We start from the raw sequence: 142,159 nt of genomic DNA, 5'->3' as shown, positions 1-142,159 counted from the left end.
GATCCTGGCTCAGGCAGTAAAAAACTAAAAATTACATATTTTAGTAAAAGGACCAGAATCGGTCTGACTCTCATCCGATCACTCACATGCCACCTTGTCGCTGGGCACAAACCGGATCTCTGTGATGACTCCTTCTTCATCATCATCATCGCCGCTGTTACTGCTGTCGTCTTTTTCCTCATCGGCCGCTCTCTCTGCCATTTCGGCGCCGTTCTCACCTGCGAGATGACAGTGGGACAAAATAAAGCAGTTAGAAGCTTCCCTTCCTGGTGTCACATGAACCTGTATGTACCTCCGGTTCTGCCGTATGAAGCCACGGCTGAAGTGTCTTAAAACTCCTCTGATTGTATAGAAGTCTATGAGAAAATGACTCTACTTCTCTCTTGATTTATTCCCTCAGTAAACATTGTAAACATGAGTTTATGGTCTCAATCTCTAGTTTCAAGTCTTCTTCAATACAGCATGATGTTCATTTAGAAACCTATGGTCCATTTACAGTCAAATAGACCATGAAGCAGGGGATGCTTTAGGGCGGGCTTACTGTGATTGACAGGTCGCTATCAGAGACATACACAGCGTGTCTACATCACTTCTCCGCATTCCAAATATGGTAACTTGTGTTCATTGGTTGCCAAAAAAAAAACATGGCGACGGCCGTAATCCAAGATGGCAATGGCGATGTCGCAGAACTCGAGGCTTCATAACGGCAGTCCACAAACCAAAGGATGATGTAACGATGACTACGCCCACTTCTTATATACAGTCAATGATATTACACAGTTTTGAGAATGAGCCACCAACCAGATTAAATATTGACAAGCAACGTTTTTATGAGCAGGTCACCACTTTGTTTGTATGTTTACATGCAATGTCAATATTTAGTCTCTGTGTGTGTTAGGTTAAGTTCCCACAAACTCCCTCAGAAACATAACAGAACACTTCTCCACACAAAATAATAAAATGTGTTTTAGATGAAGGAACCACAAGTAGCAGATTTCAAACAGGCCACGTGAAAACTCATCAATTGGCCCCTTATCATGTATATCAAATGTTATACTTTGTGTCACTCTCACCTGTGAGTTTTCCGTTGACCATGACGTACAGGTGCTCCTCTGGGTACGCGCTGACGTCCCTGGAGACGGCGTGCAGGCCGATGGTGGGGTAGTCCAGAGAGAAACCCATCCCAGAGCCGTCGAACCACAACAGACGCCTGCACGCAAATAAATGCACAGCTGTTGTTGGTTCATAAAGGGTGCGAAAACATAATGTGAGGTGCATTTAATGACGTTCGACAGTAGCAGGAAACATGGGGAAAACAGACTATCAAAATAGTTTAACATTCATTTTCTGACGATTGACTAAAACTACTTTTAAAGTAAATGTATTGTTATATTTATATACATTTTAAAATGTTCAATGCAGGAATTTTACTTGTAACAGAGTATTTTTGCAGTTTTGTATTATTACTTGTACTTAAGTAAATTAAAAGAAAATCATTTCTAATTATTTTGAAAGTGACTACTCCGGAAGTAGTTAGCTCGAGGAGTGGCCGTGTTTTGTCTGTTATTATTACACTTTATATCCTGTATATTTGTAAAGTTAAACGCATTTTCTGCATTAAACACTGATTAAACGCTACTCTGAAACTGAACACGGTAGTTAAAGGACACAAACAAGCCCCACGTGCATCACTTACGCTTCGGCGACGTACAGCGTCCCGCAGCCCAGTTTATGGCCGTCCATCACCACTGTGGTCTCGGCTTGCTCGTGCCGCACTCCCTCGGTGGGCGGACGGAGGTTTCTCAGTAAAACCATCGTCCGTGCGACCGTTAACGTCTGCGGACCCGCAGGAGGAGGCGGCGGGAGAGGACAGAAATCAGACTCCACTGTCAACAAGACGCTGCGTGACCTATTTCGTGCCACAAAAGCGCGCTAATTTCACCCGGGATAACTTTTCAGTAAATTAACGCTCCGCAGCTGAAGAAAGATAAACTGAGAGCCGGGCTGTGCGCTTCTTCCCGGGGATTAACAGGACCAATCGGAGCCGTTCAGTAAACCGACACGAGCGGTGAGAATGTCTCGAGATAAACACGTTAGCAAACTGTTGTTGAAGCTCGCGAAGTGTCGACCTTTCACGGCTGAAATATCGCGGCAAGATGTATCGAGGCAAAACGTCAAAGAAAAAAAAAAAAAAAAAAAAAGAAGCCACGTGACCACCACTTACAAACGTGGTTCGTGTTACGTCCGTTTTTTTATTGTCTGACTGCAATACCAACTTCTAGGTGCATACCGCCACCTACCGTACCGGGGTATGTAGAGCAGGATCTAGTTTAAATTAGTCTTAAAAAACTGTCAATATTTGTTGTAAAAGTACCATTTCTACAATATATTTAACATCGTGCATACATCTGTGTTCAGTCGTTTTTTAAATGATTTCTCGATTTCATGACGTAATCTGTCTTCAGCATCCATAGCAGCCACACCAACTTCTAAACGCTGTAGTTACACATTGTAACCAGCAGAGGGCAGTGTACGTGTTCATACCAGAGACAGCTCAGACTGTACATGATTGTATCAAGCTGTAAAGACAGACACAATCAGTCAATCAAGCTTCCGGTGGAGCCATTCAAATATGAAATGCACAAAAATGTAAAACAATACTCTAAGCCCCCACGTGCCTTTCAAAGTCTGTCTTTTTGTTTGAAATTAAAATAAAAACACCAATTGAAACGGACAAAATGATTTACTTAATATAAACATTTTGTTTAAATCAGGACATCAATTATTACATACATACAATACTTATTTACAATAATTAATAGAAAATAAAAATAACAGGATAATAATAATTATCATAAGATATTTAATGCAACCTTAATTTTACATCCACTCATAATATCAGGACTTAAAATAAGGCAAAGACGCAGCATGTTTTTGAGGAGATGCCTGGGATGTTGGTTTTAATAACTTAGAAAACATTCATGTTACAGCAATACTACAGTAACGGTACAACAGAGAAATGGAAGGAGCCACATTCACCTCCAGAATGCAGATCAACATTTTAAAACCAACAGATTCTGCCACAAGTGCCGAACACAGATGCACACCGGGTTCAGTGGAATGATTTTATTTTTTTTGGGGGGGGGGGGGGGGGGGGGCATCAGCACACATTAGCCTGATCTCTCCTTACTGCCAACACAGGCGGGGGGATTCATCTTGTTTCAAAGAGTTCGTTGAGGCTTTTTTTTTACCATCATTGATATCTAAATGCTGTCAGATCATAGTGAGAAAACACATCTGGTGACAGACTGTTGGTTCTGCCTCCAGAGGAGAGTCCAGCTCGTAAAGGAAGATAAATCATTGTGATGATCAAGATGCTGCATGAAGGGGGTTTTCCAGAAAAGCCTGTTTAAAATCTAGACACAACCGGTCTGAAAAGCATTTGATCTAATTGGTGTTATTCCCCCCGTACCTGAAAGAACATTTCGTAACTTAGTAGCCCATATTAGAGCCTGAGAGAGCGGGGCCAGTATGTACCAGTCATCCCAGTTGCACTACATCCTATTTGATGCTTTTGGCAAACTGAGTTCTGTTCTTGTGACCCAAAACTAAAGTTTTAATGCCGACATTTGTCCAAAAAAAAAAAAGAACTCAACCAGTAATTCTGATCCCTCCCCCAATGTCTCCAAGGCTGAATGTAAAGCACTACCACAAGGTGAGGTAAAGACTTGATTAGTTTGTTTTCTTGAATCATTATGGTATGTTTATTAAAGTTATCGTAGAGGATACAACATTTGTCAACTAGTTTCTGACCATGATCTAATAACCGGACCACTGGTGAACGCCTCTATGAGCTGTTGACCTTTCACAGATTGCACATCGGCACTCGTTAGGACACGATCGGTACACACAGGCAACGGTAATAAAGTGCCGACTCACTAAAAAAACTTCATGGAACCAAAGGTCATTTCTTGCTCATCGGACTGCTTCTCTTTATGTGCATCTCCAGTTTCACGGCCACCTTCACAAATCATTTGACATTTCTCTGACGGAAGCATTTCACAAGATGTTATGTTACAAAATACACTTTTACATGATCAGTCGGATTTCCATCCGACATGTGAACCATAAAACTCGTCCTCCAACTCTTTACTGTATAAAAGTAGATGTCTTTCACGGTTTGAATCCTTGCTGGTTTGAAGGAGCTTCTCCACATCGATCACTGCATTTCCTTTTTCTTGAAACAAATGTATTTCCTGCACCTTCAGCTTGATGGTTCATAAGAGAGTAAACTGTGTTAGTAAATTGGATGGAGGCCAATTCAAAATATGAACATACTTGAAATGTTTTTGGTGGCTTCAGCTGCTTTGTGTTGTACGTGAGGAACCAGGGCTCTTCATAGTTTACCGTCGTGATGTGTGAGGCTCATCAGGAGGCCAGGTCGTCGTTAAGAACAGAGCTCGAAAGAAGAGGAAGCGTTGGATGTGAACCCAACTCTGGAGGATCTCCCGTCTCATCAGATCACGGATTTATCAAACTGATCCAAGTCACATTTTGGATTGAAGATTAAAAAAGTTTTAAAAAAAAGTCACTTTCACTCCTACTTACAGCCCAAGATCCAAACGATTACTTTTCTTAGGAATTAAAAATGTTAATCTTCTGAGACATGATACGTATAATTCAGAATCGGGTAGTTTTAGTCTGTTAACTGTCCTAATATCTCATTATCAGGGGATCAAACAAGAATAAATCTCACGGTGATTTTGTTTTACAATCACATTTCACTCTTTTCTGCTTCAGTTTACTTTTAATTTTCCATATATTTGATTGCACAGAACATGGCAGACGTATTGTAAAAGGAGATCGACGGTGGGATCTCTTGATCACACGTTGCTGTAAGTAGAAGTGAGTCGCTTAGTAAAAGCGTGTTATTGCTCGCTTTGGAGCATACTGAAGATTTCATCTTAAAAGTTTGACAAATCCAGACTGAAGAGTTCGGACATCATCCATTTCAGCCGCTTCTAACTTAGTTACAAAGAAATAAAAGATCTGCAAGGACCTATCAGAAACGTTTGAGTCTGACTTTCTGCGTCTAAAAAGGGGAATATTAGATGTTCAAAGGGACCAGGAAATCAGCCTGATAAACTCCTTCCTTTACAAATGTGAAAACAGCTTCACCGGCGTGCGCTGCGGGGCTGAGTGTGAGCAGTACTCCGTCGCTCTGCAACAGTTCTGGGACATTCTCCTGGTGAACGGGCTACTCGCTGGTCTTACTTCACACAAAAGTCGACGGCCTGCAGGAATCTCCAAACAAAAAGGAGCAAACCGTGGACCAACTGGCAGCGGAAACCTCATCGGTCCACACATCGCTCACAGCAGCATCTCTCCTCCTCTCCGTCATATAGAAAATAGAACACTATATTTTACAAGAGGACTAAGAGAGAACAGAACATCTATTATCTTACAAGGAACGGCGCACAGGCAAAGTATGTACAGCAAAACATGAGGCGGACCGCGTGGAGCCAATGAGTGACCAGCCTGAGAACCGAACACTGTGGCTGTCGGGAGAGAACATCCAGGGATCCTGGATCCAGAATGTGGGCCAAGTTCAGCTCTGTGGAGGGACGTTAGAGGGTTTAAAGTGGGGTTGTATGAGGTGCTTATCATAGTCGTGTGTTAAGATGTATGTTTATAGAAATAGGAGTACCAGGACGGGCAAGGTGGCTTGGGGGGGGGGGGGGGGGGGGGCAGTAGCTAAACCTACTTTAGACACTTTAGAAACTTGAACTGACATTGATTCCTTTAGGTGTCTAAAACATGTCCATAGCAGTACATCGCTTTGCTCCTCTACTGTAGTAGAACACCGACTATGGAGATGAACCTCATACAAACAAATGAATAAGGATCATTCTATGTTTCTTGAGAAGTTTGAAATACATAAGGTCACCCCAAACTGAGTTTAAAAGTCTGCATTTAAACGAGCAAACATTTCTAAAATTGAGCGCACAAGTGCTGAATCCTGTGCGGCCAACAGTATCCCACCATACAACAACATGGCGGTCAGTGTTCAGGTGATCCTCGTCAACTTCAATGACGTAAAGTCACTTTATATCCGTTATTGACACATCTCGTTAGCCACTTGGAAAAAGTCCACATTACAAAGCGTTGGAAGGTAAACGGTATATTTAGAAGGGCTACAACTAATGATTAGTTCCATTGTCGATTATCTGCTGATTATTTGAATGGATGAATTGTTTGAATGCACCGTTAAGTGCTGCTGGACCGTTTCAAGACCACCTTCTGGAGCCCCAGTCCTTCTGTGGATCAACTCATTTTCTTTTGTACCTCGAGTAGGGTCTAACCATGCAGCTGCTTTTGTTTTGTTGAAACACAATGGAGGTGAATCCTTATTTAGTTTGTGGTGCTCACTGCGCTAGAAAAAAGGTTCATTTAAAAGTCAAGTGACTTACTTTTAACGAGATCACTTTTGGTCTTTTCTCCAGCAGAGAGAGAGCGAGAGAGACATGACATGCAACTAATGTCCCCGGCCTGTAAGGCCCCGATCACACCAAGATGTGTCGCTAGAAGCACACCGCCCACAAAAACAACATGTGTTCTCATGGTACGGCCAGGCGGCAACCTCAGGTTCTGCAGAGTGAAGCCAATGCTGAAGTCTCTTAAAACTTGCATTCTCTCTGACCACCAGGGGGCGACTCCTCCGGTTGTATAGAAGTCTATGAGAAAATGACTACTTCTCTCTTGATTTATTCCCTCAGTAAACATTGTAAACATGAGTTTATGGTCGCAGTATCGAGTTTCAAGTCTTATTTAATACAGCATGATGTTCATTTAGTAAATTATGGTCCATTTAGAGTCAAATAGACCATAAAGCAGAGCATGCTTTAGGGCGGGCTTACTGTGATCAACAGGTCAAGGCCGCTATCAGAGACGTATACGGCGTCTCTACGTCACTGCTCCACATTCCAAATATGGTCACTTCTGTTCATTGGGTGGCAAAAAAAACATGGCGACGGCCGTAATCCAAGATGGCGACGGCAAAATCGCCAAACTCGAGGCTTCAAAGCGAGAGTCCAATGGGTGACGTCACAATGACTACGTTCACTTTGTATATACAGTCTGTGTGTATGACCAAAGCCTTTTCATTGCATTTTTTTGGACATGCATAGAAGTTAGTAACACGTCTTTGTGTGATCGGCCCCGAAGGATACTGGGTACTTTTCCAGTACAGCAACACAACAATGAAACCACCGTTGTGAGCACCAAAAACATAATTCATTATTGGGGTGGATCTCAAAACCTGGACAAATAAAAACCACATCTATCTGCATGCGTAGATACTACTAGAGGAAGCTTTGCTTTTTATTGTTGTTGTGGCGATCAACTCTGGTGTCTCTAACCATCAGGTCACATGATCCAAAGTGTTCGGTTCCACACTGACACCCTCCTTGGCGGTGGGTCATTAAGTGCTATGAGAATGAGGAAGTGCTTTTAGGTAGATGTACGCTACAAACAGACTCATGTGACCAATTCAGCCCTGAACCCAAATGGGACGAATCCACCGTCATCCTGCTGCTTGGACCCGGCAGAGAAGAGCACTTCAGAGGGTCACGAGGACCTCCGGCTGAGCGCGAGTGCAGCCACTGAAACATGAATGTCCTGGCGCCAGGATGCTTATTTAAATTTTTTGGTCCGGCTGGCTGGTTCCGTTCTGCCAGAGGTGAAGATGAGCGTGAATGCGTAGCTCGTGAGTTTTGTGGTTGTGAGGTCACAGTACGTGGCCGTGGAAAGCGCTCTCAACACAATACAACAGCGAGGAGGAAAAGCAAGACGGGGAAAGAGGAGGAGGTGGGGAGGGAGATCCAGTTTTCAAAAGGTGGTGGTGTGGGGTGAAAGGCCTGACAGTTACAAAAAAGAAGAAAAAAAAGAAAAAAAAAGACAATGAAGCGAGCGTTATTCACACAAACACAGCCATCACGACTGCGGACTGTTCTGGGCAGAGTTTAATGAGTCTGTCTGGCCCCCCTCTTCCTCCTCTTCCTTGTCCTGCTCCCCCTCCTCCTCCTCCTCCTCCTCTTCCTTGTCCTGCTCCCCCTCCTCCTCCTCCTCCTCCTCTTCCTTGTCCTGCTCCCCCTCCTCCTCCTCCTCTTCTTCCTTGTCCTGCTCCCCCTCCTCTGGATGTGAGGGTCCGTTGTGCCTACCCTGCCCGCCTGATGCCGCACTGTCCCTGGGCAAGGTGGGACTCCCGGCCCCAGGCTTCGCCGGGCCCTTGGAGGTCTGATGTCTGTTTGACGGAGACAGGCTACGGCCCCTCCCCTTTTCCTGAGTGTCGCTGTCGCTGTCGGCCCTCCTCTCCACCGCTGAACACTTCTTCATCGTCTCCTTCTTCTGCCTCCTCTCATCCCCCTCATCCCCCTCCTCCTCCTCATCAGAGTCGATGCGGTTGAGTCTTTTGCGGACCGGACGATCCTCTTCCGACGATCATCACCACTGTGGTCTCGGCTTGCTCGTGCCGCACTCCCTCGGTGGGCGGACGGAGGTTTCTCAGTAAAACCATCGTCCGTGCGACCGTTAACGTCTGCGGACCCGCAGGAGGAGGCGGCGGGAGAGGACAGAAATCAGACTCCACTGTCAACAAGACGCTGCGTGACCTATTTCGTGCCACAAAAGCGCGCTAATTTCACCCGGGATAACTTTTCAGTAAATTAACGCTCCGCAGCTGAAGAAAGATAAACTGAGAGCCGGGCTGTGCGCTTCTTCCCGGGGATTAACAGGACCAATCGGAGCCGTTCAGTAAACCGACACGAGCGGTGAGAATGTCTCGAGATAAACACGTTAGCAAACTGTTGTTGAAGCTCGCGAAGTGTCGACCTTTCACGGCTGAAATATCGCGGCAAGATGTATCGAGGCAAAACGTCAAAGAAAAAAAAAAAAAAAAAAAAAGAAGCCACGTGACCACCACTTACAAACGTGGTTCGTGTTACGTCCGTTTTTTTATTGTCTGACTGCAATACCAACTTCTAGGTGCATACCGCCACCTACCGTACCGGGGTATGTAGAGCAGGATCTAGTTTAAATTAGTCTTAAAAAACTGTCAATATTTGTTGTAAAAGTACCATTTCTACAATATATTTAACATCGTGCATACATCTGTGTTCAGTCGTTTTTTAAATGATTTCTCGATTTCATGACGTAATCTGTCTTCAGCATCCATAGCAGCCACACCAACTTCTAAACGCTGTAGTTACACATTGTAACCAGCAGAGGGCAGTGTACGTGTTCATACCAGAGACAGCTCAGACTGTACATGATTGTATCAAGCTGTAAAGACAGACACAATCAGTCAATCAAGCTTCCGGTGGAGCCATTCAAATATGAAATGCACAAAAATGTAAAACAATACTCTAAGCCCCCACGTGCCTTTCAAAGTCTGTCTTTTTGTTTGAAATTAAAATAAAAACACCAATTGAAACGGACAAAATGATTTACTTAATATAAACATTTTGTTTAAATCAGGACATCAATTATTACATACATACAATACTTATTTACAATAATTAATAGAAAATAAAAATAACAGGATAATAATAATTATCATAAGATATTTAATGCAACCTTAATTTTACATCCACTCATAATATCAGGACTTAAAATAAGGCAAAGACGCAGCATGTTTTTGAGGAGATGCCTGGGATGTTGGTTTTAATAACTTAGAAAACATTCATGTTACAGCAATACTACAGTAACGGTACAACAGAGAAATGGAAGGAGCCACATTCACCTCCAGAATGCAGATCAACATTTTAAAACCAACAGATTCTGCCACAAGTGCCGAACACAGATGCACACCGGGTTCAGTGGAATGATTTTATTTTTTTTGGGGGGGGGGGGGGGGGGGGGCATCAGCACACATTAGCCTGATCTCTCCTTACTGCCAACACAGGCGGGGGGATTCATCTTGTTTCAAAGAGTTCGTTGAGGCTTTTTTTTTACCATCATTGATATCTAAATGCTGTCAGATCATAGTGAGAAAACACATCTGGTGACAGACTGTTGGTTCTGCCTCCAGAGGAGAGTCCAGCTCGTAAAGGAAGATAAATCATTGTGATGATCAAGATGCTGCATGAAGGGGGTTTTCCAGAAAAGCCTGTTTAAAATCTAGACACAACCGGTCTGAAAAGCATTTGATCTAATTGGTGTTATTCCCCCCGTACCTGAAAGAACATTTCGTAACTTAGTAGCCCATATTAGAGCCTGAGAGAGCGGGGCCAGTATGTACCAGTCATCCCAGTTGCACTACATCCTATTTGATGCTTTTGGCAAACTGAGTTCTGTTCTTGTGACCCAAAACTAAAGTTTTAATGCCGACATTTGTCCAAAAAAAAAAAAGAACTCAACCAGTAATTCTGATCCCTCCCCCAATGTCTCCAAGGCTGAATGTAAAGCACTACCACAAGGTGAGGTAAAGACTTGATTAGTTTGTTTTCTTGAATCATTATGGTATGTTTATTAAAGTTATCGTAGAGGATACAACATTTGTCAACTAGTTTCTGACCATGATCTAATAACCGGACCACTGGTGAACGCCTCTATGAGCTGTTGACCTTTCACAGATTGCACATCGGCACTCGTTAGGACACGATCGGTACACACAGGCAACGGTAATAAAGTGCCGACTCACTAAAAAAACTTCATGGAACCAAAGGTCATTTCTTGCTCATCGGACTGCTTCTCTTTATGTGCATCTCCAGTTTCACGGCCACCTTCACAAATCATTTGACATTTCTCTGACGGAAGCATTTCACAAGATGTTATGTTACAAAATACACTTTTACATGATCAGTCGGATTTCCATCCGACATGTGAACCATAAAACTCGTCCTCCAACTCTTTACTGTATAAAAGTAGATGTCTTTCACGGTTTGAATCCTTGCTGGTTTGAAGGAGCTTCTCCACATCGATCACTGCATTTCCTTTTTCTTGAAACAAATGTATTTCCTGCACCTTCAGCTTGATGGTTCATAAGAGAGTAAACTGTGTTAGTAAATTGGATGGAGGCCAATTCAAAATATGAACATACTTGAAATGTTTTTGGTGGCTTCAGCTGCTTTGTGTTGTACGTGAGGAACCAGGGCTCTTCATAGTTTACCGTCGTGATGTGTGAGGCTCATCAGGAGGCCAGGTCGTCGTTAAGAACAGAGCTCGAAAGAAGAGGAAGCGTTGGATGTGAACCCAACTCTGGAGGATCTCCCGTCTCATCAGATCACGGATTTATCAAACTGATCCAAGTCACATTTTGGATTGAAGATTAAAAAAGTTTTAAAAAAAAGTCACTTTCACTCCTACTTACAGCCCAAGATCCAAACGATTACTTTTCTTAGGAATTAAAAATGTTAATCTTCTGAGACATGATACGTATAATTCAGAATCGGGTAGTTTTAGTCTGTTAACTGTCCTAATATCTCATTATCAGGGGATCAAACAAGAATAAATCTCACGGTGATTTTGTTTTACAATCACATTTCACTCTTTTCTGCTTCAGTTTACTTTTAATTTTCCATATATTTGATTGCACAGAACATGGCAGACGTATTGTAAAAGGAGATCGACGGTGGGATCTCTTGATCACACGTTGCTGTAAGTAGAAGTGAGTCGCTTAGTAAAAGCGTGTTATTGCTCGCTTTGGAGCATACTGAAGATTTCATCTTAAAAGTTTGACAAATCCAGACTGAAGAGTTCGGACATCATCCATTTCAGCCGCTTCTAACTTAGTTACAAAGAAATAAAAGATCTGCAAGGACCTATCAGAAACGTTTGAGTCTGACTTTCTGCGTCTAAAAAGGGGAATATTAGATGTTCAAAGGGACCAGGAAATCAGCCTGATAAACTCCTTCCTTTACAAATGTGAAAACAGCTTCACCGGCGTGCGCTGCGGGGCTGAGTGTGAGCAGTACTCCGTCGCTCTGCAACAGTTCTGGGACATTCTCCTGGTGAACGGGCTACTCGCTGGTCTTACTTCACACAAAAGTCGACGGCCTGCAGGAATCTCCAAACAAAAAGGAGCAAACCGTGGACCAACTGGCAGCGGAAACCTCATCGGTCCACACATCGCTCACAGCAGCATCTCTCCTCCTCTCCGTCATATAGAAAATAGAACACTATATTTTACAAGAGGACTAAGAGAGAACAGAACATCTATTATCTTACAAGGAACGGCGCACAGGCAAAGTATGTACAGCAAAACATGAGGCGGACCGCGTGGAGCCAATGAGTGACCAGCCTGAGAACCGAACACTGTGGCTGTCGGGAGAGAACATCCAGGGATCCTGGATCCAGAATGTGGGCCAAGTTCAGCTCTGTGGAGGGACGTTAGAGGGTTTAAAGTGGGGTTGTATGAGGTGCTTATCATAGTCGTGTGTTAAGATGTATGTTTATAGAAATAGGAGTACCAGGACGGGCAAGGTGGCTTGGGGGGGGGGGGGGGGGGGGCAGTAGCTAAACCTACTTTAGACACTTTAGAAACTTGAACTGACATTGATTCCTTTAGGTGTCTAAAACATGTCCATAGCAGTACATCGCTTTGCTCCTCTACTGTAGTAGAACACCGACTATGGAGATGAACCTCATACAAACAAATGAATAAGGATCATTCTATGTTTCTTGAGAAGTTTGAAATACATAAGGTCACCCCAAACTGAGTTTAAAAGTCTGCATTTAAACGAGCAAACATTTCTAAAATTGAGCGCACAAGTGCTGAATCCTGTGCGGCCAACAGTATCCCACCATACAACAACATGGCGGTCAGTGTTCAGGTGATCCTCGTCAACTTCAATGACGTAAAGTCACTTTATATCCGTTATTGACACATCTCGTTAGCCACTTGGAAAAAGTCCACATTACAAAGCGTTGGAAGGTAAACGGTATATTTAGAAGGGCTACAACTAATGATTAGTTCCATTGTCGATTATCTGCTGATTATTTGAATGGATGAATTGTTTGAATGCACCGTTAAGTGCTGCTGGACCGTTTCAAGACCACCTTCTGGAGCCCCAGTCCTTCTGTGGATCAACTCATTTTCTTTTGTACCTCGAGTAGGGTCTAACCATGCAGCTGCTTTTGTTTTGTTGAAACACAATGGAGGTGAATCCTTATTTAGTTTGTGGTGCTCACTGCGCTAGAAAAAAGGTTCATTTAAAAGTCAAGTGACTTACTTTTAACGAGATCACTTTTGGTCTTTTCTCCAGCAGAGAGAGAGCGAGAGAGACATGACATGCAACTAATGTCCCCGGCCTGTAAGGCCCCGATCACACCAAGATGTGTCGCTAGAAGCACACCGCCCACAAAAACAACATGTGTTCTCATGGTACGGCCAGGCGGCAACCTCAGGTTCTGCAGAGTGAAGCCAATGCTGAAGTCTCTTAAAACTTGCATTCTCTCTGACCACCAGGGGGCGACTCCTCCGGTTGTATAGAAGTCTATGAGAAAATGACTACTTCTCTCTTGATTTATTCCCTCAGTAAACATTGTAAACATGAGTTTATGGTCGCAGTATCGAGTTTCAAGTCTTATTTAATACAGCATGATGTTCATTTAGTAAATTATGGTCCATTTAGAGTCAAATAGACCATAAAGCAGAGCATGCTTTAGGGCGGGCTTACTGTGATCAACAGGTCAAGGCCGCTATCAGAGACGTATACGGCGTCTCTACGTCACTGCTCCACATTCCAAATATGGTCACTTCTGTTCATTGGGTGGCAAAAAAAACATGGCGACGGCCGTAATCCAAGATGGCGACGGCAAAATCGCCAAACTCGAGGCTTCAAAGCGAGAGTCCAATGGGTGACGTCACAATGACTACGTTCACTTTGTATATACAGTCTGTGTGTATGACCAAAGCCTTTTCATTGCATTTTTTTGGACATGCATAGAAGTTAGTAACACGTCTTTGTGTGATCGGCCCCGAAGGATACTGGGTACTTTTCCAGTACAGCAACACAACAATGAAACCACCGTTGTGAGCACCAAAAACATAATTCATTATTGGGGTGGATCTCAAAACCTGGACAAATAAAAACCACATCTATCTGCATGCGTAGATACTACTAGAGGAAGCTTTGCTTTTTATTGTTGTTGTGGCGATCAACTCTGGTGTCTCTAACCATCAGGTCACATGATCCAAAGTGTTCGGTTCCACACTGACACCCTCCTTGGCGGTGGGTCATTAAGTGCTATGAGAATGAGGAAGTGCTTTTAGGTAGATGTACGCTACAAACAGACTCATGTGACCAATTCAGCCCTGAACCCAAATGGGACGAATCCACCGTCATCCTGCTGCTTGGACCCGGCAGAGAAGAGCACTTCAGAGGGTCACGAGGACCTCCGGCTGAGCGCGAGTGCAGCCACTGAAACATGAATGTCCTGGCGCCAGGATGCTTATTTAAATTTTTTGGTCCGGCTGGCTGGTTCCGTTCTGCCAGAGGTGAAGATGAGCGTGAATGCGTAGCTCGTGAGTTTTGTGGTTGTGAGGTCACAGTACGTGGCCGTGGAAAGCGCTCTCAACACAATACAACAGCGAGGAGGAAAAGCAAGACGGGGAAAGAGGAGGAGGTGGGGAGGGAGATCCAGTTTTCAAAAGGTGGTGGTGTGGGGTGAAAGGCCTGACAGTTACAAAAAAGAAGAAAAAAAAGAAAAAAAAAGACAATGAAGCGAGCGTTATTCACACAAACACAGCCATCACGACTGCGGACTGTTCTGGGCAGAGTTTAATGAGTCTGTCTGGCCCCCCTCTTCCTCCTCTTCCTTGTCCTGCTCCCCCTCCTCCTCCTCCTCCTCCTCTTCCTTGTCCTGCTCCCCCTCCTCCTCCTCCTCCTCCTCTTCCTTGTCCTGCTCCCCCTCCTCCTCCTCCTCTTCTTCCTTGTCCTGCTCCCCCTCCTCTGGATGTGAGGGTCCGTTGTGCCTACCCTGCCCGCCTGATGCCGCACTGTCCCTGGGCAAGGTGGGACTCCCGGCCCCAGGCTTCGCCGGGCCCTTGGAGGTCTGATGTCTGTTTGACGGAGACAGGCTACGGCCCCTCCCCTTTTCCTGAGTGTCGCTGTCGCTGTCGGCCCTCCTCTCCACCGCTGAACACTTCTTCATCGTCTCCTTCTTCTGCCTCCTCTCATCCCCCTCATCCCCCTCCTCCTCCTCATCAGAGTCGATGCGGTTGAGTCTTTTGCGGACCGGACGATCCTCTTCCGACGACGACGTCTCCGACTCCTCCGAGTCATCCGACTCGTCCGTCGAAGGACGCCTCTTTTTCAGCATCTGAGCGAGCCGCTTGCGGCGCTGCTGCGACAGGATTTCTCTCCTCTTCCCCCGGCCCATCTTCTCCGGGTCCTCCTCCACCTCTCTCTCTGTCCTCCGTACCCTCCTCGCCTTGTCTTTGTCTGTCTTGCCCCGCTCCAGGAGTTTCCTCTTCAGCCGCCTCCCTCTCTCGCGCTCCTCGTCCTCGTCGTGTCTCCTTCGCTTTTGCCTCACTCTGTTTCTCCGGAGGTCTTCCTCCTCTCTTCTCCTCTTCTTCACTCTTCTCCTCTGGTCATCTACCTCCTCATCTTCATAATCATCATCGTCCTCCGTGTCTCGGGAAGAAGGTGACGCTAAAAAGGAAAGAAAGAATGAGGATGGATTTAAATCTTCGCTCTGCAGTAAAACTGCTGAGCCAATTCATCCCTCGCAGAGATACTACTTGAATAGAAAGCCAGTGACACTGAATGTGAATCAGTGTGAACTAGTGCACACGCTCAGAGTGAGATCTGAGAGGAGATGACCGACCGTTGCTGAAGTCGCTGGAGAGATGCTCCTTGCGAGGTCTGCCGCGGGGTTTAACCTCGACCTTCTTGGCGGAGGCCCGGGAGTTGTCCGACGACTCGGACGTCTCTCGGTAGTTGACCTGCTGCCGCTGGCCGCGCCTCAGGCCACGCCTCTTCTTTTCGGCATCGCTGTCGGTCATGTCGCTGTACTGATCTGAGCCTGCAGAGGACAATGGACAGTTTACGGATTATTTGATCGTTTTGATGATCGATGAGTAGAAGTGAAATTGTTAAAATACACATCACAACTTAAAAAACCCGAAGATATTCATATTCTCATTTGAGAAGCTGGAACCAGAAAAACATTACAACATAAAAAATGCCCGAGGGCCTGTTTCCACAGAGTGGTTTTTTTTCTGAGCGCCATCGTCTTTTTCAATTGTTATCATTGAGGAGAGAGCGCATGCTGGTGATGTCACCGCGGCAAATTGGAGGAGAAGCTGGTTTCGTGTCTTTCTTTCCCGACCTTCATATGTCAGACAGACACCGTCATAACAAAGGCCGGTAAAGCCCATTTGTGGGAGCTCCCTTAACGAAAGTGATTCTCATTCATCTCGATCAACTCTGCAACTGTAACACAGAGCAATTCCCCTCGCCGTGCACTCACCCATTTCTTCATCGCTGTCCTCCTCTTCCTCGGAGGAGCGCCTCAGCCGCCGCCTCGGCCGCTTCCTGCCCCTGCGTTGGGTCCTGCTGGGTCGCTGCTTGGGCGCCCCTCTCACCGCCCGTTTGGGGCGGGACGCACTGTCCGCGCTGCCCGCGTCTTCGTCTTCCGCCTCGTCATCCTCGGGCCCTGACGCAGCGAAATCTTCATCCTCTGAGCTTTGGGGGGGGGGGGGGGAGAGAAAGAGAACGGTGAGCCGGAGGGAATCAAACGCTTTTTTGTTTGTTAAGTGTGAACAAGCAGGGAGAGAAAGAAACACAGGGAGAGATGAAAGAGGTGTGTGTGTGCGTGTTACCTGTTGCTGAGCATGAACTCGTCTTCACTCTCTGCCGCCGTGCTGTCACTCTCCAGGTCGTTCAGTCGCCGCCTCTTCCTGTTCCTGGCAGAGTGGGCCTGGCTTCTGATTGGCCGCTGGCTCCCCTTACCTCCTTCCTCTGACAGGATGGCGCCGATGTCTCGGCCTCGCCCCGCTCCTGCATCATAACAGTGGGTTCAAGTTAACGTCAAGGGGAAACTTTGGCACCAAGTTAAATTTAGAGGTGCGGGAATCATGACTCTCCACCTGCATGGCATCGTGGATAATCAATGTGGACTGAACTCATTTTATAAGACTATATATCTTGCATCAGGGTTGAAATTATTATGATAATATTGTGAGATTCTAAACCCAGTTCGATATTTTGAACAGGACCTTCATGACTTTCTGTAATTGCTCTTTACAGACATATTGCTCCTACAATATGCTCCTACAGCTGGATTCACACCAAACCACTGTAGGTAGTGCGCTTATGCTGCGGAGTGGGGACAAGCAGGGGATGCCGGACAAACTAAAGACCTGCAGCGGCCCTTCTGTGAACAGTTGAAACAGAATACATTTTTGGAGAAACAAAACCATGGCGGTCAGACCGGATGATGCCAACTGGAAAGAACAACTCTCCCAGCTGTGCGCTCGCTCAACTCGATTCTGGCTTTCAGTCTGTGCAGCAAAATAGTGATCAAAGAAGCTTTCTTTTGGTTTATGTCCATTTGGTTGAGTTTGCGGACAGGAAATGGAGGGGGAAAAAAAAAAGGTTGTGAGTTAAAATTCTTCTTATTTTTGTCTTTTGTTGTTTAATGGTGGTTAACTTTAAGGTGCAAGGGTTCAAAATGACAACAACCCTGCTCTAAGCGCTGGACAATGGCTGCATGGCGTTGAGGTGTGTCCGTGTCATGACCGCGGTGTTAAGCTGGCTCACTGGAACACTCATTGAAACTACGCCATCATGAAAGTGGTGTTTTCCTGCCAGATGCCCAGATCTTCTTTGAATGTCGTCGTTATTTTGCTCGTGTTCAGAATACACACACATAACTGTGGTTCAACTCGGATGTATTCATCAACCTACCGAGCTGCTGTTGAAGGGCAGAATTTAAATGTATGAAACAGTTAATCGCGTAAATGCCTCTAATGCTCATCAGCGTTCATCACTTCCTCAACAGCGTGAAATCTCACCTCCACAGAGGTCCCTGATGTCCTCCTCTATAGCCTCGTCAATGGCATCGTCAAAGTCATCAAACCTGCAACACACACACAAAATTTGCAAATTGCAAAATTTTTATCTGCTTGCAAATATGACAGCGTGTGGCCATTTGAACCATTATGATGTTATACATGAAGGTAAGTCATCACTGCAGGTGTACTGTACTCTTCTGGCACTGGAAGCAGTCCATTCACGCTTTAACAGATGATAGCAGCAAAATAAAACAGCCCATGTGTACCTATAAGCAGGCCACCAGGCCACACCCACCTGTAGCTGATGTGCTTCCTGGTTCTGGTTGATCTCCTCCCCAGATTTTTGCTCTTTTTGGGATCTTTCTTCTTCGTAGACTTCTCCTCTTCTCCCTCATTTCCCTCCTAAAAAAAAAACAAACAGTTGAGATACATTTTTTATTTGAATTTTACAGGAAACAGATGGCCAAAATGTCAAGTTTGGTTTAAGTCTGTTCATCAAGTTTAGACCGTCTAATCTGTTCTGTGCTGCGTTCAAATGTTGGAAATTGCAGATTGGCGGCAATTAAAACATTTGACTTTCCCGTCGGTCCAACTCAGAAGCCCCAGTGCTGACTGTCAACTACTGCCTCCCTTGAGGCTTGAGACTGCTTCCATTGTGGTGCTAGAACTGCAAAATGTGAGCGAGCTTCTTCGCTCAGAATCGAACCTTTAGTCAACCAGAAGTTAAAAAGAGATGGTCCAGTCTACAGACGGACGAGACAGACCATCCAACCCGATCATAATTATTATGAGAACATGTTTACACTGATGAATATATTTATATATATATATATATATATATATATATATATATAAAAACTCTTTTACTCACAGGGATGATGTTCTCCACACTGATTCCCACGTACACCAGCCGCTCCCTCCTGCACAGACGGGGAGAGAGGAGGGTCAATCCACATTCTTTTGACTTGAGGTTTTTTTCAGAAAGTCGATCATAGTGTGAGAGTGTGTGTGTGTGTGTGTGTGTGTGTGTGTGTGTGTGTGTGTGTGTGTGTGTGTGTGTGTACCTCCTCTCTGCTCGGTCTCTTTTCTTCAGAGCACTGTCCAGGTTCTGCAGCTGCTCCTCCAGTTTCTCACACAGCAGCTTCTGAACAAAGGAAAACCCAGAAAAACACTAAACGTTAGAAAACCTCTCTACTAAAACGTGTGATACTGCAGATAAGCCCGGCAGGCAGACAGAGAGTCTATGCTTTTATAGGCTCCGTCACATCTTTACAGAGTATGAAGCCAGCATCCTCCGGTCGGTGCTCGTGGTGAAAATAGAAGTCTCACAAGAGTCTAACCTTCTCTTCTAAAATGTCCCGTTCAATAGAGAAACTCAACACTCAGCTAGTGCCACTGAAATGTGTCCCAAGCACCGAGTATCGACGACTTTAAAGTACTGAAAGCTGGTGTATTTGTAATCGTATCAACCAATTCTTTGATCAAATAGTTCCTGATTTAAATTCAATTCTTGAGTTCTTTCTCACCAGCTTGTTTAGGCAACATGAAAAACTGGAGGAATTAAATCTAAATAAGAGTTGACTAAGTATGTCGGAGGGGTCAGGGATCAACAGCAAGTGTTGCCATCGGAAAGCATTTTGAGAAACAGGCAACCAATAAATGTCATTAATCAGTTTTTAACATATGGAGAAAAAGGGGCCAGCAACCAGCAAAACGTGCACCCTGAAAGAAATACATCTTGAATATTTGTTGCATTAGTGATGTTTAAATATTGCTGTTAAAGTCAGAACCAGAAGCAGCAACAACGCTGCACGTGTGTCGTGTGTTTACTCGTGTGGCGGGCCTGCTGTAAAGACAATGGTGAACCATGTCAAGCTGACCCGTCGACGTCACAAACAAAAGTGCAAATCGATTCAACTGACAAAGAACCAGATGAATCTGAATGAAATACAAGAAGGACATTTTGTATATTCTGCAAAAGCATGTACAACACGCACATGTCATCACATTTTCATTATTGAGCGGACATAACTGCACAGTATCTTAATTACTGAAAAATAGCAGCCATTTTGTTTTAGATTCGGCCAACTGAAGCAGACGCCAGCCTGGATATTAAAAGTTACTGTGGAGCCCTGAGTGTAGGGAGGTGTGGTGTCAATAAAAAGACTGATCGGTCAATATGAACCTTTATACAAACAGTCGACTCTCTTCAGACTCTACTGACCACACGGGAGGACTTCAGAGGTTCTTAGTTTGATATACGGACTACTTGACAGTTTGATGAAGAGATCAAATGTGCTTCATATGTTCTTCAGTATCAGTCCCCCTCTCCATCACACACACACACACACACACACACACACACACACACACACACACACACACACACACACACACACACACACACACACACACACACACACACACACACACACACACACACACACACAGACAGACAGAGAGCTTACATGCTGGCAGGGGGGACAGAACCACTGTCCATCTGGAATTAACATGAGTGGCGGCCGCAGACAGGCAGTGTGGTATCCGCTGTCACAGGAGTCACACAGCAGGATCTGAGGACACAAACGCAGACCGTCTACAGTGAGATTCTCACAGTGGAGACACTTTGAGACAACCGAGCCTTTGAATCGGCTTTGCTTCCGGCGCTGGAACAATTACTAGATCAACAGGCCACTGAATTAAGCTGCCCAGGGGCTACAGACGAAGACGAGCTCTCTCGCTAACTCGGGCACATTTACATTGAGGCCGATGAATGTGCACTGTCCCTGGTGGTTTGTCCCGTTGAATCAGGAGAACTTCCCCAAAATGTTGCCTCAAAGATGCAAATAGTCTTCAACATCATTGCATGCTGTGGCGTTAAGATTTCACCTTAATTCAAAACACAGGGCCTTGAACAAATCATAGAAAAATAAAACAGCCCAAAGCAAAATAACCCAAATATATGTGTATGATAAAAGAGTCCTTTACCAGTTCGGGGTGGTTGGGCAGGCCACAGTGACTGCAGGCGTCCTCGCTGGGGATCTCCTCTGATTTGCACGATTCCTCAGACTCGCTCCCCCCCTCGCTCTCCCCGTCTCCCCGTTTCCCCCCCCTGCCCTCCGCCTCCGCCTCCTCTCCCTCGATCAGTTTGCGTCTCTTGGCGCGAATGTTGGACCATCGGGGGCGCCGATGCCTCCGTTTACCCTGAGAGAGAGAAACAGAGACAGAGAGACAGAGAGAGAAACAGAAACAGAGAGAGAGACAGTGAGAGAAACAGAGACAGAGAGACAGAGAGAGAAACAGAAACAGAGAGAGAGACAGAGACAGAAACAGACAGAGAAACATAGAGACAGAGAGAGAAACAGAAACAGAGAGAGAGACAGAGAGACAGACAGAGAGACAGACAGAGAAACGGAGAGAGAGACAGAAACAGACAAAACAGAGAGAGAGACAGAGACAGAGAGAAACAGAGAAACAGAAACAGAGAGACAGAGAGAAACAGACAGAGAAACATAGAGACAGAGAGAGAAACAGAGACAGAGAGACAGACAGAGAAACAGAGAGAGAGACAGAAACAGACAAAACAGAGAGAGAGACAGAGACAGAGAGAAACAGAGACAGAGACAGAAACAGAGAGAGAGACAGAGAGAGAAACAGAGACAGAGAGAGAGAAACAGAGAGAGAGACAGAAACAGACAAAACAGAGAGACAGAGACAGAGAGAAACAGAGACAGACAGAGAAACAGAGACAGAGAGAAACAGAAGACCGGACAAAAAGAAGGAAAGTTTAACCCAAGTCGTATGTGTTTATTCTGACAGAGACACACGTTTAGAAACTGATTACCCTTTGTTTCCTTATTAGCCCAACAGGTACTGTTTTGTCATCTTTCTTTGCAGTTGAGCTCTGCTGCTCTTCCTCCTCTTCCTCCTCTTCCTCCCTCGTTCTGCCGGGCAGTGTCTGTATTTTCTGCGGTTTCTTTCTCTGGCTGTCAGCGGCCTTCGAGCTCGGCCTGCATGTTGGCAAAGCAGATGATCTTCAAGAAAAAAGGCACAGAGAGGACTGAATTTATTGTCAGATTACAACGGACCGACAAATACAAAGTTTATTTTCAAATCAAATCCCCCAGTTTCATGAATCTTATCACACACATACCGGCAAATCCTTGCAGATCTCCTCAGCAGCCTCCCGTCGTCTTGCGCCTCCTGCTCCCTCTCCTTCTCCTTTCCCCCCTTCCCCTTTAACTTGTTTCTCCGGTGGGGGGGGATCTTGATCTTCAACCTGATTCCTTCTTTCTGGAGCTCAGAGGAGGCTTCCTGCAGGGGACCCTGCTTCTCCCCTGATCCCAGCCCAGCGTCCTTCACCCTCACCTGGGCAGCCAGCCCGCCGTTGACCCCCTCTCCCTGGTGGTCCTTTGTGTCCTGCTGGTCCGCTTTTAGAAGCGGAGCGGTGCTCCCAGATTCCGCCTCAGACTTTCCTAAAGTGCTTTTATTCATTTCATGGTCATCTGTACCTGCTTCTTCTGCCAAGGGGCGTCCAGACACCTCTCTTGTCCTCTCGTCCACGGTATCGTCCTTCTGTTCGCGACTGCCACTTTTCGTCCCCCTGTCTGACTGCTCCTCTGTCGTGTTTTCACCCAGGTCTGCTGCCGTCTGTCTTTTGGGGTCCTCTAGGGACAGAGACAGCGGGGAAAGGCTAACGGAAACTACTTTTCTCCCGACAGATTCAGGGAGCGGATCAGATTTTAAGGATGGCGGTGACGGTAGTTTTCTGGGCGTTTGAGCATCTATCGCTGCAGGAGGAGGAGGAGGAGTGGTGGCTGCTGCCGCCGCCTCCCCTTCGACAGGTCCCTTCCTCACCAGCACCGACTGCCGGCTGACCTCCCTCTCTTCCTGCTCAGCTCTGGAGTCCCGCTGGTCTAAACTGGGCCCGTTCTGTTCCTGCAGCTCGGCGCCGGGGGCTCTGTGGCGCTCGGATGGGCTGCGGATGACCCCCACGTGACCTATGACGCCGACTTGACCTATGACCCCTATGACTCCGTTTTGTCCCTCTTTGTGCGGCACGGGGAGAAACGCTCTGCCGTTGCTCAGTTCCTGCCTGGATGCGGTGACCACCAGCTGCTGCTGGGAGGCAGCCGGACCACCAGGGGGCGCCAGCGAGCTGGGCACCTTCCCCTCTTTGCCCTCCTTGGTCTGCATCACTGAAGGGTTGCAAACAATAATACTGCTGCTGCTGTTGTTAGTGTTGTTGAGGTGGTTGGCGTGGCAGCTCTCCGCGATCTTGAGCTCCCTCTTTTTCAGTGGTATCTTGGCCTGCTGGCTGCTCCTGACGACTGCCCGCTCCGCCTCCCCTCCCTTGTTCGGCTCCTGTTTCGGGGCTGTCGCGCCTGGCGCCATGACGACCGACACAGCGTTTTTGGGGCCGTCGGCCTCCCTGGATTCCGACTTGATGACGGTGGTGATCGTGCTCACGCGGTTGTCAAAGACGGGCGGTGATTTGCGGTCGAGCTTCTCTTCTTTCACCTCGGCCTCTGTGTTCTCCTGCTTGGTGGGCTGCGTCTCCTCCAGCTTCACCGCTGCCAAACAAAAATGACAAAACCGTTAAACCGGTGTCATCACATCGAGGACGATCAGATCCATCAGTCAGATTCTATCATCTAGTAAAGGAACAATTAACATGCATGGGCAGTGTTCTAGCTTGTTGAGTTCAATTTTATTACACACATAAGGAAAGTGACCAGAACGGCCTTTTCGTGGCTGAGTCGGCGGCTAGAAGCTAACGGCACTAACAGTGCTGACAGGAAACAAAGCACAGAGAAGCTCTGATAACAGACACGGAGGGACAGTGACTTCATTCTTTGCTCAGGTCGACATTAGTTGGTCCACTATAACAAATATATATATATTTACATAGCTAATAGTTTGCTGCTATATTTATGCTCTGAATCTCATACAGAGAATGTTAAAGAAACAGTAAAGTGCAGCTGTTCTGATCCTTTGAAATACAAAGCATAAATATGTTTTTCAGCATCTTTAAAGAAACTAGAAAATGCATTTCCTGCTGAAAATGCATTGGAATGCTGAAAGCTGTGTTGTGAAAACATTGCTGAAAATTAAAAAATGGGAGACTGTCTGAAAAATGTTGAAGTCCGAAAGCATTTAAACTGCACTGCTGAAAAACCTTCTCGTTGAAATGTCTAACTATGGTGTCTGTAGCTGAAAGTATGAGGAAGAAGAAGGCTTTGAAAGTTGAAGTATAACAGGATTTGAAGATTTTCTCCATAGAGATCCCATTCAAAAGAAAATTGCAAAAGTCAAAGCACCCCTCTCCTGAAAGAGCTGAACATTTTGATATTTGAACAATTTCTCGAGCTTAAACAAATTTCAGAAGTAGTGATATTTGTAGTAATAGAAGTAGAAGTTGAAGTAGAAGTATTATTAGCAGTAGTATTAGTATTAGTAGCATTAGAATAAGTAGTAGTCGTAGCAGTAGTGATATTTGTAATAGTAGTAGTAGAAGTCGTAGTAGAAGTATCATTAGTAGTAGAAGTATTAGTATTTAGAAGACGTATTAGTATTTAGAAGAAGTAGTAGCCGCGTATCAGTAGTAGTAGTAATATCTGTAGTAGTGGTCGTGGTATTTAATATAACAGTAGTAGTAGTGGTAGTTGTAGTAGTAAAAGTAATGGCAGTATTTGAAGTAGCAGTAGTAGTAGTACTAGTAGCAGTCGTACTAATAGCTGTAGTAGTATTAGTACTGGTAGTAGCATGAATAGCAGTAGTAGCAGTTGTAGTATAAGTAACAGTAGTAGTTGTAGTAATAGCAGTAGTGGTAGTAATAATATTGCTGGTAGCAGTAATAGCACTAGTAATAGTAGCAACAGCAAAAGTTGTAGTAGAAGTAGTAGCAGCAGTAGTAGTAGTAATACTAGAAATATTAGCAGCAGTAGTAGTTGTCGCAGTATTAGTAAGAGCATTCATTATTTCAACAAAAAAGCCAAATTTTGAGCTTAATGTTTACATACAGTTAATCCATGGGGCTTTTATTTTGAAAGGGTGGGGCTGGGTGGGGGAGGGAGGGGGAGAGGAGACATAATGATAGTTTAACGGTTTCTGTATCTTAAAATATGAAGGAGAAGAAGCGGTGGGAAGGAAAAACAACTTAACAGCATTCCAACAATTAGATTATTGCAATGCTCTTTTACTGGTCCTCTGAGACAGTCAACTGAAAAAAGTTCAACTTATTCTGAACTGTACTGCCAGAACAAGAAAGAGAGAACATTTTACACTGATTTTAGTGACACTCATTGGCTCCCAGTATCGTATTTTATTGCAGTCTCTGCTGTTTTATTGTTGGAATGCTGTTAAGCATTCCAACTATTGTTCTTCGAATCTTTATTCAACTTCTATTTCTTCCGTCGCACCTCTTCTTCTCCTTCATTTTTTAAGATACAGAAACCATTCAACTATCAAAATGTTCAGCTCTTTCACCAGAGGGGTGCTATGACTTTTCATATTTCTAGCCTTTAAACTTTTTGAATTATTAAGCTTTTTATTTTCAATGGGATCTCTATGGAGAATATTTTCAAATGGCTTCAGGCACACAGGTGTTCGCGTTTGAGCCAATTAGTGATGTTGATAAACACACAGACTCAGACACACGCGCACATACACTCCTCTCCCTCTCTCTCTCTGTGTCTCTCATACAGTCATTCAGGTCTTAGGGATCTTCAGAGGTCTTTCCCCCCTCCTCCACCCCCCCCCCCCCCCACACACACACCCCCCATTTCAAAATAAAAGCCCCAGAGAGTGAATTCTAACTGAACTGCTTGTGATGAAGCCTGTCATTTAATAACCTCTGTTTATGTGTCAACATTATGATTATGTCTCCTCTCCCCCTCCCTCCTCCACCCAGCCCCACCCTTTCAAAATAAAAGCCCCATGGATTAACTGTATTTAAACAAGCTCAAAATTAGGCTTTTTTGTTAAAAAAATGAATGCTCTTACTAATACCGCGACAACTACTAGTGCTGCTAATATAGTATTACTACTACTACTACTACTACTACTATAACTTTTGCTGTTGCTACTATTACTACTACTGCTACTACTGCTACCATCAATATTATTACTACCACTACTGCTATTACTACCACAGCTACTATTACTTATACACCAACTGCTACTACTACTGCTATTCATGCTACTAAAAGTAGTAATACTACTACAGCTATTAGTACGACCGCTACTAGTACTACTACTACATTTTCTACTGCCATTACTATTACTACTACTACTACTACTGTGATATTAAATACTATGACCAATACTACAGCTATTACTATGACTACTGATACTACGTCTTCTACTACTTCTTCTAATTACTAATACTTCTACTACTAATAATACTTTGACTACAACTACAACTTCTACTACTACAAATATCACTCCTACTACTACTAGTACCGGTACTTATTCTAATGCTACTAATACTTCTACGAATAATACTTATACTACAACTTATACTACTACAAATATCACCAATGATGAATTTTTTTAAGCCACAGAAACTGTTCAAATATCAAAATGTTCAGCTCTTTCAGGAGAGGTGTGATATGACTTTTCATATTTGTAATCTTTAAACTTTTTGAATTATTAAGATTTTTGCAATTTGTTTTTGAATTGGATATCTATTTTCAGCAATGTTTTTGCCATTAATTTCAGTTTTCAGCATTCCAATGCATTTTCAGCAGGAAATGCTTTTTCTAGTTCATAATGGTCTCTGAATTACTTTTTTCAGCAATATATTTTAAAATGTAATCCTTTCATTTTATTGTCTAAATTTGCCTCATTTTTATTCATTATTTATTGTAAAGCACTTTGAGCTACATATCCTGTATGAAACGTGCTCTATAAATTAAGTTTATTAATATGACATATCATCTCTCTGATTTTCCATCTTAATTCGACCGAGCCTTTCTCATGACATATGCATAAAAGCAGGATAACCAGTCATTTCCTTACCCATGGTACCTTGTGTCAGGGGTTCCTCCTCCTTTACAGGCTCGACCTTCTCACTGTCAGTGTGTTCCTCAGCAGTCCTGGAGGGTTTGGTGCTTCCAATGGCCCCATCCCCTGAGTCGGCAAAACACAGACAGACACAGAAACGGTGTTGTTTTTGAGTACAAATTCAGCTCTTTACCTTATTTCAGTACTTCACAATCAATCTTGGTCTCTTGGGTATTTTAACTTGTTCATACACTATTATTACTACTGCAGGGTGACAGTGGCACAATGTGATGAGTGATATTGGACTTTTCAATTGTTCAATTTCAGATAATTTGATTACTTTTGGGATTGTTTTTTTTTGTTTGGCCTTAAAAGAAATCCATTGGGCTGCAGCTGTAATCTTGCCATCCATAATATAACTTGTACGATCCAAAGAGGCCAGCATACCTTCATCTTTCTCTGTGGGGCTGGTGCTTCTGGAACCAGCCTGGTTCTGGTCCTGGTCCTGGTCCGGATTCTGTTTTAGTTCAACCTGAGACTTCAGCAGCTCCAGAGCCTCGGCCAGGTCGGTACGATTCCTGAGAAGACAGTTTTGATAAGTGGCTCAAAACTCATCCAGCAAGGACAGACGAGTCATCATTGAGATGAAAATGTGTAACGAGACTACTTTAATATAGCCAACGGGATGGTTTGGATGTTTGGGAGTGGGGTTGTATTCAGTACTTAAACCAGCACGGGAGCAAAGTAATGTACAGCTGTGGACGTATTTTAGACACTGTATCAGTTTAATTGTACGCTATATTCAGAATATTTACACCACTTGATCTTACATCAGACAGACATTTCTGATGGGGAACTGAAGCGGTTGTCTATGCTCCCTTCAAAGCCACCAGACTCCATTCACAAAAACAGGGATTTTTCCTCACAGAACACAGAAGTTGCTGGTCCATTGCTGCCTCGCTCGGTTCGTTTGTTTGTGTTAAAGTGTGACTTTGGTGAATCCAAGCTAACCCGTAGCTAACCAGCTACTTCTGTGTTCTGTGAGGAAACATCAAGGTTTTTGTCAAAAGGAGTCTTGTGAATTTAAAGAGAGCGTAGATCACAGCTGTCTGATGGCAAGGTAAAGCGATGAAGATATTCTATTTATAGCCAACAAAATCAACTGATATTGATTATTTTTAGGAGTCTAAAACACATGAAGCTGCTGCCCCCCCCCCATCCATAGAGATACATTGCTTTGCTCCCGTGCAGTCTGCTTCTCCAAGCTTCATCTACTGTAAGGAATACACCGACGATGGAGAAGTAACTCATACAACCTCACTTCAAATAATCTGATCCCTTTAAGACATGGTTGATGTTCATTTGCAATGTGAATCGAACCAAACCAAACTATGAAAAAACACTTTTCTAAGAAAATAAGATCCACTTTGTAAAGAACTACATTTATATAAACAGAGAAAACAATAACAAAAGATGTGTTTGCAGCCCGAGACACTGTGGTGCCACCTGTCGACGCACAACGAGAGGTGCGTATCTAACAGCACAGTAATACCTGACGATGCACTTCCAAGTGGATCCGTCCAGATCGTCCTGCTCCTCCGTGTACAGCCGGATGTTCTGCTCCTGGTCCAGCTGAAGCCAGTACATCAGGCCCTGCTTGTCCCGACCGATGGGCTGCAGACGCATCTTCTCCGGGTCCTCCTCATTGATCGCCGTCTTGAACTTCACGTTGTCATCGAACTGACACTCGCAGAGATACTGGAGGGGGAACGAATGAAATGTGTGGAAAGAAAGAGAACGGGGGTTTTAATGTGGCTACTGCAAGTCTGTCAGATGCACTGAGCACATGGAGTAAAAGCAGGGCATGTCATACTTTGAGGATGCATGACTTGCACTCCATGGACATCTCCTGGTAGCCCTTCTGTTCCAGCTCCCATGCCCAGGTACTGTTCAGCTCCTGGCAAACCTACAGGAAACAATCAAAGAGATGTTGTCACTGCGTACAAGGTTGTTTGCACAAGTTCTCTGCCTCAAAGCTGATATGACCGGTTTATTATTATTCCATACGTCTCCTCCATCTGTTGGCCTAAACACAATTAAAGCTCTACAGTTAGTGTGGGAATCTCACTCGCCTTAAAGTTACTGCAAGGAACTTATTATTTTGTATTGATTTTGGCCGGTCCCTGTGGACTCAAGTGTTTCCAAGCACCAGACTCCCTTTAGAAAACCTTTCATTTTACCACAGCAGGGGTCTGACAGTCTGACCCACTAAGTCCTGGTTCCGGTTCTCCCGCCTCCCTTCCATCCAGCGGGCCCAGCAATATGACCTGGGCCTCCAGCAGCATGGTGTCAGTGCTGGCTTCCAGCGGGAACCGGCAGAGTAGCGAGGCGAGGCTCTGATCCTTGCCGGAGGAGGAGATACATACTGCTGCCGGATGCTGAGCTTTCCTCCTCCTGCCGGAGCTTCTGAACGCAGGTCGAAGGCTGCAGCAAAGCCGGATCTGGGTCCGTCCATGGTGGACCGGTCTCTGCTGGAGGATCTGGGTCTGTCCGCAGTAGGCCTGGTCTCTGCAGGAGGCCCGCTGGAGTCTGAGCTGAAGGGGTTTCTGGTGAACCTGAATGATTTGACTTGGCGAGGAATCCAACCCGATGACATCAATGATAAGCCTTAAGAATAACTCTGTAGAAACAGCTTCTTCTCGCTGATGGTCTCGTTTACTTATGAGGTCATATAGAGGCGTCAGTATTAATATGAGATTGTTTCATAACCCGTTAAAAGTTCCTCACAGTAACTCTAAAGCTCCACACGGTCAGAGTAAATTACCAACATGGAGCTGTGACTGTGCGCCATCTAAATAACGCTCTGCTCTCAGCGTCCGCAGGTTCACAGACGCTGAGAAGTGTCTCTCAGCTCCGCCCAGAGACAGCTGGACCTACTGATGGCTGGACCTCGTCGCTCAGTCCCATTTTATCATGTCAAGTGCAACTTAAGCAGAATCTGAAGCCAAACACATTACAAACACACAGAGCCCTCACCTTAGCCAGGTATTTTTCCCAGCGGTCAGTAGTCACAGACCTCCCCAGTTTTCTGAGCAGCTTCACATGGAGCTCCACAAGCGGTTTAGGAACTGCAACGAAGACGATTAGACACGCATTCACTTTTCACAAGTCGCTGCCACGAAAGTGGGATCAAGATTCAACATAATACTGAATGTGTGAAATTCCCCTTTTTTTAACCATGAAAAACAGGTGTGTAACAAAATACTGAACAACTTGACGCCTTTTCAATCCAAACACTAGTATTTTCTTTATACATCTTTTTTCCAGCAGCTGTTGGAAAACGACCAACCACTGGTGAATGAACAAAAAGGAGGCGGTTTATCAGCGCAACTTAAATGCTTTGAGATAAACAATAAAATCACACTGCTGCTTATGGTGTGCAATGTGTTTCCTGCACTGCCTGGGTCACTTATTAAAAACCTTTTCTGCACTGAAAGTATAATAAAGATAACTGGTAGTGATGTGCTAGCTTCTGAATGTTTCACGGTGTTCACTGAGTGCTTGGTAAACAGATGTCAGTATAAAATTAAGTGCCAGCTACTTCCTGGGTGCTTGCCGGAATCTCACGGCTACATTTTCAGGAAAACTTTTTTCACTCTAACGTTGGAGAACTTCAGATCAAATGTTCCCTCTTTTCTCCCACGCACAGTGCACGGGTTGTGTAAATGTAAACACAGCCATAGAGAAAACGCTTCTGAAAATATCTAAATAAAATCTCAGGTTGTCTTCAAGGACTCATGATAGTCTGTAAAGATCAAACCACATTCATCAGTTAAGACTTGTCATCCAAACTGCAGAGGATCAGCTAAGATTAATGCCAATGTTTTATAGACGTTTTAAAAAGTGATCCTTCGCCAGTTATCAATACTGAGTGCATTTTTCTGCCGTTTCAGAATAAGAGTTTAAATCCTTTCTTTTCTAATGATTAAATACCACGAAGAAAATAATGTAGGTTTGATGTGAATGTTCAGTCACACTCTGGTTGGCCAAACTTTGAATGAAATGATGTTGTATGACTTTTTATGAATTCCAAAATTCATCACATTATAGTCTTGGAAATATTATTATTATTAATAAGATGAGATGCCTCAACACAAAACAGACTACTTTGAGGGTATCAGATATTGACATGTACCTGACCTCTGTTGAAAACACTGCAGGCAGAAAAGCTATAAAATGCATATTTACCAGCATGGTGACATTATGGATGATTTATTCTAGACTGCATCAAAACACACCTCTTGCCATTCCTTCCCAGAGTCTCTGTTTTACCCTTATAATGTATTGTTTTTTTCTTTGTATTAAAGATGCAAGACAATTATTGTGTGAGGATTTATGTTTAATCTGTCATAATACTGTTAAAAGGGTTCTGCCTTCAAAACAAAAGCCCATTGGCATTTGTAACCACGCTATAATAACTAAAAATACAACCTTGGAACATAATGTAACTCAGACAAACATAAAGCTCTCATGTGTAGTCTGTGTGAGACTGTTACGGAGCCCACGGGCTCACAGGAAATTAGAGTTGTCTCTGCTGCCTGGCACAGTGCACTGAAGTTTTTTACATTTACTTATTTATTTTTACAGGAACACAAACTCAGAATCCCGACAAAGAAAATGTAGTTAATCATGTCCGAGAAGTGTAACAGCTAACTACACAAGAAATATTAGCCGTGAAGTCTAACTTCATTCTGTAAAACGCTACGGTACAGAGGCTAATAGAAGCAACATAACTAACAGTTAACGGTAATTTAACACACGCTAGCTATAAAGCAAGACTGGCTAACACGATTTGCTAAGCTACAAACACGACAGTTGCGAGTATAACGTTAAATCATCTCTTCTGACAAACGATAACGCGGTAAAACAAGTGGAGCGGTCTGTGTTGTACTTTGACTAAAAGTTGGATCGTCGATGCTAACCAGTTAGCAGGAGCCAGATTCCCGACTGCGCCTGTGCAGATTTGACAGTACCCTCTACCAACAGCCAAAAAAAAACATCCCCCCTTGTTTTTAAGCTAACATCAGTCGTTCAGTTTTGACAGCAGTCTATAACGCAGATCGAAGGGAGAAAATGATCCCCTCGTGAGCTCACGGTCGACACAAAGACACAGGGGACACTGATGTCATTCCAGACCCGACTGGCTGGGAGGCAAGGCCGGTGAAAAATTACACCTGACAACGCTCCGGAGCTAGCTGGTTGGCTGTGTGTGGTCACTAGGCAGTGCTGCATCATGGCTCCCCCACCAAGTGTAGCGTGAACAGATCGATACCAGCCTTGACAACACCATCGACAATCTGTCACTTGACTCCAACTTAACTCCATCTGGGTAACGTTCGCGAGCCCATTTTTTATTCCCGTCCGTATCCGTTTCCCCTAACTTTAGCACAACACAGCGCAAAGTGTGTAGAATTTGGAGTGGGGCTAGCTTTATGTTAGCGGTCTACATTTTCTCTCTGTCCAAATATTCCCTCAGAAACTTGGACAAAAAAACCCCGCGTTTCTACTTCGAGGGACTAGACTCTGACCCGGGCCAAAATGTGCCACAAAGCGTAGAAGCTCGCGGACTAAACCCCAAGTCTCGTGTTGCTGTTGGGCCACACACTCTACGTTTTCTGCATTCCTCATCATCCTCACGATGGTGATGGTGGTGATGGTGGGGGACCCCCTTCTCCTTAGGTTCTCGAGTGTCGCAGCTCTTCTACCACTTCTTCGCCCCGCCGCCACAGCTAACCACCGATCGCTCACCTGTCTTTGTGTCCCGCAGATACCGCTCCATCTGCGGGAAAGTCATCTCGGGCAGATCCAGTACCGCTCCGAATCGCTCCAGAAAAGAACAGACCTCCGCGAAGCTCGGGCAGAGCCCCGGGCCGGAGCTTCTCGCCACCACCGGAGCAGCCATCTTTCCAGGCGGAGAGAAACAGGAGGGGAGGGCTCGCTGCTAGGATGCGACTGTGCGCAAATGAAATGAATGGAGGGAGTGAAGCATCTACCGGTGTCAAGCTGGACAGCACGACAGCACACGGCTTCCCTGTAGCATTTCAAAATAAAACCACTTGGGGACGTGCGTTGTGTTCATTAAACAATAAAACGATAGTAAAGGCTGTATATGGCCGCTTATAGTTCCGTAGACTACATTTAAACCCAATGTATTACGCTTAACAGAGGCGTGTAAATATTGTTCTTGTTTTTGTTCCCGTAAGGCACACACGGTATGCTCTTATTTTAGGCAAGCAATACATCCCTTTCCGGTAACAGTGTGCATATCTTTTAGCAACTTGACGCAGCTGCGAGAAGTTGGGAGGACCAGAGAGGGCAAAGCGAGAAATGCCCACAATTCAACGCGATAGAGCTAAAACATTTCAAAATGGTTTGTTTTATAGTGCTTTAACGATTCCAGAATAAGTAACGTTAGCCTAGCATTTACTCACTCTTCATCAATCCCCCACAAACATTAGAAACCTAACGGGGGTCTGAACAACAAACTGACGCTGCAATGTTATTCTTGGTGGTTAGTTTGATGTGTATAGCTTGTTGTTCTTTATAAAACAAACGAAGGATCCCTCGGTCTCTTCCATGAAACCACAGCATGCTGCGTAGATAGTCACGCTGCCCATGAGGATGCTGCCTTCACGGACTGTTGGAAATATCTCACAATCAGACCACAAATACTGTATATAAACCATACGCACAATGTTGACATTGTGTTTTTATCGCAATTTAGCCCCTGCGGTCCCTAAAGTTTATGTTTTTATGTTGTGCTCACAAGTTGTATTTATTCATTCATTATCTCGTGGTTACAAGTGTATCTTGTACACGCAGTAAAAAAACAAAACCAAAACATATGTTGGGACTTAAGGGGCTCTGTATAATGATGAATTTATACTGTTTCACATTTGAACATAGAATGTGTGTGTCCGTAATACGCTGCATTCAAACTGAAGTTGTGAAGTTTGGATTTTCATTTCCGACACTGTAGCAGGAGCTCAGTTTTTATTGCAGCTGACGAAATATGACGTTTTAATTTTTCCCAAATAGTGATTTCCTGGTTTGTTGATTTTCTTAATTTCAACATTTCATGCTTGGCAATGAGTCTAAAACAAAAGTAAATGTCTTTCATGGGCAGTTGTGGAATGTCTGTCAGCCTACAAATATTTTACTGTAGGCCACAATGTTGAGGTACTTGTACTTTATACTTCTACTCCACCACATCTCAGTGGCAAATATTGTACTTCTTACTCAACTGCGTTTATTTTGTAGCTTATACTAGTTGCTTTGCAGTATTAAGTAATTCAAATCAGCTCCACCTTTACCAGCTGCAACATTAAAGAGATGATCACATGAAGGCATCACTAATTACTATCCAGTAATACAATACATATTATTCTAAAAGGGACCATTCTGCATAATAAGCACTTTTACTTTTGGCACTTTAAGTATAGTTTGATGCTGATACTTGTGTACTTTTACTTAAGATTGTAAATGGGGCAACATTTAATTGTAACACATCATTTTTTACACCGTTATATTAATATTTGACCTAAGTGGACGATGAATAGTTCTTCCGCCACCGTCCATTGGGAATGAACCTTCAAAAAACAAACAATAGCGTGGTCTCGAATGTACGTACTCGATTGCCCAAAACAAACTCACGAGCTCCATTTGAAGGCAGCATTGAAAATGGAAAATCGCTGCTGTGGATTTGCACTTGAAGGCATCAGTTTTTTAAGGGGGCCGGAAGAAGTTTTTTGTCTCACAGGAAGAAGACTGAATTGAGCTTTTCGAGGTGTCTCGTTGTTGAACGTCTAGTCTGCCACATCGTTAGTTAACTTTCCCGCTGAAGAAGTTGTGTAGAATTGACACATACAAGTTGGCGGGAGCAGGTCGGTAGGTAAGTTCATCATCCGGTTTTACGGTGAATACAAACGAGCTAAATGAATGAGCGCTAGTTTGTTATGAGAACCACCGGTGAGTGTTAAGTTACTGCTTTAACTGAAGTCATGCTGAAGTCTGTTTATCCCGCTCATAGCGAACGTTAGTTAATTAAATAACGTGCTCAAAGCTAACCTAGGTTCCAAATTATTATTTTTTTGTTGCTGAAAAATGTAATGAATAAAAGTGACTATGAAATGCTACTATACACTGCAAAACATGATGTTGTGGGCAGACAGTCATGAGTTGTTTTTGATAGAGAAGCGCACATGTTTCACCACTTTTTAACCTCAAAAGCAGCCAGAGCTGCATCACATTACTGATGATGGCTGACCGTCTGGACAACATCACACAAGGCGAACAGCCACAGGTCTATTGTGTCTGCACGTTTAAGATAACTGCGAATACATCACGCTGAGATTCAACTACTGTTGTTAACTGCAGCTTCAAGTTCTAATAGGACGAAGGAAAGAAGCCAGGAATCAAATGAGGTTATCAGATTTTCAAGAAATATCTATCATTAAAATTGCAACAACAAAAAAAGTGAAGTGAAACACTTCACTTTTCGCTGCACGTGCATTGCCTGGACAAAATGCACATGACCCTAGAATGATCATGCATGAGAGACATGGTAAATGAGGAAATGTTAACAAAAGTGGAAGAGATTTGCCATTGTTGAATTTCTAACATATTAAGAATATAAATAAAAGATTAGGATGAATATATATAGACACGTGTGGCTCTCACTTCGAGGCTATTAAAGCAGCCATCGTCACAAAGTTAGTGAACATCGTAACCATCAAAGTAATGCTGCTTTCATTAAGGCTGAAGGGTGTCACAGTGTGGGGAAGTAGGCAGCAGTGTGGTATCATAATCTGTGGTTGTCTACTGTGCGTTACCTCAAATCACCACAGGCTGTTTACCAGACACCTTGATTTGCATTCCACAAATTCAATTTCCCTAACCAGCCAGAAGGCAGAGAGCTTAAGACTGTGTGGCAGGAGGATTAGCACAGTATAACGTATCCCCACCTTTCATATTGTAAGGTAGCGTGGGCGAGTACTTCTACAACTACTACTTCTGACATCAATACTTCTGAAATATGCGTTTATATTTATAAGATGCTCTCGGGTGAAAGGAATGTATTCCCGATCAGTTCCAGACCTAATTTTAAGTAAATTCACAGGTTCATTCGTACTCAACTTGTCAATCTTCCTAAATGTCTTACTTGCAGAGGTTAATTATCAAAATGATTTAGGGCTGTCAAATTATAGCGCGTCTTCTCGCACCGGACAAAACAATTGTTCCTCTACAAAATGTTTCGAAAGAGTCTGTAAAGACCGTTTAATTGCTGTTTTGGTTGTTTTCCTCAAGTATCGTTGCCAATGTACACACACACACACAGGCACTCATAAACATCTGCACACACTGTTTTCTTTTGGTTGTTGATAATGTATTGTTATTGTGTTATTCTATATCTGGTTCAAATACTTTGCTATCAATAGGATGTCGTCCTAACTTATGTGTATTCATTTGAACATTATTTAGGTGGAAACAAGCGCAGTGTGTTGTCTGCCTCCGCCTGCACCGTGATTATTATTCGTTGGTGTATTTTACATTGTGCAAATGAAATAATCTAAAACTGAAAGGAATCATTTAAATATCATACGCAGAATGAATATCTGAAGTGCTTCCTAATGTTTGTGTGGGCAGGTGTTATTGATGCGCCGCTGGTTAACAGAAGAGCGGTGAGATGGCCATCGCCCACGTGGCCACGGAGTACGTGTTCAGCGATTTCCTGCTGAAGGACCCCAACAATGCCCGGTACCGCAACGTCCGGACGGAGCTGGCCTTGGACAAGATGGTGACCTGCGTGGCGGTGGGCCTGCCCCTTCTCCTCATCTCTCTGGCCTTCGCTCAAGAGGTTTCGGTCGGTGAGTGGGGGGGCTGGAGTCGAGACCTACCAAGTCCGTTTTCGTGATCAAGATCCGGGGTCAAGTCTAGGTCCAGTCCAGAGGCTTATTTCAAAGCTTCACGGTAGTTTCAGGTTAGGCTGATCGTAGCCTGGTCATGTTGGACGGCACAGCTGCAGGTGCTCTAGATTAAAGCACAGAGCAGATATCCTGAAGAAAAACAAACATCTTACTCCATCATTACATGAACTTTGAACCTTTTTAAATACATTTAAGAGGTTCAAAAACCTCTTAAAATCCAGCATTTTCAAACAGACGAACAACCTGATCTGTTTTTCTTGAGAGAAGTCTGTAGATTAAAATGTTAAAATAATAATGATAGAAAAAAACCAACTACTGTGCTTCATTTCTTCCTCTGGTGTCTTAGGTACCCAGATGAGCTGTTTCGCTCCAAGCAACTTCTCCTGGAGGCAGGCCGCTTATGTGGACTCGTACTGCTGGGCGTCCGTACACACACACACTCTACCTCTGTGGCTGCACAAGGTAGGTACACACACAGTTAGAGTTGCTAAACTATGTGTGATTGTTAGACAATAGATTATGACATTTCAATTCTGCCCAGGCGGCTTCTTGTTTAGTGATTTTTAAGGGCGCGGTTGAGGATATCTTTATGAAGTTGTTTTTGGCCTTAAGGCGTTGTTAGGCGTGCGTCTCCTTACATTCTTAAAAAGGAACAGCACAGCTAAGTAAAGTGCACACACACAGTAAAGTGGAAGATCATTTACAGCTTGGTATCCTCTCCAGCTCGGGACATATTTCAGATAAAATATTTTATTGCACGTTTAAATGAGCAGAGCGCTGCTTTCGCTTTCACATTATGCTACATTCCTGCTCATGTACAAATCTTTGCATCAAAATAAGACTCAGAATAAGGCTCTTCTTCACCTGAATTAAGATCATTTTCGTTTGTCTGTCTGCTCTCTGTTAAAACTTATCAACTTTGTAACAATCGTCCCATATCAGCTAAAGACAGAACAGTGAGTCCTGTGCTTTGGTGTGGACTCGGACAGCTGTTTGCCTGAGTTTGCATCTCTTCTATCCACCGTTGTACGAGCAGGAATGTCATTGCCTAGAATGTGATTTGTTACTTACTCTCCTCTCCAGTTCTTTCCCTACATTCTGCTGCTGGTGGCCGTGCTGATGTACACGCCGGCGTTGTTCTGGAGATTTTCCGCGGCGCCCCTCCTGCAGTCAGACCTGGGCTTCATCATGGAGGAGCTTGACCGGAGCTACAACTGTGCCGTCACTCTAGCCAAAAGCATGGACACCTCAGGACTGATCACCCTAGACGGGTACGGGGGGGGGGGGGGCCTGCAACACCAACTTATTACATGCAATTCTCTTGAAATCAATCCTGGACTCGACCCAACTTGTTGACAGAAGCGCATGCACACACACAACTTTAAAAAATGCAGGGTATTTCGTACACTACTGATTATTTAAATGTCACCACACTGGGACGGTGTTAGGCCTTCTGCCCACTGGTGAACTGTTCCAAAAGGTTTCTGGTATTTTGTGTATTGGCTAGTATGTGTTTACTGGACTTTACAGATAGATAACGCCCCTCAAATATGCAGATGAGAAGAAGATCCTCAGAGTTTAATCCCGGATATAAAATCGGACTCATAAAGACTGCACTACAAGAGGGAACTACGGTTAGAATTCGAGCTGATATGTTTGTTAATGATTTGCAGAGACATGGACTTCTGAGGAGGAGGAAATATGAACTTTTGCTTCCTTTTTAAAGATGCTCCATTTCTCTTGGTCTTGCCATAGTTCTGTTGGGATCTGGCAGGAGCGTGTTTGAAGAATGTGATTCTTCCTTCTGCAGGTTAGAGTTGGTGGAGTACAGGGCAAGTTATCCTCTTCTCCTTCGGATCCAAAACAGTCTATTGTTGATCCAGAGAATTTAAAACCAGTCCTAGGTTTTCTTTAAAGCATCAATAATGTTTGCGCCCCCTTGAATGCAAATCGAATCGTGTGGGATGTCCCAGAGCTGTAGGTAGTGCAGATTGTTATCGTCTGACGTCAGGGCCGTAGCACAGGGAGCCCCTGTGGTGCCTGTGGCCCTCGTCCAATGAGACCCCAGTGTTTGGTTTGGACCAAAAATCACACACAGGTGAGATTTAACGCCTCGTGGGGTTTGGTGTGATTAAACTCAAATCAGGCTGTTGAACTGCCAGGTAGGCCCAACTCCATTTGTTCCAACCACATAATGAAGTCCCAACAGTTCTTAAGTTAATCAATGAAAGCGCTTCATCATCCTCCACTGTGCGCTCTCTCTCTCTCCTGTGTTCTCTGGACCCAGCGACCCCACCGAGGGCTGTTTCAAGTACCCGCTGGTGGAGAAGTTTCTGATGACCAAGCGTGGCTCGCAGTCGATGCTGCTGCACTACCTGCTGTGTCGCGGCCTGACTCTGGTCACCCTGCTGTGCGCCTGCGTGTACTTGGGCTACTACCTCCGCCTGGCCTCAGTCACCGACGAGTTCAGCTGCGAGCTGCGTGTCGGCCTGCTCGCCTCCGACCCGAGCGTCCCCGAAAAGGTGCACTGCAAGCTTATCGCCGTGGGGGTCTTCTCTTTGCTGAGGTATGTGTCGTTGGTTATGACTGAATGTTTGGATTTGAGGTGATTTTTTTAAAATTATTTTTTATGATGGTAGAGAAACTCCTCGTCATACCTCCTCTCCCCTCCAGCCTCGTCAACCTGGTCATGTTCATTGCGCTGATTCCCGCGGTGATCTTTGCCGCCGCCCGTCCCCTCTTCTGCACCGGACACGCCCGCTTCCTGGAAACCTACCAATCGCTGCCCACCGTGAGCGTCCTACCCAACCCCGCCAACCAATGGGACGATCTCTCTCTGTATCTGCTCTTCCTGGAGGAGAACGTCAGCGAACTGAAGTCCTACAAGTACATCAAGGTGCTGCTCGCATGTGTGGTGTGTTTGTGTGCCAGTGTCCAGGGCCAAATCCTCTTCATTTACCATTTAGGTCACTTGTATTACTGGCCGTTGTTTTATTTCAGTGTCAGAACTCTAAGAAATGTGTGCTCCATATGGTGACGTCAAAAATCCCTACATTGAAGCAAACATACTCTGTGTTCCAAAGAAACAGTACGTCCAAAAACATACTATGTCAAAAGCAGGATGTTCTACTACATCTGGTTGCATTTTGCAACATGCATGCTATTCTGGCCGTCAATGTTTTGCACAGCAGGTATAAGAGGAAGAGGGTGAAAGTTCAAGGTGCCATGTTTTAAGGAAGTAGTATGACCCGATTGAATGTGTACTGCATGCAACAGTACACCCTTACAACCTTGTAAGGGTGGCTGCAGGAACAAAAAGTACGCAATTTGGAACGCAGCTATAGTGTCTCCGACATGTGCATTGCTGTCTTAACAATCCCACAATGCACTGGGTCACATCTTAGACTTGTGAAATTAGTGTCAGAAACGTCTTGTTATTTTCTGGGTTCCCACCAGTTTTGATTTTTGATCAAAATCTTATTTTGTTGCCAGGCTACATCCTCTTTCTATTTCTTTAAATGTCCAACATTGTTTTCTGACTGCAGGTGTTGGAGTTGTTGAGGAGACGAGGCGAACGCTACGGAGAGAACTTTGATGCCATGAGTCTGCTGCAGACTCTCTACCTGGTGAAGATGGACAGTGTGGATGGGAGGAAACCCGCCGGTGCTGCGGGGAAACAGGATCAAGTGAAGACTAATGTGGCGGAGTCCGCCGGCAGCCCCACAGCGGCTAAGAACAGCTGCAGAAGTCCGAACTCGGCTGCAGGAAACAAAGACAGCAAGACAGAAACGGAGATGAGAGGTGAGGTCAGGTGTCCAATGACGGATTTGAAACTCTCTGCTGTTGATCAGCATAGTTCTGTCATTAGTGATGGTCTGAAATTCAGTTTGGACTGTGGATAGAGACGTGCACCAATCATGGTTCATATTTTTACTTTTTGTTTGAAGGACCTGCTGAGGGAAGGGTGAGAAATGATTTTGCGTGCCTTTACCCAGAATACAAACAGTAGGGGTGTAACAATACACGTATTCATCTTAAATCGTTCGGTACTAGGCTCACGGTTCGGTACGCATTACGAACCGAACAATACGTTTGAATAATACTATTCCATTTGGAAAATGCAGAAGCTTAAAGTGTGGGAAATATAATGTTCTCTCGGTGGAGCCACTGCGCTCAACATGGCAACGTAACAGACAACGTGCTGTCTGACACGCCCACCACGGAAGAGCATCTACCTTGGTGAGGGCACATTTGTTCTGGGAGGTGCGCTGTGCTGAACTAGCTTAGCAGGAAAACCAACAGCAGCACACGCGCTACAAACTCTCCCCGCAGCGTTTAGGTAGCTACTCCTGACCGATTCAAACAGGGCTAAAGGTATATTTATAGCCGCGGATCTGAGACCCTCCTCTGGAGTAGAAAACCAGAACATGCTTAATGCTATTGAGCCCAGTGACACTACTCCTTCACGAGCCCATTTCTCCAGACCATAATTCCTGCTTTGTAAAAGAAAACAAAAGCCCAAACAGAGAATCTAATGTCCGAAGCTCCCGCTGTTGCTCTGACAACAGACGGCCGGACGTCCCGGCCTACACAAAGCTAGCTGACTGTAACGACACAAACTGTCATTAATCCAGCGTCTCAGAAAGCATCGGCAGTGCAGCGGATCTCTGGCCTCCTCCAAAGATCAGAGAGAGTGACCTTCTTTCACAGAAGCACAACAGCAGCCCATGCGTTAAAGACAAAACAGGAGTTGCTGCAGCTTCCTGTATGCAAATGAATCCATCATTGTTCAAAGTAAAACAAGAACATACTTTATGATGGCATTTCTGCTTTTTTGCTGTATTGAACCGTGCCGTACCGAACCGTGGCACCATTGTATTGAACCGAACCGAGAATTATGTGAACTGTTACACCCCTAACAAACAGTAACGATTGACAGCACATGTAACAAAATAAAGTTTTACGTTGAGGGTTCAGTTCCAGTTGGGATCAGAGATGATTTGGATTTTCGGAAAAAGAAATGGGCAGTATCTAGTATCTATATTCTTTTGTTGTTTCATTTGTAGGTTTTGGAAGAGTCACAAGCTTATTGGCTTTCTCAGAAAGGTCGAGGCTAATGTAGTCGATTTCTGTACACAAAATCACAAATAGATCCGTAACACGTCAAATTATTGCTGTATTTTCAGAGCTCACCTCGTTGCTGCCAGGAAACAGCGACGTAACGGGCCGCAAAATCAGTGCGGGAGAGACTCTCCGGCAGCAAGCAGTGTGACCAGCTGCTGGAGAGCTGGACAGAGTGTGTGTGTGTGGGGGGGAAATAACTTCACCGCCATCCCACGGTACGTTCACAACTTCCGGCATTCCCGTCCTGATGGAGGGATACAAAAATGGGATGGGAGATTGAAGCACCATCATCATCGAAGTTCAAACTTTTTAGTCCTTTTCTTTTAATGATGTGTGTTCTTTGTTTTGTTTTTTGAGTGGTTGAGAGGCAGATTTTTTTTTTTTGTCTAGCAGCTCGAAAATAAAAAGGAGGGAGTGAGCAAGTAAGTTTATACACACTGGAAGGCGACACTCATCTTGGTACAGATTTCAGGAATCGTTGAGTATGTTTACCTGCACACTAATATTCTATTATTAATATTTCAAATTTGATACGGGCCATGTAAACAACATATTCAGTTTGAATATTCCGAATAAGTTATTATTTTAAATGTGCCATTTTCTGATTAAGACTGCAGATATTATTCATGTTTTAGGAGCATTGTTAGGACATGTATGGAGCACATTCACATGTGCGTCTTAATTGACACACGTCCTCTTGCCTGTTGACCGCAGCTCTGTGCGTTGAACACAAACCAACTGGCCAATCACTGGGCCAGAGACGATGACAAACCTGCAGCACGGTGACCACGAGGGTACAGCATGGGAGCAACATGTTGGGAAACCGCTGCATGTAAATAAAAATGAATGGAATATTCATTTCCATTCGCCGTGTCAGCTCAGTAGATATATTGTCTTATTAGGAATAAAGGACTGAATATTTTCTTCATGTTAACGTAGTTGTCAAACCATGGACTAATCCCAATTTATTTTTGAGCAATTGGTGAAAACACTGCAGTGCTAAAATGCAGCTGTTCTGCTCTATGAATTATGGGATATATGATGTCATCAGACTGACTGAATCTACAGTAAAGAAGACAAATTCTTAAAGACTATTTGGCAGGATGTGATACACATTTATCAGGGATGTAGGTTTCTTTTTGAGTTTTCTTTTCCTGATCCCTAGAACTGAACAAGTTGAGCGCACACTGGATATGTTCTCTGTGAATATTTAAAGTAAAAGCAGTAAAGGTTGTTTAAGGTTAGGCAGGTTAAATTGTGACGATTTTAACAGTTTTTATTATTTAGAAAGTGTCCTAAAACGGACACCATGTGACAATTTCAACTAGACATTTTCAAATTGCATTCATGTGGTTTTCTTCAATGTATGTATTTGCCATCATGGGAGAATGTATTTTTATTGAGATTATCAATTACATTTCAAGACCCAGTCATGGCTGTAAAGGGGAATAGCACTCTGTCTGGAAAGTCATACCACGAGGCTCTGCTGAAACGTCAACCTGTGCTCAAACATGTCACATTGGGGTTGTGGGTGTTTAGTTCTCTGCTCTATATTCAGAGGAGTGGTCTCAGTTTTTGCAGTCATTGATTGGATTATCCATATAAGGTGTTTAAACATGTGGTACAAATGCAGGACGCTTTTATTGAATGTGACCTATCGTTTATTTTGCCCCAACAAATATGGTACAAGGCTTTATTGCTTAATGTTTAACAAATGCATGATTTCTCAGAAATGTAACGGCACATCACTGGTAGTAATAATAATAATAATAATAACTGTTTACGGTTGAATCATTTGTCAAGAGTTTACGGTCTTTATGGAGTTCAGTTCTCTCAACCTGGAAGTAAACTCATTGTGCTGTTTGAATCTCAGGGGTAAAAAAGGTCTCAACATCGCACGTGATTGTCAGTGTTTATGACTTCTTCCACTGCCTGTAAATACGCACTGCACTAAGTGGAGCATTTGAAGATCTCGCCTTTACTCAATGCATTAGTGTATGTTTAACAACTGATCTGCTGCGGTCCCATGTCTGCAGTGGGCCACTTTATGAACGTAAAGTCTTTGAAGAAACTGATGTTTGTGTGTCGTGTTGTTTCTAGTGTTCAATTTCTGAGGTGACATTTTGATGTTTGGAGGTGCTGTTGGTCATGTTTGAGAAGGCTTCTGATTATTATACTCGTAGGATTGCCTGCAGTCTGAGACAAATACAGTAGATATAAGGTTTGGCGCTACCGCCAGGCTGAACCGTAAATGTTGATTTCTCTCCCGGTTTTAAATTTCAGAGCCCAGCCATGCAAGTAATCTTCATATATAAATAAATAAATGGGGTAAAAGCACTCATGAAGCATAGCCCCTACTTTTAAGAGGTAGATGAGCTCAGTGTAGACATTAGTGTAGTCACAGCAGTGGGTTACCTGATTAAAACAGGAGATGGAGCCACTTCTCCTCGCCAGAGACAGCGTTTCTCTCCTGGGTGTCAGATGAAGATGCTCCACATGTAAAGCCTGGACTGGAGAGACACTTAATCTAGGTGGGTTGAATGCAAAGCAGTGATTATTTCCAACAATCAGTTAGTAAAGACAGACTAACTAAAGGTAAAACTTCTTTAAGCAGCCTCGTCGGAATGGGGTCTAACACAGGTAGATGGTTTAGATGTAGATATATTGTCAAAAGTCAGCTGGTGAAGGTGGATACGAGAAAGCAGTCTCGCAACACAACAGGTTTTACAGCTGTAGGAATAGGAATGCTGAAGAGAATCCTGGGGTTGTTCTTATTGTTCTGTATTAATGAGTTATAGGCTGCCTGGCATCACGGAGGGCCTTCTTATATGTTTTAAGACCGTCATACCAGACGATCCGAGATTCTTCCAAATTGATTGAACGCATATCTTTTCAAGTTTTCATCTGGCTACCACCACCGGGTATAACTCACTTCACTTCTCTGATTACGTTATAACTACTTATGTAAAAAAGAGAGTCACATGTTGCTATCGGCGCTTCATTGATTTGATTTATTTCAAACAGAAAGTATCAAACACTGGGCCCAGGTGTATATAGGACATATTGCTGAATATGCTGACTAAGGTCCATTCCCTGCAGTGAGAAAACACGGGAGCAACAAAGAGGCCAAGCAGAGCATTGTGCAAGTCCAATAGAATATTATCAAAGGAAAGTATTTTACTCATTAAAGGCACAATCTCCTTTGGTAATACTTCCAAGAAATAAATGCTTCCAAGTTAGATGTACATTGTTGACTTATAATTACTATTCAATTCTAATATTTTCTTGTTTTTTAACAGTTTATCAGGGGAGAGCGCGAACGCAGTCCCCCACTACCACAAATTATGCAGTCGAGATTTCTACATTTGAGAAATTCGCAGAGAGATTCTCTCTCAGAGAGAGAGAATTCAGCCGGTATGTGCAATGGCCAAGCCTCGCCTTGAAAAAAACTCATGATGATTCCTTCATGAAGGAAGTATTTATTACTACATTAGGTTTAGCGAGGCCAACTTAATGAACTGACAACTGGTTGTATATACACTAGGTTTCTCTGTGTATGGCTTACAGCAAAATCATAATAATGATAATAATGGTTCAGATACTGAGATAAAGAATATATATATATATATATTCTTTATCTCAGTATCTGAACCATTATCATTATATATATACATACATATATTTATATATATATATATATATATATATATATATATATATACGTATGTATATGTGTATATGTATATATGTGTATATATATATGTATATATATATATATACTTATATATATATATATACTTATATATATATATATACATATATACATATATATATATACATATATACATATATATATATATACTTATATATATACATATACATATATACATATAGATATACATATATATATTTACATATATATACATACATATATATACATATATATACATATATATACATATATACATATACATACATATATACATATATATACATATATATACATATACATATACATATATATATATACATATACATATATATATACATATACATATATATATATATATATATACATATATATATATATATATATATATATATATATATATACACACAGCATTTCTGTGAGACCACACTAGAGAAAATGAGCAGTACTATGAAGCCTAACAATGGATTCAATCAATGTAAGTATATATATTCATGTTTCTAAATTCTTTCTCACATAGCTGTGAATTAAGCTCTTTCTATATCAATCTTATCTCACTCACCAGTTCAATGTCTTTGACAAATATATACACTAATGTCACAACTAAAGCCATGACTTTCCTCTTTAATTCATCATAACAACATATTGTCTACATATTATTTCTTTTGAACAACATTAGGGGGTGCACCGTTCCTGGAGGTTCTGCAATACCAGGTCGATGCGTGGAGTGGACGGAGCAAGCCCCTATTCCATCTCCCTATTCCAAAAATCAATTTAATATATGGTCCCCGGGTAGGGGACGTATCAGATATTAAACTGATAAGAACAGATACTACACTTGATCTTAGCCAAAAGGCCGAGAAGCGATACCGGTACCGAGTCGGAGGTGAGGAAGTCATTGTCCGCACAGTCAACCTCACTGACGGGTCGGGAACTGAACTACAACGTTTCAATCACATATGAAACAAGAACAATGTACAATAGTAATAATGTCCCACTGCTGCTGTTTAGTTTGAGATATTTATATTTAACTTGTGTTCGCAAATGCGTCTTCTTGTTTCTTTCCGGACACGTGGTACGCTGTAGTCCAATCAGGAAGTAGAAAAAACGATACATATAATTTCTAATTTGCAGACACGCTGGAATAAATATGATGTTTCTACAAGTATATTCTTTCTTAAATAGCGTGTAACGAACTTGTTCCGTTGATAAAAGTTATGTTGTTACGCTTCCAAACTCACTTCACGACAACAAACACAGCTGTGTCTCTAGTGGAGGAGAGCGAACAGCACATTTCACCTCTTCAGCCTCAACACAGCAATGCAACCGATCATCAGTTATTTAAGTTACCGAAGACGTCCCGTTAACGTGACTCTCAGAGTAGAATATAAACAGTGAGGTCATAATAGAGGATGCTAGCGGCTCTAATGTGTACTGTTAGCTTGTTAGTGAGGTCATCATAACATTTACAGACCAGACTGAAGTTTAAGACCCTGTAATAGCAGAATAAGCGTGGAGTAATAATTATAATGTGTCCCACAACCTAGAAACAAATACAACGCTGTCAACTGCACTGGTCTGTTAGTTTAATACGCTGAATTAAATACTGTTATAATACTGTGATAGTGACAAACATGGACGTGTCATTAAGTAACGTTAACTGTTAGTAACTTGTTACCGGCTGTGGCGGCTTGAAGTAAGTCAAAACTAACATGTCACCCTGACGATAAAGTATTGACACGACTTAATTCTTACAATGTAGAGTTCATAATGTAGCATGAAGACAAAATATATTTATTTTTACACAATAGCAAAGTGACGTCATCTTTAGCCCTAACATTTAGTGCTAGCTAACATTAGTTACCTCACAATAAGATATTTAAACAATATTCCAACAACTGTACTCTTTTAAAACAATATGCAAATAACACGTTGATAACAGAATATTTGTTTGTGAGTATTTTAGAGAAAAGTATCCAGACCAGTTTAACAAGAACAGGTTCAATCCAGCTAATGTGTTCACATTCTGACATTATATTGAGAGGTATTTAGTTTAACCAAATGTGTGGATTGTGTGTCTAAATATCACTCTGAGCTATACATTATAGAGTCACGTGTTATGATTGGTCGGTTTGACTACGGACTCCTAATTGGATCTGAGGAACCGACTACTGACAAGTCGAACTGTAACTATATGAATATATAGTATAACGCTGAAGATATATGAATTTAGAGTTGTGAATCTACCTACAACAGTTACTTTAAAGCAGGGGTCTTCAACGTTTTTCAGGCCAAGGACCCCCAAACTGATAGAGAGATGGAGCAGGGACCCCCGACTATATGTATTGTATAAAATTGTGTTTCATATTAAACTGGGCCTAGTGCCATTTATAAACATACCTCTTTATTGTACATTCAACACTAAGCTATTCAAATAATACACAGGTTCATATATTCATGTTTTTATTTTAAACATGTGCAAGGTACAGTGAGTAGGGTGGCCGTGCCACTGCCATTTATAAACATCCTTGTCAGCTGATACCAATGCCAATATCAACATGTCAATTGCATGATAATCATGCATACAAGCTATTCAAATTGATGTTTTTATTTCAAACAAATGTGGAAAAGAAAAATGAGTGGTGGCCTATTAGTGCCACTGCCATGCATAAATATATCTTGCATGCAATACTGAACTATTAAAATAATGGACAGATTATTATTATTTATTTTTTTAATTGTCTAATCAACCAAACATTTCGCGGACCCCCTGTTGAAGACCTCTGCTTTAAAGTATTTCTGGTAAAACTGAAATAATTTATTCTTCATAATAATTTATAACAATCACTGTTTATACTGCCCAATTGTCTTTTGGTCATTTGGAACAATCCCTTTAACGTGTATATATTATCCATCTATATTATCAAAGACCAGAGAATTTAAGAACAACAATGACTTCTGTCAGCGTGTTTTTTGTCTCCGTTGTTATCTGTAAGGCAGCGCTGCCTCCCAGGCTGTGGTTATGACGGGTATACGGAATATGGAATAATAGAAGATCCATATTTCTGATGTCTTACTGGCGAGATGACATGCACACTCTTAGTTTTGCCATGAGTAAAAACATGAAACTTATCCAAAGGGAAGCTGAACAGTTGATCAGATATCAGTCAGAGGAATCAGTCGGTGTTGTAGGCTCAGGAGTTATGAGATATGATATATGAATTAACGTCATAAGAACTCTCCCTCAGAGATCTCTAATCTAATCTGTAATCAGGGTTTAGCAGTTGTCATCCTGCTCTGACACATCCTCCTCGTCTTCTTCCTCCTCCTCTTCCTCCCTGGGTGCTAAAAGGATATCAATGGCCTGTTGTACGTTCATTGTTAGATTAGTCATTTATTATTATAATACAGCAATAATATTTTGTTGTTGTGGTGTTACTCTACAAGTGTACGTGTGACCCTCATAATCTGCTTCATGAACCCAGATGCCTCTGGGAATCGTCAGTAGTGAGAGCGACCAAAGAGGCCGGTGACTACAGGGAGAAGAGAGCGGCCTTCCTCAACCCTCCACAGGAGCTGCTGGACCAGACCTCTTCTCTGGTCCACGCAGAGAAGCTCCTTCAAGCAGAGGGTGTCCCTGAAAGTCAGCTGTGGCTGGGAAAGCTGGTGGTTCCATTTGGCCAGTATGAAAATGCTCCATTCCACTGGTTTGTGGTGAACGATGTGGGCTACATGAAGCAGTAAGCATGTTATATTATCATTATTATATCAATACCATTGTAGGCTATGCAGTTTGAATACAATGTTTATCTGTTTGCACAAAAACTATCATCAGTGTTTATTATTCATCTTTGCAAAGTTTCTTTACTCATTATCTCTAGTGCAGTGATATTAATGATATAAGTACTCAGTTGATGTGTATGATTCCAGCATGCTCGACAAACCCACAGAGAAAGAGAAAGGTGGAGAACCAGTGGGTGGAGGACTACCTCACTGAGTACGCAGAGAGCTTCTCACAAGTCTCCAGTCTCCTAGGGAGGTCACACAGAAGACCTCCAGTCCTGTGAGGAGGTGCTGAACACACCAGTGACCCACATCACAAGTGTACAGATGAAGAGGTTCAGGACGTTTATCAAGGAGAAGGAGCCAGTGAGTGTTGATCTGATTATTCATATGTTATGAAGAGCAGAATAGCATAGTAAAGGAAAATTGTTCAAATGACTGATATTTTATGCACCTCTGCAAAATGTGTTTCTTGGCTTTTGGTCATTAAAAACGAGTACGTCACAAAATGTAGATAGAAACTTTACATTTGTTGTCCAGCAGGCTAGCACCAGGTGTGATCCCTCATCATGGTCAGGTGATGATGCTGAGCTGGTTGCTGCAAGCCAGACATTGGAAGGTCAGTTAGATACACAATTAATAGACATCAGAACATTTACTGGTAATAGAAAACTACTTTGTTTGGTAATTTCTTATACTTGCTCAAGTCCCAAGAGCCCGCATGTCCCAAGACTAGCAGCCAGTCCCAGGGCTCCCGGCCCACAGACAGGACCAAGTAGCGGAATCAGTCTGAGACCTCTATCCGACTACCAGATTTGCCAGAGTCCACTGTCCGGCCGAAACATCCCGAGACCTCTGATGGGCCGAAACAGCCTGTGTCCACTAGCCAGCCCACAGAGACCCCGTCCACAACCAGGGGTCCTGATTACTCCATGGAATCACCTCGGAATGACTCAGTGATATTCACATTAGATGAAAACAATGTAAATTAAAACAATCTGTTTTACATGTTTTTTAATTGCTTTCATGTTTTAACAATATTTTGTACACAACAATAACCAAAAGTTTGTATGTGTGTTGCAGGTGGAGCTGGAGGGTTTTGTGCGTTCGTGGAAAAAGCCCAATGGAACCCATCTGCTGACATTCCCTGGCTCAAGGAGGACACAGAACGAGGCCTGTTCACCCCGTTCAAATCTTTAAGGACATCACTGGTCAGTGAAAGAGGAGACAGGGATAAAATCAGAACCACCGTGACTGGGATTTCATATGTTACAGCATCATAGTGTGAGGATGTATTAATAACATTGCCACAGGAACTTATTATGTTTAGCAGAAAGAGACACAATAGTTACTAATCCCAATTGATATAAAAGTCGTGACCTGGTTCACAGACGTCAACATCAAACATTTTGATTAACTTATACAATCAATCCTCCTCCACCAACTGTCTCCCTGAGTCAGGTTATTAGTTTATTATTTCACATGTTATCAGGGGAGAGCACGTACGCAGTCCCCCACTACCACAAATGATGCAGTTGAGATTTCCACATTTGGGGAGTTCGCAGGTGCGGAAAGCTTCAGTGTGTAAACACTTCAATGACTTTGACTGTAACTCCTCAGACATGAGCGTATGAGGTGCGCTTGATTCATGACAAAGCATGGGGTGGAGATAGTTACAGTACTGATCTTAGCCCATTTGCTGAGTTTTCTATTTGTTTTGAAGAAGAAATTATTTATTGACAGAAGTCAACCCCATATTTGTCGTTTCATTTCGATAAAAAGTTACATTGTAAGCATGTTAATGGCAGCACCAAATTGAGACTAATTGGCATGCCTATTAAGACTGATGGGATATGCATATTTGTATTGAGTGCACTTGTAGGCTTAGTAGATTCCTGTGTACAGTATTCAGCATAGAATATGAACAGGAAAGCAGAGGAACATGGTTGAGCTTTTCAGAAACTCTGTGCCAAAGAGGAGAGAGTCCATCAATCGTTTATAATTTGCAGTACATTGAAATTTGGAACACATGTTAATCATCATCATTGTACGTCGTCACTGACAGCTGTATTGTCACATATAAAATGTTACTCAGACACAGGGAGGGATTTCCACCCCATCAGTTACAGATACTGGGTAATTAGAGGCTAGTACATTAGTATTAACCTATTTTTACAGTTCAGTGAACCCTCTTCTGCTCGGAGCCTATTTTTAGGCCTCTGCTAGAAAATTGTATACCCATACTAAAAAGACTGTAATTCTCTAACTACAAGGTCTATTTGAATAATGTAGATGTTATAATAAAGGTAACACTTGTGAGATTTGTTCAGATGTCTAAAATCAGTGTATATGTTACTGGTTAAGAGTAAATGAAGATGGCACACAGCTCAAATTGAAAAGTTTCAGGTTCACCTGAAAAGAAAGCACTTTTATTGATATTATTTCGTTGAAATAATGCAGTTGAAAGCCTAACCTCTCCCAAATCATAGCACAACATGTCAGCAGTCTCTATGCAAGTATTTGCTTTGATAAAGTGAAGCATAACAAAAGTTTGAGAGGTTTTAGTACAGAGAGGTCACGCGAGGTCAAGCAAAATTGTCATTTTGGAACCAGCTGCTCCAGCTGTTCCATTGTACTTTTATATACTATATAACGATATATTTCACTTGTTGTATCACTAATAGTGTTCAATCTATCCAAATACAGCAGTTTGGCATCATTTAGACAGCCTGACTCCTTTCTGAGCCTGTTTCTGTCTGTCATCCATGGGATTTTCTTGTCTGAATTTCAGTTTCCTTGTGTGTATGTGGGCCTTTCTCAGCCTATGATTGGTCAATTTCAGACTATGACACCTCGTTCGACGCGTCAGAGTCTCAGGAATGCATTGGGCTTAACGTGGGCTTGATTGACAGAATCGTTAGCCAGTAAAAATCAAAACCGCGACGCTCCTCGCCCTGCATAAAATTCCATTCGCCAAAAGTCAAATTCCTTCCCCCCCGGTCCCACAAGCTTGGTTAACCCCCCTTTCTCCAGGAACTAGATGAGAAACAGACAGGAAATACGTAGCAACAGTGTATTTAGCCAGGAAACGAGGAATTATGCCGTACTTTTCATGATTCAGTGTAAAGGTGAGGTGCTGCTAAGATGTTTTTCCGGTGAAGCGGTTTGTTGTTCCGGTGTTTGTTTGCTCACAGCTCTGTACTGGTTTCACGGAGAGAAATTCTGAAGATATCTCTGGATTCTGTGTCGAATTGTCTTGCTTTCTGATACCTCGGTTGTCCGTGTCAGCTTGTAGCTTTGTTTTGGTAGCTTGGAGCAGAGTGTGCAGCTCGCCGAGTCATGGCGAAAAATACGTGATATTGTGGTAAATCTTCCAGTTGATTATATTAGTTGTGTAGAATTGTGTTTGGAGTTTGTAAAAATGGCTTAGATGATAGCATTGCCCAGACGTTTTAAATTTAATCTGTATAAGATGTATACATGCATTATATTCGCTCTCGATATGTGCATTTCTTCGACGACATGTGACATGTTTTTGACGTGTGCTACCCCCCTTAAGCTCGAAGCCCCCACATTTGGGGGCCTCGTGCATCACAGGTTTTAAGTGCATGTCAATCCATCTCTATGGAGTTGGGCAAGAAAAGAATGATTGTATGATGAAATGTAAATAGTGTAAAGAGTTTCATGTTGAAGAAAAGAAAAAGGTTATGGAGTAAATCTGCTTCCGTGTACCAGTCTGGAAGGAAAAGTGCACTTTCATGAAAACATCAGATCCCCAGGGCGTCTTTCTGCACGTTGCAACCCAACAGAGCATTTCCTACTTCCACACACTCTGTCACACAGGATGCTGAAAAAAACAAATACGAAATAAGGCTTCAGAAGAGGAGATTGAATTGCTGATTTTAACCAGCACACATTGTAAAAACAACAACGGATTAACACTTAATATGATGGTTTTTACCTTTCTGAGCTCGGAGCCATGACACAGCCTTCATAGCCAGAAGCTCCCACTCTTCCTGAGCATCCATCTTGAAACCATGAAGCCAGATCAGAGCCAGAATGGTGGCCCACACTTCCTGGTTCACCTAATTCACCAAATCAAAGAATACAAAACAAAATCAAAAAGAACAAAGAAGATAGAGCACAAAGGGGAAAATCGGACTTCCTAACAACGTAATAACTTCTGAAAAATACTTTCAAACAGAAACAAACCTTCAATAAGTTAAACTTCCCATTACAAATAAGTCCCTTGTTAATCTATGTTGTTGTATTTGACAGTAACCCACCGATGCAGGCTTGGGCTTTTCCACCCCCTCGCTGGTCTTTCCCAGTGCAGCAGCCAGAGCTGGATCCAGCAGCCAGCAGCCAGCCGCCTTCTGGAGAGAGACCAGCTGCAGCAAAGGGTCTCTGGGTGGCTGTTTGGGCAAGCAGCTTTCTGAGGAGGAAGCTGAAAGATCACAGCGAGAAGATAAAAATGATCTCTCTGGTTTATTGGACTGATACGCATTTAGAACAATCGTTTTAGTTTTGTCTTTATTCTTGTTGTTTTCCTATTTGATACTGAGGTATAGATAGCAGTATATTACAGGAAAGAAATATGAGTGAACTGAAACGTGACATGCTAAACTGGAAAACACTGACTCACATTTCTCCTTCCAAATAATATTGTTTGTCATTTGGAATCGGTCTTCACCTTTCATCATTACCTGCTAACTAGCTAATTAGCTATAAACAAAAAATACAGCTGACGAGCTGATGTCATCAGTTTTGCAAGTATTTTGTCATTAATCAAAGTATTGGTCAAATAAAATGTCTGACCTGATGAAAGCACTGGATTTAAAGCCAGAAAATCACCAAACATATTGCATTTCATCCTGTGGGAGACATGAATGTGTGTACCAAATGACATGGTGATAACCCAACAGTTGTTAGCAGGTGTATCTTCAGTAACCTTATTTACCATTTAAGCTACATGCAACGACACCAGCATCAAATGTGGTTCCCTTGTCCATCGCTTCAAGAGAAAAGGAGACGTAAAACATTACACCAAGGCAACAACAGCAAATACAAGGAAGGAACTTAAATTGTGAGATGCAGAAATTCTCAAAGTGTAAACCACTGCACCAGAAACCGGGTCAGAGTACAAAGAAAAGAAACAATTTAAATCATTATTAATAGTAGTATTAGTATTAGTATAAAAGGAAACACAAGAGCCACATTGGTCATTTTGGTGAAATATTCCTTCATTATTATTTATTCCTCTCAGCAGTCTGCCTAGAAGTTGTTTTCATGATAAATCCAGTGGCCGCGGTCATCGCCATGAAGCAACGTGTCCCCCAATGGCATGTCTCTTTAATGTGGGACAATGACAACTCCAGAAGGATCTTAAAACAAGGTAACGAAGAAGGTTCTACTGTTTAAAGGAAGCTCTCAATAATGTGAGCCGCGACGAGGATTCTGCTGAGAGTCCTGGGCAATCATATGTTGCTTATGTCCAGGACTGCCAGAACTCCTACATACAGGAGTTCATGCTGTTTGCTCCGTGTCTATCCATGTACTGTCTTGTCTTTATAGGAATACACAGTACTGTGTGTGGAAATCACAGTTACCCTGTGTACTTACATTTAGTACTAAAATAGCTGAGAACAGCAAAGTCATGACGTAGATTAGGGTCAGCTTTGAGGTTAAAAAGATAAAGAAAACTATTTAAATGTTTACAGTGTTAAGAAAAAGAAAAATATGAGTGGGGCACAAGCATGCCTCCATGAAAACACACAACAGTTCAAACTTCCTAACTTGCTGCACGATGCAATCGCATGTCTCTTACGTCAATGACTACCAAAGCACACTGGAGCCAAAACAACTCGTGCTTTACGTTCACTTCATCACATTACATCTACAAATAAGCAGGCAGAGCAATTCTGCCAGATACATGTTTTTGTTGTTGTTTTGTTCCCATCCATTTAGTCTATTTGTAGAAATACACAGACATGCGTTTCACTCCGATTCAGCTTTGGAGAGTTTTACTTACTATCCATCACAGGAGCAGCACCGGTCATCCGACCACGCTGACGCCCCTTACATCTCTTCATCCCTTTGAGATAAAGAAAAGTATGAGGTCAAGATATGAGCCGAGACAATAGCTAAACCAAAAATATCAACAAAACTACTGGTTTCTGAGCTTATTAAGACGACTAACAACAAGCAGTTCAAATAGTTCAAAATATCTCAAAAGTGTAGAAATACACAGATATGTGCTCCACTCCGATTCAGCTTTGGAGAAATTTGACTTACCAGCCATCACAGGAACACCACAGGACATCGGCTTACTACAGCCCTTCATCCCTTTGAGATAAAGAAAAGTATGAGGTCAAGATATGAGCCAAGACAACAGCTAAACAAAAAATATCAACAAAACTACTGGTTTCTGAGCTTATTACAACGACTAACAACAAGCAGTTCAAATAGTCAGCAGTTGAACTTCTTACATACAAACAGATGTGCACACGCAAACACACTGTGAGCACGAAACAAATGCTCGTCTCCAAAACAAATGAAAACAGTGATTTGTAGATGATCAGTGATGTCATTAATGTTAAAGCACTACATCACCATGCTTCTCTACATGATCATTCATGGTCAGCTCGTATCTAGTAGAAGGTAACTTCAGTTTTTAACTGTCTTGGAAACACTTACTGGGTGTTGGAACATTTCTGCGCACCAGAGGTCCTTGAATAGCTTTGCTGTTGTCTTTGTTGACAGCAATGAAGGCAGTGAAGGCACTGCTCACTCCTGATTGGACACTGAGCTCCACCACCTTCTTCTTCACTCCTCCATCTTCCTCTCCTTTACGCTCTCTCTCCTCCATCTCCAGCGAGCGAATCAGAGTCCGAGCAGCCAACCTGTGGACTGTTAATCTGCAGAGAGGAGAGAGACGTTAACACATCTACACACAGATGCTTATGAAAAACATACTCATTACTTCTTTTAGGGTTCATGTATTGTAGAGAAACAGCACGAAGCGCTTTCACGATATTGCTGTGCCGCAGGGATTCTCAGGGTTTCTTTCATCGCCACAGTTTGCATGCTTCCATTTGCAAGTTGACGTGTTTTATATATTTTTATGCAGCATTCTTGATTTTATTTGAATATAACCAAAAGCATCTTGGGAAATGTTGGAAACCTATTATGTTATGAAGAGTTACCTGATGTTTCATGTGACTTCAGATGCTTTGCAAAGTATTACACGCATACTAACAGGTATTGATTTAGGAATGCCATGTATCAGTGCAATATTTGTTGATTAAATAGTGCCATGTTTCTCACCTCTTGCTGCAGTGTTATTTGATCGAAATAATTACATTCAACATTTGTAAGGACAGGACCCAATACGTAATAGGGCTGTCTTACCCAGTGTCCTCAGCAGGTTTGAGACTGAAGTGAAGCTGGTTCTGAGAGGGATGACCTGCCAGACTGTACTTCACCGTCACACAGCCCTCTGAGGCCTCTGAACTCTGAAAGCATCAGAGTTAGAAACCATTCGTAGCATCGTAGGGAAATCTAACCAGAAAGTAAGTTCACTATCAGATGTTACTGCTCCTACCTGTCCAGTGAGCTGGGCATAAACCAGTGACCTTTGACCCTGGAACAGTGCTGTGATTGGTGGAGAGAGAACAGTGACAGAAACTCCCTTCGGCAAATCCCACATGACTGAGATGTCCATCACAGCTGGTTGCAGAGCAAATCGCAGCGACTGCATCACCTGATGAGTAAAAACTATTTACAAAAAGTTGGGAGAGGCACTGAATAAATGTATTCATTTACATTTCTGATTGTGCCGTCTGTCCTAATTGCATTTTTCATAAAATTGATACAGAGGCTGTGATGTCTTACTTTGGGTTGCATCCTGTCCGTCCCCGTGATGAACTGAGCGTGACCTCCTCCTTCCTTGGCCAACCCGTTGATGAGAGCACAGCTGGCCCCTTCCCCAATCCCAAAAGAGAAACACCTGCAATACAGCAGGTCTGTTTTTAACACACAACATCTGAACATGGGACTTTTGCAAATTGTGCGGATTTTTGTTGCGTCACCTGTGGGAACCTGAATTGTGCTTCACCAGATTGATGACGTCTTTTGTGTTCCCAACCGCTCCGTCAGTAAAGACAAATAGCTAGGGAGGAGAGTTCACACATCACTCTGAGTTACATAACATCACACAGAACAAACATGCAGCATGTGTTGAGTCATCCAAATGTCTTTCTGAGAGCTTTTAAGTGCTGTTAATGGTACTTTGTAAAGAACAAGGTGTGGTAAGAATGAACCTGTTAGTAGGTTCTCACTGAATGATATGATACTATTACCTACAAGAGATATTGGTACAACCTGTTGAACACCTGTGTGTGTGTGTGTGTGTGTGTGTGTGTGTGTGTGTGTGTGTGTGTGTGTGTGTGTGTGTGTGTGTGTATTACTTGTCTAGGTTGATTGGGAATGCAGGGCTGGCTGTAAATATGTTTGAGGGGCTTCAGGATCTCTGTTCCTCCCAGATTAGCCTTCATCTCCTCAACATTTTTCAGAGCCTCGTCCATGGTCTTCTGGTTGTACTCTACACTCTTACTGCCACCAGAAACACACCAATGAACTCATGGAGCAATGAACAACAAGTGACAATACAGGCGATAACAGCATTTGTTGGACTGAGTGACCTGAGGGAGTGACTTACGGGAAGATGTGTTCGTAGCTGGACCCAAAACTGCAGATGTTGAAATAGCAGCCTAGTGGTACGCTCTTCAACAGCAGCAGCAGAGTGTCCTTAAGGGAGGAGAGAAAAGATGGTGACGGTCACTGTGTGAGAGAGACACGATGAATGGTTCTATGATAGAAATAACACATCATTAATACCGTGGCACTCTTTATACGTGCGCCACTCATACTGCCAGATCGATCCAACAAGAAGACAAACTCTCCACATGAAGCGATTGAAGACATCACAACCGGGGGGAACTCAGGGTACAGGCTCAGCATCACTGCTGGATCACCCATCAGAGTGCCTGAAACACAGAGAAGAGAACACAAATCTGGCTTTTTATCGTTTATTCCAACATATATAACTCAGCTATTTAAAAATCGAAATACTTACATTTAACTCATTGCATCAGTCTGAATGTAACGACCTTTTCTTCATTTGCAAACACCTTCACTAACGGTCACTCACCAGGCTGGGAGGAGGCCTGTCCTGCCTCCACCACAGCAGTGGGCTGGTGGGCGTCTTTGTAATAAATCAGCAGTTCAACATCTCTGTCAAACTTGTGTCCTGCAGCCAACTTGACCTGCAGTTGACAAAACACACTCATGAATAGAAACATTGTGATATATCCTCGAGCAATCAGCACTAGAACTCTCCTACCGTGGCCTGTGTTTGCTCTGTGTTGAGGTACTGGAGAGGGTCCAGGGGACAGCTGGACTCTACTTTAGAGACGGGACGAGGAGAGGACACTCGGGCGGAGAAAGACAGACCGTAGGGCACCAGAGAGGCTGGAACAGAGGTCACCTGAACGTTGCCACCTTCACTACCACCACTCCCTGTTAACAAGGTCAAAATGTTCAGACATGGAGCCCATCGTAGCCTTTGTTGCACATCATACATTCTCTCTCCTCCTGTTTCCTGTCAAACTGTCCAATAAAAGGTGGAAATGCAGGAAATAAAAAAATCTTTAAAAAAGGAAATGCTTTAATCACAGCAGTGAGGAAGTAGAGGGATGAAGATATCCAACCTAAATAATAGTTACTCGTAAAACTAGCTCGCTGCTCCGTGTCTAAATGCTAACGGTAATATGCTTATAATGGCAATGCTAATACACTTCCATTTAGCAGGTATGATGTTTACCATTTGAACCATCCAAGTGTTGTTTGTTAGCATGCTTACATTTGGTGACTACATGGTCACCAACACCAGGTACAGCTAAGGCTGATGGGAATGTCAATTGTTGTGCAGGTATTTGGTCATAAACCTGAAAGATGTGACTTGCTGCTGACGCCAGAGAAATAGAGTGAAGGGGACACAATTATCTGTTCCAAATTTCACGTCAACTCTTCATCAATAGTTGAGATATTTCACGGGAACAAAGCGATTGAATGACTAACATTTTATTCCCTTGGGCCATGCTGCTAGCAAGGATATCATTATGAATATTCAGCCCTTTGTTTTCCAGACAAAAGGATGTTTGTATGAAAACACTGGGAGTCAGTGTGAACACACTATTTCCACTTCAGTCCTCTTTCAAAATACTGAAGTTTTTAAAAAGCAGCTCTGCAGGACAATACTTCTGGCGTCACAACGACTGATGCAATAAAGCCCTCTGTATAGTGTGGTGCGCTCTCAGCTGAAGCTTAAGGGCTCCTGATGAAGCTGTTGGCTGGTTTTCCTACCCTGAGGTTGGTAGCGAGGGTTGAGCACAGCAGGCAGACAAAACCTCAGCCCGTCATCAGCCTGCACAGCCAGCTCAGTGACGTACTCCAGCCTGATGGAAGCGCTCTCTCCTGGAGGCAGACTGCCCACACTCAGAGAGAATATATCTGGACTCTGATCACTCTCCTCCAACAGGAAGGCCTGCTGACCGGAGCTCAAAGCATCGTCATACTCCTCACGAGCCTGAAACACAGATGACACATGTGAGCAACGTTTGCTGTGTTTTAAAGCTCCTTTGTGAGTAACTCTTTAGTGTCCAGCTCACCTCCTGTTTCTCCTTCACCTCAGCTACAATGTGTGTCTGTCCAATCTTAGCACTGAAATGACAGACAGCAGCATCTCCAGGCAGAGGGAAGACAAAAACAGCCTCTAGTGGTTTGTCCTCCTTGTTCTCATAGTTCAGAGTGGAGACCACTGTCGCCACATGGTCCCTCACCTCCAGCTCCACCTCCACACTCTGCAGAGGAACTGAGCGAGAAACAGAAGGACACGCAATGAACACAGACCGTGTGAAAAGTTCTTTGTGTTTTGTGGGTGACAATACTTGTGAATGGATGATGGTACGTAAATAAAGTCCCTGAATTGCTACATTTAATCATTCACCTCTAGTTCAAAGTTCAAGTTCAAAGTTCAAAGTTCACTTTATTGTCAAAGTTTCCACATGTGTTATGCATACAGAAAATTCGAAATGCCGTTTCTCGCAGTCCCACAGTGTAATATAGACATGAACATATAACATATAATAGAATAAAATAGAATAAAGTTAAGAACATAAGGGCCTAGATAAGGATTAACAAGTAGCAGCAGAGAATAAAAAGTGACTGGTGCTGGATGAGGGAAGGGTGTGTGAGGGGGGTTTATGTTCGTAGCAGCAGAGAATAAAATTAAAATAAATAAATAGAAAAAGTGACTGGTGCTGGATGAGGGAAGGGGTGTGAGGGGGAGTAGATGTCCTGGTATGTTCCATTTGAGGCAGTGGGGAAAGGTGGGTGAGGGGGAGGGTAGAGAGGTCAGGGGAGAGATGGCAGAGATGGCAGGGAGGAGAGAGGGGGAGCGAGAGGAGAGAGGGAGGGAGAGAGTTCAGCATCCTGACCGCCTGGTGGAAGAAGCTGTTCCTCAGCCGGGTAGAGCTCGAACGGAGACTGCGGAACCTTCTCCCTGAAGGCAGGAGGCTGAAGAGGCTGTTGGAGGGGTGGGTGGGGTCACCCGCAATGCCGAGTGCTTTGCGGGTGAGGCGGGTGTTGTAAATGTCCTGTAGTGTAGGGAGTGAGACTCCGATGATCCTCTGGGCAGAGTTCACAATGCGCTGCAGGCTCTTGCGGTTGGAGGCGGTGCAGCTTCCGAACCACAGCGTGATGCAGCTGCTGAGGATGCTCTCAGTGGCGCCTCGGTAGAATGAGAGCATGATGGGGGGGGGGGCTCCTGCTCGCTTGAGCTTCCTGATGAAGTACAGGCGTTGCTGGGCCTTCTTTGCCAGTGCAGTGGTGTTGCTGTTCCAGGTGAGGTCATCTGTGATTGTCACACCGAGGAATTTGGTGCTGCTCACCTGTTCCACAGCAGCACCATTGATGGTCAGAGGGAGGGGGGGTTGGGAGTGGGTTCTCCTGAAGTCAACAACAATCTCCTTTGTTTTCCCCACATTGAGGAAGAGATTGTTATTTTGGCACCAACGGACCAGCTGGTTCACTTCCTTCCTGTAGTTAGTCTCATCGTTGTGGCTGATGAGACCTACCACGGTAGTGTCGTCAGCGAACTTCACGATGTGGTTGGAGCTGTAGTTGGGTTTACAGTCATGGGTCAGCAGGGTGAAGAGAAGGGGGCTGAGCACACAACCTTGGGGGGCCCCCGTACTCAGTGTTAGTGTGTTCGAAGTGTTGTTGTTGACCCGAACAGCTTGTGGTCTCTGTGTGAGGAAGTCCAACAACCAGTTGCAGAGAGAGGGGCTGAGGCCCAGGTCTGTAAGTTTACACACAAGCTGCTGGGGGATGATTGTATTGAATGCTGAGCTGAAATCTATGAACAGCATTCTGACGTAGGAGTTCTTAGTGTCCAGGTGTGTGAGGGCTGGGTGTAGAGCAGAGGAGATTGCATCCTCTGTGGACCGTTTAGTTCGGTAAGCAAACTGAAACTGGTCCAGGGAGGGAGGAAGGGTGGATTTGATCTGCTTCATGACCAGCCTTTCGAAGCACTTCATGATGGTAGAAGTCAATGCGACGGGGCGGTAGTCGTTGAAGCAGGCTGGAGATGACTTCTTCGGCACAGGAATGATGGTGGTTTCCTTGAAGCACGTGGGAACAACAGCCTGGCTCAGGGAGGTGTTAAAGATGTCGGTGAGGACATCCGTGAGCTCCTCTGCGCAGTCCCTCAGCACACGACCAGGAATGTTGTCAGGTCCCGCAGCCTTGCGGGTATTAATCCTCAGCAGTGTGCTCCTCACACTGGCTGGGGACAGGCACAGAGCCTGGTCGTCGGTGGGGGGGGGTGGTTTTCTGCGCAGGTGTGTTGTTCTGTGCTTCGAAGCGTGCAAAGAAGCCATTGAGGTTGTTAAGCAGGGAGGTGTGACTGTCACAGGTCTGTGGCGGTAGTTTGTAGTCCGTTATGGTCCTAATGCCCTGCCACAGGCTCCGTGAGTCCCTGCTGTCTTTGAAATGTCCTGTGATTTTCCTGGTGTACAGTCGTTTAGCTTTCCTGATGCCACGGCACAGGTCAGCCCTGGCTGCTCCCAGCCCAGCTGGGTCTCCAGCTCTGAAGGCGGTGTCGCGAGCCTTGAGCAGTGTGCGGACCTCCCCTGTCAGCCATGGCTTCTGGTTGGCTCGGATGGTGATGGCTCTGGTGGTAGTTACATCATCAATGCACTTGGTGATGTAACCTGTGACTGTCTCTGTGTATTCTTGAATGTTAATGTGATGGTTGTAGGTGGCTGCCTGCTTGAACATGTCCCAGTCTGTAGTACCAAAGCAGTCCTGAAGTGCAGCAGTACTGTCCTCTGGCCACACCCGTACCTGTTTTGAAACCGGTTTGGTAACCTTTACCCTTGCTCTGTAGGCCGGTTCCAGCAAGACAGTGAGGTGGTCGGAGAGGCCAATGTGGGGGAGGGGGGACGCCTTGTACGCTCCCTTGATCGATGTGTAGACTAGGTCTAATTTGTTGTTTTCCCTGGTTGGAAAATCAACATGCTGGTATATTTTAGGCAGAACAGTTTTTAGGTTAGCATGGTTGAAGTCTCCAGCAGCGATGAGAAGGCCGTCTGGGTGTGCTGTCTGTTGCTCACTGATGGCTCTGTAAAGTTCACTGAGTGCCTCCTCTCTGTCCTTGTTGTCGTTCTACATTTAATCATTCACCTCTAGAATGAATGTGTAACTTGTGTCTTCAGTTTTAGAGATGTTTGTAAAAGCCACTTCCTGCCATGAGGCTCAAACACAAACCTTTACATAGACCAACATACACAAGCAAATGTATTCACACACACCACAATCATTCTTGCACATGATGTATGAATTGTTTATGTTTTCAAACAGCGCTGTACCCGGTTCCTTATTTGTATTGAGCAGACCACAGCAGTTCACCATCGTGCCTGTTCAACAGGTTACACCGTCAAGGAAGCTAAAGCTGTACAAAAATAATAATGACAATGGAAAAGGAAATCAAACTCTCATGCCAACATTTACACACTAATCTCTATTCTAATTAGCTACCTGAAAGTACAATATGATTGTTCATATGATGAGTTCCAACTTAGCTGGTATGTGTAACCTACATCAAAACCTGTAGCCTCTACATGCTTTTTTCATTTATTTTTTAAACCAATGTTTTTTTTGTTCAATCTCTCCCAGGAATTATGGATCATTACTGTAAATGCAGAGTCTGCATAAAACATGAAATAGAACGATAACAGGAGGACTGAAACAACAATGTGTATAAAAGCAGCATTTTGTTCACCTGATGTATGTGTGTACACTTAGTTTAACATAACATGAATTTATAATCCAATCATTGGATTCGTTCTGAATTCAAAAACGGTAAAACCAAGAACCAAAGTCCCCCAAGGTCCGTGTACGTTTTAGTCATCCGTTTTACTGTTCAGTCGGAAATACGGAAATACCATGGTATTCTCGTTTTTCGTTTTTGCAAATCCCTTTTTAGTTTTTTCCTTAAAAACGAGACGCAGAGCACAGCAGGTAACCCGAAACAAGAATATTTCAAAATAAAAGTGAAGGCAATATAATGACCGTATGCAAGAAATTAATACATTAATTAATTAATCTGGGCCGATGGGAGTGCGTTAGCATCAGTAGTTGACTATATGCTGTTTAATATTCATTTATCTGTGTACACAGCAATAATCAACTCTTAGATTAATCGGTGCATTGATGCAGTGTTTGATGCAATACAGTTCGTGCACTGCTGTCTGTCCACAGGTCTCAGTATTCGGTAAGTAGGCAATTTATAACCATAGTATTATGTTATTCAATGTGTCCATCCGGGCAAATTGGTGGATCCAAATGTTGTAAAAAAAAACATATATGATATCATTTATTTGTAATCATCCATGGCTGTCAGCGTCAAGCGGAGATGGTGGGCTTTTTAGGAAATAATTACTGAGGTCCGGACCTCGCCAGTCAACAAGCGATTCTGCTCCTCAGTCTCTCTGTACATGTGTGATAGAAGATAATGCAAACTTTATATTTATGAGTTTTTTACGGTCCGGTGATGAAGTACACAACAAGAACTAAAGAGCTCCGGTAGTCTCTCGTGGAGAACAGAGCCGACTGCAGGATTCAACCCTAAACTGACCATGTGAGCCACAACAGAGTTTATCATGTTAACTATGAACTACACAATAACAGTATTCTCTTCTCCACATGCTGACTGTCCGTCTTATTAACAACAGAACCACCGTGACTGGGATTTCATTTTCATTAAAGCCCCACTCACTTAATAATTGGAATGAATTTAAACCAATATGTGCGAAAGTATATTAATAACATTGCAGGAATTTATTTTATTTTGCGAAGAGACTGATCCTATTTCATGTAAATAACATTACCGAATTCATAGCAGTCAAAATCAAACATTTAGATACGCGGCAGCACAGAAACAGCTTTTCCATCAGTCAAACTTGCGCTGCTTGACTGAAGATGAATAATTGATTATTGTTTCACAGTTTATCAGGGGAGAGCGCGAACGCAGTCCCCCACTAACACAAATTATGCAGTCGAGATTTCTACATTTGAGAAATTCGCAGAGGTCATCTCAGCCGGTATGTGCAATGGCCAAGCCTCGCCCTGGGTGAACCACCTTATTGATCATGGTATCTCCCCTGCCAGGTAAGTATGAGTTGTACAGATCCGAGGCAGGGGAGTCTTTCACAGACACACCATGCTGACTTGTGGTGCTGACAACATAGAGATTACCAAAAACCAGATACTGTAAGAGGTCGAAGAACCTACAGGAATTGAATATATAGAGTAACGTCTTGTGTAATAGAGTTGATGAAGAATATCTACATTTTACTTGAGAAATAATAGTGCATGCAATGCTGCATGATGGGAAACGTAACGTATTTTAATGTAAAAAGCCACCTAAAAACACCAACTGTATCTATTCATCTACAACAAATGAGAAACAACTCAACAGAAAGTTTAGATGACACGAAACTAAATCAAACTGCAATCAAAAGTTCTTTGATCCACGTTTGAAATTCAGAATAAAGAATAAAATCCCACAAATGTTTTCTCCATTGACTGTAGGTTCCCTCACATTCCAACCACTTCCTGTTTCTTTGTTTCCTGCTGGTGCGCTACTGACATACTGCCATCTATTGGTCTGGAGTGTGAATAACACTAGTCTAGCAAATATAAACAATATTGTAAAACAAAAAAACTCATGATGATTCCTTCATGAAGGAAGTATTTATTACTACATTAGGTTTAGCGAGGCCAACTTAATGAACTGACAACTGGTTGTATATACACTAGGTTTCTCTGTGTATGGCTTACAGCAAAATCATAATAATGATGATAATGGTTCAGATACTGAGATAAAGAATATATATATATATATATATATATATATATATTCTTTATCTCAGTATCTGAACCATTATCATGATATATATGATATATATACATACATATATATATGTATGTACATGTATATATATGTATATATATACATATATATATATGTATATATATATATATACATACATATATATATGTATATATACATATATTTTTATGTATATATACATATATATGTATATATACATATATATGTATATATATGTATATATATATATATATACATATATATACACATATACATACGTATATATGTATATATATGTATATACATATGTAAATATATATATATATATACATATATCGATATACAAATATATGCACATATATATATATATACCAATGCCAATTGCTATATATATATACACACAGCATTTCTGTGAGACCACACTAGAGAAAATGAGCAGTACTATGAAGCCTAACAATGGATTCAATCAATGTAAGTATACATATTAATGTTTCTAAATTCTTTCTCACATAGCTGTGAATTAAGCTCTTTCTATATCAATCTTGTCTCACTCACCAGTTCAATGTCTTCAATAGACATGTAACGTCATAGCTAAAGCACACATTCAATAAAATGTATCATCATCACTTTCAATATGAATTCATCATAACAACATGTTGTTTACATATTATTTCTTTTGAACAACGTTAGGGGGTGCACCGTTCCTGGAGGTTCTGCAATACCAGGTCGATGCGTGGAGTGGACGGAGCAAGCCCCTATTCCATCTCCCTATTCCAAAAATCAATTTAATATATGGTCCCCGGGTAGGGGACGTATCAGATATTAAACTGATAAGAACAGATACTACACTTGATCTTAGCCAAAAGGCCGAGAAGCGATACCGATACCGAGTCGGAGGTGAGGAAGTCATTGTCCGCACAGTCAACCTCACTGACGGGTCGGGAACTGAACTACAACGTTTCAATCACATATGAAACAAGAACAATGTACAATAGTAATAATGTCCCACTGCTGCTGTTTAGTTTGAGATATTTATATTTAACTTGTGTTCGCAAATGCGTCTTCTTGTTTCTTTCCGGACACGTGGTACGCTGTAGTCCAATCAGGAAGTAGAAAAAACGATAAATATAATTTCTAATTTGCAAACACGCTGGAATAAATATGATGTTTCTACAAGTATATTATTTCTTAAATAGCGTGTAACGAACTTGTTCCGTTAATAAAAGTTATGTTTTTACGCTTCCAAACTCACTTCACGACAACAAACACAGCTGTGTCTCTAGTGGAGGAGAGCGATCAGCACATTTCACCTCTTCAGCCTCACACACACAGTTAGTGATGAAAACACAGCAACAACCGTGTCTTCTGGGACCTCAGCGAGCAGAGGCTTCTGGAAACTAAAGGAGCTAAAACAGGAAATACAAAAAATAACACAATTAAAAGTTCTAATCAAATATAATATTAAATGATGGGAATTATTTAAATATATATATCATGATGAATTAATGAAGCAACACACTAGTCTGAAACAGAAGAAACAAAAAACTACAGTAGATGAGGAAACTATGACAGTATTGAGAAACAAATTCAAGATACATTCATGAAATGTATAAAAAACCATGAAGGTGATACTTTCTGCTGTGAAAAGGAAAAGAGAAGTAATCAGAATTCCATGAGTCAATGCATATGAAAGAATAGACAGATGTAGGCTGTGTCTACATTCTGTTGGAAACAATACCTTCATACAGCGACTTAAACTTCACTCATCTTAGTGGAGAGATAAGAAGAGAGGAAGTGATGGAGGCCATCCAACAACTTAACGGCAGTAAAGTCCTGACCGGCTGCCTACTGAGTTTCATCAGTTCTATAATGAAGATGCTTTAAACCTCCTCACTGCTGTGTGTGCAATGAAGGTATAAGCAGCGGATGTATGGGAGACTCCTTTCATCAAGCTGTTTATGTTTATTGTTTAAAAAAGGTGATGATGCTGATTTAGATAACTACAGACATCTAACTATTATCAATACAGACTATAAGATTCGTGCTACTTTTTTTATCCGATATTTTTCCTCCATCCAACAAAAGGAGTCATGGAGAGGTTCCGGCTGGCTGATCAACTCGACCCCAAGATCCTCTATGTCAGTGGTTCTCAACTGGTCTGGCTGCGGGACCCACCATCACCCCTTACAGTATTTCTCAATTGCTAAAACACTAAAACCCATTGGCTGAACAAAGTTCTCAGTTGCCTGAACTCATTTAGCTAATTGTGCAGTCTGTTGTCAATACCTTAAACTATTTCACATGGTGAAACACAATTTGCAGATCTCACTTAGACTTTTCAGCAAAACTCTAGACACATTCTCAGTCTCAAAACACATTCTGCACTCTAATGCACATGTCATCCACACTGGTAAACACAAGTGGCAACAATCAAATAGAAATAGAGAGCACATGTCATTGATTAAACACAATCACTCAAAATTGATTTCACTTGTATCAAATGATGTGACACAACCAATATAAGCCTGTTTAGAGAGCAAACAGGTGGTTGAAGGTGGGAAGGAGAAAGTCTGAGAATGGACAGAAGAAACAATGTGAGAGGACGAGGACAAGTGCGTATGCGAGGTGGGCGTCGAGGAGGAAGAGGAGGAGGGCAAGAAAGAGGAAGAGGAGGACGAATAGGAAGAGGAAGACACAGAGTGGAAATATCTGATGAAATTCGAGCAACAGTCATAGACCATGTTATAGTCCACGGACTGACAATGATGGAAGCAGGACTTAGAGTGCACCCCAATTTGAGCCGATTTTCTGTGTCCACCATAGTAAGGACATTCAGAGAAGAGAACAGGTACAGTATGCTACTGTATTTTTGTAATTGCAAATTGACTGTACTACACTATATGCAGCTGTTTCAATAGACATTTGTAAAGTTCATCACTGTATGTATTGTACTGCATGAATATTTTTTGTAACTGCACATCTACTTTTTGTAGAACTGCAAGGCTGCCACATGCAGGTGGAAGGAGAGCTATATTCACTCAGTGGGCATGGTCCTTCAAGATAATTTAATACGACTCAGAGAAATCCAGGAACGAGTGATACAAGACAACACACACTTCCAGGGAATCGACAGTGTACAATAAACAAATTGTATGGCCTTGAACATGGTGCTTTCTATTTGTTACAGTAACAGTACTGACTGCTCAATAGATGTTGACTGGCTGCAGGTTCATATCAACAAAGAACAAGAATTACAGTGTCACAGAGACAAAGGACATGTTTGTGAGCTGCAGGGTACAGTACTGTAAAAATAGGGGTACAAGGAGGAGGAAGAACAAAAGAAATTGCAAAGAGCAAAGCACAGTAGTCATTTCTGATCAATTTTGAGCGACTGTAATAGAACATGTTTTCGTTCATATGAAATTAGTTTTGAGATTAAAAATCTACTTCTCCCTGAGAACTATATGTTTTGAACAATGTGTTTTCTATTCATTGGTGTATTGTTTACTGACTGCTTGATGGTGAATATTATTTTGATCACTTTGTTTATGATTTGAGAGCAGTGTTTGATTTCGAGCACAGGTAAAACTGTTTTGAGGCGAAAGTTTCATTTTGCAAGAGGATTCAGAGGTTTTGTAAATCGTGCTTGAAGATGAGGTTTTGTGTTTACAGTTTTGAGAGAATGGGGGACCGTTTCAAGAAATGTGTCTTAGCAATCGAGAAAAACTGTAATGACAAGCCGGGACCCACCACCCAAATTATATATATATATATATATATATATATATATATATATATATATATATATATATATATATATATATATATATATATATATATATTCAAGACGTCTAGTAGTAGTACCGTCTCTGTGTAGTAAACTGTCAAATCAAATAAAGAAAGCACACATCAATTATATTTTAACAAATATTCTCATTTTTCAAATTTAACTGGATGGATTATAAATACATATAAATACATGAATAAATGTTCTTCTCATTTCAAATAAAATAACAGCTGGATTAAAGAATAAATTACGTAACGAAATTCAATTTAGAAAAAATATTTTCACTGAATTACGCTGCAGCTTTAAACTCAGTCCATTCAGGGTGAAGTGAAAAATCCACAATATTATATTTTTCTCATCTTCCAAAAAGAGAAATTAGTGTTTGAAGAATTCACCTCTATGAGTCTGTCCAGTCAGAGTCCAATGACTCTGGTCTCTCTGGACATTTCTCTCTTTTGGAGATCGTCCTATGATTTGACTTTCACAACTCTCACTTCAACCGTCTGCTCTGCTCTCTGTATCCTCGTGTCTCCCCGTGTGTCACGGTGTGTGAACATCTCACTGAGTCAGGAAACTTGTCAGAATACCCATATTTGATTGGCTGAGCTTCATCACGTGATGTGATTCACAACGCATTGGTCGGTGTTTTTCCTGCACCACTGAACAAGTGCCGTAAATGCTGGAATAATTCCGCTGCATTAAAAAATGCGCTTCAAAATAAAATCACAACTTTTTTATTTATTTTTATATATTTTTGTTGTCAGGCAAAGGCCCGCAACCCACTGAAAACGGGTCCGCGACCCACTTTTGGGTTGCGACCCACCAGTTGAGAATCACTGCTCTATGTGGGCCGTGGGTGTTGCCAACAGCAGTGGAGCCTTTGTTCCAGCCTTGGGTGGACAATGTGATGGTTGTGCATCTGGTCATCTTCCACTGGATCCACCGGTTTGACGCAGCCATGCGCAGAGTCTCACTGTAAGTACGCTGTGTTCAAGTCTGCTGTAGCCGGTGCAGTGCTGGCCTACAACCGCTCAGACCTGGAGCTGCTCATCAAAGCCTTCAGAGCCAAGGACCCGGCAACTCTGAAGTCGGTCTCAGCCGTGGTGGATATTGTCTGCTGCTACGTATCCAGGGAGCAGCTCAAACACCAGGTGAGGAGGGTCACACTTGGGGCTCAGGAGACATTTAGGCTCATCCACCTGACCATTGAGGAGCTGAAAGGTCTCGCTGGGCTGGATGAGAGCGGAGTGAGCCTCTTCAAAACACCTGGTATAAAAGACCTCATAGAAAATAGTTATGACAACATTAATACAGATAGTGTAGCATACAAAGTGAACATAACACACTGTATGTGTGTCTACTTACAGAGGCTTTTTGAAGAAGATAGATTATCTGTGGATGCTATGAGATACAATACAGTGGACAATGTGCACATTTGAACACATTCGTAAGGCAACTTTTCAGCAGGAGGATGCCTGCAGTCCAAACCATCTTCTTGTCTTTCAGAAGTTGGAAAGGTTCTGCTCTGCCGCAGCCGCAGCAGTTCAACCAGCGGTACAGAACACACTGGGGCAACAGCCTCTACTGCCACTCATAGGGGGACCATCTTGTTGATGCTGCTGTGATCCAGAGGCGAACGATGGTGAAGCGCTACGCACCAGCTCAACAAGACGTCAGTGCTCAACAGGCTCATGTACACACTGGTGAAACTGCTGTGGTCTCACCTCAAGGGTCTCGCAGCAGTCCTGAGAAGAGCACCATCTAGAAGGCCTACGAGAGAATCCAGCACCAGATTCTGGTGGAGGATACAATCCTGTGCAAATCAGGCATTCCGCTCCCAAAAATCAACATCAAGACCGCACGGGACTTCATCCGTCGTCAAGAGCGTCTTCTTAACCTGCATGTCACTAAACAGTCCTTCACTGTCACAAAAACCACCTCCATCTCATCTGCTGACCTCCCTCCTCCCTCCACCACTCTGCCCTCTGATGGAGTATGTGCCCACACCCAGGCAGGGACTAAAGTGTTGAAGGGAAGGACGGACAAAATCAAGCCACTCTCCCGGCCTCAACCACCACTGCCACATGTGCTATCAGCAGTTAGAAACACCTCTGCCACCTGTACCATCAGCAGACCTGTGCCCTCCCTCTCTGCATCCACAGCAACCGCTGAGCCTGCTGGCCCCTCCACACGGCCATACTGCCAGCTCCTCCTACTACATCAGTCCCTACTACTCTGCCCACAATGTCTGCTCCTCATGAGTAACTGCGCTGTGGTGTTGTTAGCAAGCATAGTTGAGATCTTCATGTACATATTGTAGTCTTCTATTTTATGACTGCACTGTTTTTTCTGATTGTTCTCCATTTCATGTACTGCATTCAATAAAGTGTTAAGTGTTGCAGTGACATCGAGTTGTGAAATATCAATTAATGAATGCAACAACAGGGGTGCGTTTGTTGTCATCAACAACAGGGACACGGATATATAGAGTTCCAGATCACTTGCATGTCAGTGCACATGCCTATATTACAATGATATCAGATCATTTTGCAATAGAAACATTAAACAGCCTCAGAAAATATAAAACTACTTCTAATTAGCCTCCCAGGTGTCATAAGGGAATTTAAAAAGACAGAAGTAACAAATGTAAACAAACAGCATTCTCTCATATGTATCATTTTGATTTTAAATAACATGCATTTTATTGAAAAAAGACCTGAATAAATGACATGAATAATGTAGCATTATGTAGACACAAATACACTTGAGATTCTCTATTTATACATCATTCTATTATAGCTTCAACAGGTATCACAATAAATAGCTAATTACAATCTGAAAAGGACAATTCTACACACGTGGAATCAATCCAGATGATGACAACAGTGTGTGCAACATCTACTTTGAAAGGAGGTGAGGCGTGTTCTAGACTCCTCCTGTGGACTCCTTCATACTCCACATGTGGGAGTCTTGTGTGCATATTTTCCGGTGGTGGGGACTCTGTTGACGCTCTCTCCTGTAAACACAAAGAAAGTCTTAAAGATCTTTAGATATGAAGGGACACGTCTAGCAGCTGCTGGACCAATGTGCAGATTTCTGTTTCCAGATCTTGTGTATTGTGGTGCATGTGTGACAATAATCATGAAAGAAGTTATTGTGATGCACAAACTAACATGTGCTTGGAGTAGTGGTACATGATTTACAAACACATTGAGAATCCGGTGAGGAATAACAGCATTCCTCTGGCTAGTGTGCTCCGTAATTAGTATATTTGGCGGATAGAGGTCTACGACATTATAATCTATATACTGATTTATTTAATAATAACATTCTGCTGCTGATACCACAGTTTGACAACTTGGGGGAGCCAAGAACCATTCTACCTTCTCTGATTCCTCCGCTGCAGATTGACCACTTGATACGCAGACTTTGTCCACACGAGGGCGCCACTGATTCATTCTTAACTGTGATCAATGACTCTCCGGGTGAATGCACCATGTGAGGCTGAGACAAGACGAAGCTAAATTAAACTGCAATCAAGAGTCATTTGATCCACATTTGAAATTCAGAATAAAGAATAAAATCCCACAAATGTTTTCTCCATTGACTGTAGGTTCCCTCACATTCCAACCACTTCCTGTTTCTTTGTTTACTGCTGGTGCGCTACTGACATACTGACATCTATTGGTCTGGAGTGTGAATACCACTAGTCTAGCAAATATAAACAATATTGTACAACAAAAAAACTCATGATGATTCCTTCATGAAGGAAGGATTTATTACTACATTAGGTTTAGCGAGGCCAACTTATTGAACTGACAACTGGTTGTATATACACTAGGTTTCTCTGTGTATGGCTTACAGCAAAATCATGAAAATGATAATAATGGTTCAGACACTGAGATAAAGAATATATACATACACACACACACACACACACACACACACACACACACACACACACACACACACACACACACACACAGCGTTTCTGTGAGAACACACTATAGAAAACTGTACAAATGAGCAGTACTATGAAGCCTAACAACGGATTCAATCAATATAAGTGTATAAGTTAATGTTTCTAAATGTTCAGCACTTTTTACATCAATCTTCTTGTCTCACTCACCAGTTCAATGTCTTCAATAGACATATAACGTCATAGCTAAAGCACACATTCAATAAAATGTATCACCATCACTTTCAATATTAATTCATCATAACAACATGTTGTCTACATATTATTTATTTTGAACAACGTTAGGGGGTGCACCGTTCCTGGAGGTTCTGCAATACCAGGTCGATGCGTGGAGTGGACGGAGCAAGCCCCTATTCCATCTCCCTATTCCAAAAATCAATTTAATATATGGTCCCCGGGTAGGGGACGTATCAGATATTAAACTGATAAGAACAGATACTACACTTGATCTTAGCCAAAAGGCCGAGAAGCGATACCGGTACCGAGTCGGAGGTGAGGAAGTCATTGTCCGCACAGTCAACCTCACTGACGGGTCGGGAACTGAACTACAACGTTTCAATCACATATGAAATAAGAACAATGTACAATAGTAATAATGTCCCACTGCTGCTGTTTAGTTTGAGGTATTTATATTTAACTTGTGTTCGCAAATGCGTCTTCTTGTTTCTTTCCGGACACGTGGTACGCTGTAGTCCAATCAGGAAGTAGAAAAAACGATACATATAATTTCTAATTTGCAGACACGCTGGAATAAATATGATGTTTCTACAAGTATATTCTTTCTTAAATAGCGTGTAACGAACTTGTTCCGTTGATAAAAGTTATGTTTTTACGCTTCCAAACTCACTTCACGACAACAAACACAGCTGTGTCTCTAGTGGAGGAGAGCGAACAGCACATTTCACCTCTTCAGCCTCACACACACAGTTTGTGATGAAAACACAGCAATGCAATCGATCATCAGTTATTTAAGTTACCGAAGACGTCCCGTTAACGTGACTCTCAGAGTGTAAGACCCTGTAATTATGGAAGCCTGTTTCCACCACTGTGAGGAAAAAAATAAAGGTCCTGTTCCATTTATTTATTTAATTTGCGTTGTCTGCGTATTATCTCACAGTTAGGGGTCTATCAGCACCATGGACAGCACTATGGACAGTGCAGGGCATGCGGACGTGCACGCTGTTTCATTCATACTTCTTCTCATGCTCACCAGAGTATGCAAGTAAAATGGGGTAAAAGTGTGTCAGCCCCATTTGGGGTTAGCAATGGTGTCCGACAAGGGGGAATTTTGTCCCCAATTCTGTTTAATCTGTATATTGATGATCTGTCCAAGCAACTGAAAGCCTGTAACACTGGGTGCATGATGGGTAATACTCTGGTTAATCACATCATGTATGCAGATGATCTGGTGATCTTTTGTCCTTCTAGCGCTGGTCTTCAGCAGCTACTCACTATATGTACTGTGTACGGTTTGGAACATGACATCAAATACAACGCCAGTAAGAGTGCTATCCTGATCTGTCCAACTAAAGAGGACAAATGTCTAAACTTCCCTGACTTCAAATTGTCTGACAATAATCTTGGTGTCTGTAGTGAAGTAAAATATCTTGGTCATTTTTTAACAGAACACATGACCGATGATCACGACATTTCCAGGCAATGTCGTATGATGTATGCACAAGCAAACAGTGTCTCACGCAAGTTTGGTCTGTGTACAGATGGAGTGAAGATGTCTCTGTTCAGAGCATATTGTACTCCACTACACTACACACTTGTGGTCAAACTACAAAAAAAAGAGTTTACAGAGACTTCAAGTAGCGTACAATGACGCCATGAGAATACTTTTAAAGATACCGAGATGGAGTAGTGCTAGGAATACAGACTCGCTAGCCAGGTTAGCCACTTAGCTCAACTTTGGGCTATTATTTCAACGGCTAATTACATCACAAACACTTACTGACAGTAAATGCACTTAAGAACATTAACTACAACTACAAACGGAACAGTTACGCCACATAGGTTCAGAGTTACAGTTCTATGACTTACATCGTCAATGACGATCTGATTCGACCGCAACCGGAAGCGGAAACAGTTCGCACCGTCAAATACAATTTCAGAATAAAAGCACCGTAACTTCATCAAAAGTCGAAATTTCGAGATAACAGGACCTTTATTTTTTCCTCACAGTGGCGGAAACGGGCTCCATATGTAATAGCAGAATAAGCGTGGAGTAATAATTATAATGTGTCCCACAACCTAGAAACAAATACAACGATTTATTTTGTCAAAATTAACTTACTTAAGGTTGTCTTCAACAAAAGCTAATTGTCAAGTTATTCCTGAGGATTTGACTGTGCAAAATTACGTCATCTTTAGCCCAAACATTTAGCATTAGCTAACATTAGCTACCTCAACATTGTGATATTATATTGGCGAACAAAACTACAGTTTAAAGGCAGTTTGCATTCTGTTAAACGATTTAAGTAATGAACAGTACTTTTTTTAACAAACCTTTATTTTCAACCAAGGTCAACATTTGGCATATGATGTTTTGTTGTTACGGAATCCTATCAAATATTTAATTAATATAGAAAATGTTGCGAAAAATAGCAAAAATACAGACACGATAATACATGAAAAAAATAGTCAAGAAAGTCTACATTTGTATTCCCAGTATACCTAATTCAGACCTGACAGCACTGTGTGACAAGAGATCTGGACAGAGAGTGACATATTGTGGAGTTTAGTGAGGATGATGGAAGTCTTCTTTCATTACTATCAACAGGTCCTAGTTTGAGTCCTCACAAATGTAGCCCAGGGTTGTGCATTTTTTTGAATGGGAATAACAAATTATGGGAAACACAATGAGACTTTTGACAGTCTGAAATTATTTTAAATAATTTTCAAAATTAGTTTCTCTAATCCCATCCAGGATGATCAAAATTATTCAAAAAATAAGTCGGTAATGAAAATGTCAGAACACACATAGCACATAATCAAGCATATGCCTCCGAAATGGAAGTGTCAGTTCACTGTGTGTTTATGTTCCTTGATGCATACGTGTGAACACGCACTTCCTGTTTGACATGTTTTACCAGGTGAGTCACAGCATGAATACCAGGTGACTCAACCTTTCCCGGTTTCATTTTGTGATTGTGTGTCTGCGTATACAGGTGAGGTTTTATTTTTCTTTGGGCGGTGGTTGTAGGTGGTAAATCAATTGAGAAGGATACGTGTGTGTCTGCCAGAGTATCTGTATAGTGTGTGGGTGTGCGTGAGATCACAGGACTCAGAGTACATGTTTACTCAGTAATCTCTGGCTGAACCTGTCTGTTAGGTGTGGGCTGGCTGGCACTGACTTGCAGAGGTATGAGGAGAAATCCAGCACAGTCCTGAGAGAGGAGGGGAACTCCAGCGCTTCTGCGACGGGAACTCTTCATTTCTCACAAAAATAAGCGGGGAAAGGCACACACAGAAACACCTGTACAAAGGACAGTGGAAGAGGAAACCCGTGGGAACGAGGAACAGCTGTTTTGGAAGGACAAAGACAGAATGTGAAATAACCCAGAGGAGATTCTTATACTGCAGTTCGATCAATGGGTCTGGGATTCCAATGTGGCATTTCAGGCTCTGGGATGTACAAGATGCTGCTGTGTTTCTCAGCATCACATTATATATGTGTTACCTAGGTAAGCATTCCAACACATGTATATAATTTTGACTTCTCCGTAGAGCTCATGTATTGGATTATTGTGTTAGCGAGCATGCCTGTATGCCAATCTTATATTTGTTGAGAGCTAAATAGTTAATTCTGTACACATGACATCGACTGCACTTCTGTCCTGGGAGAGGGATCGCTCCTCTGTTGCTCTCCCTAAAGTTTCTTCCTGGTAAAAGTTGTTTTTGGGGGAGTTTTACCTGTACCGATGTGAGGGTCCCGGGACAGAGGATGTCATATGTGTACAGACTGTAAAGTCCTCTGAGGCAAATTTGTGATTTTGGGCTAGACTAAATAAATTGAATTGAAAATAGGGTGAGGGCCCAGCCCTTTAAAAAATGATCTTAAATTGAGAACCTGGCAGGAGTGCAAACTGGAGATGGAACTTATAATATTTTCTCACTCTCTTCGCCCTACCAGGGGTAAGTAGATGAGCAAAGCACATATAGATTTAAATATAGATTTACTTCCCACACAGAACCCTGGTAAGAAGTTTATGTATGAAAAAAAGCATTGGTATTGTCAGGTGGAATTCTAACCGTAAGCAAACACCACAAGCAGAACCACCCCCCCCCCCCTCCCCCCCGAAACTCCTGTGGAAATATTTGATGAGGGGCGGCCAGAACAGACAGGAGGCCAATTCAAATTCAAATTGGTGAGCCTCAGCTTGTTTGACCAGTTGTATTCCTTCATGCCAGGTATGTAATTTGAAAAAATAAACTCACATAGCAGCACATTTCTGGGTTTAATGCAAATGAGCGACTGTGTTGGCCAGAAAAGGTAAAGGTGTGACCCATAACAAGCATCTATCCAGCTATCATATCTTCATATGTATTTATCTATTTTTCTTCTTCGCACTTTGGAAGCCGGAGCCATCTCCATCCACTCTCCCCAGAGGAGCCTGACCAGGTCGGTGCAGGACGATGTGTTTTTCTCAGTGGACGTTACCTGCAGTGAGGTACCCACCATACAATGGACCTTTATGTCGGGAGCGGTGAGCCGCAGCATTGGGACTTGGCAGCCGGGGGTGTACACCAACATAACGGTGGATTACGTGAGCAGAGTGCAGACCTTCGACAATGGCTCGATGGGCCTGTCGGATTTACGGCTGCAGGATGCCGGATACTACGTGGTCACCGTCACGGAACGCGCAGGAAGCAGCAAGGATGCAGGCTTTGTTCTGAAAGTGAACGGTGAGTGGGTCTGGGCTTCTGCGTATTTCATTCTTTAAGCAAATAGATAAGAGTGCAACGTTTGAAAAACCTCATTTGACTACATTTTCTTTCGCAGCCTAGAGTCACAGGTTTAAAGAGACAGCATCTAGTTTTTGGCAAAAGTGGAATATAGTATTCCATATTATTTTGTCATCAGTGTGTAATTACCTGAAACTAAACATTGTAATGTTTTCTTCAGCTTAGAATAAGCCCTGAATATTTAAATAGAGTCCTGCCATGCTGGACCGCCATGTTTCTACAGAAGCCCAGAACGGACAAACCAAACACTGGCTAACACTAAGGCCGCCGTAGTTTCAGTTGCTCCTAAAAGTAGTGTTGCTACGGTGAGGGCGGCCTCTGAGAGAGGCGAGCGGCGTTACCTCGGCTTTGCTCTCAGGCCGCTCACGTTTACCGCAGTCTTGGAAAGGGGAGGAGTGAGCGGAGGGGTATTCGGTCGGTTGCAATCTGCAAACACACCGCTAGATGTCATCAAGTCCTACACTCTGTCCCTTTTAAGAAAAGTCGGCAGACCTTGCTTTCACTCTTATGCCTACTGCTGCCTATGGCTGTCTGACTTTGATTGGGCCTTGCTCAACAGTATTGTGATAACAGTTGTTGGAATGACAGTTGAGCTGCCCAGGTTTCCCAAAACTGCCTGCGGATATGAGAAGCGGGCTCCTGACTGGGAGTGTTACTGGTTTGATTCCCAGGTGGGAAAGTGAAAAAGCAGCACTTGCCACCCTCCTTCATTACCACCACTGAGGTGCCCTTTAGCAAGGCCCTAAATCCCAACTGCTCCAGTGGAGCTGCTCAGCGGCCAGCAGCTCAGACCGTGGTTGCACTCCGCAGGAGGACACATTCATGATGATACTCCGGTATCAGTTACAGTCCAGTCACATTTTGAATAGTATATGAGCCTTTGAGATCTTCAGATCAAGCAAGTTAATCATTAGTAAACAACCCAAGCAGGATTTTAGTTCAGTGTTAAAAGAATGACACATGGAAATAGCTATATGTGTACTAACTGTAAGGTTTTGTTATTGGTGAGCATGAGATAAGAATCAGGATGCTTTTATTTCTTTACATCAAACACAGTCTCCCTGCTACCTCCTCTCTCCTCGCACAAGCTGGATTCCCAAACGTGTGTTTTGTGTTTGCATCTCTGGAAAGTAGTCCTGTGCACAAAGCTTTTTGTTTTTTTGGAACAAAAAGTGACTCCTGTGTCCCTGTCCTCCAGAGGTGCTATATGAGGATCTCCAGTACCTGTCCGTCTCTGCCTTGGCACTGGCCTGTTTGGCCGGCCTTCTCATGCTGGCCATGTGGCTGCTGGACAAGGCCTACAGGAAGATAGTGGCATGGAGACGCAGGAAACAGATGCCAGGTAAGACCAGGATGAAAACAATCAGTCTGTAAAGTGCATGGTCGTTTGTGACCGACCGGTTTGTATGAGACACCATCATGTTTGCACATAAGGCAAGGCAAGTTTATTTGTACAGCACATTTCAACAACAAGGTAATTCAAAGTGCTTCACATAAAACCATTAAAAGCATCAAAACACAAGGCAAAAGAAAAGGAGATTTCAAAAACAATTAAAAAACAGTGTAAGAAATAAAATGCAGTAGTAAAATGCAGGAAAATTATTAATATATTAATTGAATGTGGTTCAATTAAAGGCAGCAGCAAACAGAAAGGTCTTCAATCTTGATTTAAATGAGCTGAGGGTCTCAGCAGACCTGCAGCTTTCTGGGACTTTGTTCCAGATATGTGGAATCAGCTACAGACACAAAGTATTCTCGGCCCTTCAAATAGGATTCAAACCAGTTAAGTGCTGTGCCAGAGAGTCCCACCCAGACTTAAGGCGAGAAACTTAAGGCAAAAAAAAACACTTTTCAATTTTGATGTTTTGAGCTATTTTGCTTCCGTTAACATGTACTCTTTGGAAAGAAAACAAAAATACACATTTAGGTGTTTATGCCTCGTTTGCACATTTAAACATACAATTTCAAAAAATGATTGTCTCAATGCAAGTAATAAACTGGGGAAGTTTCATGGTAATATCTAGTCGTTCAAAATGTTGCCCTACATATTTGTCTCTCCATGAATAGAAGCACCTCTGATTGTCTGGTATCGCAAGACTTTCCCATTGAGATCAAACTCTCCTAAGTAAACGTCCCCTCACTACTCTGACTTATTACAGCAGCTTGGGTAGATAAAAAGGTTGGAAAGTATATGGTGGCAAGTACTGCTACTTTTCTAGACAGTAGTAAAATGCTTTTATGCCGGATCTTCGTTTGAAGTCATATAAACGTGTACATACGGGAGGTTTGTTTGCCCTGGAGTTACCTTCTCACTGCTGCATCGCTGTGTGAAATGCACAGACGTGGCTTGACGGGCGTGAATGTGGGTTGAGGTTGTGGGTGTGTCCGAGTAAAATGGTATCATAGTTCTATTATTGCTTCGTTACATCAGCGCGTTGTGTTAAGTTACATCCTCCTTTCATGCAGAAACCGACGCGACAGAGCTGCAGCGCCTCTGATGGACGGCTCGCTGTGCTTTGGACCGGACAGGAAAACAAACCGGAGACTGTTCGTCCATTTGTTTTTTTAAGTTAGGTGTGTATGTGAGGCTACATGTCTCATTTCTTTTTTTGAGCTGCCCAAGTTACTGACAGGCAGGAAGATGGTATGCCACTTATGAAAGCGTGTACCCAAGATGTTTACATTTGTATTGAACACATGCTTTTACAGCGCACTGCTGAGAACACTGGATTGAATGTAAATATATCCCTCATGACCCTGGAAAACAATACATACTGTATTTATTGTGGAAGCAAAGGAATTGTGTGATTTCTTTTGGAAGCATATGGCCTCTTCACTACAATCATCCAAACTTGAATCTGGTGTTTTACAGCAGGTGGCCTGTATCAGATTTCTGATGCAGTGATAAAAGATGGAGAATCACATGACTACTTTTTAGGCTTTCAGAGTGAAAGAATAAACACAAAGAAGACCGTTACTCGTTTTAAGAAAGTTGAGCTAAAACCTCAAATGGTTCTTTCTTCAGACTATGAGGAAAGTCACATTTCATCAAAATGCTGATGTTCAAATCAGACTAATGATAAAAAAATAAAGCAAGACTACAGAAACACATTCCTCACAATAAAAATACCTGGAACTCCTTAGAAAACCTCTAATTCAAATCCTTAATTTTATGATATGACAAATCAGCATACAGTAAATACATACAGACTTAACGTTTTATTTTGTATATAACTAGTTGGACACACAACATTGCAAACATCAAAAACAGAGCAGACAACAGACACACAGGTGGAGGTAGAGAGGGGATTATTGCAATATTCAAAAAGTCCATGAATTGTATGGAAATGTCACATTTGACAAAGAGGCCATGGCTGCAAAGCTCTGTCCAAATATCTCTCTAGATGCTCTGTGTTTGGTTGTCCAGTTCACTGCCGCTCAGCTGAATACAAACCGTGTGTGTGTGTGTGTGTGGAAAGGAGTCCGCGGACTGACCGGCTCTAAGGACAGGGAGTCAGCGCGGCCATGAGGAGCTCCATCTTGTAGACGAAGTTCCGTCCCTCCATCTTGCTCCAGTGGACCTCTTTGCTCGGCCCCCTGAGGTGGCTCCACTTGGCGTCCTGGATGACGTCGCTCTTCGGCAGCTCTTTGGTCTGGCTGCGGGGGAACTGGACCAGGACTTTGCAACCGCTCTCTGGGCCGTTACGCACTGAACAGACAGAACGGATACACACAGGCGATACATCAGTGATCCGCTTATGTTAACACATTCATACTTAGTCGTCTTGGTACATTGAGTTCATGAGGATATTCTGTATTACTGCAGTAGGATATTATCTCAAGACTACGTTAAATCATAATGTGATGTCGTGCATTCCAGGAGTTGTATTTGTGGGGAAGTGTTTGCTTTCTTAATAATCCCTCAACGTGTATGAACCTGTCTTTCTGATCGAGTGATTTCATAGCTGAGACTGGGTGTTGCAATGCATGAGTTGGGCCTGAAAAAGCAACAGGTCTCATCTCTGCTGCGATGCATTTTGGTCAACTAGGACTAACGTTGGTGCCAAAAATTGCATCACTTCCAATTCTCATGCGTTTCTCCCCGTGACTGTTGAATGTCAGTGCACTCTGTTGAGTCCAGAAGGAACTCTTTGTTGTTTGGAAAAAAAACACCATAAGCACCACAATAAAGCTTCACAAGTAGCTGATTTTTAACAGGTTTCAAGATGGATTCTCTGCATGATTTTCTTAAGATAGAGGAGAACTTTCTTATTTGGATGTTTGCGACACTCGTCTCACCTGAGATGGCGTACTCTCCATTGGGAGAGGCGACAGTGACGGCGGAGGCATTCCCAATGCTCTCCACTGGGCCCAGGCCCACATGGTTGCTGAAGCTCAGGACATGCCAGCCCATCACTTTGGCCAGTTGCTGGACAGCGTGCACCTGATGCTGCGACATCTGTGAACGTACAAACACCACAATGTGAAAATACTGTAAAAGTCCTGCATTCAAAACATTGAAATAAAACTATGCAAGTATTATCAGCTAAATGTACTTCCAAATGTACTTCCAACTGATCCAACAGGCTTTTTAAAGAGTTTACTTCAATGAAGAAGTAGGAGGATTTTCATAAACACATGAAGGAACACTTCATCCTTCAGTTTAACACAAACATTTACATATTAGGAGATACGTGGTTTTCACTGGACAGGACAGGGATGGAAAACTTTAAAATGAAAATAAATGATTTACCTCTGAGATGTAGTGGAGTACAAGCATTAAGTAGCTTAAAATGGAAATACTCAAGTTAAGTACAAGTACCTTGAATTTGTACTTAAGTACAGCACTGGTTACATTCCCCCACTATTTATAACTAGTACTGGGCATCATTTAACAACCAAAAGTTTGCTGTGTGGGAAGTGTGATACCTGTGAGAGGAGGAAGTCCTGCAGTTCCTGTTCCTGGTGTGACAGCGTGACGACGCGTCCATCTCTGTGCACCACCCTGATCTGCTCGACGCCGATATTCAGCTGCAGCTGGATGGACCTGAAGGTGCAAAACATGTCAAGCCAAAAATGCGCCAGAATGAAGGACTAAAAAAACCCCCCCAAAAATCACTGTTTTGTTGCCTGAATTTCACGTCTATGTCAGTGCGTTTCTAGTTTCATAATGGCAGCAAAACTAAAAGCAAACAAGTATAGCATGTTGAAAAAACGATATGCCTCCGATTACAACCCATAGCTTTCAATTTACACCATTTGAAACGTTGTTAAAGGGCCTGCAGACGCCCACAACGGCTCAGAAATACATTAGCTGGTTCTCCCCTGTATTTCCCACATTGTGTCCCACTTCCTGCTCTGGTTCTCCCTTTATCCTGCCCTCGTCTCCTCCACTTACTTGCAGATCTGCTCGTAGCCCTGAGAGGTGATGAGCACCTTGACGCTGGACTCGAACACGTCGTTGATATTGGACCAGTGAGCCTGGATCTGGGGGTCCTCTATGCGGCTGGCCAGGCTGTCGATGGTCCGCGCCGTCCTGGTGATCGCAATCATGAAGCAAGTAGGCATTACATCCTCAACACCGCCTCAACAAAATAGTTGTTTTTGCTAATAATTGTATTTTCTGGAGATCAAACGATGAGGAATATGGACAAAGTGTGCAGCCTTCTGGCCAAACGTGGCATTGCGAAGACTGAGGGGCATGTTTGGAAGTTTCATATCATGTGGATGGAGCAATGTTTGCTCGCTGCAACTGAGCAAATATGACTCATTGGCAAAACATTCATTCATTCAATTCCACTGCAAACAGTGGCATGGCAATTGTGACACCCCCGCCTGGATTTACATACAGTACTTCCGCTGGTACTTGCATCGTTGAAAGTGTGTCTGCTCCTAACGTTAGTGTAATGTACGAGACACAATGACATGACTGCCGCTAATCGGTTTTGTGATCATATCAGTCCTCGAATAAAAACCATAGCTGGCACAGCTAAAAGGTACCTGCTGCGTAGGAAGATGTGTTTGGCCTGTTTGATGATCTTCTCCAGAAGCCCCTCATTCTGCTGCAGGCTAAAGATTTCGGCCTTGTCGTAGGCCATCGGCCCCGCTAGGCGCATGCGTTTGTGGCCGAAGGGGGCGCTGGCGGGATGCGGCATCACCACGGAGCTCAGCTGCTGCTTGTGGAACTGTAACAGAAACCAGGGTTGAATTGATGCAATGTAATTGTGAATGAAAATACTTTGTGGTGGGAGTATTTATCATGGTCAGAATGTGGTGCAACAGGATGTCTTCGAGCCTGACAACGCCACGCCAAATAAAATAAATAAAACAAAACATGAGCTCACACATTCTTCTGGTTCCCAGCTAGGGCTGTCACAACATCAGATTTTCTCTACACGGTTATCGTGGCCAAACGAATTCACGCTAACGAGAACATTTGACTATAAAATAACAATAACAAGACTAATAACACTTGACAGTTTCATCTCGTTTTTGGCAAATGCTTTACACTCAAAATATGAGTGTGGGGAGGTAGAGATATATACAAATGATTTAAGAGGCGCTGGATCATTTACACGCTATTATCATATGTGTGTTGTTAACATGATATCAATGCTACACCCTTATTCCCAGGCAAGATGTCTCCATGCAGAGCAGCAATAAATGACAGATGAGTTTGCTGTGGTGTGTCTGTTTTTGCCAAAGTTGCCATTAATAAAGACAACAAGGACTGAACTGAAGTAAACAGTCTCTAAAAACCTTACTGGTTAGATTACTTATATAATCCTTTTTTAAAACATTTTAAAACATTTTGCAGCTGTGGTGGACAAACTACAGAATGTTGACCCGGGTTTCAAAACATATCTTTGGCATCGCTGTACTTCTCCTACTTCTGCAATGAGCTAACATCTGTGCTAGGCAGAGTGACTTCACGCAGCGTTTCACCTCTCTCATCATCTGGTGCAGATTGTGTTCCAGTACGTAAAGGTGGTCGTCCGGTTTGGGTTTCTCTGGAGACGCCCGGTTGTTCTTCTTCTCCCCCGTGGAGTGGCACAGTGAGATGGACAGCTGCAGACCTGGAAGGAAACAAACGAGGCGTGAGTATGTTTGTTTTATGGCCCCATATAGAAAAATAAATAAATACATCAAAGCCAACTCCAGAGACCAGATAATAAAGTGTTCCATCTGTTAACAGAAGTTTTGCCTTTTTTCCCCAAAGTGATTAAAACGCATAATGTTAGGAATAATATCTGTACCGGGGAACAATTGAACTGTGAATGGACTACTAGGGTAAAAACAGCTCTTCCAATAAGCTGTTTTATTGTCTTCTGGTATATTTTTTTCATAAAAGAGCAAAAGCTTGTGAACACCTGTAGGTTGACAATATAGGTTTTGGTCCGTTGACCTTTATCAGGTTACCTGACGAATAAGCAGTCTTGTTGTTCTGGAATAATCTTTCGTTCCATCACTTTTCTATTTCCAACGCATGCACATGTCATTTGTCCACTTTTAAAATATTGTATACTAATGCAGAACTATTAGAAAGTAGCACAGGCGTATAGTGATGTGCTTTCATGTTAAATATGCAACAAACATAGATCTTCTCTAAAACCCATCATGAGCGTTCTGACCTGGGAAGGGCTGTGAGATGATCTGATTCTTCACAACAATGTGAGGGATCTGGGACTTAATCTGGACAGCCTCCCTGGACAGCTGGGCGAAGATCTCCTTACACAGCAGAACGTTCTGAGCCGCCTCCAGCTTCACATGCCACTGCTGGGTACCTGGAGAGAAACAAAGGAAGACAAGAGAGCGAAGAGATGACCATAGTGAGGAGAGAGGACATTTAATGAAAGAGATGTGGAGGAAAAGAGAGCAGGGACATTTCAGGTAAGACATACAATTACATTTCTACAGGCAGAGAAAAGTTCAACGCCTATCGGAAGATGAGCAATGTCATGTCTCTGAATATCGAACCTTACCGGCTTTGATTTTCGGCGGCCTCCTGAACAAGCTGACGGTTCCCAGATCACCGATGTCTGGAGCTTGTTTCTGGATGGACACCTGAAGACATGAACAGTGTTACACTATTACAACTACATTTCTGAAATGTAAAAAAGTATGGGTGATGACAGGTCACACTAGCAGGGAAATTGTAAAATAAACATAAAATGAAAAGAGCTATAGCTGTACCACACAGGTAGTCCACCAAATAATTCATGCATTACTAACTATAATATTCACCGGTGAAGCGAGTGAAAAAGGGGCAGTTAATGAACTTTGTGGTTTCCCTCTCACCTTGATATAAGCAGATCCCTCCAAATCACTGGGGATCTGGACATTGAGGGGGCAGTAGTCCTCTGGGATCTTTTTGTCCAGATCAATGTCCGTGTTCTTGATCACTTCAAACGTGCCATGGTGTGGAAAAAGGGAGCCTGCACGGGTAAACGGTCAAAACATGTTTAGCTTGGGAGGTAAAAGTGAATAAGATTAGAATGCTTTAGAGGCCTTCTCACCTGCGCTCCGGTAGCTCAGGTCTCCCAGGATCTTGTCTCCCACTTTGCGGAGCTTCCACTGGGAGCGGAGTCGCAGCAGCTCCGAGTTGAAGTCTCTCTGCCTCCTGTTCTCCTGGTTCTCTGCTACCGACTTGCTGAGCTTCTCTGCTCCCTTCAGCAGGAGCTGCGCTGCTGTGCCCAATGATTTCTTTTTACTGATCAGCTGGAACACCTGGGGGGTCTGCTCGAGGGCAAGAAAATGAAGCGTTGTGAATGGAAGTAAATATGCGCGTGAAAAAGAGAAGGTGCACAGATCTCTTTGAGAAATACAAACATCAGAACGTCATCGTTTTTGAACATTTCGTCAGCGTTGCAATAACACTTGTGTATCATCGGTAGGATCTCTACTCACCCTACTTTAGGGGTTAAAGGGACAGTTCACCCCAAAATCCAAAAGACATGTTTCCTCTTACCTGTCGTGCTATTTATCAATCTTGATCGTTTTAGTGTGAGTTGCCTGGTTTTAGCGATATCTGTCTTAGATATGTCTGCCGTCTTTCCAATATAAATAGGACTACATCACAATCTGCAAAACAACATTTTAAAAACTCAACAGAAATGTCTCTGTAGTGACCGTTGCTTCCCAATAAAAAGTCACTACGGTTGCTGCAATGTTTGTTCTGACAAGTGCCATAAATAACGAAGTCCAGTTTCCAAAATAAGCATTTTATTTCTCACATAATCAGAGTTCCACCACTTTCTCTTCAGTTATCCATTTTCTCCATCAACCAATAAATCACAACATTTATATTTGTTAAATGTGCACGCGTTAGAACAAACATTTCAGCAACCGTGGTGACTTTTTATTGGGATGCAACGGTCACTACAATAAGTCAAAAACTGTTTGCTTCTACCTATTAGCAACAACCTGTGTCCAATGACCCCACTGATTATATTACCTGTGGCCTGATTCACACCGGCACTACGCCCCCATGTGGTGGGAGGTTGTACAAAAACAAAACAACAAAATGGCTCTAGTCTCTTTCCAGAAATCATGACCAGGTTACTTCAGATAATCCACAGACATTGTTGTGAGCAGTTTCATGTTGGAACTATTTTCTTCCTACCGAACCCGCCAACTGTATCACCATGCAGAAGGAAGAACAAGAAGATCGTGCTCACTCATTGGCTGGTGTAGTTCGGTAGAAGGAGAATAGTTCCTACATGAACTGCTCACAACAAGGTCTGTGTATTATCTTGAGGAACATGGTCATGATTTCTGGAAAGAGACATTGCTGTTGAGTTTTCCAGATGTATTGTTTGCCATATTTAACACCTCAAGCGGAGTGCCATATAGTCCCATTATATTACAGAAAAGGCAGACATCTCTACGGCCGATATCTCCAACACTCTGCGACTCGCACCAAACCAATCCAGATTGATAAACAGCACTACAGGTAAGAGGAAAAATAAGTATTTTTGATTTTGTGGCGTACTGCCCCTTTAAGTGATCTTAGCGACAGTGCTATTCTTCAGCAGTTTACCTTGTTAGCTGTTGGATCCTGAGACACTGGGTCTAAGGCCATGTACTTCTTCTCCTTCACCACGCTGAGCACGTCGTGGAGCACACACATCTCTGTGAGGGCACTGCGCAGGTTGTTACGCACTGAATCCCAGGGCCAAAGAGATGGCTGAAACTTCACCGTGCCTGAGTGACAAAACCGCAAATCAGATTTGATACTAACAGAGAGGACAAAATCCCTATGACTCGTATTATATACACGAGTATATTTTATTTTGAATCCATCCACCTGGTGCAGGGTCACAGGGACTGGAGCATTCTTTATTGAAGACAGGGAAGGTGTTTCAGAAAGATGTGCTATTTTACTTTAATGTGTTTTATTGTGTTAACTATTTATCATAAGATGGCCTGACTTGATAATGATGTGAAAGTCCTTAACTTTCTGGCTGTTACTTTTTTCATTACCGGTAGTTAAATTGCCAAGTTAATGCACAACCTTGACGAGGCCATGCAGCTGAAAACATCAGGGAATAAATAGTTAGTTTTTTCTCATCTGAAATATAGTTGATCTAAATAGTGAATCAGTGGTGATCATTCATAGCTGGTGCCTGTCAGCTTTACATGGCTCAGATTCTAGACACTCCCTCCTCTCCTGAGTACATGTTACCTTCCTCTTCCTCTGGCTCCTGCTTGGTCCACTCGCGGTCCCTAGGTTCGCCCTCGATCCCATCCTCCTCAGAGTCAGATCCCTGGCTGAAGTCAATTCTTTGTGCCAACTTTGCCAAGTTCTGGGACATGGACAAAGGGGGGACGTATGTTTCTGTTCCATCCAAGGCCACTTCCTGCACCTGCTTCTCACTGGAAGACTCGATGCTGACCCTCACCGCTGGACCACCAGACATGATGACAAGGCTGATAAGAGGAAGACAAGCAGCGAGATTAAATCATCAAACTGAGACACAGTGGAACACAAAGTACTTCAGCTCAGTGGATCTCTTCAGTTGACATCTTTTACAGACAGTTTGAATAAGAGTAGACCACACACAAATACACTTCACAAAATATTGACGATAAATAAAGAACAGGCCCAAACTAGAAAAATAGCAACAGATACTGTTGAATACAGGTATTTTACTTGTGATGGAGTATTTCCACAGCGTGGTATTTGCACTTTTACTTCAGTAAAGGATATACACATATTCCACCACTGCTGGCTTGTTTGCTGTCTTTCTTTCCTAAATAACTGCATACGTAACTGTTAATACGGCTGCAATAGCTGCATTCAATTGTGTATGTCTGCGTCTGGCTAGCGAGACTAGCTAGCGTTAGCCCCTCGCTAATCTCACAAGTTGAATGGAAGAACTGGAGCTTGGAAGAAACGCCCAAATGACAACAACATCTTTTTTTGTGTATGTATGTCTTACCTCTAGTATGCACTTGTCACCACTTCTACAAACGGTTATTCACTGGAGTTGTGGAATACTTTCCAGTAGCGAAGTGTGTCTCTTCTCTCTACACAGCAACAACTGCACTCTGCTGCCCCCTAGCGTGATGCTAACGGGTTTAGGCGTCTAGCAGCTCTAGGTGCTTCATGTTATTTACTTTCATTTCGTTTTGATTCGAAAATATAAAACATTTTTTAGTTGAATACAATATAGCCAGGACAATATATTGTAACCCCACATAATATGGGTAGGAACTATGTTTAGTCAATGGTAAGAAACACGGGGAATTTTTATCATCACGGAACGGGTACGGCGGGCAGTTTAAACCACCGGATATGACGTGTGGGACAAAAACGTTCACGGTTTGTTTTTTTGTCAGGTTTGCATGGATTTCTGGTCTTAAACAAAACTCATGGGGTTGATTTCGTCTTTGTTCGGTAACGTCACCATTTCCATAATATATTCAAATACGTTTAACAATTTAGCTAAACCAGGATGTCCGTGGCAGTGAATCCTAGAGCACAATGAAGCTAAATCTAGCTAACCAATATTAACTAGCGTTAGCACTGCTGACGGAGTTGCTAACATTACCTGCTTTTTGGTAAAATGGCCACTAGCAATATTTGAGGAAAATGAAGAGAAAAGTGGCCAAATTAAGACTCAGTCCGAACGAAGAAGCTCGGATAATACGAGAGGAACATGAACGGAGGAGAAAATTACGAATACAGCAGGTAAGCTAACGCCGATGTTAATGGTGTTACTAACGAAACAAGTTCATTTCAGTGATGTCTCTGCCTTCTGCTTCACTTCATGTCCATGATTTCTGCATGCCCGTGAATACAGCTTCTTACTGTATCATGGGAAGGATGTTTCGTTCAGAAAAATTGCCTATGACTTCAGCCAGGCCTAATAAAATGGAAAACAATGTAAACACCTGTAATGGTTACTGACAGAGCATACATCAGTACATAACTGAAAATCAGAAAATCAAAGACCAGCTTTATTTGTACGTCTGTGTATATATCAGAATCATAAGCATATGTGCTCTCTTTAAATGTCACTTAGCAAAAAAAGAAGAAAGAAACAGAAATCCAGAAATCTTGCAGTTAAAAGAGATCAAAAGATCAATTCAAATGTAACGTTATCATATTTGAGTTGATTTCAGTTGGTGGTTCTGGTACTGGTGTAGGTCATTTGTTCTGTGATATGTTTCAACATGTATTCTGTGGCTGTGAACATCACAGATTTGTCTTAACATTCCCATTTTCCTCACTATTGACATACGGGATCTTTGCTTGTAATCTTGGGTCTTTTTTCTAAGAAGTGAACTGTTCTTAAAGCAGGCTTGACTGAGGCTGCTTTGACGAAACAGCTTTCTCCTGCTTCAATATGTTGGGCTCATTTAAGAAAGACGTTCTAAAATACGTTTGCCGTTTTTGACATACCTTTATAAAAAGACACCCCTCTGGGTAGATTTAAAAATCGTCAGCTTTTTTAAGACTGAGTATGTATACATATATATTTGTGCATTGACTTCCAGGTGCGGGAGCAGCAGAGGTGCATCTCGCTGCAGATCCGCCGAGAGGTTGAGCAGAGACGGCAGCGTGAGCTGGCGCAGCTGGAGCAGCAGCTGAGGGAGGACTGGGAGCGACAGCAGAGGGAGAAACTCCACGCACTGCAGACGCTCTACCAGGAGAGCCTCCAGCTTGTCGGTCAGGGACACAGGAGTGCAAAAGAAAATGTAAGATGAATTTGGAGACACCGAAAGAGAGCTCAACACCCGACCACGGAACAGCTGAAACCAAAATGTCAACCTCACAATCAGGTGAAAACAGTCTCCCAATCATTGAATTTTTGTTTATTTTTCATTTATCTGCACAAGGAACCTGACTTGGAAGCCATAGCTCACAGGAAGGAGGAAAATCATGTCAAAGCAGAGGAGCGTTATCGGGAAGCCCTGAAGGAGCTCAAATCACAGAGGCTTAAAGATGACGCGAGGCAAAGCCGGTACGCAGCCTTCACAAACATTTGCCCGAAAGACGTTTACATGTCGGAATTTAGTCAGCACCGACTGAACATTAAGTCTGTTCATTTGCTTGTCTGTAGACTCATCAATGTCAGGAAGAAGGCGCTACACGCAGAAAAGGAAAGATCAGCAAAAGTGTCCAGCCTCCCACCGCCTCTCCCCAACCCCATTCAGGTGCCGATCAGTGATCATAACGTTACTATTGTCCTGTTGACCCGACAAGCCAGCTGGATTTGCTGGCTGACTTTTAGAGGTCACAGTAATAATTAATGTGCCAAATTGGAGTATGGATGTCACAGAATTAAGTTTGGGCAAACTGATTCAATACAGAAGTGTGCCAGGTGATTTCAGATACCTGTTCACTTATCACGTATGTTTTGGCTCAGGCTTGATATCTCTCCATCCTACCAACACACAACTAAGCATTGCTACCAATCTGTCCCGTTTACAATGTAAAAACACTAACTTTTTAAGTTGCACAGCTTAGGTTCTGGAAGGAGGATGTTACATCGGCTTCTCTTGTTCTAGCAGAGAATCGATTACAAGAAGCCGTGTGTAGTGAAGAAATCTGACCTGAGTGCATTCGCCACCACGCATTACCACATGCCTGAGGGCATAGTGGACAGAGAGGCCGACACGAAGCAGGTGATCCCTCCGGTTATTGCGTGCACTAATGGTTAGCTTGTCCTCCCTCCTGTCAGAGTTGTCTAATCTGTGCATGTGCCTGTAGCCTAATGCCCACCAGGGAGCTGAGCTGGAGGTGAGGAGACTGCAGGACTTACAGAGGGAGGAAAAGGGGAGGAGAGAGGAGCAGCTCGAGAAGGCTCGCCTTAGAGGGAAGGAGGCTCTGAGGAGGGAACATCTCGTCCAGGTACAACTTACCGGTTACTGAAATGAGCCGATAGACACCAAAATGTGTATTAGCGAGATTATTTGCTCTCATGTAACTTGCCCTAACTTTTGCAAACACGGTTGACCGGCAGCAGGATAATACCATTCACCACAGTAAGAAGACAAACCGCTTCATGTACAGCTTGTAGTGGTGTATATTACTGTGTTGACACATTTGTCATCCAAAATGCACGTGCAGTTCATCCTAAGAAAATGAGTCGGTACTGTGATAAAACATTTCCCCATAAACATGTTCAGTAGTCTTGCATCAGAGTGCAAGAAGGATTTAGGCTGTAAATATTAAGTGTGGGATTCTTCTCAAAACATACATCAGCACATGGGCAATTATACTTTATATTTTCTGCCGTCGACAGATTTTGAAAGTTGGTAACTTATCATTTTGGGAGAGGTAAAGTGTGCACGCAAGAGCAATGAAAAATATGTCCGGGGGAGACCCGGAAGAAAATAAAATAAAAATCAATGAGGTTTGCTCAGTTAAAACCACATTACAGGGTCAGTCACTTGACCCCTCTACAAGATCTGTCTGTAAAAGGGTCTTACATATTTGACCCACTTGGTCCAGAATTGAGCGCTTTAAAAAAAAAAAACTGAATCTGTTTTCGATGGCCCCCTTCAGGATCGCGAGCGCTTGCTCGTTGAACTGGAGCACATGCAGCAGACGGACCTGCTGAGGAGGAGACAGCAGGTGTCCCAGATGCCCGCTCAGATCTTCCAGCCTCTCCTAAAGAGACAGGAGACGAGGGAGGACTTCCAGAGGGAGATGGAGTTTGCCTTTGAGGACATGTACACCGGAGAGAGGAGTAAGGACAGTTCAGCGGTGTAGTATTCAGCTTTGAATGTGTTTTGAAGCAAATAGTCACAAAACGAAGTACGTCATCGGATTCCAGCGCATCATTCTGATCTCGCCAGAAGGTGTCACTCTTGTTAATACAGTTTCTTAAATCGTCATCGTATTGAGCTTTATTTGTATGTTCGCGCAGCAAAATGGCGTCTGCTTTGGTGGGAGATACCGCGTACAGGTACAGTTTTACTGGAGCCTCGTTGAACCTCGCCTGTGTCTGATCCCAGGGGTCAAAGGTGACCTGGTGGTGCAGCTGGTACCCGAGCCTCTGCCAGCTCTGTCCACAGGCAGCCAGGACCAAGAGCTAGACGTCTCAATGGATGGAATCGCCACACGGGCAGCAGCAACAACACAACATGGCGCTGAGCGGGAATTATCTGATCACAGTGAGGAGAAGCACCAGATACACATGAAACCTGTATTTATTCATTTTTAAGGGTTGTTACCAAATTGTTAAAAAAGGCTGTTTACACAACATCAATACATATATCTTGGGTTATTGCAATAGATTATAAGAATTATGTAAATTCTCCAGTCAAGGACAAGCATCTTGAGCAAGACCAGGCGGTTACCCAGCCAGAACTGCATTCAGAGATTTTTCTGTACTTGCAGCGGCGTCTTCCAAACCTGCTCCCAGACGGGCTTTGAAGAAACTCCTGGATCGCATCAGGAGCCAGACCAACCAGTGGACTGACCACGAAAGTCGCGGCCCTGCAGCCGATTCACCGACCGCTGCCACCGACCAGATCCCCGAGCGGGACACGACTATCGACACGGGCTCTCTGTCCAGCGAGGAGAAAGGCCTCCTGCTGCCCACGGAGCTCCCTGAGCCTGTCCGCTCACCGCCAGGTAGGTCATTCACTGTCATCAACTGTAGTAAGATGGACCTAGAAGACCGAGCACAATGTGATTAAAACATTCCATTTTGATATTTAAACAACTTGAGATTTCTTCTTTCATTGTTTTCATATTTTTCCCCTATTTACACATTTATTTGGGAAAGCTCTTAATTAATAGTGAGTTGTATTGTCAAGTCAATTGTATTCATATTCATATAGCCCAATATCACAAATCACATTTAAATCTTTAAACAAAGGTTTATTTAATGTATTCATGTTAACAGTGGTGGAATGTAACTAAGTACATTTACTCAAGTATTTCCGTTTTCCGCTACTTTATACTTCTACTCCACTATATCTCTGTGGAAGATATTGTAGTTTTTACTACACTCCATTTATTTTAGTAAATACCTTATTCTGAATAATAATAAAAAAATCGAATCAACTAATACGTTCATATATATTATAATAGATTAAACTACCCAGCGGTATACAAAGTAATTCAAATGAGCCACAGCTTTACCAGCTGCAACATTAAAGGGATGAACACATTAATGCATAAATAATTATGATCCAATAACTTCTGTAACTTATTCTGAAATGGGCCGTTCTGCATGAGTCGCCCTACCTTTATGAAGCCTGCTTTAATGTTGATGCGAATACTTTTGGACTTCTACGAGAGTAATATTTAACTTGAATATTAATATATTTGAATATTAATATTTACAATTTGAATTCTATGTTCAAAGTGCTGTCTACTACTAGGAGTTATAGCACCTGTTTTTGTCTTTTAGGGTTTTTGTTCTCTTCTCTGAAATTCTTCTCAAATTTGAGATCTGCTCCTGTTTTGGTTTCCAAATATAAATCCCACTACAGCCAAAGAAGTCACAGTTTGAAGTTGTTGTGCGAAAATAACCATTTTGTGTTTTTCTTCTGTTTAATTCGACCAGCGCTGGAGACAACGGCGCGGTCGTCTGCAGCAGATCCTCCACTTCCTGATGTACTTGCAAGCAGAGTCCAAGAGTTTGAAGAAGAACGAAAGAGACAGGTAGATATTGGTTCCTATTTAATATGATACAATGCAGGAACAGCTTCTAAACACGTAGGCAGGAGCAGGTGATCCGACAGGTGGCTTCGTGAGTTTTTGGATATTCGGTCAATATCCAGTGAAAGTTTGCTGTTTTTAAACCTTGGTTTTTTTTATTTCTTCAGGAAGAGGAGCTTGACAGGGAGAAGCAGCAGCAGGTGGTTTTGCTCCAGGAGCTGGAAGAGCAGAAAGCCAAATTGGAGCAAATGCTGCTCGAGGCCCAGCGGGAGAGAGAAGACCTGAAGGCTGTTGTGACCCAGGACGAACCCATCAACCAACCAGAAGTACCTGTCCATGACCAGGAAGTCACCTCTGTCACTCCTGGTGCAGCCACTGAGGTAGGCCTCTCGATATTCTTGTCAACTTCCAGTTTTTACAGGTGTTGTTGGGGGACTTCCTGTAAGATACCCTTTGTAAAGTGTGGTCAGTGTAGTACTGTTACTTCAATGAGGAATAATTGCTGCCCCTGCACTCTACAGCTGGTGCCTCCTGCAGGTGAAGATGAACACACCAGACGGATTAAAGAGTACCAACAGCGGCTGCTGGAACAAAACGGGTGTGTTTTGAAGCCTGAAATGACGCCACTTTATTGTGGTAACGCACGTCTTCAGAGGATCTAAGTATACATTGTGAAAGCCTCTTGAGGCCATGATAAAATTGACTTTACTTGTATTCCTCTGACCACCTTTTCATTTGTAGGATTCACCAGAGGTCCATGGAGGTGGCTCGCCAGCGCCTGGAGGAATACCAGCGAGCTCTACGGATACGTTACAACATGACCGCCACGTCGCCGGCCGTCGTGCCTTTGGGCCTCCTTGTTCATCCTCCTCTGCACGGTTCTCAGTCTGCTCATCTCCCAGCTCCCCCGCAGCTCCCTACGACCCCTGCGGCGCCCCCATACATCCACGGCAAACGGCAAACCCCTGCGGATGTTCCCACAAGAGAGTCCGACATGCCGGCTCCGCCCTCACGACTTCCGGGCGTGAGCGTTGGCTCCAAGCTGCTGCTGCCGGATGAAGTTGGATCTTTTTCGAGCGATCCGAGGAACCGGAGACCGGATGTCACCGCCTGGCTGACCGACAACATAATGGAGAGAGTGACGGAGCACCTTCCAGAGAGAGTGAGACCCTCCTCCGAGCCACCATCTTACAAACGGTTCCCAACGCATCATTCAGCCAGCGTCTCGCCTCAGCCGGCCTCTGATTCCATCCAAGCCACAAGCCCGCGCATCACAGATAGGGCACCTTCGGGCGAGCGAGGGCCCGCGCCACATGGCTCCCTGCGGACCGGGTCCCCAAGCTCCGGGGAGGAGGAGGAAGAGGACGCCGACGGCGACATGGAGAGGCAGAGACGAGAGCTGCTGGAGGTCCAGAGACGGGTGCTGGAGCTGAGGGATACTGTGGCTCTTCAGCAGAGGCGGCGAGAAGACGAGAGGCAGAGACAGGAAGCAGAGATGGAGCAGATGAGGCGGCAAAAGGAGACTCTGCAGGCTCTGATTCATACTGAAGAACAAGTAAGTCTGGGAACATTTACCGCCCTGGTGTTGTTGTTGCAGTACAGGAGACAAATCACTTTGTTTCTCCACAGATTGAATCAAAATCAAAGTGGTTGTTTCGTTACACTGAGCGATGATTTGAAATTAAATTACCATAACCTGAAGTGTATTATTATAAAATACCTTTCGTGATGGTTTCTACACTTGAACTGAGCTCAGTGAGTCCACGTGCACGTATAGGTAGAACAACTTTCCTGATGCATTTTCCTCACCCACAGCTGGTTCCAGAGGCTGCCGGTGAAGTGTTGGTTTCAGAGGACATCGGTCAGACCCGCCTCAAATTACTGGCGTCCCTGCTGAGAGCTATAGAGGAGTCTAACGGAGGAACTTTAGCTCACTTAGAAGACCCTCTGGAGAACGACGGCTCCCCTCCGCAACCGACAACCAACAGTGGTGAGACGGGTAAATCCCATGTCAGAGGGCAGACAGTGTGTCGCATCTTATTCACACATTTTCCATTTCACTGCAGGACGGAAACATTTTTCCCTTTTGATAGGTACTAATTATCAAAATCATTTGGATGGATTTACACATTTTCCATTAAATTCCAGCCCATTAAACATATCTTGTTTTTAATTTAAAAAAGTGATTTTAAAATTTTCCATTTAGATCTCACCGGATCTGCCCCGGCGTCATTCTTCCCCTCGGGACTCTTCCCTCCTCGAGCAGCAAAGCCCCCGGTGACCCGCGTCAGGCTGGGCGCCATGGAGATGATGACGGAGCAACACGAGCTCAGTGCCATTCAAGAGGTGGAGACACCGGTCGACTCCAGCCAAGTCGCAGGTGAGCTCAGCCCCAGAAACACGAGACTGTTTTCATCACACGCCCGCGCCACGTGACAAGCTATTGAGAGGTGATTACCATTCGATTGGATTGTCGGTGTTTCATACCCACAGGCCCGGAGGATAGTGTGACGGTCCCCTCTCCCACTCTGGGCTGGGATCGGCTGGAGGATTCTGAATCGTCCGTGTCCTCTGACAGGACCCCGCAGGCGCCCTCTTGGTCCAGCAGTGGGCAGCGGGCGGTTGAACGATCAACCAGCTCTGGGACAAGCTCGGGAGGAGTCTGGAAAAAGAGGCTGCTGATGGGAGCAGGGACGTCTCCAGAATCCTCAGGGTCTGGTACGTAAGAGTGATGAGATGAAGACTACGGATGGGAGGAAAAAATGTTAGTATTTGATCAGAAAGTAATGCTATTTGCTCTCGGGTTGGAACGCTGTGTTCCAGATACAGTCCTGAGGATGATCTCACCGCTATCCTCCGACTCTGGGAGAGGAGCCGACTCCTCTGGTCCTGCGGTCACAAGCAACAGACCCTCCACAGAGGTAACCGATCTTGCTGAAACGCTTTGTTCTCTTTCAAGTCATAAACCTCGTGGTAAACTTTTTGCAGCAGACACTGATGAGAAAGTTACACGGTGAAGGAACAGTTTTGATCAGAATGCAGTGAAAAAGCATCAGTGTCACGCACCTGGGACGGTGCGGTTATACGCTGTAACCACTCGGCTACCGAGGTGCTCCGTTTACTGCATTCCGAATACACTCTGAGGTTCACATGCTGTGGATCGATGATGAAAGATAGCCAAATCTGAATGCTAGAGACATATCTGCCTCAGCTTCTGATTATGCTTGAGATGCTTTTACTTTGTGTGTCAACCTTTGTCTTTTATGGAGTGTGTGTCTAGATGTCGTGTGTTGTTTCTGTACACAGAGCGATGATGTGACTTTACCTGGACCTAAAGTGTATTTGATGTAAATACATTTCATGAGGGCTTCTACACTTGATCTGAGCTCAGTGTGTGTGTGTGTCTTTGCGTGTGTGTGAGTCTTTGCGTGTGTGTGTGTGTGTGTGTGTGTGTGTGTGTGTGTGTGAGTCTTTGCGTGTCTGTGTCTAGATGTCGTGTGTTGTTTCTGTATACAGAGCGATGATGTGACTTTACCTGGACCTAAAGTGTATTTGATATAAATACATTTCATGAGGGCTTCTACACTTGATCTGAGCTCAGTGTGTGTGTGTCTTTGCGTGTGTGTGTGTCTGCGTGTGTGTGTGAGTCTTTGCGTGTCTGTGTCTAGATGTCGTGTGTTGTTTCTGTATACAGAGCGATGATGTGACTTTACCTGGACCTAAAGTGTATTTGATATAAATACATTTCATGAGGGCTTCTACACTTGATCTGAGCTCAGTGTGTGTGTCTTTGCGTGTGTGTGTGTGCATGTACGCGTGTCCCAAATCGTTGTTTAAAAAAAAAAAAAAAAAGTGTCTCCTTTAACACTTATTTTGTGTGCACGTGTCAGTCTGCACATAGGACTCCAGATTCTGACTGCCTCTCCTCCACCACCATCTCCACCGGCAGCTACATCACCACCGACCCTGAGCTGAACGTCCACGCCGGTGAGGGACAGCAGTGTGTGTGGCTTGTTGGGATGTTTTTGTAACAGACAGGAGTACCAACACGGGAGCAAAGCAATGTACCGCTGTTGACTGCAGCAGCAGCAAAACATACTTTAAACGCCTAAGAAAAAGACTGGTAGACCAGCAGTTCCTGTGTTCTGCAAAGGAAAAATAACTGGCTTCAGTTCCCCGTCCTAAAGGGCTGTCTGACGACGAGGTAAAGCAGAGAAAATATTCTAAATACAGTGTACACTTAAACTGATATAGATTATATATATTTTTAATTTTAAGGTGTCTAAAATACATCTTGCTGTTTGCCCAGTCCACAGCAGTACATTGCTTTGCTCCCGTGCTGGTACTCTGTCTGTTTCTACTGTAGGTGTAATGCACTGCCTATGGATAAGTGCCTGCCTCGTATAACCCCGCTGTCCCGTTAAGTTCCCTTTATAATCCAGACAACATGCTGGTTGTGTTTCTAACTCTATGACAGCCTAAATCTGTTTCCCTCTCTTTCTCCCCCCTCTTCTTCATTAGATAAATCCCCGCCGCTCAGACATTTTGCAAAACCAGGACGAGGAGCAGATTCACTCGACATCTCCTCGCCGGCCGCTCAAAGCTCCCGTATCAAGGACTGCTCGGCTGCAGGCGGTCCTGGTCTGGCCGTGGACTCTCTGTTTAACGACAGCAGCATCCAGAACATTATAGACAGATACACAAGGGAGCTTAACATCTCCCTCAGCGCTGCTGGCAAAACCACAGGTATGCTACAAATGTGTTTCAAGAATATTCTCTCTCCTTTTCTTTTCTTTTCTTTTGGATTTGAATGAAAGCAACCCAAGGCACGCTTCATCCTGGTGTCTCCTGTCTTGTTTTACGCCGAGGGGCAAGACAAAGTGGCGGCGTTTGACATGAGAATGGGCAGCACACCCTGCTTATTGGTGGGAGGGGGGTGGGGGGGGGGGTGTAATAGTCCCGTACACAGCAAATGCAAGCAGAGGACAGGGTCTGTTTACATACCGACACTGCTACACACTCCTAGTGGGTAACAAGTGATTCATTTTAGATCAGTCTATGAAGTGTTTTTTAAGGATGTTGTTGAGCAATATAACTTAAAGGTATAGCGACCATCCAAATCTGAATTTTTAAATTGTCACAAACCTGTTTTAGTTTGAACAGGCCAACCTCAGTGGTAGCACATGAATCAGCATTTCGTCTCAGGAGGCTGCATCACGTTTGTCTCGTTTCCTCTCTTGTCGTTCCGCAGACAGAGAAGGCTCATACGTGGAGGAACCCGGCTCTTCGGTTTCCCAGCAGGCTTCGGTTCGAGTCCCGGAGAGGAGCGGGGAGCATGAAAGCTCTACGGCTCGCCGGTCTCTTCCCTCGGACACCGCAGGAGCACAGAGGAGTGGGCTGGTCAGTGACTCACAATCCACAATGGCTATTTGCAGTATAAATAGTTTACTGTAAAAAAAATAAAATACCCACCATTTAACTGACGTTTTGTTTTTGCTACAGGATTGGCACAATACAGTCACTCCGATCCTGGAGCACTTCTCAGGAGAGGACCCGTCACTGGCCCAGGACCAGGAGCAGGACTCCTTCAGACCTCTGATCGGCCAGCTGGCGGACCAGTCGTCCTGTCTCGCCGCTGACCAGAGGGACTCGGCCATGGACCAGCTGGTCGGTCAACCGTCCGCTCACTCGTCCATGATTGGTCAGCTGCCTGGCCCGCCGGTTTCGGTGAGCTTTGATCACGGCGGATGGGATTCCACTCTGAGTCGGATGATCGGTCGACTCTCCCATCAGTCCAGCTCTCACTGGCTGAGCGGCGGGCAGGACTTTTACGCCGGCCAGCTGACGGGTCGGATGGCATCCGAGCAGTCGACCACGTGGCTGGATGGAGGTCTGGAGGAGAGCCGGATGAGGCCGCTGGTTGTGGAGCTGGATGAGTCCACTGGCCAGCACAGTGGAAGCTCAGGTAGTAGTGTGTGGGGGAACTGGAACTGGTTGTAAGGATTAAAGTCTTTTTCTTTTCTTTTTTTTTCATTTTTTGTCCATAATATTTATTTGTAATGGCTATTTGTCATCTTTGCAATGTTTTATTGTTAAACAATTAATGCTAAATAGAAATGAATGAATCAAAACCTATTTTATCAATGCCAATCTTACATTCTTTGATTTAAAAAAACAAAAACATTTGGTGTCAGAAGTAATTCAGACACCAAATGTATTGTTTGCATTTGACATAGTTTTGACCCGATAATGGTTTTGGTACGAAAAAAAGTAGAGTTAGTCATCAACTCCTCTGCTGCTTTGCAGATGAAAGAACCCACGTGGATCTTGGTGTCTCGACTGAAGCCAGTGTGCCGTCGTTGCCTCCAGAAGCCTCGTCTCACAGGGCCTCGGCCCCTGGTGTGAATCCACGTCACCGGACGGAGCAGAACCAAACCAGTCCAATGGACCTGGACCCAGAGAGGACTGAAGGTGAGCTCTAACATATTCAAGCAGTTAGTCTTGTTTTTCAGCGTTTGTTTTTTATTTTATTACTTCTTTTTTTTTTTATGAGCACCAGCGTCTTTTTCAATTGTTCCAAATGAGGAGAAGGCGTATGTGGCTGCCTAGAGATGAAGCGCTGCACCCGGCACCTTTTTTTTTCTTCGAAGTACATTCTTTAAACTGTGCTCCCAGCGGCCTGCCAGAGAAAACCGCTCCGTGTACATTCAGCCTAGCGTAGTTCGATACATGGTGTGCTTAATGTTCATCTCAATCTTCAGTGGTTCCAGACTTGGACTCATTCCACCCACTGCTGGCTGAGGTCACCCACAACGACACGGCAGGCCTCTCCATGACCTTTCACCTGCCCGAACACGAAGTGCCTACGTCCCCTGAGGGACAGCCTGCCAGCGGGGAACACGGCGTTTCCACGTCTTCCGAGGAGTTTGAAACCGATGAGTCCGAGCCGTCCCCCGAGCACCTCAGAGCGGAGGAGCCGTCCAGCTGCGCGGCAGCTTCCCCCGCCTCCCATGAATCCTTCTCCAAGCTCATCACCTCCCAGTACCACCCCCATGAATCCGTCCTCGTGCTGTCTCCTGACACGAGGACGGACGACGAGCCAACAGCTCTGAGCTTGTCACGTTTAACAATGTGTGATGACATGTCAGGGGGAGATGGAGCAGACAGAAACCGCGTCTGTCCTTTCTCAGATAAGATATTGGTACGATTTGTTTTTTTGTTCATCATCCTTCAACCATTAACTGACTATTGCAGTGCTCATAAAGGCAACATCTGCCCAGTTAGAGCTTCGGCTGCAGGACGTTAATTGTTGAGTCGAAAATGTCAGTTCTGTTCTGTTGTTAAACCTTGTTCTCCTTATTGCTTTAGAACTTATGTGCAATGTCGTTCCTCTTGTCATCCCTCCCTGTCCATCAGGAAGCTGCCGGTGAGAAGGGGATCCTAGAGCAGTCGGAGATAACACTAGTGAGCCTGACCGACACCACGCTGCAGGACCAAGAGACGACCGTCACTGAGGAAGAGGGAACGTGGGAAGACGAACATCCTGACGGAGTGAGGGAAGAGGGACAGCAAGCCCAAGAGACGGAGGTGACTGTCTACACACGTTTTTGACTTCAGCAGGCGTCTTTCTGATCTCTGAACACAGACCTCGTCTCTTCTAGAGGTCTGAATCCACGTCGGCACAGGATGGGAACCACACACACCCAGGTACAGTCCCAACAGTTACACACTGAATATATCTACATGAGATGTATAGGGATCGGGAACAGAAAAGTAGCAATAATCAACATACTTAAACAGATTTAATTAAAAGCTGTAATGCCTGGCCACATGCTCCAAACAAGTAAAGGGCAGCAATTCACCACCTCCTACCGTCCGTCAAACTTTAACCGAACTGCTGAAACTGTGAGACAATCTTCCCGTGTGGTCGGTGTATGACTTACGTTGCAGCTTGCTTAGCTCTGTTTTACCAAGAAAACCATATACCGACTCTAGTTGGAATGTTTTTTTGGTTTGTGTCATTAGTTGTACTAAAGATGCAAAATAGCCAACGTTAGATGTTACTTACAGTTGTAAAAGAAACATTTTGTGTTCAGCATCAAACCTAGCGGTGGAGAGCCACGCCAATATTTACCCTGGTTTTGCTTCTTTTGTTACATCGCTTCTTTTCTTTGCCACTGAATGTGGTTTCTTGCCCGGAGCGGGTGGTTGCTAAGAACTCCAACCGTCTTTGTGTTTACTGTGCAACTAACCGGGGGCTGTACCTTAACGTGACTGACGAGCCCTCGGGCAGCAGGTAGAGGTACAAGTGGTGTTACAAGACGGGCTGGGGCTAGCTGGTTAGCATGCTCATTTCAGTAGATATCTCTGCAACACAATACAAAGATGTCTTGATAATATTAGTTCCTGTCCCTAGATCCAGGGATGCTCCTGGCATTTCAGTGGGGTCCCAGCAGAGACCTGCAGGAGGTCCACCAGCAGAAGCGCAGAGCGCTGCTCCAGAGATCGTCCCGCAGGGTGGAGGAGATCAAGGCCAAAGGGGCTCTTGCCAAGGTTCAAACAGAGATCTCAGCGCCATCTGAAACCAGAGAGCAGTCTATTGCTAAGGAATCTAAGCCAGTCCCCAGTAAGGCAGAAACTCAACATAAGACTAATACCAAGTCAAAGGGGGGACAGGCTGAGCCGCATCAAACTAATGAGAGATCTGGCTCCATCGAGCAGAAAAGGCCCCAGCTTCTCCCTCCAGGTATCTGAACTTTATTCCATTTCACACTTCTATTATATATAGTTTTACTATTATCTTAAGTAAGTCCTTCGGTTTTATGGAGGCAAACAGACATGCATCCTGAGAGTGCATTGAAACCCATAGAGAATGTTTTCACCTGTGGGCGACTGTGGAGAGCAGGGTCGTCCTTCAATCAGAGCATCGGTGGTTTGATCCCCGGCTCCGCTAGTCGCATGTCGATGTGTCCTTGAGCAAGACACTTAACCCCAAAATTGCTCCCGTAGCTGTTCCTACGGTGTGTGTGAATGAGTTGGTCTGATGGCAGGTGTCACTTAGCACCTGCCATCAGTGTGTGAATGATGACGAGTAGTGTGAAAGCGCTTTGAGTGGTCGGAAAGACTAGAAGAGCGCTTTACAAGTACAGTCCATTTACCATAGGAGCCCTTTGCATGTGGGCACTGACAATACTACTACAAGGAGCAACATCAAGTATTTGGGATTATTGAACCTCAGCGGGATAATTATCAAAGCTGTGCACAAATATGCAGTGTTTAAAAAAAATCGAATTTCTTTAATATCTAAAGAAATTCAAACGTACCACTTCTGACCAATCAGAACAAATGTTTGTAAAGAGTTTAGTTAGGGCACAAATAGGTTAACGTTTGTATGATGGGTGGCAGAATGAGACGATGCATTCAGGCTCACACGTTGGCGATATGCAAACGGCCTGAACAAAGGGGGGGAGATAGTCTGGGGTGCTTGGTCATGTGTCATTCATGGTAATAAGACTTCAGATATGGATATCTGACCTATAATTAAAGTGGTGTTGGGATAGATCGTGGTATGGTAATGAAAGGAGTGTTTTATAATCATTGAGTGCTGCACTGCTGAGTAAAGGTTTCATCTGAAGTCCTTCTGTAAAGTGGTCTGCAGTAATCTGTGTAATCTGTCTGGTCCTTCAGCGAGGGATCCCAGGGGTAAACAGGTGGTCGAGGTGAAGAGCTGCACACCGGAGCAAAGGAAACGGGATGTTTCTGAGATGCACCAGAGAACTCTGAGGTACAATATTATCAACTTTGAACCTTCACACAGTCTGGAGTAAATGTTGCTTATACTACTACTCTTACAATTAGTTTGAAGGGTTAAATTTATAATTAATATCTAACAATTTCCTCAACTGCTGTATGTATAGACTGATCTGTATCTGCAGAGACCCGGCCCTCTGCCTGAATTTTCTATATTTATATTTAAGCCCCTCTCTCCCACTCAGGACTTAACTTTGAACGCTGCGTTTCCAAACAGCAACCGACAATGTGACTACCGGTACATGTTATATCCGTTAAACCCAATCTGTGATTACTTGCATTCAATCACAAAGATGCAGTGTATCTGTAAGTGACCCTGTGTTTGTGCAGACTGTACGAGCAGCTGGAGGAGGTGAAGCGTCAGAAAGCCATCAGGAGCCGACAGCAAGCTTCTGCAACCAACCGACTGAAGGCCAAAGAGTTCCACAAGGTAAAGCTCTTGAGGATATGTTTTTAAAGACTAAATGCTTCTTCAGAACTGCGAGCACCAAACTGCTGCTGTTGGCTGCCTGAATACTTTCTACCAATCTCTTCACAGAAAACCTTACAGAAGCTCCGGGCCAAGCAGACACCGCCGCTACCTTGAATGTGTCCTGGTTCCACTTTTTAAATATATTTGTAAAGTTTATTTTAATCAATAAAGCCTTTTAAGTTATTTTAATCCACTTTTTGCACCTGTTATTTTAAGAATCACAGCAAACTCTTAACTTTCAGATGAGTTTCTTTAATAAGATTAAACATTCTTCAAGTAGATTACAGAATTACAAAAACTTGCCGTTACTATTGTTTCTTTTACTGACAAGCTGAGCGTCATTTCTCATATTTCAGTTTGTCACCTGTAGGACAGATGTTAACCTCAATAACTTGTGATTTCACACAAATGAGATGGGAAGTAGAGTATGCTGCTGTTTCAGAGGCCTTTCCACCTAAACAATAATACAGATCTTTGGAAACCAATCATCTCATTTCCAACAATGGATTCAAGCCTCAATTTCTTAAAAGGAAAATTCAGATTATCAACCTTCTCTTCCTATCAGTTGGGTGTATATAGTGGGAAAGAAACACCTCTAGTTGTTACTGATGTTCTGTGGGGGCACAGCTGCAAAAATCTGTTCTTCCTCATGTCCCTTCCTCCAGTGACGCACTTTGTAGACGGAAAAAAACTACGGAGTTCTACACTCAACTTCAGTAGCTGTGACGCTGCTCAAAAAACGTGCGCTTGTCACGTTTCCAACAGTAGGCAAAATAAGAGTACGGATGTTATTGGGTGTTCTAGGATCAGTTAACAGAGCAAGTAAGCCCGTCTTAGTTTAGTGTAAGAGAAACTTGAATTCCGAAGGTGTAATGTATTTTATCCAGTTTAGGTGAGTTCTTTTTCTTTGAGACGTAGAAAATCACTGCTCGCAATGCATCCTGGTACATGTAGGCACAGCTAACATGGCTCCTTAGCAGGAGAGTCAATATAGCACGCACTGGAGGATTTATTTCTTCATTTACCATCAGCCACATAAAAGCTGGTGAACTCTCCCTTAAAGTCTCACGAAATCATCCTCATATTTAGAAAGACAAACTCTGATGTGGTCCCCCCTCCTCCAACAGCATCTCTTGAGGTTAGAGTTTGGAGAAGGCGATCGTCTTTGGACTCTTCTTCTCCATGGAGGCCTGAGCTGATTTCATCACATCCTGAGTCTGAAGCATGCTCATGTTCCAGGTAGCCTGGAAAGGGACAAACGAGGTGCTCAGTGTTGACTAACATCCAGGCATTGAGGCGATGAGGAGAAAATAAAAGTGGTGTTCTCACCATGTAGTCCAGTCCCTCGGCCACACTGTGGTCTCTGGAGTAGACCAGGTTGACTTTGGTGCCCTGCACGGCTACGGGGCTGCGGCCAGCGATCTCCCCGGCCATCTCCAGAGCTGCAGCTATCATGTCCTCCTTATCGGCAAACACTCGGCTGGAGAGGAAACGTGTGGAACAAATAAGTGCGTAAAATAGGTGATTGTTGCGCTGTGATATGTAATTGATATACTATATTTAAAATCTCCAAAATAGCATTTCTCCTCTTCAGAATGGTAAATATATCCACGAAGACAAGCAACCAAAAATAAAAGCAGCACTTCACTGAGAGACAAGCAGTAAAGAGGAGCATGTACGCTGCACCACCCCTGGTGGGGCTGACTCAATCAATTTACCAATAAACGTTGATGCAGCTGGTTCACTGACTGAGATGATGGCGGAAACGTCAGAACCAACACAGGCTCAGGAACACTACTGAGGAAAAGAAAGGCCTGTATGTAGGTGTGATTCTGTAGGATGCGTTTACCTGACCAGTCCACTGCTCTTTGCTTCATCAGCAAACATCTTCCTGGCGGTCAGAGCCAACTCGTTCACCAGGCTGGAGAAAGTGTCACATGACAACAATATGGACGTCATACGCAACTTTAAACCACAGGAAATGCAAAATCGTGAATTTGTAGCTTAATTATACATAGTTATGTTATATTGCCATCAGACATTTTGTTATCTTTATTTCCTGGATCAGGCGCCGTGGATTATATGCATTAACCCAAAATGTCCCTAGTCTTTTAGTGTTGTTGTGACTTTAGTGTTTGAAAAAGGGTGAGTTCAGATTTACCAAAGTCACAAAAATCCGCAATGGACATTTATTTTATTTGCAACTAATTGAAACACCAAGTCCGTACTGGCGTTAAACTTTCACAAGAAAAAACATTAAAATGTTATTTTTAATTTGTAATGTTTTGTTGTAACTGTATTGATGCCTTGCACACTACATCACATGTATTTCTACATCTATCCTGTGACTTAAGAGCGAGCAACAGATGATAATGTATGATAATATTGATGACAACGTTAATTTAAATAGCCCGTTTACCTGCGGCTGCCGATGACTTTCGGAAGTCTCTGGAGAGTTCCAACGTCTGCTGCAAGTCCAATATCAACTTCCTGTGAAGACGACCACAAAGGCAGACACGGACTGTGGTGACGTCATCCACAAGTATCCCATCAGAACATCTACTGTATGGTGTGTGGAGACAATCTACTCAGGTATTTTAAGTGTAAAAACAAATATAAAGCCTTTTCTTTTACCTTCACTCAGTTGATTTAATTAACTCAAACTTAAGTAATCTCACCATCTTTAAATCACACATTTTACTTTTTGCATCTCGATCGTTTGTCTGGTCCCTGTTTGAGACATTTCCCATTTTCCCTCAGCACGTCATAATTAGACGTAGCTGTACCTTTATCTGGAACCAGGCATCCTGGGTACACAGACGGATGTCACAGGCTGTGATCAGATCAACACCTGCAGCAGAGCAAAACATCCACCGTGACCATGACGGTGTGAAAACTCACGCAGGCCTCTCACTGCTCTGTTCTCTGCCAGTTGAAATCACACACACACACACACACACCATCCTCTGATACGATCTCTGCAGCACACCGGGAGTTGTAATATTTTTTTGTGAAATTATATACATTTTTTGGCGAAAGGGTAGTAATATAGTATACAGTGTAATTATTAAAAGTGTGGCAGCGACCTGACACCAGAGAAGCAGAGTAAAGACCAAAGCTAGCCAGCTAACCCACTAATGTAACTTTGTGATATCTAGTCTCCGACATCTGAATTCATGGAAACACTGTGATGATGATGATGAAGTCCTACCTCCCCCAACACAGGCTCCGTGGACGGCCACTATAACAGGCTTTGGACACTAGAAGAAAAAGAAAACGTAAACCGACAATGCCACAGTTTAAATGGTGTCCATCCAAATACATAATCACGTCTGTGAGCGGTCCGATCTCTTCATCCTCAGTGGGATGAAGAGCACCACTCTGCAGGTCTGACCTTCTCTATGACGGAGAACGTCTCTTGATACTTGGCAATGACTTTTCTCATGTTCCAGGCAATTCTGGCAGCGTCGTCGCCCTCCGGACTGAGTATGTCGCCGGCCATGTCCATCAGGTCGATCCCTGGACGGCAGCACAGCAGAGAGCGAATACAACATTACCATGGAGATAGTGTCATTAAAAAAAAGAAGCGCGAGCGCTCAGATACTCACCAGCTGTGAAGACCTTCCCAGCTCCAGAAACCACCACCACTCTGCAGCCCGGGTCCCCAGCTATCTCATTGAAGCAGACCACCATCTCACTGAAAACAACAACAGTTACCATCAGTGTTGGATAAACTGTTAAACAAATACTTTAGTGCAAGTGCATCAATCATGAATTAAAGTAGTTTACTTTTTAATAATATCCTGTCATTTGTGCCTTCACAGAGGGATTTGCTCAGACTCAACACAGTCGCCTTCTGTTAAGTTATTAAATATCTTTCAAATCATTTTGTAGGCTAGCTGCTCTTCATCATCTCAGCCAGAAGGATCATGCGGTCGGTGGCCTCTGAGTTGTATACTTTCACTCACACAATACAGCAGTGGTCATTTCAGCAACACCTGGTGGAGATCTGCACTCTACTCAGCGCACCTTTTCATTCAAAATGCATTGTGTTAATTAGCCAATTACAAAATACAGCTACTGGACAACCTCTCGGGCATTCATTTTCTCTTTAAATAAGTTTGTATACAAAAGAACAGTTTACAGTGTTTCTTATTTGTGGAATAAAATTACATTTAAAGTTACCGAGATAAGTTCTTATAAGTGCTCTCACATTTATGGAAAGTGTATTTATATGTTGTAAACGATTCTTCATATGTCAAAACTTTTCCAATTGTATTGGGAGATGAGTGCCGACATCCAGCCCCAACATATTATTGTCTATCGCAACTTTTCTGTAAAACACTGCTCTGAAGGATTTAATGTGAACGGTGTACTTCAGTCCCAAAATGACCATTGCTACCTCAATTACTCCCTCCGTGTTACATTGAATTCTTGAAGAAAACTTTTTCAGCTTAAAGAATTTTAAAAAACATTTAAATTCATATTAATATTGTAACAGCCCCGGGGTGGTCAGGGGTGTTACTGGACAATATGCAATACTTATAAAGACACGGAGACGTAAAGACGTGGCAATCAAATACTTTACTGGGGTATTGGTAACGACACAGCAGCCACACAGCCAATACAAGTCCGTTAAGCAAGAGAAGGGTCTAGGTGCAGTTCCGGGGTCTGATACACAAGGCGCAAGTCTCGTACGGTCCAGGGATGGGGCAGGGGCGTCGTTCTCCTCCAAGCAGGGGTCAGTAGCCGGGGGCAATCCAGTGGGGGTAGTCTTCCGTTCCAGGGTCGTTGGCTAAGTAGTCTCACAATATCTCACCGTCTTGAATGGTTTCACCTAAGTTACTTCCCCTGACTTCACATCTTCCTTCTCCTTTTATATCCGCCCATGAAGCTCCCCTGGCCGGCTCTCTCAGGTGTGCCTTGTTGCGCTGATTGCCTGCTGGCACTAAGGGGGCGTGTGCAAAGTGCAATCCATTTCTCTCTGGTAGTCTGTAGTATTTTCCTGCCATCACTACTCCCTGGGCTCGCCCACCCCGGCTGCCACACACCCCCCCCCTTAAATCTGACCTGGGGGGAGGACTGCTCCAGGAACACCAGGCGTCCCTGCGGGACAAGGCATCGGCGTTTCCGTGAGCGGCACCGGATCTGTGGACGACAGAGAAGGCATAGGGCTGCAGAGACAGAAACCAGCGGGTGACCCGGGCGTTATTTTCTTTATTTCTCGACATCCATACCAATGGGGCATGGTCGGTGACCAGAGTGAACTTTCGTCCCAATAAGTAATATTTGAGCTCGCCCAGGGCCCACTTGATGGCTAGGCATTCTTTTTCCACTGTGGAATATTTCTGTTCCCTGGGCAAGAGTTTTCTGCTGATGTATGTTATCGGGTGTTCCTCACCATTTTGTACTTGGGCCAGGACGGCGCCTACCCCGGTCTCTGATGCGTCGGTCTGGACCACCAACGGTTTCTCAAAGTCCGGGGTCACCAACACTGGTTCTGAACACAGCACCCTCTTGAGGTTCTCGAAGGCCTCCTCTGTCTCTGCTGTCCACTGGATCCGCTCTGGCAGCCGGTTTCCTGTTAGGTCCGTCAGGGGAGCTGCAAGGGAGGAAAAGTGGGGGACAAATCGCCTGTAATAGCTCGCCAGTCCAATAAATGCCCTTACTTGTTTCTTGGTGCGGGGGCGGGGCCATTCCCGGATCGCCTCGACCTTCCCTACCTGGGGCTTGACGCAACCTCGCCCAATGGTGTACCCCAGGTAATCCGCATCTCGGAGGCCGAGGCGACACTTTTTGGGGTTAGCTGTTAGCCCCGCTCCCCTCAGGGCTCGGAGCACGGCGTCGACCCGACGCAGGTGGGTCCCCCACTCCTCCCCATGTACGACGATGTCGTCTAGGTACGCCGCGGCATACTCTCGGTGGGGCCGAAGGACTTGGTCCATCAGCCTCTGGTAGGTAGGTGGGGCCCCGTGGAGACCGAAGGGGAGCCGTTTGTACTGGTACAGCCCCTCGGGGGTGGCGAAGGCTGTCTTCTCTCTGGCCTCGGGGGCCAAGGCCACTTGCCAGTAGCCCTTCGTGAGGTCCAGGGTGGTAATGAATCTGGCACTCCCTACCCGTTCGATCATCTCGTCCACTCGTGGCATCGGGTAGGCGTCGAATTTGGAGATCTGGTTGAGCTGGCGGAAGTCATTGCAGAACCTGACTGAGCCGTCAGGTTTGGGGACGAGGACGATGGGGCTACACCACTCGCTTCTGGAGGGCTCGATTATGTCCGCCTGCAACATTTTGCGTACCTCTGTCTCAATGGCGGTCCTCCTGGCTTCTGGCACCCGATACGGCCTGAGACGTACCTTCTTCCCAGGTTCGGTATGTATGTGATGGTGGATGAGGTCGGTGTACCCCGGCTCTGGGGAGAAGACGTCCCGGAATCGGTCCACTAGCTCGCGGAGGTCTTGCTTTTGGCTGGGGGTCAGCTGCTCTCCCATGGGGACCTCTACTGCCTCCGTCTTTCCTGTGGTGGGAGGGGAAGAGAGAGAGAGGGAAAATAGGGCCTCACGGGCCACCCATTTTTTTAGCAGGTTAATGTGATACACCTTTGTTGGATGTCGTCGCCCTGGTTGTCTTACCCTGTAGTTCACTTCTCCTATTTTTTCCATTATTTCATAGGGTCCATTCCACCGAGCCAGGAATTTGCACTCAGATGTGGGGACTAATACCAGGACTCGGTCCCCCGGGCTAAATTCTCTGGGCTGGGTTCCCCTATTGTAGACCCGGGCTTGGGCAGTCTGGGCCTCGGCCATGTGTTCTCGAACCATCGGCCAAATTGTTGCCATTCTCTCTCTTACCTCTTCCACGTGTTCCACCAGCGTACGGTGGGGTGATGGCTGGTGTTCCCAGGCCTCTTTGGCCAGGTCGAGGAGTCCCCGGGGCCGTCTTCCGTACAACAGCTCGAAGGGGGAAAATCCCGTGGAGGCCTGGGGAACCTCACGAATGGAGAACATGAGGAAAGGGAGCAGCTGATCCCAATTACGTCCGTCTGCCTCCATGGCTTTCCGGAGCATCCGTTTCAGGGTCTGATTAAACCTCTCTACTAGGCCGTCTGTCTGCGGGTGGTATACCGACGTTCTTAACTGGTTTACCTTCATTAGCCCGCACAGGTCCCTCATGATTCTTGACATGAAGGGGGTCCCCTGATCAGTCAAGATCTCGTCCGGGATGCCTACACGAGAAAATAACATCATTAATTCCCTGGCAATACCTTTGGTGGCCATGGTCCGAAGGGGAATGGCCTCTGGGTAGCGAGTGGCGTAATCCAGCACCACCAAGATGTACTGGAATCCCTTACTGGACCTTGGGAGGGGTCCCACCAAATCCATCGCAATCCTACTGAAGGGAATTGAAATAATGGGTAAGGGGATCAGCGGATTGCGATGGTGCGGCTGGGGGGCGACCCGCTGGCAGTCAGGACAGCTCCGGCAGTAGTCCTCCACCGTTTTTTTCACCCCGGGCCAGTAAAACCGGGCCTTGATTCTGTCCAGGGTTTTCTCCACCCCCAGGTGGGCCCCCAACAGGTGGGTGTGGGCCATCTGGAGCACCACCGACACAAAAGGGCGGGGCACCAATAACCACTCAAGGGGTGCCCCGGCCTTCATTACCACTTGATACAACAAATTAGCTTTAATGGCAAAGTGAGGGTAAATTAGTTGTCTTACCCCATCCATGGGTTTGCCGTCCACCACGGACACCTGTCGCAGGGCATTTTGGAGGTTGGCGTCCTCCAGCTGGGCGGTCCCGAAGCGTCCCGCTAGAGGGGCAGGCAGGGGTTGGTCCTCGGGGTTTAGTGGGAACAAATCAGCCCAGGCGTCCTCACTGGCCTGGCTTGGATCCCTTTCTTCGGGGGCTGGAAGAGGGTCCTCCTCCCTGGCTGGACGAATGGCGGCTTCCGCGGCCCGGACGGCGGCGCTGGCGGCGCCTTCTGAGAGGGGGGACGTGGAGCTCAGGGGGTCGGCCCCCTGGAACCCACACAACTTTCCTGGCGTGCGGTGTGGTTTTCGTGGTGGGGCTTTCTTCCCGTTGGCCAGGCCTCTCCATAGCCCCGGGAAGACAGTGGAGTCCCTTCCGATCAGGAGGTCCACCGGTAGGTCGGGTACCACCCCTGCCGGTCCGGTGCTCTTCCCCTGGGTGGTGTGAAGCTCTAGGATCGCGGTGGGGTAGTCTCTGGTCTCCCCGTGAATACAGGTGACTGATACTGTACTTTTCAGATAGGGTAGCTCGACGAAGTCGGGGCGGACGAGGGTGACGGCGCTGCCGGAGTCGACCAGGGCGGTCGCGTCATGCCCGTTCGCTCGTACTGGGGTGAGTGGGGCCAAATCGCCCTGTTGGGCCCAACAGGTGGTCAGTAGTCCACAGGGGTGACTAGTCTCGCTAGCTGTGGGCATGGGGGCGTCCCCCCGCTGTGGGCAGTTCCAGGCAATATGTCCCATCTCCCCACAGTCATAACACCTGCGGGTGTCGGGGTTTAACAGGGATCTGCGCTGGGGGGTTTCCACGGGAGGGGTCCTCATGGCCGGCTCTCGTGGGGAATCTCCATGTTTCAACAGTCGGGGCCGGGGGGATATTTCCATCTTGGGCGGTCTTCCCCCACGCACCAGAGCCTGCGCCGCTTGCCAGCCCTCCACTACCTCAGTCAGTTCCTCGAGACTGCGGGGATTTTTTTGTCCTGCCAATTTTTTTGCTTCAAACGGTAATGACCTCAGTAACTTATCCATGATTACCCGATCAAGGGGGGAAAATGAGAGGGGCTCCGACATCAGCCAGGCGGTAGTGATCCGCGTGATATCATACAGTTGCGCTCTTGGCGAGAGGGTGGCATCATAATTCCACTCATGAAATCGCTGCGCTTTTGTCAGAAGAGTCACCCCGCTACGCTGAAGCACTTCCTCCTTCAGTGCTGCGTAGGTGACGGGTGCAATATTGGCTAGGTCTTGGTAAGCCCGTTGCGCGGTGCCCGTCAAAAAAGGAGCGATCAAGTCTGCCCACCGTTCCTCGGGCCATTGTTCACGTTTTGCAGTGATTTCGAAAGTCAGAAGGAAAGCTTCCACTTCGTCACTGGCTGTTTGTTTGACCAGGAAGCGCGAGGGATTCACTCGCTCCAGTCGTTTCACTTCCTGTTGGTTGGTTTGCACCTCCATATATTTTTCCATTTGCTGGTGGTGTTGGTGCTGTGTTTGCTGTTGAAGTTGCAGCATTTGTACTTGCAGCTGCAGTGCCTCTTCGTGCCTCCTCTGAGTCTCCGCATTGCTGGCTATGAGACCTGCGAGAAGCTCCTGCACAGGGTTGGGCGCGGACATTTTGATGTCGATACGACGCGTAATATAAATATTAGATATTGTCCAGAAGCCGGTTAGAATGCCCACATTCTCCACCAATGTAACAGCCCCGGGGTGGTCAGGGGTGTTACTGGACAATATGCAATACTTATAAAGACACGGAGACGTAAAGACGTGGCAATCAAATACTTTACTGGGGTATTGGTAACGACACAGCAGCCACACAGCCAATACAAGTCCGTTAAGCAAGAGAAGGGTCTAGGTGCAGTTCCGGGGTCTGATACACAAGGCGCAAGTCTCGTACGGTCCAGGGATGGGGCAGGGGCGTCGTTCTCCTCCAAGCAGGGGTCAGTAGCCGGGGGCAATCCAGTGGGGGTAGTCTTCCGTTCCAGGGTCGTTGGCTAAGTAGTCTCACAATATCTCACCGTCTTGAATGGTTTCACCTAAGTTACTTCCCCTGACTTCACATCTTCCTTCTCCTTTTATATCCGCCCATGAAGCTCCCCTGGCCGGCTCTCTCAGGTGTGCCTTGTTGCGCTGATTGCCTGCTGGCACTAAGGGGGCGTGTGCAAAGTGCAATCCATTTCTCTCTGGTAGTCTGTAGTATTTTCCTGCCATCACTACTCCCTGGGCTCGCCCACCCCGGCTGCCACAATATGTTGTCAGTTTTTTTCTATTCACCGCTGAATCATGAGAAAAAATGTAAGTTTACTTCAAGAACTTAAGGTCAGACGGGGTGAGTAACTAATATACAAACGACCATTTTGGGGGTGAAGTCTTTCTTGAAGCATTTCACATGTAAAAAAAAAAGTCTCATCATCATCATTTAGTTGTTGGTGTCTCAAACGACTGCATATGAATAGAAACGTATTCCTGCCTCCAGAAAGCTCTGTTCATGGCATTGCGTTTGTCCGGGCGGTGCAGCTCTACGTGTGTGACGGACTTTGCTGGGTGACTGATGGCCAGGGTGGTGTAAGGAGAGACGACACCACCTGAGGACGACATGGCCCGGACCACAGCCTGACCGGGCAGCCAGGACCTCCTGTCTGAGAGGACAGACACACGACGACACGGACAACACAGGATGAGACTGAAATCCTCTGCGGCCGACAAACAGCAACTTACATTTAGAGATCCACACAGAGAGCAGTGGAAGCTAATCATCACACAACTAATCACCTGCTGTTATTATAGTCGATTAATCAGTTCTGTCTGTTTTCTTTTAACAAAAACACCAAATATTCTGCTTCCATCTTATTAAATGAGTATTTGATGAAACATCATAAGGTTTATGTACTGCTAGTTGGCCTAAAGAGGTTTTTTAGCTTTTTTTCTGGTGTTTTCACAAATAAAAAAATCCTTTAAATAAATAAATAAATAAATAATCAACAGATTAATCAATAATGAAAATAATCCAGGGTGTTTTTCTTTCCACTGCAATAAGAACTGACCATTCTGACGCAGAAGCTAACAATCCATATTGTTGTATTTGTTAATAGACATAAGTGAAGTACAAAGCGTCACACAGGAGAAACGGGAGTAGATGAGATGGTAAATAATCTGAAAGTAACAGTCAAACACAAAGGTAAAAGTGGAGTAAAGTAGAGGTGAAACTATTTGATCCATTAAGACGATCCATTTGATATTAATCAGCAACCATTTTGATTATCAATAAATCTTTAAGACCATTTTCAAGCAACAACATTTCTTCTCGGTTCTCATCTGTGAAGATTTGATGCCTTTTTTTGGTACTGGGTGATTGATATTTTTATGCTTGGGCTTTTTGCAAATTGTGATTGTTTTCACAATTTTCGAACATTAATTAGGAATATATCTGCATGTCAGCCGGTGAGGCTACTGCAGATATGTTCTATTCAACAATACTCTACAAGTTAAATTTGCCTAACTTCTGGAAAAGTGCAATGCATCTTTCTTAAACTTATTACTACAACCACTTGTCACACTTTTAGTCTTTAGTCTGTATGCACATGTAAAACACGTGCGTTTGTAGAGTAACTTGTTATCCTGGGCTGTGGATGATACATAGTAGTAATCTACGTGATGTAATGCAGGTCACGTAGTAATATGCAAGATTGCACCGCGAGACTCATTAATGTGTATAAGCTATTTACACAATGCATAAAGTTTTTGTGCAAGAGTACTTTTACTTTTAAAACTTAATGTACACTTATATACTTTTACTTAAAGTTACTACAAGTAACTTCCATTTTGTAACCTCATTTTACTGCAGCAGTCTGACAGTCTGCTGCACTAACCCTGGTCCTCCCGTGCCCCCCTTCCCTCCAGCAGGGCTGAACTAAGAACTACAGAAATAGCCGACCTTCTGAAGGTGATACAGAGGCATCAGTATTTAAATGAGACCGTTTCATAACCAGCTAAACGTTACTCACAGTAACTTTAACTTTACTTCCAATGCAGGACTTTTAATAGTATATTTAAAAAGGTATTAGTACTTCTACTAAAGGGTCGGAATACTACCTCCACCACTGGTTAAAGCCGGATGAGCTCGACAATACAACCTTGCATGTTGCATGAAAACAAGAATGCTGGTGACCCTTCACCTACATAGCCCTATGAAGCTTGTTCACGCAGTTAAATACTTCATCTACAAACAGACCTGTACAGCTAACGTCAGGTACACTGTGAAGTTATATGACAACACAACACATGTTCATTAGTATCATGATAAAACAGCAAACGAGCAGAACCTTGTGACTTACATTTGGTGAGAGCTGACCTGACGAACACTGACAACATCGCCCTGTGACCGTTGGACTCTTCAGCGATAACCAACTGCAGCAGACCGGGATCATTAATCACTTCACCTGCTCCTCCTGTCTGCGTGTCTGGTGCTCAGAGTGCTGTCAGCTAGCGTTAGCATGTAGCTACACTGCCGCTAAGTAGTTACCTGTATTATATGGTCTATAGTCTGTTGGTACACAATGTGTGCCCGTTACTTGTGTGTCCGAGTGTGCGTTACAACACCCATACTACCATGCTGTTTAGTATGCCAAAGAAAACATTAAGTATGTTCCTATCAAGTCCGCAGTGAGAGCGCCGGGCTGTGAAGCAGATTCTATGTGGTGGACAATCGTGGAATTACAATTTCCGGGTCCGTCACGTGATACCGTGGGGCCCAAACTGCTTTTAAGAAAGCGCAAAATACAAAATACATACATTCAAACTAACATGTCAGGGGGGCAACCGCAGAGGATAAGGTAAGATAGACAGACATAAAGGCATAAATAATAAAATTGAAAAACTATTTCAAAACTAGAAAAATATTTCTAGTATTACCACTACTACTACACCCGATTTTAACACACTTTAAGGGTCAGGTTTATGCAAAAACCAATATGGTAGACACTGCAGAAACATGCAAACTCTGTATGCCGGAGTTTGCCATGAGCTCAGCAAACAGAGGTAGCATCGTGCAGCAGAGCTTTTAAGTATCGCTTCTTTATACATCAAGATTGCGCTGCGGACGGCTGCCTCGACGTGTTGGTGCGCTTGTTTTGTTTTTAATTCAGTTTTATGCTGCGATACCCAGAGCTCTTTCACCAGAGATGAGTTGATAAACATCAGGGGAACAACTCCAGCGGACTTACTTCCAACTTTTCAGCTATCCGTGCTCCCTCTCTTTTGGTGTGGAACGTCCTGAAGAGGCTCCGCCCCTGGTCCCCCAGAGGTCAGAAGAGTCCACCAAGAGGAGCAGGGAAGAGGACCGCACGGAGCAGGTAAGTGTGAAGAGGCAGAGGACCGGTGAGGACGCAGCGCCCTCCAATTCAGGCCTCTGAATCTCCAAGAGGAGGACCAGAGGAGAGGACCATAGGAGGGGATGCAGATGGTCTCCGCCCTCCACTTCAGGCCCCAGCTTCCCCACAAACACACACAGAGGATACTGGCAATCGGCTGAAGACAGCGACTCGGACTAATAAAACACCAGACGGCCTTCCCTCGCGTCTGGCGGGGTTGACGATAGGTAGCATCCTGCAGCAGAGCTTTTAAGTATCGCTTCTTTATCCATCAAGATTGCGCTGCGGACGGCTGCCTCGACGTGTTGGTGCGCATTGTTTTGTTTTTAATTCAGTTTTATGCTGTAAAAATTACTAACGTTAAGAAAAGTTTTCCAAGTCTCTTTTACTCAGGTATCGATGGCTGTAACACAGGAAGCAACATCCAGGATCTCCCAGACAACAGAGAAGATGTGTTCACTCTGGACCAGATGAGAAGGATGGAGGACCACAGGACAAGATGAGAAAGATGGAGGACCACAGGACCAGATGAGAAGGATGGAGGACCACAGGACCAGATGAGACGGATGGAGGACCACAGGACAAGATTAGATGGATGGAGGACCACAGGACCAGATGAGAAGGATGGAGGACCACAGGACCAGATGAGAAGGATGGAGGACCACAGGACCACATGAGACGGATGGAGGACCACAGGACAAGATGAAGAGCGGCGGTCGCCTTTCTTTCAGTGGGCTGAGTAAGTAATCACTAAGACTACAGAAGTATCAGTAATAAGATTCCATCATTGAACAATGTAAAGGTCGTAAAGTTGAGTTCAAAGTATTCATCTCTTGTGTTTGTGTCTCACAGGGCAGGACTCCTCCGTGCTTTTGTCCCACTCCTGGAGCAGCTGAGAGTGGACGTCTTCCAAACCATCATCCCAGGAAGGACCAGACCCACCACAGACCACTGAACCACTCTCAGCAACCCAGTGAGTCCGGGACCCAGCGAGTACGGTGACGTCCTCCCTGCCCCTCCCCCCTCCGACACCCCCCGCTCCACCCACCAGCCGAGAGGAGGAGGGGCGTCCCCACCGGCACAGAGGACGTAGTTTGTCTCCATCTGCTTCTTCTGTGCTGGTGGGTTTGGGAAGCTCCTCACACACACACAGGAAGCCGTCAGCAGCTCTTTGCATCTGCTCACAAGTCAAGAAGGAGACAGATGCATTTGTCACATAGAACACAGCATGTTCATGTAAACTGTATGTACTGTATGTATACTGTTTACAGAGGAGCACAATACAAATAAATGTGTGACAAACTTTCTAAATATGTCTTTGTATTGGAAACAATATCATATTTCTGATATAATTCAAAAATCTGACAATGTACGACAATTAAAAGTGCTAATTTAATATCTTTTTGATTTTCATTTGACTCAAAGGCATTACTGTTGGTACTGTTAAGTATTGATAATCATATTACATGATATATATAAAATAGGGAAAGCTTTCAATTACAGCCCCAACGTGCAGCATAATTCTTCCCAATTTAATTATAACTAAATCATAAATAATTGAAATCTTTACTGATTGTTAACAAGTACAGAACTGATGACACATAGATGTAGGTGCAAGGGAACAATATGTGATGTTACTGAATAAGGGTGAAACAATGTGGGAACATGATTAATTCATATCATAATTTATACATACATTTATGAATGTATGTGTATATAGGTGTATAGATGTGTCAATGAAATAAAAAAGTTATTGACAAATACATTAATTTATTTACAAGAACTATAAATGATTGAAAATGAGTTATTTAACATAGCAACTGATTGAATTATTAACTGATTATTAATTTAGAAAAACTACATTATGAAAAAGAACTATGAATTATTGAATGTACGATTGAAAAACTGATTAACGTAGCGTAGGCCGTCTCATTCCGGAGGCCGCATGGTCCAGCCTTCGCAGTCCTCAAAGGCTGGGTCCTCCGAAGGATGCAGCCCCTGAATTGAGACACACCTACTGTCAGTGTTTGCAGTGGAAACAGATACCGGGATCCAAGTGAACCCACCAAACACCTGGCTCATTCAGCAGCGTATGCACTACATCCATCATTTTCTGAGAGCAAAGGATTTTGATTTGCAGCCAAAAATTCTAGTTTCATCAGCAAAGCTAACAAATAATATATTCTCAGTTTATATATTTTTACTTACAAACTTGATTTTTGATTGCAATGCGATAAATGTGTTCTTAAAACATTTTTTGTTTGCGTAATAAAGACACAAACATACCGTCATACTGGACAGTCATACTGGCTTTACTAGAGAACTCCAGCTTTGAAACGGTTGTGACACATTTATGAGACCAGAAGCACATTGAACAGTCCTTTCTAACAACACAACTGTACTTGTTGCTCACTTGCCTTGTGTTCCAATCAGTTTTGGGGCAGTGATAGTGAAATATGAAAACATAGTTATTGACGTTGTAGTCCATTGCTGCACACTGTACCTTTAACAATACATTGGTGAACAATGTTGCTGTTCTTATTAATGAGAGACTACAGTAATTGCAAATCAACCACAGCTAATTGCTTTTTTCCTTTAAGCATGCAGTTTCAATTTTGGTTAATTTAAGGCTCTATATTTATGTGACATGTCAGCTGTGTACTTTTTATAGACAGCTAGCTTTGTTACAGGATAAAGCAGGTAAAACATTAAACACATTGGCCACTGACTTAGACCTTGTGCCACAACCTAAAAAAAGTTGATCTCATGTCCTTGGAGTACAAAAATGTCTGCGTCAAAACTCTGGACCGCCCTCTGCCGACAGGCTTGCTTGCTGAGGGCATGTCTCGTCTCCAGGCCAAAGGCCCGAGTCTGGTCCCTCAGTGCCAGCAGAGCCCGTGGGCAGACTGAATCCGTGGCCACCGTAGAGCACGTCAGGGTACCTGCAACCACAGTGTTGACACACAATCAGACATGTAATAGTCTGGTAATTGGTCCCCATGAGCACCCCGCCCCCTCCTGGTCTCTTTGTTAGATCCCCCTCTTTCTTCTTCCGTCTCATCTTGTTTTTTTTCCCCCTCACTGTTTATCCTGTTACTTGTCCCCATTTAAATGCTGACAACAATGCTACGAATAGCAACATTTGTGTCATGAAGACCATGTTCCCCCGGGGCAATGGGACAAACTAGATGCGGCATAAAAATACATGAATGCAGTAGTGCTGTACTGAAGAGCTCGAAGCTTGAATGGACCAGACGGCCAGACGGACGGACAGACAACCCAGAAACATAATGCTTAAAGAGGCATAAAAAAGCACGAGCCTCTAACCTGGAGCTTGCGTCGTCTTTCCCTTTTGATCTGAAAATGAAACATTCACTGCTCACCTAGAGACGGAGCCGCTCCTCCCACGAAAGAGCTTCTGCTTCAACAACTTTTAGCTTAAGAATGCAAACAGGATAAAACTGTACACAATATTGAAATGATAAAAGGCACTAACAACTGGTTTGAAATAAAAACAAAACATTGGTCTTTTGTTAGGATAGTTGGCAGTTTGAGGGTTTATTTGTAGAAAATACCAGACGTCTGAGGACAAAAAAAATCACAATACTCATCAAATGCTACAACTGTAAAATACAAGTCTACTCTCCTTATACCGAGCATGTTGAGGCACAATATGTTAAAAGTCATAAAATCAAACTCCTATCTGACACAATATAGTGTTTTAAATGCATTTCTAAAGATAGCATGAACAAGCTGTCGCTACTTAAAAAACAAACATCTACTATTAGAATCAGTTCGTAATCACGTTCTAGTTCCTAATTGGTTTTAATTATAATAAAAAGGACAAACTAAACTGCTTTTTTATTTGTTAGCTCACTTCGTGTTTCCTCTGTAGTAAACAGCTTCAGGCTGGCCCCCAAACATGTGATCGATCGCCTCACGTTAGCTTATAGGGAGCGCTGGATGAGGTAAACCCGCCCACCTGGCACCACAGGAAGCTAAAACAAACGCCACGAGTCATTTGGAGGCCATCGTGGTTTTAGAGAACATGGTAATAACAGTTCAGAGTGGATAAGGACAAGAATAACAGTAAAAAATATGCCACTGAAATAAACGCTGCCACTGATATTACTTATTTTTTTTTTTTGGAGAAGTCATTTGAAAGAAAACACAAAATGGCAGTGGGATTGGAAAAAAAATGTCATACATGAAGGAAGTTGGCTCAAAGTTAAAGCAGAGCATTATGGGAGTTCCTGCCTAAATAATGACACATACTGAAACTAATTAAAAGGTGTGCTGAATCTCATTTAGCTGCACAGAGAAATATTTCCAGATTTGTCTGAGTATTTTTGAAAACATATTTTTAGCACCACCTGCTGGTTTCTCACATTGACTCAGAGATTACGTTTAAAATGTAGAGGGAAAAGAAGCGACTGGGTTAAAGAAAGCAAACTGCAGCACATCCCATCTGCTTTAACACCTGTCATCAGTTCTCACTTGGACCTTTCTTGGTTCAGCTACAAAAGCGTTGAGGTCACGACGGACCTCAAAGCGTGGTTACACAATGTGCGTCAGTCTATATTTGTGTCTGGCGGTTTGAGCGCAGAAGTCGGGGCGACTCTTGATCGGAAAAGGAGCTCTGTCAAGTCATGAGCATTAGAGGCGGCAACAGGTCAGGTGGACGAGGTGTGAATATGTCCCTCATCAGAGCTGTAAGAGAGAGCGACACAAAGGCGTTAGAGGAGTGATGGCGGCCTCTTTGTTAACCTGCAGAGGGCGTTTGATTCGCAAAAGATTTTGGGCGGTATGGCCCTTTAAGAACTCAGTTACACCTGATTTTAACACTCCAATTTGGATGAGTTAAAATCCGTTACCACTTGGACTTGAACCGGTGACCCAACAAGGCCAAATCCCCCAGTGGCTTGAGCAACTGCCCCCCCTCCCCCCACCCGCATTGACCATAAGAGGCTAAATTCCCAGGTAAATAAAATCACTCACATTCTTTAGAAAATAAATATAGAAGTAAAAGAGACACAAATAAATAAAGCATGTCGTAAAATGGATTAAACGTTATCGTCATAAAATTCATACTATAGTGTGTCATGGTATGGTAGCCATAAGAAAAGTCATATTAAAGTAACTAGCCGCCTTATTACCGCCTCGCAGTAGTATGCATCCACCAACAAGTCAAGTTGCAGTTTATATCAACGACCAAAACGTCCAAAACTTAATTGTTTTATCCTGTGAGACATTTATGTGAAATTGTCATAAACAGTATGTAAGTTCCTCAGTTACGGCCCAAAAAATGAATGAAACAAATGTTAAGTCACTGCGGTTTCTCTGTAACTGTGTGTGTGTGTGTGTGTGCGTGTTAATCTCACCTGCAGTATCACAGAGTCCCTGTGTGCCTCCTAAAACAGGGTCTCTGTCTGTGAGCAGATGACTTCGCCCTTCAGCCATCGGGTCCAGGAACAAATCTGATTGGTCGGTTTCCTCCAGACAGCTCTGAAGATGCAGAATGAAGAAAGGTGAGGAGGAGCTTTGCTTGATAAAACTGTCAAATCTTGAAGAAATATTCATTCATTGAGATGAAATTATTTTAAGAGCAATTTCTTTTCAAAGATAATGTTGAATCAAATGAATTAATTTAATTACTCTCTACTCTGCAAAAACGTCAGACTTATAAATTCCATCTATCATCTCAAATAAATGACTTTCCTTTCTTCTTCAGAAAGTTTCACTTGTTCCAGGTAAATGTTGAATCTTCCTTCTCTTTCATTCTCTAAAGCGCTTTATAAACTTTCTCAAAAAAGGTGCCAGTAAGCTTCTTTTTTTGAATCACTCACCAGAAGTCTGTGGCCGAGAAGAAGTTCCTCTTCTATTGAGGAAGGATCTTGTTTCTGTTTCTTGTCCTGAATCATCAGCTGGGAAGGCGTCTCCTCATCCGGGTTATGAGCCCTAAAAGAGAGACAGGGGGATTGTAAACCGTGAGACGTTTTTTAGACTTGCATTATAAAGTTTGTACAACCTGCATTTAAGCCGGTAAGTAAATAAGTTGCTAATGTAAGAATTTAGCCCAAAGTACAGCTGAGGTCAGAGGTGTGGCGTCAAGTCACAAATTTGATGACGTTAGACTTGACAAAAAAAATAAAAGACTTGGCATGGACTCAAACACCAAAGACTTGTGGCTTCACTTGGACTTGAGCCTTTTGATTAGAAAACACTTGATACCTTCATCAAAGCTAAAAAAAAGCATGATGTTTAAAAATTGCGCAACGAATCAATTAATTTCCTGAATCAATCAATGTTCCACTATTCAACACTATTCATTCACACGGAAATTCCAAGAACTTTTTTTGCAATAAAATTCAGTCACTCTTCACTATTCATGATATAGTATTACTCTGTTGTTAAAATGGAATTACATTTGGTGCAGAGCGCATTATGACTTGTTTGGACTTGAGTGCAAACACTTAAGACTTACTTGTGACTTGCAAAACAATAACTTGGTCCCACCCTCTGGCTGAGGCTGATATAATAATCTTCATTGTAGAAGTGAGCCTGCTAAACTGAGTCTGACACGTCCTCATTTGTCCTGCAGTGGCCACCGTACAGAGGATAACCCCTTTTGATTTAGATAACGACATCGTCTCATCTGTGGCGCCACCCTTATGACGAACTTTACATTTTGTGTCCGTTAGATATAAAAGTCTGATTATCGTAAAGTTGTCATACAGGTTTTTGTTTTTTCTTCCAATTACTAATACACTACAATGACACATGATGCACAATTATTGAAACTGTTTTGAGTGTTTCATTTTGCAAAAGAGCTGAGGTTGTCTGCTGCGTGTGTGTGTGTGTGTGTGTGTGTGTGTGTGTGTGTGCGCATGTGAGAATTGTGTGTAGTGTTTGGACAAAAGGAGGCCCTGTTTTCAAAATTGTGCTTGAAGCAATTTGTCCCATTTATGATCTACGAGATACAGTCTCTACTTATGACACGCTGCGTAGAGAAAGCTTGCGATCTCATGTGTGATATGAATTACTGCAGTATCAGTACTAAACACTTATTATCATTTTGTGGCAAAAGGTATGCTTGTTTATCTCATTTATTTTGGAGTGAAACACTTGACACGCAAATGACTGACATTCCATGAAGGCTGCTCACAAATAAATCAAATATGCTCATATTTCTGCAGCTCCACTTGTCATCAGTCCCACTTTGTAAACGTATTTTTTTATTCCATAAAAAGTGTATTTTTCCCAAAATATTATAAAAGAATGAGTACGTTTCCACAAAATTAATTTAGAAATGTTTGCCGGATTATTAAAAGCTTGTGCACAGACAAATTTAAGATTGGACGGACGGATGTTGCATCTTTTCCTGTATAATCTATTTTTACATACTTAAATATAATACTTAAAATATCTGTTTCCGCTCTTTCTATTCAGCACATGTCGAATTTTCTACACTTTTCTTTTTCTCTTATGCTCATTTCATTTCACTTCCTTTCACGACTGACAACCCCTGAAAATGTGAGTGTACAGAGGGAAGTAGCCCGCCCCATCATACCCGCAGCTCTGGTCGTGGTGGTGGACGAGCCATCATGCACCGGGCTGAACTGAAACTGTCTCCTCTGCCAATGCCTGATCTTTCCTCTATGGAATGCCTGGCCTTCAAATGCAAACCTCCATACTCCATAACAGTGCTTCTCATATACCGTGCTCCGAAACCAAACCCATCTTTTCTACCTGAGATAAGTGATCTGCTTACCTCACTCTGCACTATGTCAACTAACATTGTCATTGTTGGTGATTTAAATATCCATGTCGACAACCCCTCCTGTCAAATTGCAGCAGATTTTCTGAGTATGCTTGAGTGTCTTGGCCTGCAGCAGCATGAGGTTCCCACTCACACCAAGGGGCACACTCTGGATCTGGTTATCACTGACTCTGCTTCCACTATCACTGACCTGCAGGTTTATGATCTCGGTGTGTCCGACCACAAGGTGGTCTCAATGGCCTTGACTTTTGTGCTGCCTACTATTAGACCTAAACGTCAAATGTCTTTCCGGAACTGGAAAAACATTGACTCAGCCACAATGACCACGGATCTCCAGCTCATCACCTGCCCAGCCTCTGCATCTATGGATGAATTAGTGGAACACTGTATAATACATCCCTGAGCAGTGTTTTTGATCTCCATGCCCCTGTCAAGTCACGTGAGGTAATTTTCTCACGCTCCACTCCATGGTTCACACATGTGCTGCGGAAAATAAAAACAGCTGGGCGTGTTCTGGAACGACGCTGCAGACACTCTGGGCTCACTGTCCACAAACAGGCTTTCCGTGAGCATCAAAGGGCCTACTCCAAATCCCTTAAAGATGCTCGCTCACAGTACTATTCCAGCTTAATCAATAAAAACCCTGGCAACTCGAAACAGCTTTTTTCAACCATAAACCATCTCCTGAAACCACAACCATCCTCTTCAACTGAGGCTACAGAGGCGCAATGCAACAGCTTCATTGACTCTTTCAGATCCAAGGTAAACAACATTCGCTCTCTGATGTCCAGCTCTCCATCTTTGCTTCCCTCTGATACCAACACCATATCTGCGAGTGTGCTGTCTCCTCTACATCTTGCTGAGGTTCAGGAGAGCCATGTTGAGGAAATCCTCAGAAAAATGAAACCCTGTATCTGTACCCTGGACCCCATTCCTACTGCTCTGCTCAAATCACATATCTCCACTCTCAGTCCTTTGATCACCAAAGTTGTTAACCTTTCCCTTCAGTCTGGCTGTGTCCCACCTGCACTCAAGGTTGCTGTCATCCGTCCCCTTCTCAAGAAGCCCACCCTGGACCCAGAGGTTCTAGCCAACTACAGGCCTATCTCCAACCTCGCCTTCCTGTCCAAAGTGTTAGAGAAGGTAGTTGCTTCTCAACTTCAGGACCACCTCAAACATAACAACTTGTTTGAAAAATTTCAGTCAGGATTTCGTTCAGCCCACAGCACTGAAACAGCTTTGCTCAGAGTGACGAATGACCTGCTGATGACAGCCGATGCAGGATCACCCTCACTCCTCATCCTCCTGGACCTGACTGCTGCATTTGACACAGTGGATCACACTATCCTCCTACAGCGCCTCCATACCACCATTGGACTATCAGACTCTGCACTCAAGTGGTTTCAGTCCTACCTTTCAGGCAGAACTGAATATGTGTCACTGGGAAGATACAAGTCCAGACTGCTCCCTGTCTCCTGTGGTGTTCCGCAAGGGTCGGTCCTCGGCCCCATCCTCTTCATTATTTACATGCTCCCCCTCGGTCGTGTCATCAGCAGACATAGGATGTCTTTCCACTGTTATGCAACGCACTATTCAATGGGATCACTGCCAAGAACATCCAGAAGCTGCAATACATCCAAAACAGCGCTGCCAGGATCCTGATGAGAGTCCGGAAGTATGAGCACATAACACCCATTCTGCACTCCCTACACTGGCTCCCTCATTCCGGATTGATTACAAAGTCCTACTACTCACACATCAATGCATAAATGGACATGCACCTCCCTACCTACAAGATCTCATCACTCCCCAAATCTCCACCCGCACCCTCAGATCATCAAACAGCTCGCTTCTCCGGGTCCCCAGCACCAAGCTCCGCACCATGGGCGACCGGGCCTTTGGCTCGGCAGCTCCACGCCTATGGAACAGTCTCCCTGACCATCTAAGGGCAACACAGACACTGGTCTCTTTTAAGACTGGCCTAAAAACCTTTTTATTCAGGAAAGCCTTTCTGACCTGAGTCACTGTCAGTTATTTCTTTTGTGTTTCCGTTCATTCACTGGTTTTTATTTTATTACAGTTTTTTTTTATGTTTTAACTATGCTTTTTACCAGGTTTTTACTATGTACTGGCTCTGTGGCACTCTGAGATTTAAAAAAAAAAAATGAAAAGTGCGTTACAAATAAAATACATTATTATTATTATTATACCGTTTCCTGCTCCCTGTGACTGCAGGCGTCCCAGCTGAGGGCTCGGACGAAGAAGAAGACGGAGGTATGTCGGCTTCCTCCGGCAGACTGCTGAGGACGGTCAGCTGGAAGTCGTCGTCCATAGAGATATAAGGAGCCAACATTTCCAGATCCATCACCTCCATCTACACAGAAAAAAGAGAGAGAGAAAAACATGAAGTAACATTTAGTTGTCCACAAACAACTGAAAAAGTTTTCCTTTTCCCAAATACATTTTAAGGCCCAAGCATCAATTATATTTACAGCTTCTACACTGGTTTTTAGTTTTTACAGCCATCAGATATTCACACTATCTGATGGATTGTTGATAGTTTAAAGTCATCTTCATCATGATCTTACACGCCAGATGTTTAACGCTCTTTGTTTTTGACCAATTTCCACAAAATAACTACACGTAAGAGAGTCAAATGTTTGACAAATTCATGTCCCAGTTGTGACACAATATGATTCCACTGTTACGAAGTAAACTGACCGATTTGTAGAAGTAGCTGTTCAAAGTAATGTGAACAGCTCCACAGTGTTATCATCATCTGATTTTAAACCCTGAGATTTGAATTTGAGCAAAACAAGATTTTCACCTTTTTTATAATGAAAATAAGAGCTTACAATACTACCCTTGTGACGGCCCCACTGTTTGCTTGAGCAGCAGAAATCATGTGTTGGCAGATCTCCTCTGACTGCAGAGCTTTGCTGTGTCTTTTGGTTTATTTTCTTTGTATTTACAGCACAACACCACACGTGCAACCACACGTCCACTCCCTACACTACTGACTTTACAGAGTTGTCCCTTCCATTTATTTGACCAATATTTACGTACTTTTTGCTTAATAAATCACTTTATTCGTGAAGTATACCCGTGTGTCTCCCGTCAGCCAGGCTGTGGCAGAAGACATAAGCGGAGACAAAAAAGCTGGTCTTCTGAGAGACGAGTGTTTTCAGCTGTTACCTCCAGTGATTCCTCTTTCTTCTGACCACCCTCTGACCAAACAGCGAAGAACTTCTCCACCTTGCTGGTGTCCGTCACCTCCTCCTGAAGGAAGGTCGACACAGAACGAACAAAGAGAGGGAATATATCTGCATCGGTAACATATGACATCTGGGTATTTAATATGAAATGTGTGGAATAGTCTGTAAAGTGCTTTGTTTTTGTTCGTGCCAATAAAGCTAAGTTAATTGAATTGAGTCAACTGGTAAATCAGTCAGGGAAACGTATGCTTTCAAAGCATTTACCAACTCAACATCAGGTGGGGCGGCCGGTGATGACGGTGATGATGATGAAGGTGGAGTGATGAGGCCCAAGATGGGTGAGAGGAGCTGTCGCAGCTGTGGAGTGCACAGGTCCTGAGGGTGGTCCGGCACCGAGTCTGGACGGGGCAGACTGGTGAACGACAGCGCAACGAAATCTGACAGAGACAGAAAACACAAAGAGACTCGTAAATAAAACCAAAACCAGCCTCAGCTGTACTTTGTGCTTCCGTTCTAATCAGCAAATATTAGAATGTTAACACAAAGGTGGTGAACATGGTACACACTAAAACCTCCCAACGGTGTTAGCATTCTAATGTTAGCATTTAGCTGAAAGCACCGCTGTGCCTTAGCCGTTAGCATGGCTGTGGACTGTTGTGGCAAGTTGAATAACGTAGCACATTTCAGCAACAAGACAACTCAAAGTGCTTTACTTAAAACATCAAAAGCATCGAGACAAAGTGCAAAAGAAAAAGCATTGTGAAAGGACATTTATATACACTTAAAACAGTCAATAAAGAACCAAGAGATTAGAAAAGAAAGACAAGCTTAAATAGAATAGGAGGATAAAAAAACAAATAAAAGTTACAGTTTGTGTAAGAAATAATTCAATAAAAGACAGCAGCAAACAGAAAAGTGGAGTTTTCTGTGAATTTGTTCCAGATACAGTATGTGCGGCTTTAACAATGAAGGCAGCTTTTCCGTGTTTAGTTTGGACTCTGGGAACAGAAAGCTGACCTGAGAGGTCTGGATGGTTCATGATGAAGCAAAAGATCAGAAATACGAAACCAACGACAGTAATTTGATGTAAGTTCTTTGACAGACAGCAAGCAGAAGAAAGTCAAACATGCACCTGAGTGTACATTTTACAAGATACTATAGCTAGTTCCCATTTTAGGCAGATAATGAAATTATATAATTTATATAAATATTTGTATCGAAATATCTATGTCTTTGGTGTGTCTCACCTCCTGTCAGTGGGACGATGCCGTTTCCGGCCTCTGGATCCAACTGGAGAAGCTCCTCCGGCGGCTCCTTCCCTTTGAAGAAGAGCTCTTCAGCGCTGTCGGGATTCGAACCTGCGGCCTCAGTCTGACTGGAGCTGGCGAGATGCTCACCGTCCGGGTCAGAGTCGCTGATGTCGGAAGCCTCACAATCCTCTGGCGCGAGCGCTGGCGCGTGGGGCTCGGCTTCAGGCGGCCGGCCACAACGGGTCTGCTCCACGGAGAAGACGAGGTCCGGCTGCTCCACGGCACTGCAGGAGAGGAGGCCCATGTCGGAGGTGAAGAAGGAGTGGGAGAGGGAGTTTCCTGCATCCGTTATGAAACACAACATCCCTCCCCACGTCTACTGTTACCGTAGACTCTATGTGACATGAGTTTAATACTTTTTAAAGCACCTGAGAATATAGTTGAGGCAGACGACGGCCTCGGGCTGCGACGTCCTGCTGCTGTAGAGGACGGTGGCCTGAGTCTCCGTCCACACAAAGCCGCCGCCGTTCGCCAGGAAACGGTAGTGTCTGGTGCTCACCTGACCTTTGGACAGCACTACAGCAGGCAGGGACACAAACAAAGAAATAAGAAAAACAAGGTACATTCATGAAGGACCAGAGCATTGACTAAAACCCTGCTCTGTGTGCGCGGACTCATTCTCTGTCCCGTTTCTTTACAGAAGTTATAACATATTTGTGCTAATGTCATGTTTTGACTTCCACTTAAAATGTTATAAATTCTTCTATGGGCTTCAATAATGTACAATCCATGAAACAAAAGAATGAAGAGATCAAATACGCTGCTTCTCTGACAGAAGCTCCTGGAAACGGAGACACATGGTTCAACATCGATAAGTAATGATAAAAAAGTACGTCTACATGGTTATATGTATCATTAATATCATAAAGACTTGTATATTCAAGGAAAAAAACATAAAGATATATAAATAATCACTATTAGTATTGGTTGTAGTTGTATTTAAATGTACAGTATGTCTTTTTTCTGGTACAACACACACACACACACACACACATTGAAACTCACGTGTGTGCAGACTCTTGTTGACGTGATCAGAGTCGAGCGCGTGATGAAACTCGTAGGCTGAGTGGCCAATCAGATCTTCAGGTTTGTATCCCACCAACTCTGTCACCCTGGAAACCGGAAGATAAAAAAAATAAAGGTTCAGGAATTTACTTTCCTCTCTCTCTGTCATGTGAAAAAACCTCCCTTTTCTCTTGCCTCCCATCCACAGGGAGGTCATAGGTCGGGCTCAGTCACGGGACTCAGAGTTGGTCCTACCTGCCCTCGCAGTGTGTGAAGTGCAGGTCCATGCTGTGGCGGGTGAGGAAGGTGTGCGTGTCCAGGGGGAACTCCACGCTGGAGGGGTGAGGGATGGGCTCACACAGCAGGGTCATCACTCTGCCCGCAGGAGGCGACGCCGAGCCGCCGCCCAGCTGACGGCTGTGACCCGTGCAGTGGAGAACCTGCAGAACATGAGAGCGAAGATTAAAGGTCCCATCCAGACACAGTTCAAAGTATGTCAAAAAATACAAATCATTTTCTTTGACATGGTTCTCCCACATAACAAGTAAAAAATAAAATCTGAAAACTCTTTCTCATTGGGAAATTCTCGACTTTGCTTCGCCCCGCCCACCACTGCTGTCCGTGCTAGCTTGATCAGTGCGCGTCAAGATGGCAGCATGTAGCTCCGTGACCGGCTCTGTGGCCGACACAGCGTTAGCGGTTGTGAATTGCTTAATTTACCGGAAACAAAACATATTTTTCCAAAGCCAAACAAATCCAAAGCAGAAGTTTATAATGTTGCCTTAACACCAACAACGGATTTATCCAAACAAGCAAATATCTGATAAAAGTATCTTTGATCATTAAATGCCCATTTAATGCAGAGGCCTAGATTTAAATATCCAAGCTGTGTGGCTCTGCAAAGCATGCCCGTCACCCTCTCATGTATCGTCTATTGTCTTAGAAGTTCACCAGGCTAACATTGATTGAGAAGTCTTTGTTTTTATCACCGGATTGATACTTGAGTCCTGAAGCTGAAGTCTTCAGGCTGTAGCATTTGGATAGAATTGGATGCTTCCAGAACCTTTTCATTGCAAATAAAGAAAACATTCCTCTCTGCTGTTACATCAGGCATGAATACGCACTGACTAGAAATCTGCTGCTGTGTGTGTGTGTGTGTGTGAGGACACTAGCTGTTTGGCTTGGTGTGTCCGTGGTAACACTGCACCTTCCAGGCAGCAGACTTGATGTTGACGGTGCGCCCCCTGCTGGTCAGAGTGCTCTTCATCCGCAGGAAGAAGTTCCTCTCGCTCGGCCGTTTTGCCGACGGCTTCTTACAGGAACCTGAAAGCAGCATGATGACAAAGCTAACGCAGCTAGCTCACAGAAGCTTATCAACTTCAATGTTTATCATCCATACAAAAAAAAAGGTGTGAACTGTGGAGGGAACGTCCTTGGACAAAGACATGAACACAGGTCTGAGCTTTATGTTTACAAGTCCAGTTCGGTTCCCGGGAAGAAAACCTGGAATGCCCTCTGTCTGAAGGACTTCTGCTGTTCGTAGTAAATAGAGGTCTGACCTGGACGTGGAGTCAGCAGGTCTCTGAGCTCCTCCTGATCACAGGGATGAACGAAGTCATAGATACTCTGACCCAGCAGCTCCAGCTGTAGACAACAAACAGTGTCAAACCAGTTTGAGGTTGGAAAACCATCTGAAATGGAAATACTATTCATGATACTACTATGTATGTTATGCATGTAGTTCATGTACAATCATGTATGACCGCTGTCTTGGTTAAAGGTTCATCTGTGCTCATTTTTCTTTTCTTTGCTGAACAATTCACCGTGGTGCTGAGAAATGAATCTAATTAACATGGATTGTAGATTTGATTGAATCCCTGCTGAGGGAGCTGAATCAGTGTTGGGTTGAATCAGTTCAGCTCCACGTGTTCCTGTTTGCACTTTACTTGTCGTGACCAAGTTGTGTTTCAAAGACAAACTTGATCCCAAACTGAGCTGAGAATAGATCGGAGGCTTCTCTTTCGGCTCGGGTTACTCAGTAAGTCACATACCGTCCTAGAGGCTCACAGTAACACGTCAGATCAAAGAAACGCCCTAAAAATGTCACCTGTTCTATTCTAATTCAGTTTGATCATTGTATTCTACTTTATTCATTTCATACTGTTTAAATAACATTACTGTACTTTTAATATATTTAGTATATTTTTTAACATTTTATTGTCTCGCTTGCATTGATCTCAAATTGTTAAATTTCCACATTGCGATCGTCTTTTCTGTTGATTTCACTGAATGCGTCTTATGTCTGGCCCATCAGTCATCTGGGAAGCACTTTGAACTGCACTCACTTGTATAAAAGATTAGATTTAACATCTAATGTAATAAATTCTAGCAAAATCTAAAATGAAGAAAAACAAACATTTATAGGATATCGATCGAGTTCCAATAAATGTACTGAATTGTTCTTGATGAACCTGATGCTGTACCTGTGTGATGCCGATGTGTGTGCTGATGTTTTCCGTCAGGTAGATCATGTCTCCCTCCTCGGTCATCACCATGATGAAGCCGGCCAGCGCCTGAGGATAGAAAGAATCCATTGGATCCTCCTCCTCCTCCTCCTTCTCTTCAGACTCCTCTCTCTGATTCTCACCTGCAGTAAAAAGCACCAGCTGATTATTACAGACAGAGCAGCTTTGGTTCAAACCTCCATTGCCTGTTGGATTTAACGAACCGGACTGCTTGACTGTAACTCTGCATCGTTTACTTGTGTTACTCTTTAGGTTAAGCTATTCTCCAGTCATTGGGCACATTGTTGTCATATTTTTGGTCCTCATAAATAAACCTGAAGTATAAAAAATGCATTAACAGTAAAAAACAGCATTTCTTTCTTCCAGTGAGGATGTTTTCTGGTACGACCACAGCTATCAGCAGAACCACTCTGCCAAAGCCTGATGCATTGTTCACGTTTGTCGCCTGAATAATAATATGAAGTCAGAGTCGTCCCTTTATTGTTGATGACTTCATTACTCTGCTCTCACACCTGAGGGAGCAAAACAGCACCGAGCCGACTCATGTCGCCAGAATAACACACGGACAGAAGCAAAAACCCAAATGCTGAGCGTGCAAAGTGTCAGAGAGCTGCTGCTCCTGTGATGCCGTACGGATTTCACTGTTCAACATTTGGACATTGCCATCGCTGAGCCATGCAACAACAAAAACAATGAAGATTTTTGTTTTAGTGAAATCAGCATTTTGTGCCGACATACAGTACAAACATGATATACTACAGGTGGCATTCGTATCATGACAAAACAAAAACTCGACAATAAAAGAGAACACTGGGGAGCGTTCAGGCTCCTTCGGGACGGATGCCCATCTGAAGACGTGCTTCTTACCGGGTCGGAGGAGGAGGTGGTGCATCCGCAAGAAGCTGAGGGCGACTCTCATGATGGCGGATTTGTCCAGGTGGGTGCAGACTCGACGGGGCAGCGGCAGAGTGCTGGCCAGCTCATAGAACACCTCCGTCTCCTGACCCCGCCTACATCGGGCCGCATCACGAGAACGCAGCTTCCTCTGCTCTGAACTGGTGCTACGGGAGGAAGGAGGAGAGAGGAGATCAAACAGGGAGGAGGACGGTAGATGGGGAGGAAGGAGGAGGAAGGAGATAGACAGGGAGGAAGAAGAGGGAAGGAGGTGGACGATAGATGGGAGGAAGGAGATACAGGGTGGAAGAAGGGGGAAGGAGGAGGACGATAGATGGGGAGGAAGGACATATATGAGGAGGAAGGAGATAGACAGGGAGGAAGAAGAGGGAAGGAGGAGGACGATAGATGGGGAGGAAGGAGATATATGGAGGAAGAAGGACAAGGAAGATAGGAATGAAGGAGATAGATGGGGGGAAGGAGGAAGAGGGAAGAAGCAGATAGATAGGGAAGAAGAAGGGGGAAGGAGGAAAGAGACGGGGGGAGGAGGAGGAGGAAGGAGATATATGGAGAGGAGGGAGGAGGAAGATGGGGTGGAATGAGGATGAGAAAGAGGCAAATTAAACGTTAAGCTGTATTATTGATCTGTGGATATTGAGAGGCACCACAACAATGCAACACTGTTCTTAATTAGAATTCTAATACGTTCTTTTTCAAAAATACATATCGAACACCTCAAAAAGATGAACCCCCAGAGAACAGAGACAATCTGAGTCAAACGATCGTCCTCTTTCAGCTCCTCCATGCTGCCTTTCAAAGTCTCGCTCTGGCATCTTTGACTTGAGTCTCAACATCTTGAACCCTCTGCCGTTCATCTCTGGTGTTTTTAAAAGCGGGTGAGACATGAGAGACCTCTGCGTCTTCATGAGACAGCATGACCAGAGAGTTCAGCTCTAAGGACATTCCTGGATGTTTTTTTGTTTGTTTTTTTCAAAGTGGGAACAGAGCTGAAGGCACAAACAGGGAAACATGTCCCAAACGGAGGAGAACAGAATGTTGTTTATTTCAGCTACCGGGAGACCGTCCAGATCCTCCCTCGCTCCCTCCCCCTCTGTCTTTCCTCCCCCCCTCTCTCTTCACCCATCCCATGGAAAACATGTGCTGACAAGACAAAAGGAGGCTTTCATTCCTCTCTCATTCACACAGACACACAGTGGGTGGAGCTCACACTCCCCTTGGAACAAACTCGCACACAACTAACTTCAGATAAGGTGCAGTGATCCCCAGAGTTGCAGCAGCACGTGGACAGAAATAAGTACAGGTTAACAGTGAAAATATAACAGTGCAATTAACAATAAGAGGTTTGTTAAACTAAAATAGGGATATGTGTCTACTGTTAACACCACTCCTACGACAGCTATACTACTGCTGCTGCTGCTGCTACTTGAAAGGTGCATGTATGTTACAATACGATGTTAATATGGGAAACTGTATGACGCATGAAGCTGAAACAATACATTTGACAATGCATCAATTATTTTAACACTCAATTTATTCTTATTTGTTCCCAAATGTCTGCAGCCAGTCAAACGTGAATATGTGTTGGTTTCCTCAGGCTTTTATGAAAAACCGATCAGACAAAACAAGCGATTTGAAGATTTGTCACCATTTCACAGACCAAACGTATACCGGCCACATTAAGTGTTACTATGTTACAAATAACGAGCATGCAAATATTAAACATGACTGGACCATTGATTGAAGTGACAAAAGTCACACGTTCATCTCAGATGGATCTACAATCTGCACAACATGCAAATCCCACCACTGCAGCTGCAACAGGGATGCTGTGGGAGTTCTTCAGTGTGAGTGAGGAACACATGAAGCTCGCAGTTCGGTCACAAGAGAAAGTTGAAGAAAAAAGTTTCAACAATTTCTTCTTTTTTTTAAAGAGCATTTTCCAAAATCAGAGCGGTGTTCAAAATCGCTCCCTCGTTCACCCTTTCTCTCGATTATGAACACTGGCTAAATGAGATTTTGGACACTTACACACACTTAAAAATTGCCAAACATCTAGTTCCAGCTTCTACATTGTGAGGATCCGCTGTTTCTCTTTTTTCTTATGCGGTGAATATCTTTTGAGCTTTTGGATTGTTGGACGGACAAAAGAAGACTTTTGATGACGTTGCCTTGTTGTGTGGGAAATTATGACTTTTTAAAGTGCTTTCTGACTTTTAATAGTCCAGACGATAGATCGCTCAGTCGATAATGAAAACAATAATTACTTCCAGGAGTGTTTGCACACACCAATAGTGCATACGTTCTACACTATGTGAATACGTGAAGTACACCGGCCAGCAAATAGACAACATCATCATCACGATCATCCACATTTGAAAGGAATCCAAACTAAATATGTAATTCCAGGTTCAGACAGGACTTTAGTGTTGATTCATCGGTGCAGTAAATATGCAAAACACAAACTGCCTGATATTGATCATATTCGGTGATATCCACACTGATAATTCCAGATCTGATGTTAAATAATAAGTCTGCAAGTCAGCAAAATACCAGTTTGACTTCAGTATCCGTGACCCGATTAAATCCACACACATTGATGGTCCATCCCACCGTTAGTATAAAACATTTTGACAGAGTATTTTTTTGGGTACTAAACAAAATGTGTCTGTGTATCAAAAACTGTCACAAACTAAAAGTAGCGCTTTCAATGTCCGATTAGCTTCACAGGCTTGTGGTTGCTTATTGTATGTGAGATCATTTCATCACAGAGTGGGTTTCATTTCGACAAAGTTATTGTACGACTGCTTGCGTTTATCAGTATTAAAACTATAAAAAGAAAATATTAAACGTGTGCCTTGCCGTAGTGGCTGTCGGACCCATTCGCTGGTAAGTGTGCGAGACTTTCTCCAAACATTGCATTAAACACAGCCTGCACCAGAAGGAAGGAGCTTGTAAACTGTCTTCTGGTACTTTTGACTCATGGGTTCTTCTTTATTCAATACAGACAAAAGAAGACTGCAACTCATGATTCTTTTCAATACCCAATAATCAGCCAATGATTTTCTCAATTTATTGTTTAGTCAATGATAAATGTCACATAACATACATAAAGTTTACAAGACATTGTCCTGTCCAAGTCCTTTACTATTACATAAGACAATAAAAGCTGAAAATCACATTTGAGAAGATGGAACCAGCAATTCTATTCAAGTGAAATGACTGAATGATTAATCCACTGATTGTTTCCCCTATCATGTCGTCTCAGAAGGAATTATGTTCCATGAACAACATCTTTCAAAATAAATATAAATAAATGTGATTTTCTGTTTTCCCTGGTGTATTGAAAACACATCACGCTGTGCGGTGTGTTTGAAGACCTGTTTGGTCAGCTGAACAGCTGACTCTACCATGACCTGCTGATGGGGGTCCTCTCATGTCATGTATGTGCGGGCGTTCCTCCCACATGGTGGAAGCAGTGAGTCCACTCCCGCGGCTATTTCCAGCTCCAGTGTTTACATTAAACATGTTGATGTCCAGTATAGATGTCCAAATATGAACATCTATACTGGACATCAACATGAGCAGTCACACAGCATCGAACAGTAAAAACTACATTTGTAGGATTAATCACTAGAATACAAGGGTAGCTCACTTAATTACAGATTTATGTGTTCCTATTCCTTAACTTTGTCCTCTCAGGCCACCATACACTCTCACTGTGAAACCAAATAGATCTGCACCATATGTGTGGATGAACGCAGCAGTTTAACAGCTTATTGAGAGGCAGATTCACATGAAGCCAAACAAGAAGTAACATGTATTTACATGCTGTGTTAGAATATAAAGTAATTAACCCTTTAAAATGTTGCATTTTAGACTTAATCATTCTTAAAAACTACACTGCTGCATCTTTAAGCTTTCACTATGTAATAAAAGAAGTGTCACAGAGCTAAGAGGAACGAAATATACGCCATTTTTGGAAGAAGTATCAAAACAAAGTCACAAGACACCAGTCTGCACATGAATATGAACTCATTCCAGCTGTTTGTTGGACACAATAAAAAATGATATAGCATGAAATATGTGTGAATCCATGAAGCAAACAATCTGTGATCACACTAATGATCAGCATGAGGCACGAACAAAGGCTGCTGTGGACTTTTGCACAACTATAGTAGCAACACGATACACTATATACAGATATCACAGCTAAATAATGCAGGCAAGTGGAAAGAATATCAGGCAAATATACCTGAAATAATGATTACTTCAATGAGAAGCACAAATAAACCACAACCTACAGTATGTTGCAACATGTGTAATTACACTATGATTCCCAGAAGTAGAAGATGTACTCAGATATTGTACTTATTTGTTCAGCATAAAAATACACCATAAGTACCCATTGTGCAGAATGGCTCATAATAATATGCATTATTTAAGATGAATAATGCATGTTATAAGATTGGATCATACATATTTCTGCATCAATGTGTTCATAACGGAGCTGAGACGTGAAAGCGACATGAATGAAACATGAATGAAACATGAATGAAAGATGAATGAAAGATGAATGAAACATGAATGAAACGTCTCAAACACTAAATCTAAATGATATGTTGTCACCACGTCGCAGGGATCAGAACGCACAATGTGGGTCATGATCACAGCCGCTGATGGGGGTTGCAAAGGCTTACTGGGACTCGGAAAGTTGCAGTGAACACAAAAGACAACACGGAAATACACAGACATGGAATATGCATTTGAATAAATTGGTCTCACCGTTTGACCACGACGGTCTCCTCTTTCTCCTTCATGTTCGCTCTGACAGCGGAGCACCGAGCCTCTGCTCTATATTGTTGTTTCTGTTTTTACAGACTGGACAACAGTGTCGATGTCAAACCCTCAGCTGTGTCAAGCTTTCACCTGCAAGCAACGCCGTTTCCGGTCATATTCAAAAAAATAAAAGTCTACTTGATAGCACAAGAATCCATTTTAAGATGATTGTTCTTAAGACTTAGCCCCAGCTATTTGGCCGTGGTGGAATGTAATGAAGTACATTTACTTAAATACTGTAATTAGTGGACGACCCAGGCTGTCGGAGGGGCAAGGGCGAAACAAATAAAAAAGGGCTCCAGCACAACAAGTTTCCTAACATGTAGGTCAGACAATGTGGCACTGCATCACATTTATTCCATTTAAGGGCACCCATTGATAACTATACACACCATATCATGTTTTCTCTTCTGAAAGGGGACACTAGAGGACACTATATCATGTTTTCTCTTCTGAAAGGGGACACTAGAGGACACTATATCATGTTTTCTCTTCTGAAAGGGGACACTAGAGGACACTATATCATGTTTTCTCTTCTGAAAGGGGACACTAGAGGACACCTCATCATCTTTTCTCCACTGGAAGGAAACCATAGAGGGCACATTCCTTCCCAAACTTTAATATTTTTTACATTTGTAAAAAATAAAGAGGTAGAGAGATGGAAAAAGTAGGCCATAAGATCACAGAAGGATTTCACCCATGACGGAGCTTTTATTTATGTTTTTAAAGGTTTGTTGGTTTCCGGTGGTAATGTTTGTTTGTAGCTTGACGGACCTGAACCGACGTCTGAACGTATATGCTCCGTGTCAGAGGCACGTCGACATGTTTTTGTTGTTTTTTTTGTTAAGAGGGTCGTTTTCTGTCAATACAAAATAAATGTGGTGGAGGATGGAAGCTGGTGATCATAGACTGTATTTGGGGACCCAATCCTAATCTCCACACTCACGGACTGCACAACCCACGAGGGTTTAAGGCTTGAAGAGGGGATCGCGTGGTTATCTTCCTCCACGGAGGCAGAGAAGTCGTGAAGCCGACTGTGTTTAACTGCAGCGCCCTCTACCGGTCACCTTCAGTCTGTCTGTCAAGCTACTGCTGAACTGGTACATACATCACGTATTCAATCAATTTACTTTTATTTTGACTTTGTATTGTTTCTTCTGTTCTGGGATCCACTCATG

General features: G+C 43.6%; 10 protein-coding genes across 14 annotated transcripts in view; 3 read left to right on the top strand and 7 right to left on the bottom strand.

Annotated features, from left to right (window-relative positions):
• The window catches only part of clns1a (chloride channel, nucleotide-sensitive, 1A), a gene marked incomplete at its 3' end in the record, with an annotated part of 6,589 nt that extends 4,286 nt beyond the window's left edge, over positions 1–2,303 (bottom strand). The window contains exons 1-3 of one of the 2 annotated variants that reach the window (XM_079271631.1): positions 1,697–2,303; positions 1,074–1,210; positions 87–218 (exon numbers count right to left, since the gene is read on the bottom strand). In XM_079271631.1, coding sequence (XP_079127757.1) covers positions 87–218; positions 1,074–1,210; positions 1,697–1,815 — 388 coding nt within the window. In that variant the 5' untranslated portion in view covers positions 1,816–2,303. The remainder of the gene's footprint in view (positions 1–86; positions 219–1,073; positions 1,211–1,696) is intronic. The other variant, XM_079271632.1, reaches the window with a different exon arrangement.
• A 3,451-nt stretch (positions 2,304–5,754) lies between these two features.
• Positions 5,755–9,078, bottom strand: LOC306780001 (uncharacterized protein). The gene has a single exon (XM_079272154.1). The coding sequence runs from the start codon at positions 8,392–8,394 to the stop codon at positions 7,993–7,995; it is 402 nt and encodes a 133-aa protein (XP_079128280.1). The 5' UTR covers positions 8,395–9,078; the 3' UTR covers positions 5,755–7,992.
• A 692-nt stretch (positions 9,079–9,770) lies between these two features.
• rsf1a (remodeling and spacing factor 1a) lies at positions 9,771–32,987 on the bottom strand (the record flags this gene model as incomplete). Of its 2 annotated transcripts, none has more annotated exons than XM_079272152.1 (18): positions 9,771–15,653; positions 15,829–16,026; positions 16,474–16,688; positions 16,826–17,003; positions 18,020–18,084; positions 18,315–18,421; positions 18,891–18,939; positions 19,084–19,163; positions 20,488–20,592; positions 21,008–21,223; positions 21,864–22,053; positions 22,173–23,592; positions 27,041–27,151; positions 27,473–27,603; positions 28,578–28,783; positions 28,899–28,991; positions 30,062–30,153; positions 32,834–32,987. In XM_079272152.1, the coding sequence occupies 18 exons, from the start codon at positions 32,985–32,987 to the stop codon at positions 14,752–14,754; spliced, it is 4,512 nt and encodes a 1,503-aa protein (XP_079128278.1). In that variant the 3' UTR covers positions 9,771–14,751. The 2 variants fall into 2 exon arrangements, with proteins under 2 accessions (XP_079128278.1, XP_079128279.1); XM_079272153.1 differs by having other exon boundaries at positions 27,050–27,151.
• Positions 32,988–34,851: 1,864 nt separating this feature from the next.
• Positions 34,852–44,173, top strand: LOC306779439 (pannexin-1-like). The gene is made up of 8 exons (XM_079271360.1): positions 34,852–34,976; positions 36,731–36,951; positions 37,358–37,473; positions 38,095–38,282; positions 39,299–39,577; positions 39,685–39,907; positions 40,557–40,812; positions 42,198–44,173. Exons 2-8 carry the CDS (start codon positions 36,771–36,773, stop codon positions 42,281–42,283), a joined length of 1,329 nt encoding a protein of 442 aa, XP_079127486.1. The 5' UTR covers positions 34,852–34,976; positions 36,731–36,770; the 3' UTR covers positions 42,284–44,173.
• A 7,540-nt stretch (positions 44,174–51,713) lies between these two features.
• Positions 51,714–63,703, bottom strand: LOC306780251 (von Willebrand factor A domain-containing protein 5A-like). The gene is made up of 19 exons (XM_079272550.1): positions 63,619–63,703; positions 60,358–60,560; positions 60,053–60,275; positions 59,031–59,206; positions 58,839–58,953; positions 58,526–58,674; positions 58,347–58,435; positions 58,096–58,240; positions 57,718–57,797; positions 57,521–57,635; positions 57,231–57,389; positions 57,038–57,141; positions 56,324–56,544; positions 55,922–55,972; positions 55,659–55,721; positions 54,588–54,641; positions 53,914–54,074; positions 53,589–53,712; positions 51,714–53,474 (listed from the first exon to the last, which is right to left on the bottom strand). The coding sequence occupies exons 1-19, from the start codon at positions 63,659–63,661 to the stop codon at positions 53,395–53,397; spliced, it is 2,355 nt and encodes a 784-aa protein (XP_079128676.1). The 5' UTR covers positions 63,662–63,703; the 3' UTR covers positions 51,714–53,394.
• Positions 63,704–77,379: 13,676 nt separating this feature from the next.
• vstm5 (V-set and transmembrane domain containing 5) lies at positions 77,380–81,479 on the top strand. Its single transcript, XM_079271726.1, has 4 exons — positions 77,380–77,598; positions 78,494–78,820; positions 80,079–80,222; positions 81,347–81,479. Exons 1-4 carry the CDS (start codon positions 77,523–77,525, stop codon positions 81,376–81,378), a joined length of 579 nt encoding a protein of 192 aa, XP_079127852.1. The 5' UTR covers positions 77,380–77,522; the 3' UTR covers positions 81,379–81,479.
• Positions 81,480–82,363: 884 nt separating this feature from the next.
• On the bottom strand, positions 82,364–90,446 carry med17 (mediator complex subunit 17). The gene is made up of 13 exons (XM_079271725.1): positions 90,322–90,446; positions 89,565–89,809; positions 88,920–89,083; positions 87,397–87,616; positions 87,179–87,315; positions 86,863–86,944; positions 86,512–86,664; positions 85,826–85,956; positions 84,881–85,065; positions 84,279–84,416; positions 83,810–83,927; positions 83,180–83,339; positions 82,364–82,589 (listed from the first exon to the last, which is right to left on the bottom strand). The coding sequence occupies exons 2-13, from the start codon at positions 89,797–89,799 to the stop codon at positions 82,381–82,383; spliced, it is 1,932 nt and encodes a 643-aa protein (XP_079127851.1). The 5' UTR covers positions 89,800–89,809; positions 90,322–90,446; the 3' UTR covers positions 82,364–82,380.
• Positions 90,447–90,910: 464 nt separating this feature from the next.
• Positions 90,911–106,471, top strand: cep295 (centrosomal protein 295). Of its 2 annotated transcripts, none has more exons than XM_079272437.1 (29): positions 90,911–91,073; positions 91,883–92,083; positions 92,225–92,349; positions 92,449–92,542; positions 92,900–93,013; positions 93,099–93,239; positions 93,897–94,080; positions 94,349–94,507; positions 94,734–94,970; positions 95,911–96,008; positions 96,173–96,385; positions 96,527–96,603; positions 96,747–97,560; positions 97,821–97,995; positions 98,212–98,385; positions 98,499–98,723; positions 98,829–98,926; positions 99,896–99,992; positions 100,527–100,751; positions 101,257–101,405; positions 101,508–101,970; positions 102,312–102,476; positions 102,767–103,206; positions 103,422–103,592; positions 103,667–103,712; positions 104,422–104,751; positions 105,693–105,789; positions 106,146–106,245; positions 106,354–106,471. In XM_079272437.1, exons 1-29 carry the CDS (start codon positions 90,975–90,977, stop codon positions 106,399–106,401), a joined length of 5,559 nt encoding a protein of 1,852 aa, XP_079128563.1. In that variant the 5' UTR covers positions 90,911–90,974; the 3' UTR covers positions 106,402–106,471. The 2 variants fall into 2 exon arrangements, with proteins under 2 accessions (XP_079128563.1, XP_079128562.1); XM_079272436.1 differs by having other exon boundaries at positions 97,821–98,004.
• A 58-nt stretch (positions 106,472–106,529) lies between these two features.
• On the bottom strand, positions 106,530–116,283 carry LOC306779954 (uncharacterized protein). 2 transcript variants are annotated; one of them, XM_079272084.1, is made up of 9 exons: positions 111,358–116,283; positions 109,896–109,984; positions 109,682–109,806; positions 109,499–109,547; positions 109,074–109,138; positions 108,707–108,777; positions 108,137–108,208; positions 107,617–107,767; positions 106,530–107,531 (listed from the first exon to the last, which is right to left on the bottom strand). In XM_079272084.1, exons 1-9 carry the CDS (start codon positions 115,638–115,640, stop codon positions 107,427–107,429), a joined length of 5,010 nt encoding a protein of 1,669 aa, XP_079128210.1. In that variant the 5' UTR covers positions 115,641–116,283; the 3' UTR covers positions 106,530–107,426. The 2 variants fall into 2 exon arrangements, 1 of the variants encoding a protein (XP_079128210.1); XR_013772130.1 differs by lacking the exons at positions 106,530–107,531; positions 107,617–107,767; positions 108,137–108,208; ... (1 more) ...; positions 109,074–109,138; positions 109,499–109,547 and having other exon boundaries at positions 111,358–111,435; positions 111,689–116,283.
• Positions 116,284–123,814: 7,531 nt separating this feature from the next.
• Positions 123,815–141,065, bottom strand: hif1al (hypoxia inducible factor 1 subunit alpha, like). Its single transcript, XM_079271406.1, has 15 exons — positions 140,928–141,065; positions 136,098–136,291; positions 135,189–135,352; positions 134,265–134,349; positions 133,913–134,028; positions 132,961–133,145; positions 132,706–132,812; positions 132,069–132,216; positions 131,638–131,924; positions 130,655–130,827; positions 130,371–130,454; positions 129,386–129,549; positions 125,242–125,353; positions 124,777–124,900; positions 123,815–124,105 (listed from the first exon to the last, which is right to left on the bottom strand). Exons 1-15 carry the CDS (start codon positions 140,960–140,962, stop codon positions 124,038–124,040), a joined length of 2,046 nt encoding a protein of 681 aa, XP_079127532.1. The 5' UTR covers positions 140,963–141,065; the 3' UTR covers positions 123,815–124,037.
• Between the last annotated feature and the right edge of the window lie 1,094 nt (positions 141,066–142,159).

Source organism: Melanostigma gelatinosum (genome assembly GCF_949748355.1).
Source record: "Melanostigma gelatinosum genome assembly, chromosome: 7".
Classification (NCBI taxonomy): Eukaryota; Metazoa; Chordata; class Actinopteri; order Perciformes; family Zoarcidae; genus Melanostigma; species Melanostigma gelatinosum.
This window is presented reverse-complemented; position numbering and strand designations above follow the sequence as displayed.

Coding starts and splice junctions, on each gene's coding strand:
- med17 (XM_079271725.1), bottom strand. CDS start 89,799: ATGTCTGGTGGTCCAGCGGTGAGGGTCAGCATCGAGTCTTCCAGTGAG. Junction 89,084..89,564: donor GGAGCCAGAGGAAGAGGAAG/GTAACATGTACT, acceptor TTTGTCACTCAG/GCACGGTGAAGTTTCAGCCA. Junction 83,340..83,809: donor AGGACTTCCTCCTCTCACAG/GTATCACACTTC, acceptor GTACGTTCACAG/ATGTCGCAGCATCAGGTGCA.
- hif1al (XM_079271406.1), bottom strand. CDS start 140,962: ATGAAGGAGAAAGAGGAGACCGTCGTGGTCAAACG. Junction 132,813..132,960: donor TTCACACACTGCGAGGGCAG/GTAGGACCAACT, acceptor TCCGGTTTCCAG/GGTGACAGAGTTGGTGGGAT. Junction 130,828..131,637: donor CATCGTCCCACTGACAGGAG/GTGAGACACACC, acceptor TGTCTCTGTCAG/ATTTCGTTGCGCTGTCGTTC.
- LOC306779954 (XM_079272084.1), bottom strand. CDS start 115,640: ATGTCCGCGCCCAACCCTGTGCAGGAGCTTCTCGCAGGTCTCATAGCC. Junction 109,139..109,498: donor CGGAGCCTGTGTTGGGGGAG/GTAGGACTTCAT, acceptor GCTCTGCTGCAG/GTGTTGATCTGATCACAGCC. Junction 108,778..109,073: donor ATGCCTGGTTCCAGATAAAG/GTACAGCTACGT, acceptor TCGTCTTCACAG/GAAGTTGATATTGGACTTGC.
- LOC306780251 (XM_079272550.1), bottom strand. CDS start 63,661: ATGGTGAACTGCTGTGGTCTGCTCAATACAAATAAGGAACCGG. Junction 60,561..63,618: donor CAATACAAATAAGGAACCGG/GTACAGCGCTGT, acceptor TTTCTCGCTCAG/TTCCTCTGCAGAGTGTGGAG. Junction 57,798..58,095: donor TTCCCAATCAACCTAGACAA/GTAATACACACA, acceptor TCTCCTCCCTAG/CTATTTGTCTTTACTGACGG.
- cep295 (XM_079272436.1), top strand. CDS start 90,975: ATGAAGAGAAAAGTGGCCAAATTAAGACTCAGTCCGAACGAAGAAGCT. Junction 98,927..99,895: donor GCAACAGACCCTCCACAGAG/GTAACCGATCTT, acceptor TGCACGTGTCAG/TCTGCACATAGGACTCCAGA. Junction 100,752..101,256: donor CGCTGCTGGCAAAACCACAG/GTATGCTACAAA, acceptor GTCGTTCCGCAG/ACAGAGAAGGCTCATACGTG.
- vstm5 (XM_079271726.1), top strand. CDS start 77,523: ATGTGGCATTTCAGGCTCTGGGATGTACAAGATGCTGCTGTGTTTCTC. Junction 77,599..78,493: donor ATTATATATGTGTTACCTAG/GTAAGCATTCCA, acceptor GCACTTTGGAAG/CCGGAGCCATCTCCATCCAC. Junction 80,223..81,346: donor ACGCAGGAAACAGATGCCAG/GTAAGACCAGGA, acceptor CCTTTCATGCAG/AAACCGACGCGACAGAGCTG.
- LOC306779439 (XM_079271360.1), top strand. CDS start 36,771: ATGGCCATCGCCCACGTGGCCACGGAGTACGTGTTCAGCGATTTCCTG. Junction 37,474..38,094: donor TACCTCTGTGGCTGCACAAG/GTAGGTACACAC, acceptor TCTCCTCTCCAG/TTCTTTCCCTACATTCTGCT. Junction 39,578..39,684: donor GGGGTCTTCTCTTTGCTGAG/GTATGTGTCGTT, acceptor TCTCCCCTCCAG/CCTCGTCAACCTGGTCATGT.
- LOC306780001 (XM_079272154.1), bottom strand. CDS start 8,394: ATGAAGAAGTGTTCAGCGGTGGAGAGGAGGGCCGACAGCGACAGCGAC.